General features: G+C 44.0%; 2 protein-coding genes and 1 long non-coding RNA gene across 8 annotated transcripts; 2 read left to right on the forward strand and 1 right to left on the reverse strand.

Annotated features, from left to right (window-relative positions):
* Positions 1-7,423: 7,423 nt before the first annotated feature.
* TAF1B (TATA-box binding protein associated factor, RNA polymerase I subunit B) lies at positions 7,424-42,805 on the forward strand. Of its 2 annotated transcripts, none has more exons than XM_083495617.1 (15): positions 7,424-7,678; positions 9,179-9,277; positions 9,694-9,781; positions 10,620-10,717; positions 12,030-12,128; positions 14,335-14,470; positions 19,044-19,197; positions 20,408-20,507; positions 32,172-32,319; positions 35,213-35,390; positions 37,142-37,188; positions 38,453-38,543; positions 39,100-39,170; positions 39,878-40,094; positions 40,240-42,100. In XM_083495617.1, the coding sequence occupies exons 1-15, from the start codon at positions 7,661-7,663 to the stop codon at positions 40,322-40,324; spliced, it is 1,629 nt and encodes a 542-aa protein (XP_083351743.1). In that variant the 5' UTR covers positions 7,424-7,660; the 3' UTR covers positions 40,325-42,100. The 2 variants fall into 2 exon arrangements, with proteins under 2 accessions (XP_083351743.1, XP_083351742.1); XM_083495616.1 differs by lacking the exon at positions 40,240-42,100 and adding an exon at positions 42,117-42,805 and having other exon boundaries at positions 7,436-7,678.
* A 6,087-nt stretch (positions 42,806-48,892) lies between these two features.
* Positions 48,893-53,854, reverse strand: LOC310703444. Its single transcript, XR_014524124.1, has 3 exons — positions 53,676-53,854; positions 50,916-51,164; positions 48,893-50,790 (listed from the first exon to the last, which is right to left on the reverse strand). It is a non-coding gene; the product is annotated as an uncharacterized lncRNA (long non-coding RNA).
* Positions 53,855-53,986: 132 nt separating this feature from the next.
* On the forward strand, positions 53,987-116,193 carry GRHL1 (grainyhead like transcription factor 1). 5 transcript variants are annotated; one of them, XM_083495584.1, is made up of 16 exons: positions 53,987-54,147; positions 68,257-68,443; positions 73,062-73,132; positions 76,967-77,357; positions 79,248-79,324; positions 80,185-80,341; positions 82,655-82,766; positions 84,263-84,357; positions 98,134-98,292; positions 101,558-101,645; positions 103,351-103,490; positions 104,231-104,268; positions 105,000-105,088; positions 106,764-106,849; positions 111,438-111,502; positions 113,050-116,193. In XM_083495584.1, the coding sequence occupies exons 1-16, from the start codon at positions 54,128-54,130 to the stop codon at positions 113,162-113,164; spliced, it is 1,890 nt and encodes a 629-aa protein (XP_083351710.1). In that variant the 5' UTR covers positions 53,987-54,127; the 3' UTR covers positions 113,165-116,193. The 5 variants fall into 5 exon arrangements, with proteins under 5 accessions (XP_083351710.1, XP_083351711.1, XP_083351712.1 ...); XM_083495585.1 differs by having other exon boundaries at positions 101,558-101,609; XM_083495586.1 differs by lacking the exon at positions 53,987-54,147 and adding an exon at positions 55,011-56,396.
* The last annotated feature ends 21,069 nt before the right edge of the window (positions 116,194-137,262 follow it).

The raw sequence follows: 137,262 nt of genomic DNA on the forward strand, positions 1-137,262 counted from the left end.
GGTGAGGATGAAATGTCGAAAGGGCGAATCACGAATGCTACGCTGAGCCCCTTGGGGGAAAGTTGGGATATGAGGGTCATCAGAATTATTTTACACATTGCAATCATCAAATGCAACTATGACAGATCATTTACATACAGTGGTACCTCGGGTTAAGAACTTAATTCATTCTGGAGGTCCGTTATTAACCTGAAACTGTTCTTAACCTGAGGTACCACTTTAGCTAATGGGGCCTCCCGCTGCCGCTGCACCACCACCGCACAATTTCTGTTCTCATCCTGAAGCAAAGTTCTTAACCCGAGGTACTATTTCTGGGTTAGCGGAGTCTGTAACCTGAAGCGTCTGTAACCTGAGGTACCACTGTATAATACATGAGAACATAAGATGAGCCTGCTGAATCATCCATGCTGTTCTCACAGTGGCCAACCAGATGCCTGTGAGGAGAAAAAGAGTTGCTGGAACTCACCAGGAACCCCTCCCTCATTCTCTTAGAATGGCCATGGCGCCCACTTGAGAGGTACCGGAAATAAGTTCTATAAAGATGGGGGAAAGCCCTGCCTGTGGGGAACCAGGGAGCATAACATGCACACAAGCGCTGTCTCCCCTCCTGTGGCTTCCAGCAACTAGCATTAGGAATCATTGCAGCCTCCAACTATGGAGGCAGAGCGTAGCCATCATGGCTGCTAGCCACTGTGAGCCCCTTCCTCCATGAATCTGTCTAATCTGCCTTCTGGGGGAAGCGAGTTCCATAGTTTGACCACGTGTTGTGTGAAGAAGTGCTTTCTTTTCTCTGTCCTAAATCTTCCAACCCAGCACGCCCCGTGTTCACCATTTGCATGTTGTTGTCTCTTTTAGTCTTTATTTACTTCATGTTAAAAACGTTTGCCCCACCCATAATCCTAGGACCCCAGGGTGAGCGACAGCGACAAATGCATTAAACAACGGTAATAAAAAGGAGGAAACATAAATCGGTAATACATTACAGTGGTACCTCGGGTTAAGTACTTAATTTGTTCCGGAGGTCCGTTCTTAACCTGAAACTGTTCTTAACCTGAAGCACCACTTTAGCTAATGGGGCCTCCTGCTGCCGCCAATCCACTGGAGCACGATTTCTGTTCTCATCCTGAAGCAAAGTTCTTAACCTGAAGCACTATTTCTGGGTTAGCAGAATCGGTAACCTGAAGCGTATGTAACCTGAGGTACCACTGTAGATAGAACACACCTAACCATTTTCTGCAGTCCACTCTACAGCAGGAATGGGGAAACTTTTTCTTTACTTTTGTTCTTTTTTTAAAAAAAAATTATTTGGTTTTCAGATTAAAGTTTTACAAACTCATATCCAACATACAACATAAAGGCAAGATTCCAAAGAATCTCCTGGATTTCCCTCTTCCCCTTTGTAGGTCCTGTTGTTAATCATTTCCTCCTGCATCTTTTAGTGTTAAGTTGTGGGCGAACATATCAGACGACACAGCAATTCTTCCAAAGCAGCTCTTTATTGTAAGCTGGAACAGAACTAACTGAGGAGCTCAGTCAGCCTGCTTGTATAGAGCTCCAGAACAATGTAACTGTTGCCATTTTCTAAAACTATCCAATCACTGAACGTCACTTTTTGATCCTTCATTTGCATAACTATCTACAGTATCCCCCTGCTGGCCCAGGGTGAGAACTTCAGTACATAACATTTATGATACTCCAAATCTTTTACATCTCCATTATGTCCAAAATTCACCATTAAACTGCAAGTGTTATTTCAACCCTACTAACAGTTTTAGCTGTTTACAATGGTTTTTAAGATAAATTATAAATTTCCCCCATTCCTTATTTTAAAAATTTGTTCTTCCTGATTTCTGATTCTTCCAGTCATTTTTGCCATTTCGGCATAATCCATCAACTTAAATCTGCCATTCTTCTCTGGTAGGAACTTTATCTTCTTGGGAAAACTTTTTCACTGCAAGGGCTACATTAGCTTCTGAGTAACCTCCTCCCAAGGGCTACATGAGTGTGGTGGCTAAGGTAAAAGTGAACAGAGCAACACTTTTAAATTATTTGTACAGTAGGCTAGTTCCTACACACACACACACACACACACACACACACGCATAACCTAGGCTTGCCACACACTTTCTCGTTCCGTTGGCAGAAACCCAGACATTTTGGCGATTTTTCAAAATTCCCCCTGGACGCTAAATAGAGAAGCTTAGATTGTCTCATTGGGCTTCCAGCCAGGCTTGAGGATCCTGCTCTATATCAAAAGGCCTGATGCAAGAGGCAGGTTTTCAGCTGGCGCCTAAAACCAAGCAACCCCAAAGCGGGTACTACTCCAGCAAACAGCTTCTATGTAGCTCCAAGCACACCAAGTGTCTTTCTACTTGCAGCAAAGTAGTATCTGTGCTCATTTACTGGCCGCACTCTGTGCTTCACTTTGTGTGCAGCCTTCTTGGATGACGGATGCTGCCGTGTACAGTGTGGAGCTCAGGAGATACAGAAAGCGATGAGATGCCTCTGGCAGGAATTTGTATTGCTTTCCTATTGCATTTTTAGGAAGGGAACCGCTGGGTTTAATTTTTGTTTTTAAAATTGCTGTGGTTAATCCTATGCAAAAAAAATGGTTAATCCTATGCAGATTTATATTGGAGTAAGCCCAGTTTAAGTCTGAATAGGGTTTTACTTCTGAATAGGGATGGGGGAAGAAATTTTAGTTTACCGTATTTTCCCATCTATAAGACACCCCCATGTATAAGGCGCCCCCAATTTTTGCGGACTCAGATTTAAGAAAATGAGGGGAGATGTATCCGTGTATTAGACGCCCCCAAAATTTTGACATTATTTTTTAGGGGGGAAATCTAGTCTTATACACCAAAAAATACAGTACATTTAAAGCCGAATTTACCAAAACAAACAAATTTTAAAACACTGAAAAATAACAAACCAAAGCATAGCCATCCTTCAAAATTTCACTGATCATATTTTGTGACAGTCGCCAAAATGTGTATATATTAGGGGAAAGTGTGCTTAAAAATGAATATATAAGAGAAAATGATTAGGAGAAACGGCTTGCAAAAATGTGTACGTTATTCACAGCTGCATGCAAAAATGTGTTTACTAGGACAAATTTGCTGTAAAATGCTGAAGAATTTTCAAATTCCTTCAGAAATGTGGAGATTAGAAAAAGAAAGAAACTGAGACAGTAAAAACTGCTGGATTCTCCCATCCCTTACCTCTGTGCTTAGAACACACTGCTTGCCACAAATTTAAACGTGGAAAAGGGAAGGTGGGCACAAAGGTATAGCCCATATAGATTATAACATATCACAGACCCACAGATACCTCCCCTCCTCAGCTCATTAGACCACTGCAATCATTGAGAAGTTGAAGGCACAGCAGTGCCTACCTACAATTAACTAATGCACCTAAGTTCCCATTAAAGGGTGTTTGTGCCTTCATCCCACACCTATTGCAATGAGATGAGATCTTTCTATTTGGTGTAAGTTGCAAGCGCCTAATTATCTTGAGCCTCTTTCTCTTGCATCCCCAGATCAGCTGCCTGTTCCCATGTATTAAAGCAACCACAAGTGTTGCAAGAAGCATTATCTGTCATTAAGCAATTATCCTCCTCGGCATTGCTGCTTTTCAAAAGTTGGCTTCATGGGCACAGATTTAATAAGGATGTAACGAGCAGTTTTGTGCGGAGTCAGAAGGATGATCAGTAGCGGATTTTGAGGAACGTGGTTCCTCTGGAGCACTGAGGAAAGGCCTTTCCCCTCCCTGATACACAGAACTGGCAAAAGCACCTGCCGCTTAGATCCAAGCTATCTGAAAGACCTCATTCACTCATAAGAATCTGCCTGGGTTTTGAGATCTCTGGGGAGGCCCTTCCATCAGTCCTGCCACCCTCACAGGCATGCTTGGTAGGGACACAGGAAAGGGCCTTCTCAGTGGCTGCTCCCAGATTTTGGAATCCCCTCCCTAGATAAGCCAAACTGGCTCCCTCCTTGTTGGCCTTCTACTGGCAGGTGAAGACTTTTTTGTTCCACTGAGCTATGTTTTCTATTTTTTAGTCATTCTTATTTTTGTCTGTAAGCCGCCTTGAGTGCCTATCAGGGAAAGGTGGGGTATAAATGAATAAATATATCATCAGGGCTTTTTTCCAGCTGGAACTCACCGGAACTCAGTTCCGGCACCTCTCAAGTGGGCGCCATTGCCGTTCTAAGAGAATAAGGGAGGTGTTCAAGGTGAGTTCCAGCACCTCTTTTTCTAGAAAAAATAGCATAATATATCACCATCTTCATCTGACAAATGAATGTAAGAAGAGTCCTGTTAGATCAGATGAAAGGCTTATCTAGATCAGGTTCCTATTTCCTACCATGGTGTCAGGAGTCCAGGTTCCCAGCTTAATAACACTGTAAGCGCAGGTAATCAAAAAGAAGGATTTATTGCAAAAACAGACAGATAGCTCCGGACAGCTCTAACAAAGCTGCTGACCTTCTCACTCAAGATGACCCTTCTGAAGACTGCTTCCGGTTCCTACAGAAGATATTGAACCTTCGCCCCTTACGTCTCTTGTTTTGCTTCTTGTCCAGCAGCCCTCCCATTCGCCAACTCTTCGGACTTATTGGATCAGCTCCAACCTCTTCCTGTTCCGAAAGACTGTCTCTGTGTCTCTTCGCGCCTGTTTGAGCTTCCTGAGAGCTTTGGCTGTGTTCCAGCCCACTCTCAGCTGTTCCCTTGGCAACCGGCCATCCAAGGTCAGAGGGATTCGACGCTGGCAGCTCTGGCCTCTGCTCAGCCTGTGCCAAATGGCTGTAAAGTTCCATTTGGAACTGGCTCATTCCTGACACGTGGTCAACTAGATGGAAAGCTAACCAGGAGTAGTCCTCACCTGCTGTCCCCCCACCTCTGAGCGACTGATACTCAGAAGCATATTGCCTCTGATGCAGGAGATAGTATACAGACATCTTGACTAGGAGCCATTGATAGTCCTTATCATCCATCCTAAAGGACACCTTTTGATTTAGCATGTTGAGTTTTTCATGTCCAATCAAAGTTCCAAAGTGCTGGGAATTTACAACTCTTAACAGCAAGCAACACCCTTAACAAACGTATTATTTAAGGAATACTGATAGGCACTTCAGCCTTTGTCGGTCCTCTGATCTGGTGGCTGAAGCATACAGGCAGACCTGGGAACCACCAGTGGCAACATAATGTCTATCATGCTCAAATTAGTATATGAAATCATTGAGTTCTCAGGAGACAATGGAGGTGTGCGCCATGAACTCAAAATGGGTACATTTTGGTTTGCTTTCAACATGGACTCCCAAGTGCAGCCCAGAATCCATCGCAATGCCACAGGAAAGGAGGGTGTGGGTCACATGCTTAGTTTGTGTGGGACGGTAATCACTTTGCTCCACTTATGGCAGCAAAACAAAACAAAATACTCTTGAGCTGTCCCTGTTTGTGCTAATGACAGTAATGAGAGTGAGTCTAGCATAGACAGTACATTCTGCATGGCTAAGTATATGGATGTCTGTCAGAAGAGATGATAAATCTCTTGCAAGAACTCTCTAGTATTCCTGCTGGCTCACATCTGAGTCAAAAACATGAATGTGGGGACTACTGATCTGCCCAAACATTCTGCCATAGCTCCCCAAAAATTATGGATTTGGCATCTTCAGGGAAAAGTTTAATTCTTTTTCTTCCCCATCTTTATAGTGTGAAAAACACTTTTGTTCTTGCAAGGTAGAGCATCCTCTGAAAACTGTTCCGTGCAAACTGCTATTGTTTTGTTCAGTCTTAATTCTAGCCTTTTTTTAAAAAAAAATCACACATTTAAATTAATTAACATATGTATTTAAGCAGTGGTTCATTGGATAATGCCACGTGTATACTTTGTAATATAATATGTCATGTTATTGCAACAAATTTGTTAAAAAGAACACTACAAACAGCCAATCTTTTGACCAGTGTTTTGTTTTTTTCTTCATATATTGTAAATGATATTAAAAACCTTGTATATGAAAGAACAATTGTACACATATTTGCTTTATTATTGAATTGTTCAGTGCTTAAGAATCGTATTTTAAAAAATACGAGCTTTGTAGTATTTTTTAAAAGGTTAACACACAGGTAGTAAGTTTACGCCTGCTAATGTTTATTGAAATAAGAATTAGAAACTTGTGTTTTAAGCCACCATGCCTGACAAAGGCTAGATTAACGCTTTAATACTACTTTGATGGTTTATTATTTTTAGAATTACCCCAGGAATGCAATTAAAGTACCTTCACTATAAACTAACATATTTACTATAAAACGGTATTACTTTGTTTAGTATTAGTAAATACCAGTAAGTGGCTTAAAGCATTTGTTTCTGTTCACTCTTGTGAACGTGAAAAACCCATTCTTCAAACGCTTACAGTGAAATCCAAGACAGAGAAGTGAAGTGGATATGGGATTTACATACAGTCTTATATATAGCAAAGCTTTTGTGTTGTTTGTAGTATACTTCTCTTAAGAAAAGTTTTTAACACCAATCGCCGCCAGTGAATACTATAGTCCGAGGGGTCTTCTTTCTCCATCTAAAAGCACAAAGCGGCACCCTTGAGAAAACTTGCCAAGTCTAATGCGGACCAGATGCCGTCGCCTCCGCACGGGGAACTGATGTCCCTGTGTTAAATTTCCTAACAATCACCCAGAAATACAGGCTAAAGCCTACAAGATAGAGTCTGCTGTGGAAACCGTGGCCCTTCTTCATAACTAGCTGGTGGTGCTGGGCTTCTTCTCAAGAAAGCCCTTCTGAGTCCTTCTGCGAAAGCAGGCTCAGTCAGCATCGTGCAAACCTGTGTTCTTTACGCACTTAATTTAAAAGAATTAGGTCTGTGTAAGGGACGTGAGTGGCGCTGTGGGTTAAACCACAGAGCCTAGGACTTGCCGATCAGAAGGTCGGCGGTTCGAATCCCCGCAATGGGGTTAGCTCCCATTGCTCGGTCCCTGCTCCTGCCAACCTAGCAGTTCAAAAGCACCTCAAAGTGCAAGTAGATAAATAGGTACCGCTCCAGTGGGAAGGTAAATGGTGTTTCTGTGTGCTGCTCTGGTTCGCCAGAAGCAGCTTCGTCATGCTGGCCACATGACCCGGAAGCTGTACGCCGGCTCCCTTAGCCAATAAAGCGAGATGAGCGCCGCAACCCCAGAGTTGGTCACGACTGGACCTAATGGTGAGGGGTCCCTTTACCTTTAAGCGAGGCTACAATCAGGCACGGGCTCCAGAGCAAAGGCAGTCTGCACGCTCTCAGAGGCTGCAGCTCCCTTCACTTATTATAGGCGCATGGAGGAAGCAGATTCAGGGACGGAGTCCATGCGTAAAGCAAAACACACACACTGTCTGAATTTCGCTCAGGGATTTCCTTTTAGCAAAAAAGAGAAGGGGTGGTGGGAGGAGAGGAAACAGAACCCCCGTCGCCGTGCATTTCGAGCCTATTTGCTTTTTCTTTTTTGCTTTGCTTTTCCCTTGCTAGAGCAGAGGAAGGGGGAAATGTGCGCAAGCGGCATCGCCGGAACGAAAAGGATGGAGGCTTCGTTTCCCGGCCGGCTGCTGTTTCGGTGAGCTCGGCGGCGGCAGGATGGTTTCTACTACGGCGCAGTGGCGGTGATCGCTCCGCGCGCCATGGAGGAAGAGGACGCGGTGAGGTTGGGGCGCAAAGAGGAAGGGGAAGGGTCCCTTCAGCTGCCCCTGAGAAGGATAGAGGGTTGGGATGTGGGGCAGGCAGGAAGCCCTGGGCTTGAGTATCACGAGGGATGCAGACAGGACACAGCCTGTTCGGGGCGAGCGTAGTAATAAGCTCTTTGGGTAAAGTGGGAGTGGTTTAGGGTTCCCACTTCTTTTCCAGCAGGCTGCACAGTTCGACAGGTTAAGCTGCCATCTCCTCCTGCACCAGACTGGGGAAAGCTTCCTCTGTTGAACAACCTTCTGTGCAGCTGTTAAAAAAACCAAAAGAGGGTCTGGAGGATGTGGGTTGGGGGCAGTGCCGGATTTACGTTTAATCTAAACAAGCTATAGTTTAGGGCCCCACTCTCTTGGGGGGTCCCCAAAAAAATTAAAGAAAAAAACACTTGGATGTACATTTCCAAAATATAAGATAAAAAAACAAATAAAATAAAACCTACATACAGCAACAGTGTTTCATGTTGTGTAGGCTCCTATGATGTAAGTAATGGGCCCCGCCTGCTTGCCTGCTCCCAAAAAATATCACTGGTTTGCTCATTTCTATATATAGGGTGCCCATAAATTACCATATAGCATATATTCAACACAACACAAAAAACAGCGACAATTTGTTGTTGACAAAGGACAGCTGGACATATAATTACCTTCAGTAGCTTAGGGCCTCATCAAACCTAAATCTGGCCCTGGTTGGGGGAGATACACAGCCCTTTCTTCGAAGGATGCAATACTGTATTTATTCAGGCGTTAAGGTTCCCAGCGTAGTGCTGTTGTTGTATACACTCTTCTATTGAGCTTCTGCCAACCTAGCAGTTTGAGAGCACACCAGTGCGAGTAGATAAATAGGTACCGCTGCGGCGGGAAGGTAAACGGCATTTCCATGCTCTCTGGTTTCCGTCGTGCCAGAAGCGGTTTAGTCACGCTGACCACATGACCTGGAAAGCTGTCTGTGGACAAACGCTGGCTCCTGTGGCCTGAAAAGCAAGATGAGCGCCGCAACCTCATAGTCGCCTTTGACTGGACTTAACCATCCCAGGTTCCTTTACCTTTTTTATATTGAGTAAAGGGGTAGGTCGTGCAACAGAAGTGTTTAGCTCATGAAGTCCTATTTGTTGAAGTTAAATCAGGTGTCTCAACAGCACAAACCAAGTCACACTTACATGGAAGTAGGGCCCACTGCATTCACTTGAGTTTTAAATGTGCATAGGATTGCAACCTGGGTTACTGTGTACCGTCTTCTGCACATTTGCTTAGACTAATGAACACAGTGGAGCAAGTAAACATACATAGGGTTGAGCTGTAAATAATATTTAAGAAGATGCAATCTGTTATTCTTCGATGGATAAGATACTTTACTGTGGTATATTGAAATAAATGTTATGGCCATGAAAGGACTGTGTACCTCTTAGAAAGAACAGACTGCTGCTATTTACATTCAATTTTTTCCTTTTTTTGAAATAGAGAGACTACAATGAACCTTGTGTACAGTGTTCTGACACCAACTGGGGACTTACTGAAGAAGGAAAATTTTACTGCAGATCATGCCACAATGTTATAGAAGTAAGTAAGCAATTCTCAGTCTCACTTCTTTTTTCCCACTTCCAAATTCCCTTCAGTTTTTAAGTGTAAACCTTCATTAAAAATTAAATATATTCACCTGCTGTGGGACCTGTATTAAATATTGTGGCCTTGGTTCAGTTTTCATTATCTGCAACTAATCACATAGTGGCTCTGGAAGTGGATGCACACTGTCATCCAAAAATTTATCCATGTAGTCCAGGCATCCAGAAGAGCATTGTGATAGTGTTGTGGATTCTTATAAGTCTACATCCATGGTAGCTTTGCAGATAGAAGCCTGCTCACCCAAAATGATCTCTGTTGTTCCATTGCGATACATGTTTAAAAGGACTAGAAGGCTTCTGGATTTTTTGGTGGTTTTTTTGTTAACCTTATATGTTTTCAAAACTGTCTTGCAGAGGACTAGAGAAGTTATAACTGGTGATGCTACTACAAATGCCAGGGCACAGTCCATCTCTAGAGGCTTAAAAAAGAAGAAAAAACTTGGTATGTTGGCCAAAAAAAGAAAATGTGCTGTAAAAAACATGAAACATTTATATTCCCCAATCTCTGGCCTAATATCTTCATAAATGTATAAGCATAAAAAATGCTGTCTGGCAGTATTCGAAACTCCCATTGTTCTAGGCACATTGTGTGACAGGGAATTTCATTAGGGGGAGCAATTTCTGAGCTCTGGGCACAGTACTCTACCTGAGATTTCAGATTAAAACTGCAGAGTGGACCTTTTTTCTGCTTCCCCACTTCCAGCTACTCTCTGAAGACTGGAGAAGAGACCCTCTTAAGAAAATTAGAGCATGGGCAGGGGAAGGACTAGACCATGTGAAAAATGAACATAATATTTTAGCTGCAGTTCGTTCATTTTCAGCTTTGTATTCTTGTTATAAAAAAGTGCATAGACATTCTATTGTTGTATCCATAACCTAGGTTTAAGGTGCCGTTTAGCTCCTAGCTTTCCTATATCAGTTTCTTAACACTTCTGTCTGGCAAAATGTGCAAATCAGCTATGACTTCTCCATAGCTTTTGGATATAAATAGGTTCTCCCAATATTGCTTCCAGATAGATTACAGCACAAATATCACTTTTAAGTCGACTGTTAGCACTTTCTAGTGTACGATATTTGATCAATAAAATGCTGACACACAGCTGGCACAAAATATTACAGCTAGACTGTAGATGGGGACAGACTGTTAATAGTACATCAAAAGTTCAATGATCAAATCTTACTCCCTAGTAAGTGTGTTTAGGATCATAGCCTAAAATGCCTTATTGGTATAATTTTGGCTATTAACAAGCTATTAGTCATAACACTCATTTTTCTTTTAGAAAGCAGCTGGGAATGGTATATTTGTGAAGGCTTTCAATTCATTCTCTCGAAGCAAGCTGACGCACTGCAGGCTTTAGGAGTTTCTTCACAGTTCAAGGTACATTTGGCCTACTTGGTGCAGTGTTCCCATCTCACAAAATGCTAAATTATGGCTTAGTGTTAAGATAAACCACAGTGAGCCTCTGGCACAGCCACGAGGAGGAATACAGAACTTTATTGTGATGTCCAAACCATGACAATCTGGTTAATCTATGGTATGTTGAAACCAAACAACTTCAAATTATGAGTTACGAAGCATCCTTGTTTCAACAAACTATAGTTTAGATTAGCCATAGCTGAGGGTTCAGGCAGCACCAGCAGCATGCTAAACTGTGGTTAAAGCTGAAGCGGAAATAGAAGCTATCGATCTCCTTAAAGCTATTCCAGAAGGGGACAGGGTAGGTGTGCAGGCCCAAGATTCATTGTGGCTCACCATTGTAAACTGTGACTTAGAGTTAGTGTGATTGCAGCCATTCCAGGGAATGCCTAGCAGTGAATTATGAAATTCAGTGGGCAGTTATGCAGCTTAGAACCATTGTGCATTATAATCTATGCGCTGCTTAATGAAAATGCACTTGTTTCCCAGGAGGAGGAGGCATGGAGGTAGGGGTGGGAGCTGAGAAAAGGAAGGAGGAGGGAGAAAAAAGTGATGAAGGTGCAAATGGGGTTTGCAAAAGGAGCCACGGGAAGGAGGGTTAGGATGAAAGCAGGTGTACAAAGGGGGTAGCGCCATCATAATACAGTGGTACCTCAGGTTAAGTACTTAATTCGTTCCGGAGGTCCGTACTTAACATGAAACTGTTCTTAACCTGAAGCATCACTTTAGCTAATGGGGCCTCCCACTGCCGCCGTGCTGCCCGAGCACGATTTCTGTTCTCATCCTGAAACAAAGTTCTTAACCTGAAGCACAATTTCTGGGTTAGCGGAGTCTGTAACCTGAAGCGTATGTAATCTGAAGCGTATGTGGTATCTGAAGAGGTACCACTGTAGTGTGGAGGGTGAAAAGGCTGCTTAGGAGCTGCAATGTGGGGGGGGGGGGAGGAAGGTGCCGGAGGTTACCATAGGGGTGGTCTGTGTGCAAGGGGAGGATTGCAAAAAAAAAAGCAGGGAAGGAGTAGGCATGGACATAGGCATGAAAACGGCTGCAAAATAGGGCTGCAGAATAGAAGAGAGAAGTGGCTTCAGAAATGAGATTGGGAAGCTGAAAAGGGAGCTTATTAGTTGCATGGGGTGGGAAGGTGCAGCTCTAGGGGGGTTAATGTGGGGGCTTGGTTAGCAGCAAAGTGAGCAGGGACACAGGCCCACATGTTTTGCATGCACATAAACATATACAAACGTGGGGGGTGAATAACTTTTTTTGTTCTTTTCAGGATGACGTTTTGTGGAAGTTCTGGAGAATTTACCTTCAGAAGAGCCCGCAGGCTTATTGTGACAAGCCCCGTCGTGAAGTTGCGCGCGATATCTCGACGGTAAGTGCAAAGTTAGGAAGGGGTGATTAGCTATATTTTCCATGCCCACGTGGTCCAAGAGCATTTATGGAAACTTAGGCAACCTATCTTAGAACTAAAAACCTACATTATGGCAGTGCTCAAAACCCTTTATGAGGACCTTGTTCAGCTGGGAGCCACAATTCCTTAACACAGTGATTTTCAACCAGCGTGCCGTGGCACCCTGGGGTGCCTTGAATGATGGGCAGCGGTGTGGTGGGCAACACTGGCCTTTGTCCCTCCTTCCTTTCCTCCCTCCTCTGATGCTCTCTTGTGTCTCTGCATCCCAAAGGCTTGCACAGCTTTTATTGCAGCAGCCCTGGCTATGAGTGCCACAGGCAAATGGTGCCTCAGGGAGGCACCTCTCTTTGGGGCAGGGCGGGGGGCAGCTCAGAGACCAGGGAGTGTGGAGGACTCCCAAGGAGAGGGGAGAGGAGAGGAGAGGAGGAGGCTGAAGGAACACTCCACAAGGGAGAGTGTTTGAAAAAGGGTGAGAGGTTGCCAGCTCTGCAGGCAAAGGGTGATGTAACTGGATTCCTGAGCCCCATGGGGGGTGCTGCAGAAAGAATGTAGTTGGTCAAGGGAGCCGTGGACTCAAAAGGTTGAAAACCTCTGCCTTAACACACTTCTTTTCTAGATACATCTTGCTCTTCACTGACACATGGATGAAGACAGATAAAACATACCTTAATCCTCTGGTGAAAAGAATAACAATAAGTTTATCTTAACAGTGGGATATATTTAGCATTGAAAAATCTTTACTTCAGATTGCCATTGGTTGTAAATATTTTGCTATTGAATGTGAATGTAAAGCTAGGACGAAGTTCAGTTTTTTAAAAAACTCCCATTGAGAGGGCCATTAAAGCCAGCAGGTGGAACCAAATATGCTATGTTTTCAGAAGACATGCTGAAAATACGAGCAAAGATACAAAATAAATTATACTTAGCGGCTTTGTTTGGATTGTGTTTTCATGCCCATTACAGGGAGTGTGAGTGGGCTATGGGATTGTGTGCATGCTGTCTTCCACATGGAAAGTAAGATATGATCCGCCACTGTGCTTGTTTGATCTGAAACCAGATTGTTCTCAACCCTCCCTTTTTTGTAAAGCTTTTTTATTATTTCATTTTATAATTATATAAAACAGAGATAACAATTCTCAAACCCATCTTTTTACCTAGAATTGGCCCAGGTTGACAGCTCTTTTAAGGGTAAATTTATTACCAGATCCATCTCAATGACAGTGGAAGAAGGCATAAGTGATCCTGAGGCCTGTTGCCACCTCCTGTAACTGGGGGAAAAATATTATCTGAATCAGGCCAGTGACTTAAGCATATACTTATAGGCATATTGCTTATCCTTGTGAATACCGCATGGGCTTAATGTTTCAAGAAAAATGTGGAGATGGCTTACATTGATTGGTTTTGGATCTATTGGTATGAGCAAGGCTTGCTAGGAATGACTTGTGTAACAGATTATTTGCTAGTACAGTCAGCATGCAACTTGTGCACATTTAACTTGCGCTATTGTAGCTGTATGTGGCGGGCAGCTGCGATTGCACAAATTAAATGTACAGAAGGCGGAGAGCTTAAAAGCTTCATCTGCACTGGGTTTCCCTGGCGTGGAAAGAGCTTTTAAGTTTTTAGCCTTGGTTACCAGGTTCCGGGAGGCTCTTGTGGGGCTATCTGAGATATTGCAAGAGCCCATGAGAAAGTTTCCCAGAGCCCGGTAAGTAAGATGGAAAGCCTGGAGTTCTCCACCTTGCGTGAGGAGGTGAGAAGACCTATTTGGCGTGCCAGCTTCCAGAGATGTTCACACAAGGTCTGTTCCAGGATTGTTCTGACTATACACGATTCTGGCTTTACACACAATCCCCGCAAGTCACGAGTTTTAAAAAGGTATTTCTGCCTCCACCCAGTGTAGTATGTCTGTATGCAATATACATAATTTTTAAAATATTTACACTGTTACATGTATTTAAAGATTGCTGTTTTACTTTGAAAGCTAACTTATAACCACATGATATTTATCTGTTTTATTGAAACCTGGTGATCATTACTGACTACAGCAGAATATTTTTCTGATAAAACTGTTTTAAGGAAGAGGGAATTCCTTTTGAAAATGTAACAGTGCCATGGTTTAGAGCTGTGCCGTCGGGAGTCTTACACCACTGTTTTATTTTGAAAACAGACATGCGACTCGGATACTGACGTCGACAGGGAGCTAGAAATTACTAGAATTCTTGGCTTGGCTTCCTCTGCAAGTGATACAGATGTGGTATCCGAATCTAGCATGGGAGGTTTTTCTTCTACTAGCAATTTATCAGGTAAGACTAAACGCACCTTGAACAGTTAGCTTAGAAATGAAAACATTTTATCCTCTGGCTACTCTGGTGTGCTTAAAAGCTGTATCTTAATGACTAACATACAGTGGACTAGCAACTTGCGTGCATTTAATTTCCATGACCACAGCTTTATGCTCTGGGCTGCCAGCCAGATGCAATGGCACAAATTAGATGCGTCCAAGGTGGAGAGCTTAAAAGCTCTTTCCACGCCAGGCTTTTGCAGTGAAGGAAGACCTTTTAATCTCTCAAACTTGCTTACTGGGCTCTGGGAAGATCTCGTGTAGGCTCTGGAGGCCTTCATGAGGTCTTATGGGGTTCTCCAAGATCTTGCAGGAAGCCTTCCAGAGAGCGCCTGATCCACGTGCCATCTTCAGGGTTATTCTGGCTATACACAATTTTGGATTTACACACTATCCCTGGAACCTACCATATTTTTCGCCCTATAGGGCGCACCGGCCCATAGGACGCACTTATTTTTTTTTGGGGGGGGGGGGGAATAAAGAAAAAAAAATTTGCCCCAAAGAGCAAAGAAGCCATGACAGCAAGCGGGATGGATCCTACTAGCTGTCCTGGCTTCGTTTTTAGCCTAGGGGCTGGGGGTCCGGGAGCGATGGCAAGGTTGCGCAACCTCGCCATCACTTCCGGAGCTTGCTTGCGGGGCTGGGGGCGGGGGAAGCCCGAGCTTTCCCCGACCCCAGCCCCCAGAACAGGCTGCTATCCGCAAGCCTTGCAAGCCTTGCGGCGTTCCCGCCGGGCTCCCAAGGCTTGCGGAGTGCGCACCGACGCCTCTCGCTCTCCAGGCTTCAGCGAAAGCCTGCATTCGCCCCATAGGACGCACACACATTTCCCCTTCATTTTTGGAGGGGAAAAAGTGCATCCTATAGGGCGAAAAATACGGTAATTCCCACGCAGTTTGCTAGTCTTCTGTATGTAGCACACTTATAATGTTTGTATTTTAATCATAGTAATTAAGAAATTCCAGCCTCAGCCTCGGTGAAAAGTCTGAAAGTGTTGTAGTGCTATGTGTCCTCAACAGCATGTCCAGATTTGTAAAGTTAAATTTTCAAGAGTAAGGGGAATCTTGTTTAAGTGGACTACGGTAAGTGGTTGCAAGGCGTATGGAAAAGCAGTACAAAGGCTGCATATTTTGTACAGTTCAGATGAGGGGGTTGGTTCTGTAAGAACTGGGGGAAATTTTAGAGTGGCATTTTTTGGTTATGGTGACATCTGGGAGCATAATGTACACTTTTTATGTGTGGAACGAGTGAAAATATGTGTCCTTTAAAGAAGACTGGTTTGCTGTGCTTTTATCGTTATTTAGCTTGGTCATTTATAGCTAATCTGTAGGATTCACAAATGGAAATTGACGAGGTGACAAACACGGAAAGTGTTCTATCTTGCAAATCCTAGCATTGTGTGATCTTGCTTGCTTGTAGAGTGTGCTTTTAAGACATTATTTTAAGAGTATCTATGTTGTAAAATAATTTTTTGCAGGTGAGTAGTAATGGGACGGGAATCAAAAAGGATTCCTCAAACTCAGGAATGGCATATTTTCACCCTATAGCGGCTGACAAATGGGAGCTTAAAATCTGTTTCTGTAACAATTAGGCATTATGTGATGCTTGGGGTTTTTAGATGTTTATATCTACTGACTGCCAGGTCATTGTTCTCCAAGCTGGCTGGTTGAAACCCTCCATTTGGTGCAGTATATAGACTTTGTTTGGGAAGCCTATTAAATTCGTAGGCTGTTATGACATGTCTTAAATTGTATGTTGAGTTAGGTTTAATGCTGACTGCCTAATATGCCCTGCATAATCCAGAACAAATAAAATGCAAAGCTGCTGTGTTAACAGGATGGCTACGAATAGAACACAAGGATTATTGTAAATCAGACTGAATATGGAATAAGCAGTAGAGTTTCTATCATCAGTGCTCTTGAGACACAGTCTATACATGAAAAAGGCGAAACTGATGACTGAAAGGATTACCTGAGGTTCATGCTTTTTGTACTGTGACTCACATATACACAATAGACATTCAAAGCAGCTCTTGTGTTTCCTTCTAAGCTTTTAGAAGCCATGCAGCAGAGGGTGTTTTCTTAGTAACTATTTTCATTCGCTTTGTTCAGAGGCAGTAAAGGCAAAATGATACTCAGTGCGGTGGAGCTGCTGTTATTAGTAATTTTAACAAATCACTGCCCATACTGTCTTATAGGAAATGTGAATAGTACATAATCGTGAGTGCTAGATTTGAGGGGAAACGAGCGCACACAAAAACACTGTTGGGATTGTCACATGCCTTCATGTGATTTTTCTCTAAAACCTTAATTGCAAGTTATTTATGTGAACAGGCTGCCACTAATGTGATTCTATTATTGTTATGAATGTTGTTATTATTTATATTTGGGGTTGAGTAAGCTCTGCAAAAATAGAAAGCTAGCATAGCTTTCTTATTAAGAGTGTTGGATTAAAATTGTGGATTCCCTACTTAGCCTTAAAGCTCACTGGCTCGCCTTTGGCCTTTTAACATTTCTTAGCCCAACCTACCTTGTAGGGTTGTTTTGAAAATAAGAGGGGGGACGATATTATCCCATGTACCTCCTTGTGCTCATATAATAATTTTCAAAAGGGCTTAGAAATAATACTATGAATGCTTTCTTCACCTCTGTTTTCCCCACTTTGGTATTTTATTTTGGAGTTACATCTTTCAATTGCTTTGCAAATAAGCATATATGGTACTTCACGTTCATTTGTCTTAAAGTGGTTACTAGAGACTATTTGATTTCAATGTTTTGTTATAAAACACCTTCATGAATTTTTGAACTTTGCAGTCTTTTACTTTTTTCTTATTATGCAACCTAACTCGTTACATGTTTCTTTGCTGTTTAGATATTCCTTTTTGTTTTCATAAGGAGTTTATACGGCATTATGAGAATGATTCATCGTCCCAAGCTGTATAAAGATACGTGGGTGTATAGAGCTGGGATAGCTCAGTTGGCAGAGCACAAGATTCTTAATTTCAGGGTTGTGGGTTCGAGCCCTACGCTGGGTGAAAGATTCCTGCATTGCAGGGGCTGGACTAGATGACCCTAATGGCCCCTTCCAATGCTACAGTTCTATGATTCTGTGTGTAAGCTGCATGTAGAATACTGGCCCCCACCTGCCCTATTAGCAGTATAAAATCTGAGTCTCTGGGAATGATAGCTGCTGATTTACAATCTTTTTACGCTTTGTCTCCAAAAGGCAGAAGCAATTAAAGTTTTTTTCTCTTCCCTTTTCTCGTCATTAAATTGTCATTCAGCAAGCCTGCAATTTACATGCATTTAACTTGTGTGAATTCAGCTTCATGTGTGTAGCAATTTTTAAAAATAAAAATGGGTGAAAAGGGGACAGCCATTGAACCCAATGGGTTTTGACTATACACAATTTTGGCTTTTAGGCACGATCCCTTGAACGTAACCCCTGCATAAGTTGCAGGCTTGCTGTATTTCATTGGCTGAATTTTCGTGTATCACTTCTGCACACATTGGTGTGAAGTGATCTTTTTTTGAGGTTTTACTCTTTGTAAGAAAGCTTGTGTCAATTCGTTCTAGTTGGTCCACTTTTCTGCTTTATTTTTAGCCAAGAACAAGGTTTACTTGTATAGAACAGTTGTACTTTAAGTGAAGCTGCCTTTGCACGTAATAATTTGTTTTAAAGCTTTAACGATTACGTCATTTCCCTTGCTATCCTCCTGGCTATGCTGAGAAGGGAAATCTTTTGTAGAGGTGTAATCTGCCGATGTGCTCGCACACACCTTTTGAGCCAAGCTCTAATTTGTGGTTTCGGCAGCTGTCTTTATTCTTTCATTCTCCATTTCCCACCTGTTTAGTTAGGAAAATGCATTTATTGATGTGAGATGAGACTTGCTATTAAGATTTGAAAACAACCCGTCCCCCCCAATGCAGACACACTATTAAGTTTTCACTTGCATAGGATTTAAGGAGAATTAAAACCCTTTGCCTGCATTGCATAGTTTGGCTCAGTTGCTTGTCTGTTCTCTGCTTGTGGCAGAATGTTAGCAAGCTAACTGAGCAGCCACTTAGTCTTGGAACGAAGTACAGTGGACACTCGGCTTGCGAACATGATCCGTGTGGGATGCACATTCGCAACCCGCAGTGTTCGCAACCTTCGTCTGTGCACACACGGGTTTGCGATTTGGCGCGTCTGCGCATGCACGACCACCGAAACCCAGAAGTAACCTGTTCTGGTACTTCCGGGTTTCGGCAGTCCGTAACCTGAAAAAACGCAACCTGAAGTGTCTGTAAGCAGAGGTATGACTGTATGTTATGATAGGTTTTCAGTTCCTTTTTATCAATGAGTTGTACCCAACCATCCATGTCAAGCTCAGTGTAGACCCATTGAAGTTAATGAATAGGTTAATAACAACTAAAGTCCATTGAGTTCAGTGGGTTTATTTTGGGTATGACTTGGTCAGGTACAACCTCCTTTGTGTATTGATCCAGTATACTCTGTAGTTTGGGTTAGCTTCCTTTTACCGTGAATTATTTCCACAGGAAAATCTTTCTGGTCTGGATCAGTGGATGCTGGTTCGTATTTACAGAAAATGAAGAAAGGAGAGATTAGAATGTCAATGCCGATGACCCTGGCTTTCTGCTACTTGGCATTGCTCTGGTTGAGGGAATCAATTACATTATCACATCTCTTAAGGTAAGAACAATATCTAATAAAGTATTTTGTTTTTAAAGCCTACTTTCCATTCTGCCTTTAACTATAGCTTTTTGTATTTAGGTAGAATAGAATATGATTAAATAAATAGTTTTATCACTTTTCTAGGTCAGTTGTGAATAAGAAGATTTGCTTTTTTACAGTGCTACTTTCCTAGAAAAAGAGGAACCGGAACTCGCGTCCCTTGTCCTAAGTAGACCATCTTTCCAGCTTCTACTTCTCCTGGCTCAGCCTCCCAGTTAATTCCTGGCCTATTATCATCACAGGACACCACACACTGTCCTTCACACTAAGCTCAGAGACTTCTTTCTCTAGCTTTTGATACATTCCCCAGAGTGGATGTTTCTACCCAGAACCAACTCTCTCTCCTCTCACTCCCTATCTCCCAACCTAAAACCCATCTCTCCAAAAACCTCTCTTTTTCAACTCCCTCTCCTGGAACCCCGGCCAATCAGAAGCTGCCATTTGCTAACTGTTTGCTGGCAGGGAAAAAGAAAAAGAAAACACTCGGTGACCCAAACTTGCCCAGCAAAACAAACTTTTCCCTCACAGAGGCCATCTGCACTTGGCTGGTAACATGGCTTTCAAAGTTGTGGCTGGCTACGTTCTGTGATTTTCAAGTCCTAACTAGCAGTGGCAAATAATTTTTTTCAAAGTGGGAGATCAAAAATTAACTCCCCCAATTTTGCAATTTCTTAGGCATTACAAGCCGAGTTGTGGACTTTGGCTTGGCTTGACGTTCACAACATGCACCCTTCTCATCTGCCCCCTCCCAGCCCTTCCTCGTGTTTTTACAAGCTAATCAATTTATGAAGATCTAAAACCTGCTTTTTTTAGCTTGGAAAGTGTAGGCTTTTCAAAATTCCTCTTTACTAATTGACTAGAAGAATAGAAGTCTGCAGTTGTCAGAGTTAACCAAAGGGCTGCTTCTTCCAAGCGTCCCCTTCTTTTTGCACAGATTGTTATTTCTGCATAGACGTGCCTACTTCCAATAATTGCACACCACTGTTTAACAGTGCAATATGGATGGGTTTCTACTTTTGCTCTCATTAATTAAATATATTTTAAATGTAATATTTATTCGTGACTTCACTCAGCTGTTACGTTTTAGCTTTGTATCTGTGTCTTGTCATGCGTTTTGAACTAAAATCAGTATGTACATCTTGATTTTACTTCTACTCCTTTCATTTAGGCTGGTAATGGATGGCCACATCCCTTACTTGAATGCTTATAAAGATTTCCCAGAGGAGATGAAGGTATATGGGACGGACTGCAAGATCTTCCATGTAAAGGTGACCTTCATAGATCCACCTTCTGAGAAAATGTTTACCCATTACATACACGTATGGTGGCTCTGATGAATTAAAAGTAGATTTTTCTTACTAATCTTACAATTTCTGGAAATGCTATTTAGCCTCACTGGTTCCTCCCAGGCATTGTCTAATGTCTGTTATTACTTTCTGCTATTCCCCCCAGTGCTCTCACCATTTATTTAATCTGTGGTAGTCAGCTGCTGCTGCTGCTGCTGCTGCTGCTGCTGCTGCTGCTGCTGCTGCTGCTTCTTCTTCTTCTTCTTCTTCTTCTTCTTCTTCTTCTTCTTCTTCTTCTTCTTCTTCTTCTTTTCTCTTTTCTCTTTTTTTGCATTACAGCCATGTAAAATAGGGAGCATTTTAAGTTGGAGAGATGGTTTTTCAAAACGTTCCTCCTTTGAATGTATACTGCCAGCATCGATCAGCTGATTCAGAGGGGCTTTTTCCATTAGTGAGAAGGGTTTTACATTGAAACTTTTGTTTAAAACAGTGTCCTCCCCCTCCACTAGGGAATAAATTTCTTTTCTAGCAAGAGGTTTCCCCACTGCTGTTTTACATCCTGCACCATAAAGGTAAAGGTAAAGGTAAAGGGCCCCCTGACCATTAGGTCCAGTCGTGGCCGACTCTGGGGTTGCGGTGCTCATCTCGCTTTATTGGCCAAGGGAGCAGGTGTACAGCTTCCATGTCATGTGGCCAGCATGACTAAACTGCTTCTGGCGAACCAGAGCAGCACACGGAAACACCGTTTACCTTCCCACCGGAGCGGTACCTATTTATCTACTTGTACTTTGATGTGCTTTTGAACTGCTAGGTTGGCAGGAGCTGGGACCGAGCAACGGGATCTCACCCCGTCACGGGGATTCGAACCACCGACCTTCTGATCAGCAAGTCCTAGGCTCTGTGGTTTAACCCGCAGTGCCACCCGTGTCCCATCCTGCACCATAGCTCTCCTTAAATACATCTACTGTTCTGCTATAGCTACTATGCTACTACTCCTACTTAGTTTTCTTAGTTGTGTTTTGGGGCACTGCCGTTCCCATAGTACTTCAGATTTGTCAGCACCACGTTGCATTGTTGTGAATAGTTGTGAACAGAAAGAATGTGTGTTTAAGATGGTCAGATGTGCCTTTTTCACTAGGGAGATATACAGAGCAGGTGCAAACTTGGAAGAGTGAGTCACCATCGCAGAGAAGACTTGAAGTTGAACCCAAAAAGTTCACCTGCTAGTTTTGTCAGCTAGCAAAATGGGGGTGCCATGTTGTCCTTAACCTCAGGCAGCAAACTGTCGCTAGCCAATCCCAGCTTCTCTTTCCACCAAGGCTTCTGATTCTGTGGCTTTACTGGGGCAAAAACATATTTTATGATGGCAGGCAGCGTTGCTCAGCCTGTGGGCAGGAGTTGGGACACCCCCCACATTCCACCTGGGGGGGGGGATCCTTTGTTTATTGGGAGATATTCCTTTCTGTTCTCCCAACATAACTTGGCCTAGTAAAAATGATTGCTGTACTTATTTTTGTAATTTACATTTGGATTCTAAATTCTGATGGGCGCTTATCTATAAATTCTGCGGCTCTCTGTATGTTCATTGTTTCAAGCTATCTGCAGGTAAGTTCAAGCTAGCTAAATGTTTGGTTCAGCTTTGTGACAATTGCTTGTAGCTTGTGAGATTCGTATACAGTTCTTTTAATATACTGGAGGCAGCCCTTATCCCCTGGGTTGCCCGTGAAAGGTCTCAGTAAATATGCCCGCAAAAATTCACAATGTACAAGAGGCTGCTTGCTCTTCCTGGTCAGCTCACATCTGCAGTGACTTGGCCGCTCCTACATTGAGCACACCTTCTTAAACATGTCCACATTTCACTGGATACCAGGACTGGATATCCATCCATTCCAAGTGGAGGAGAGGTACAGCCAGCTTTTTCTCTGTGCACAAGTGTAGTGGTTGTCAGTGTAGGGGCCTTTTCCCTGTTCATGGGGGAGAACACCTACATCATTTTCTCCTGTTCCTTTTCCCCCCTCTTCTGGAAGTGGTGACTATTTCATATTACGCCTTCCCACCCCCCACAGCAGCTGTTTCACGACTGGCACATATAGCACATCCTCAAAATGCTATACTGTATATGCCCACTAGCCCCAAAGGGTTTACCACCCCTACCTTACTATATAGATTGTTGGGCATATTCTAATCCATTCTAAATGTTTGCATACAAGTAATAAATCTTACCATTTTCATAGGATAATAGCTCTTTCCTTGTTTGGTCCACTGCCATAGAATTTCCATGAATATTTTTCTTCTTTATTAGAATCTTGTAAATACTGTGAGCATAAAGATTTTATTATTATTATTATTATTATTATTATTATTATTATTATTATTTAATCATTTTTCAGATGTTTCCTATACTTCATGTGGCATATCCATCTTAAAGTTCCTGGTGAAACTGTGTCTTGAAAAAGATTCCCTTCATCTGTGTTTACGCCTTGAGGTGCTGGAACTGTAGGCTAGAAACTGCGCAGCGAAAGATTAAAAGCATTTGATACTGCTCCCTTAAATGTTCTCCAGGTGTTGTTTGGGAAATGGAGAAGTTGGGACAGCATGGTAATTAGTAGTCATCTCCTCGGTGTGCCTCACCCTTTCATTTCTGATTACAAATTCTTCCTTGGTGGCATTCAGCACCGGCCACCTCACTGAATAAAAGCTTCCAGTGATGCTATTGGAAGGAGATGGGAGATCTGAAGACAGCCATTTAATACCAGAGTGAAAAGACTTAGGGTAGAGTCATTCACAAAGCACACGTTGCCCTAGAACAAAACTGTGTTTTGCTCTAGTGCTGTGGGTTAGTTAACTGTGTTAGTTCCAAAATTCACTGGGTTCATAAATGTGTGTGTGGCTGTACACTCTCCTTTCCGACTACTACAACCAGTTGCCTGAGGCTTCAGGAGGAAGAAAAGACTTCGCTATTGCCCATGGACCTCATTTCTCTGCTGCTCTTGGTTCTAGAGAGAAGTTCAGGAGATCCTTCCTCTTTGCCTCTCTCTCCTGAACTTATAGGCAGTCCTCAAAACTATATTCCTTTCCTGTAGTACCCTGCTTCCAGTCCACAGTGACGTAACTAGGTCCTTGTTCACAAGGAAGTAAGGCTTTGCTTCCAAGCCGGTTCTTGTTTCACTCTTGGCCATGGAGAGCATTTTGGACCACATTGCCAGTATCTGGGTTGTCTACTGGAAATACACTTGTCACCTGTCCTTTCCATGGATTCCTACCTGCATTGGACTCAGTGACACAACCTGATTTCATGCCAGTTATTCCTTGTAATTGGGCAGAGATGCTTTAGTGAGCCAAGTGAGTAAAGGTGGTGGTTATGGACAGGCAAACAGGATGTTCTGTGTCAGGTAGGGGTGTGTGTGTTCAAATCATGGTTTATTTTTCTCAAATATGCTGCATCTGGCTTTCATTTTGCCAGAAGGATAATGAAGCTTTGAAGGATGGATATATATTTTTTGATGTATGTCCTATTTTACCTGTCGTGCCTATTTGAGACTTACAAGATGAAGCATTTGAGTTCTCAATAAACCCCCTCCTTCTTTCGTGCCCAAAATAGCAGCTTCCTTGTCTTTCTGGTTAGGATTTGGGGACCTGAACCTCTTCTATTCAATCTCTCTCTTTCTTTTTTTAGTCGGTTTGGAGTTAGTGAAATTAACAGGTGCCACACATAAGTAGCATTTTATTTTCTCTCTTGAAACAGCTTCAGAAATGACAATAAGCAAGGGTGAGGCTCTTTAAAAAGAGCTGAGGAGGAAGTTCATTTCTGACATTTATTGTAATCAGGTGTATCACGGGAATCTGCTGTTGTGTAACAGAAACTCTGGCTTGTCCTTACCTGCTGAAGTATTGCTTAACAGAGAGGGAAGATAGGCTTACTGAAATGTTGGTCAAATTCAAACTAATTTTGCTTTCTGCCATTATCTTTTAATATTTGTGAGTGAGAGAGAAGCTGAATTAGTGTGTCAACGGGTGTGGCTTTATATGATTCCCTATATATACAGGGTGAGTCCTTTAGAAGAGGCCCCGTGGATACAGAGTGCACATGTTCCATGGGGGCCTTTTTTAAAAGACTCACCCTGTATATGCCAGTTTAATCGTGTTATTCAAGCAGATCTGCCTCACAGGACTATCCAGTGAACGCTCTTTTCTGCCGTGAAGTGTAATCCGTGATGAATAATCCTATGGGATGCGGGTGGCGCTGTGGGTTAAACCACAGAGCCTAGGACTTGCCGATCAGAAGGTCGGCGGTTTGAATCCCCGTGACGGGGTGAGCTCCCGTTCCTTGGTCCCTGCTCCTGCCAACCTAGCAGTGCAAAAGCACGTCAAAGTGCAAGTAGATAAATAGGTACCGCTCCGGCGGGAAGGTAAACGGCATTTCCGTGCGCTGCTCTGGTTCGCCAGAAGCGGCTGAGTCATGCTGGCCACATGACCCGGAAGCTGTACGCCTTCTCCCTCGGCCAATAAAGCGAGATGAGCGCCGCAACCCCAGAGTCGGCCATGACTGGACCTAATGGTCAGGGGTCCCTTTACCTTTACCTTATCTTCTAGCAGCAGAACAGAATTCATATATGGTTGTGTGAATGATTTAAACTCGTTTTCTATGTAGATCTCCTTGCTCATGGCCTGAGATGTGTGAGTTGATCTGTGGAGACTGTGGTTGGGGTGTGAATGTGTAAGTGTGCACACCATGAGAGAGAAAGATAAGCCATTCTTACAGTGTGAATTGGACTGGTGATTCCATATTCATGCAACATGCTGATCAGGTTGCATCAGCTACTTCAAGATACATTGAAGGTGGATAGGGCAAGTGGAGGGCATAGTCTCAGCGAGAAACATACGTTGCACAAGTACCCCAATCTAATTTCAAATTTTCTAACTTCTCCTCCAGTCAAATCTGGGCTTACCACCTATACGGCTGGTGTTTCTTTTCCCACGGGAGCTTAATTTCATTGGTATTTGCCAGACATGGCTGTTTCTGGCTCGGAGGGAATCTGCTGCCAGTATCTTATCTCCATAGCTGGGTGTTGCATCTCCTTCACGAATTGTTTATTCCTTAGAGCAAGCCAGGATATTAGGCAGCTCTCTAAGTTAAGCTGTAGGTGGTTCACCCACATATTAGTTTTTTCCTGCCATTTGTTGGCCCTTTAGTAATCCCAAGGCACACCCTCCGTTTGTTACATCACCAGGAGCATGTGCTTCACAGATGTTAGAAGATATGTGTCCACCCTTTACATCGCTGCTCTCTCTGTTTTCTAAACATTCCTTACCTCCTCTGTATTCCCCCCCCCCACTGTTTTTGAGAAACTTGAAAATTCAGTTAGTGGAAAAACTGTTAAAAATTAAATTTGTGTTTGCAGTAATGCTAAAAAGGAAAGGCACTCCAGTGCCAATAAGCATATTATATTATTGTATTCATATTGGTATGCTACTGTTAGCCACTTTACATTTTCTTTTGGGAGGAAAAGGTACAGAAAAGGAAAAGAAAATGAGTCCTAAAATCTCTCTGAGCCTGCGCTTATCGTGGTGAATATATTTTTATTCTTAGGCTATCATCTTTTTTCTCCATGAACATTTCATTGTGCATATATTATATTTTATTATTATTATTATTATTAATTGTATAAATGCATATGCTTCCTTTTAGGGATAAAACGCCTTCTTATAAGGTAGTGTAGGGTAATATTCAAGCTGTCTTTAAAGACAGCCTCATAGACTGCATTACAGCAGTCCAACCTTGAAAGTGCATGGGTAATTTTTTTTTTTTAATCAGTCTAACCGCACACCCCTCCAGTTTTTAAAACCAGCAAATAATCACTGTATACTAAATTCAGTTGGAAATACATGATCATTTCGCATACCCCACTCGAGTTTAAGGTTGTATGGTACAGCTATTGTTGCTCTGGGAGTGCATTCTCATTTCTCTTGACCTACTGTGGTTGTTGGTCAATCAGGTGTCTGAAGCACCACAAAAATTTGCCAGACCTGTTTGACTAGAGTCAATAGTAGGACATGGAAAAATGTATACATACCATTGAACATATTACAGTTCTTTTCAGAGATATGAAGGTGCTGTGATAAGACCATTATTGCCCACACTTTTTCTTGTCCTGCTTCTTTGGGGGACAAAACACACCCATGAGGAATGGAATTATCAGATATAAAGCTCCCCTTATTTGTCTGAAAGATAGAAAACCCGAACTTCTGCCCTGTGTTAAATATACTTGTTTCCATTACTCTGCACCAAAAGCTGTGTCTTCGTGGTAGACAGATTGACCATTGTTATCCATTTAGCTGTAGCAGCAGTAGTTTCTTCTAGTCTTCCTTTATTTTTTTAATTTTAAGTTTATTGTGTTGCCACAGCTGTATGTGGTCTGGACACCATTTTCTTTCCCACAATGCTCTGGATGCAGCACTAGTTCCAAACCATTGTTGCAAAGGGTGGAAATGGCAGACACCACAAAAATACAATAGCCTTCATTGGTAGCTGCTATACTCTCCCTCCGTCTGCACCCAGTTCCCCAGTAGGAGCCAGGCCAATGAGAAACAAGCTGTGGTGGTGCTGATACTGCTCATGGCAACAGCACAATAAAGTTGTTGTTACTGTTGTTGTTGTTGTAAGCCCTAAAAAAAGCTACTACCAATGGTGAAAATAAATTACCTCCACCCTGAGCCTGGTGGTTCCAAATTTCACCTCTTTCCCTTGCTTCTCAAATTAACTAAATGGTTCCCACTTTCTTAATCTAAATGGGGTTGTGAAGGTGGGGGCCACTTAGGTTTACTTTTGATGTAGCAGTTTTAATCCTTACAATCCTATCTGTTAAAGAAAATTTCCAACAGATGTATGAATTAGGCGAAAGGATGTAAACACTAGCAGGCTGAAGGAAAATACAAAACAATTAAGGGGTAATAATGAAGAAGGAATCTTAATCTGATTTGTATTTTAGAAATGTCAGTGTAGAAAACACTGAGTCACTAGGTCATTGTTATTTCACGTACCAGTTTGGCTGTAAGTTTTGCATTTGGCAGTCAATGGCAATATTGTCATTGCCCTTACATAATTGGCAACTGGTTGCACTGGTGTTGCATCATAAATTTCTGTATCTACAATATTCCAATATTATGTGATACTCTTAATCACATATGCGACATGTTTACTTTTACAAGTGATTTTTGCGGGTGTTTTGTGATAGAAAGTTGACTGGGTATTGAAATTCACCAGGTAACTCCCACCGAGCTAGAGCTCTGAAATTTGACACACATGTACCCTAAAAATTGCTTTAAAATTTCTGGAAGTGTTATATTACTTCCTTAAAAAAGGCTTTCCAGATTATTTAGCTCCATAAAACTGAATTTGATGCAGATGTAGCTCAAAGTTATTAGAAAAGCCTGAAAATTTGTCACTTTTTTTTTTTAACTGCTAACCTTAAAAAAATAATAATTGAGGCCTGAAATTTAACTCATAAGAGAGGCTGCTGGCATTCCACTAACAGGGAGTCCCGCTGCTTATTTACATACTTGAATTAAGCTTTATTTAGAGAGAGAGAGAGAGAGTGTGTGTGTGTGTGTGTGTGTAATACTTGCAGGAGCACATCCTTCTTCCTATCCTGAGGTAACTTCTTGTGGGGAGAATTGTGTGATCAACACATTTTCCAAGCAGTAGAGTGCAGGGAGGTTAAAAAACAACAGCCCTCCCCACCTTGTGCTGAGCTGTCAATGCAAATGGGAGTTGGAGGGCATCATACTGCCTACCCCTGTGCTATACTGGTGTTCACTAATAGATGTACAGTACAGTGAAAATCTCAGTAGTATAGATTTGCCAGAGGAGGCATTGGAGTGGCCTTGGGTGGAGTAAGTTTGCTACTCTCCTGTTTCTGAACGTTCCAGTTCTGTTCTGTTCTAAATTATATGGCTAAATACATACTTAGGTTACTTTTTGTATGGGAAAAAAATATTCCTTTATAAGGGAAACAGTACAGTAGTACTTGTATTTGCGGGAGTATTTCTCCCTCCCCCCCCCCAAGATGACACTGTCCAAATAGTAGAATTGTAATCCAACACTTAGAATTGTTTTTCATCACCAGATAATTAAAATTAAGCCGTGGGCTGTGACACATTTAACATAACGATCTGTTTCGTTTTAAATAAACATTTTTGAAAACAAGACTAATAGCTCTTTCTTCAAAGTAGTTAAAATGTTTATATGGATGTTTGAGGAAATAATTCGGGTAGAAGCATCATTCCCAGTGCTGTAATTCCCTCATGTTCATCTAGATTAAAGGTAAAGGGACCCCTGACCATTAGGTCCAGTCATGGCCGACTCTGGGGTTGTGGCGGTCATCTCGCTTTATTGGCTTCTGGGTCATGTGGCCAGTATGACTAAGCCGCTTCTGGCGAACCAGAGCAGTGCACGGAAATGCCGTTTACCTTCCCGCAGGAGCGGTACCTATTTATCTACTTGCACTTTGACATGCTTTCGAATTGCTAGGTGGGCAGGAGCAGGGACCGAGCAATGGGAGCTCACCCCGTCGCAGGGATTCAAACCACCAACCTTCTGATCGGCAAGCCGAAGGCTCAGTGGTTTAACCCACAGCGCCACCCGCGTCCCAACACGTATAGCTCTGGTGGCAGCGACCCAGTAGTGCTTTATTCAGCTAAGCAGAATCAACACTCAAATGTGGACAAGCCCTAATAAATGGAGTCCAGGGCAGGGCTTCTGATTGGCAAGTCCTAGGCTCTGTGGTTTAACCCACAGGGTCTTATAAAATAGTATGCCATGGTGGGATGAAAAGGTTTGGTGGAAGGGGAGGGCTGATGACAAGTCGGATGAGAAGGGGAAATGCCCTTCTGAGTAGGTGTGACAGTCAGCCAAATAAATTTGCTGCGCCGCATGGCATGCAAATGCAGGAGGCGTAGTATTGCTTGAATATCCATGGGGGATTTCTTGGGCTGGGTTCTGCTTTGCTGGTGGACCCCCAAATATTGGGTTACTTGTGCAGCTGGATTGCTCCTGGAGGTAGAAGAGAGGCTGGCAAAATGCAGAGCCTAGACTATTAGTTCTGATGACACATTTCTTGGTCCTAATAATGCAATGCTCTTTCAGCTTATGTCCTTAGAAAGGGGGCGGGGCGGACTTTGGCAGCTTATTCGATTGAGAGAGCTAGTTCAGGGTTGCCATAAACCAGGACACCCTGGATTTTCTTATGAAAACCCCAAAGTTGTTGAGCTATTTATTTATTTATTTATTTATTTATTGAGCAGAAATTGTGTGGCGGCGGGAGGCCCCATTAGCTAAAGTGGTGCTTCTAGTTAAGAACAGTTTCAGGTTAAGAATGGACCTCCGGAACGAATTAAGTTCATAACCAGAGGTACCACAGTATTTACAAAAACACAACTTTTCAAATTGACAAAGCACCGCCTTTTGGAAATTCCCCCCGGATGTCAATTCAGCCTTTGAAATCCCAGTAATGTCCAGTAAAATCCTAAAATAATTGGGTGCTCAGTTTTTATTTACATCCTGAACAGGGCATATTTTTGACTGTTAATTTTTCTTTATTAGATATTTATAACCTTATTCCTATACTTCTTATGTGTGGAATACCAAGGAAAGCATATTCCTTCAAACTTGTAGCTTTCATTATTAAATGCTGCTTTGACTACCTATCCTGAAATGTCTGAAGACCGACGTAAACCCTGATGTGCAACAGTCCTGTAAAGCATGTATTTCTTGTTTTTCAGGAAAAGTGCTTCAGGCAAAAAGGTTGCTTTTTAAAAAACAAACAAACTTGCTGCTCTGGAAGATTGCAAGCATAATACACCTTGTAGACATTTTACATGCATGAGTAAACTTTTTGCTGGAGTTGTGTATGCCTTGTGCTATTTGTGGACTCCAGGGGAACCTGAGAATGTTTTTATTGTTTATTTCTTTGTTTGTTTAATTGGCATTATCAAAAATGAAACTTTTGAATGGATGTCTTGTTTTCAGAATGCTAAATGCGTGGAAAGAAAGCAGAATATTTTTTGCTACGCCATTAATAAGCGCTTTTCTCTGTAAAACCCATGACATCTCTCCCCTCCTCCTTATGCTTTCTTCTGTAATACACATATTCACAGAATTCCCATCATGACAGAGCTGTGTTAAGATTATCCCATCGAGACTGAAACATGTATGTGCTACTTATAGGCACCTGTTTGTAAGTGCAAACTTGATGGTTAATGTGATCTTTTTGGACACAGGCAGACTTCTACAAAAGTTCTCACGAGAGACAAGTGTCCTTGACTCTGTTGAGAAGAACATAGGTAAAGGTAAAGGGACCCCTGACCATTAGGTCCAGTCGCGGACGACTCTAGGGTTGCGGTGCTCATCTCGCTTTACTGGCTGAGGGAGCCAGTGTACAACTTCCAGGTCATATAGCCAGCATGACTAAGCTGCTTCTGGCGAACCAGGGCAGCGCACGGAAACGCCATTTACCTTCCCGCCTGAGTGGTACCTATTTATCTACTTGCACTTTGACATGCTTTTCGAACTGCTAGGTGGGCAGGAGCAGGGACCGAGCAACAGGAGCTCACCCCGTCGCGGGGATTCGAACATAGCAGCACACAAAAGACCACCTCCTCCCTCAAGGCCACAGCAGATTGAAGGGACAAAAGACTACCTCTTCCTCCAAACCTTCTGGCATGTGTCAGAGAAAATTGGGGAGAAGAGGAGGTTGGTGGTAACAAATAATAACTGGCTAGCAATCCAAGCCAACATCTCTGGGCACCCAGGCAATACATTCCCCCCCCCCCCAAGCAATGAAAGCCTATATGTTTGGGAGCAGAACTCTGCTTGTGGTTGTTGGGATCAAACTCAAAATTTCTGAAGTGTTTGTTTGTTTTAGGTTCCAATAGTATTTTTCATGTTTTAAGTTCAGCAAACTTTTCTACACTTGCAAATTCTCTTTCCTTTTTTTGTGGTTTGCTGTGGGGTGAAACCCCTTTTCTCTCTCTTATAGAAGTGAGGCCAAAATCAAACAAACCAGGTTTACATTTCTATCTTTATAATGCAACCTGTAACATACTCTGAAGCTATCAGAAAATAAGTTTGATTGAAATGAAATATTATTCATCCATTTATATTAGAAAAATGGTTATTGCCTTCTCTGTTCATAAAGTAATATGAATCAGTGTATTAAAAACCTAAAGGTACACTTTGAAATAAGTTTTCTAAAGCTTTCTAGAAGTTTTAGGATCACGTAGGTTTGCTTTAACTTGCTTTTCAGCTAACTGTGGTATGGATGCCTTATCCTTTGGCTTATGTTGTAAATAGGACCTTGTGCCCAAAATATTGTTCAAAGCAGTTAAAAGCAGCAATGCTGTGTATTTACAGGGCTAAAGAGGTTCTAGCTTAACTGATAATAGATCTCTTTTTGGTTTTTCCTGTTGTTGTATTTATGTTTTCATTAGGGGTTTCTCAAAAGAGCGAAGAAAGTTCCAGGCTAAAAGAACAACTCAGCATAGTGCTTGGTGCTTTGTGGAGTCCCCCAAGAAGCAGATCAAATTTCTATAGAGGGCAAATGTGCTTTCGTTCTAATGATGACACTTATTTTCGATTTTGTTTTCCAGTCTTGGCCTGCGTATGAAGATGTTCACGAAAAGACGCAGGCCCTTGCTGTATACCTGAAGCTACCTTGTTTTCCAGATATAGCAGAAGGCAGCTTCCTTCATCCGAACATTCTGTGCATGAAGTATATGATGGAAGCCAACTTGCCTGGTAAGGGCATGTGGGGGAGGGATGTGTTTTGTAACACCCAATTTAATGTTCACCCTATTTTTCCCAACGAACAAAAATTATGCATTATCAAGTCCTTTTAAATAGCCTTTACTGTGCTAATGTCGAAAGCACATTCCTAATAATAATAATAATAATAATAATAATAATAATCCATTTATACCCCGCTCATCTGGCTGGGTTTCTCTCCATATGGCAAATTTGGAGTGTTTCATGGACTTCAAGTTGGTAGTAGCATGGGAACTCCTAGGGCTTTATATTTGAAACTTATGGCTGATGCTCTAAGATCTGTCAAACAAAGCCAATGGCTCAAAATTTATGAGTGAGCCAGTGTGGGACAGCGGCTTAAGCACTGAATTCGCAACTGAGAAATACCGGTTCAGATCCCTGCTCAGTGAAGAAGCACAGGACAGGGTTTCCCAAACTCGGGTCTCCAGCTGCTTTTGGACTACAACTCCCATTATCCCTAGCTAGCAGGACCAGTGGTCAGGGATGATCGGAATTGTAGTCCAAAAAACAACTGGGGACTCAAGTTTGGGAAACGCTGGCATAATAGATAACTTGGGAAAGCGACTATCTTTCCGCCGAGCCTACCTCACCTAGTTGTTGTGAGCTCAGTAGACAGAATGTATGCCTCACGGGTGTTGGGTTAAGCTTTCAATTAACTTCTTCCCTGGTACTGTACTAAAATAATTAAAACAAAGTCACACTCTAAACCTTTTTGGTATATGAAATCCTGTTTCTGAATCCACTGGGTATGAAAATAAAACTTGACTAAATATAAGAACGGATCATGTCTGCAAACATGTTACTTTCTTCACTGTCTCTTCTATGTAGCTTCATATAGACACACATTCATCTTCTCTTTATTACAAGAAGGAGTTCAAATACTTAATCACTAGGGCAGCAGCAGAATTAAAGGAAAGTACTAAATGTTTTCCAGACACATCTGCTCGAGTTTTAATAACACAGCATGAAAAAGAAGGTTGTGATCCTCTCTGCTGCTGAGTCATGTTAACAGAACAATTAAAGTCACATAGCTGACCATTTGATTCTACCCAACCACTCTTTGGAGAAAATGAGATTCATATGTAAGAAAAATAAGGTGTTCCTACGTATTGCTGGGTTCCTAATTGTACACACCTATGTCGGTTCACTAAGAAATAAGTCTCATTATGTTCAACGTGACTTCCTCTCAGGTAATCGTGTATAGGATTGTACATTTCATGTCTTCCCTTTAGATTTTATTATTTTCCCTTTTACTATGTATTTTCAATGAAACAGGATTTTTTAGGTGCTTAAGTAAACAGGACTATTGTTCTTAAATCACTTTAAGATATATCACAGAGTTTCCGCTACAATATATGTAATGTTTCCTGTTGAAACATTTTATTTTGGTCATAATTTTTGGAAGCTGTGGTTTGGATCAGAGTTGGATCATTGTCAACTTTTAGTATCCGAACCAGACTTTCTCAACTTTGGGTCTGTAGATGTTGTTAGTCTATAATTCCAATCATTCCTAGCTAGCATGGCCAGTGGTCAGAGATTTTAGTTCAAGAACATCTTGGAAAGACTGGTTTGGATACCAAAAGTTGACAGTGCTCTTAGAATTCCAGATGTAATATTCAGTATTAATTTATTCTTAGACTCTGCATGCTGCTGCAGTAATCATATTCATACTTGCATAACCAGCTGCTTACAGGTGAGAAAGCAGCCTAGAAATATGAATATAAATAAACTAGAATAGGAAGCAGGCTGTGGCATGACCCTTCTCTTATCCAGTGGAAATTCCTCGCTCATTTCAGCATTAATTAGGGCACAGTGCTGTTTGTCCCATTGCTGGTATTAATCATGGTTAGCTTTTAGCCAAGGATTGAACTGTTTTCTTAGTATTAGCTTTGGTTATACCATGATTGATGCTGATGAAGGAGGGAGGGAAATGACACAGCAGGGACGGAATAGGAGCCCTGGACTTACTCAGTCTTAAAACCATGTTTAAGAGAATTGGGACTGCTATGTTATAATGCCAGTCCTGCATGTACCTTTTGAAAATTGCAAAGCACAAATGGATCTGATTGAGGAAGGTTATCCAATCAAAGTTAAACCCTGTAAAGTTCCATTGTCCTTAATGCAGCACAGATTAAAGCAGAAACTTCATGCTCCAACAGAAATTAATAACACTTTGCGCCCTAAATTTGGGTTGGAGCACGTCTTCACGCACAGCAAAAATAAGGTTTAAGCAGTACTGCTACCACAGATCGATAGGTTGCCTTGTATTTTAACATTTCTTCTTTTAAGAAAAGGCACATTTGTACTTCTTTTTTACGCCACTTTAACTGTAGCTACAATCTTCACATTGCTGTACAGGTGTCTTCGAAGACACAAGGAACACAATTTCTTACTTTTCCAGTTTAGCAAGGATGTCATGAATCAACTGCCTCATCAGATTCCAGAGGGGTTGTCACTATACTCTGAAATACCGCCAGCATTCACCTGCCTAAATTGTTGACTACCTTCCATAATCAGAAACAGTTCGTATACCTCACTGGTGACCCCGTTTGAAAGTAAAGCTTTCCCCCACAAACACAATTGTGCACATGTACATTTAAATGACTAAAACATGCTCAACTAATCTACTAGGAATAGAGTAACACTCACACGTCTATTATGAACAATTTTTTTGTACCTTTAAAGACTTGCCAGCCGTGGCAAGACCTGGTGGAGCAGTATTGCGAGCCAAATGGGGAGGCCTGGCTAGCCTTATTAGGTCTGGTTCCCCACCATTGGACTGGATAAATCTCCAAGGTTTGTTCCAACTCTAGTTCTTTGTGTTGGACTTCCATAGCATTTGAAGTTTATCCTCTTCTTAATTCAGATGATATGCACAAGTGGACGTGCAGAGTGGTAAAAAAAACTGGCGTTGGTGAAGTGGACTTCCTGACACTTCGTCCTGAGAATAAATCAGCTCAGAATGTGAAATACGATATTCTTGCCGTAGCTGTGGTAGTCGTGGTGCTGAAAATGCTGTTCTTGCTGGATGACCATTATGAATGGTAAGTATGCGCTGCCGTTATAACAAACGTAAACTTACCGACTTATTGCAGTCCAGGGCCACAAAAATCCTAGACTGCTATTTTTATTACCGCTAAGGACTAGGTCAGTGGTTCTCAAAGGGTGTGGTGCGGCAGGAGAGGATGGCAAGCGTGGCAGGAAGATTCAAGGACAAAGAAATGCTTAAATATTTCAGTGCAGTATAGTATCAAAACATGGTTTTTTTAATTTGCAAAATATGGCTCGATATCTTTTCAAAATGAGAGTATCAAATGGTACTGAGGACAGTCCTAGGTTGTGATCCAGAATCGCCGTTTGAATAGAGTGCTGGAGAATAGCATTGACTGTTCTTCTGCCGTTCTCCAACTCTGACCAGTATGAAAGATCAGAAAAGAGAAAGGCTTCTTTGCGTTGATGAGGAGATGAGAGTTCGTTTGTCTCAAATTAGACCTAATATAAATGACATTACCTGGCAAAAGCAAGCTCACACCTCTCATTGAGTTTGTATAAGGTGCATACATAATTGTTTATAATTATCTTTTGGGAATGATTCATCTTCTTACGTAGCTGCATCGTTTTATACTTTCTGGCTGTCCTGTGATCTTATGATAAAGTAGTCGTGTTCTGTGGTCTGAATTAAGCACTGCTGGGAGTTGTTTCTTTTTGTTTTCCAATGTATTTCTTATCAATGAAGAAAATGGTGTGAGATGAGTAAACTTTAATTATGGAAGTGTGGCCCAGAGAAAAAAAGTTTGAGAATCATTGGAATAAACAAATGGAACACTGAATAAGAGAAATATAACATATTGCTTCCTTAATATTCAATTTGTGTATATTCACATAGCATCTAGAATCCGTTTTGCCATTTCCACCTAAACATTAGGAAGAACTTCCTGACCGTAAGAGCTGTTCGACAGTGGAATTTGCTGCCAAGGAGTGTGGTGGAGTCTCCTTCTTTGGAGGTCTTTAAGCAGAGGCTTGACAACCATATGTCAGGAGTGCTCTGATGGTGTTTCCTGCTTGGCAGGGGGTTGGACTCGATGGCCCTTGTGGTCTCTTCCAACTCTATGATTCTATGATTTCCCTCCTGGTCAGGCAGAATAACTCTGCAGCACAGCTCTGAAAGGGTCTGGTCTTATTTGACATAGCAGTGGTTCAAATGTTACTTATCCCAGTCCAATTTGCTTTAAGCTGTTTTTGATGTCGTATTTTAAATTTTTGGAACCCTATGGCTAAGGAAGGGTAGTAAATCATCCTCATCCTTGTAATGTGGAGGCAGAAAAGGGTGTGTTTCAAGCAGCGAGGGCTGTAACACTTGTGTTGTGTTGATCACATGAGTGTCCATGTCAGTGTTGAAACCCGTCCCCCCCCCACCAGATGACAGTAGATTCTTGTATGAAGATGTTCCATGTAAGTAAAGCCCAATGGTGTCATGACCCTGGGGTCCGACTTCCCCTCTGGGGGATGAGGCCAAGGATTTGGAGAAATAATTGGAGGGTCAGGGTCTATATCCTGCAGAGCTAGCCACGATGGTCCCCAGTTATCCAAGAACTCCAACATAGGAGGAGGCCATTCACATGGGATGAGCAAGGTTTGAACCAGCCCTTACAATTTTCAATTTTTAACCTAAGAGATAAGGCCTTTGGATTCATTAGAGTGGCTCAGATTTTAAATATGCTTGAATAGTTTGAAAAAATGGGGACCATGTTTTCAATTTTAAAAAACCCTCTGAATCTGTTGGATATATTTTCAGGTTACTAGCAGACTATGCCGAAGAGAGAAACAAAAGGAAAGAAGAAGGTACCAAATACTTTAGAAGAAGCTTAGTATAAGTTTTGCATTGCCAACTATATTTTAAGATGCTAGCGTACATGCAAGACAATCGTGGAAGCTCTTTCAGTAGAGTATGTGAATTGAAAAGAAAGTGTAAGTCATACGAATGTATGAAAGAGCTGCCCAAATCTACATGTGAAAAAGGAGCTTTTTATATTTGCATGTGGCTTCCTAGCAATATCTGAATGACTGTAGTCTCTTAATTTTTAGATGCAGAGGTTGCATAGCAAATGATAGAAACTGACAAAGGCTCAGTTTCCAGAAACTCCAGTGCAGATGTAAGATAGCTCATCCTTCAGTTGCTCTAAAGAGATCAGGGACCGGCTGCAGGATCACATTCTTCCTCTCCTCTGTTCCTCTCTGTCCTCTTGCCTGTTGCCCTCACGTTTCCCAGCTGGCTTTAGCCTTCTTTAAACCTAACTAGTTTTCTGTTAACTTGGGTAGATCATTGCTGTATTCCCAACTATGTAGTAACGATGTGGTCAGCAGTAGATCTAGTCCCTCAAATAAGTCTCACAAGATGGTGTAAGGCAGATCCTTTGGTTTGAATCCCTCCTCCCTTTGGAGAACATCCAAGAAGAATTGGATATCTGTTCATACAAATATGCCCTTAAAGCTGGATATCCTAGAATGCTGAAAAACGAATGCAATACTTTTAATCGCAGCTTAACGAGAGTCAGTATAGTGTGGTGTCAGTGTTAGAAACCGAGATATGAAAGCTAAGAGCTAAATGGCACCTTAAATGGCACCTAGGCTAGGGATGCAACAGCCTAATGTCCAGGCACGTTTTTTTATAACAAGAATACAAAGCTGAAAGTGAATGAACTGCAGCTAAAAGATTATGTTCACTTTTCACACTGTCTAGTCCTTCTCCTGCCCACCCCCCTAATATTCTTAAGAGGGTCTCTTCTCCAGTTTTCGGAGAGTAGCTGGAAGTGGGGAGGCAGAAAAAGGTCCTCCTTTTCTTCCGCTCTGCAGTTTTAATCTGAAATCGTAGGCGCAGTACTGTACCCAGAGCTCAGGAACCACTCGCGCTAATGAAATTCCCTGTCTCAAAATGTGCCTAGATCGGTGGGAGTTTCGAACCCTGTAGGGTGTATGTGGAAATTGATGTGGAGCTTTCTTGGTCTTCTCTTATCTTGCGCAGAAATAACGAGGCCACGCTGATTTTAAATTCATGAAAGAAGGATGGAATAAAAGTTAAAACTTAATTCATTCATTTTCACTATAGGCTGTCCAGTGTTTGATATTCGGAAATGGTACCTAGTTGTAAAGAATGCTCTGGATGTGGAGCAGAAGAAATTTAACGAAGGAAGAATCAGGTGTGGTGTTCATAGACGTGACAGTCTCTGATTTGGGTTGGAGAAATTAAAAGGGTATGATAGCAATGGGCAGTACCTGAAGATACAAATTAAAGTGGGTAGACCCATCTGTAATGTCTTAGGAAATCTCTCTTTGTAAATGTTTTTGGTGGGTTTTTCTTTTTACTTCTGATACCATTGCTGACATTTATTTATTTATTTATTTATTTATAGTAAAAGGAATGGGAGGAATATTTTGAGGAATGTATGGGGAAGGCTTCTGTAGAAAGTAGCCTTGGTGGAGAGATGATTAAGCTCTGGTGGGAGGGGTTTTAGCACTACACTGCTATTTCCCCTAAGTAGCCGCAGTGGTATTAATGGAAGATATTTCACTTTTGGCATTTTTGGGGTGAATGGTGAAACCAAACAGGTGATTGTATTCAACTGTTCTATAACAGGTTTAGATCATAGTTAAGGATATGGTTGTTGTGACGATAATCCACCGTGTGTTGTCTTCTCTTTCCTCCACCCCCAAATATTTCTTTTTTCTTTTTCTTTTCTTTTTTTGCATCTTCAGACATTTATGGAGATGTGAGAAGCCACTATTGTTTTTTGTCCACGAAACATATGCTTTCCTCAAGAAAAGACGTAAGTGATTCCCTCTTCCTTTCCTCAAACATGACTCTTCCCCCCTCCCCATAGGTTGAATCCAGTTCTTAAGAACCTGGCCACATCTGAGGCATAGGGAGAAAGGGGACTGGGATTCCCAGTCTGGCAAGGAAGTAGGAACAGAACTACCATCTGCCGTTAAGCCTTACGCGGCTCAAATATGTAATATTGAGCCATTCTCCCAGAAAGCATTTTGGAATATTCTTGAGGCCTTCCTGACTCTGCTTCCTGCGCTGTAAATACGGTAGATTGACAGGTGCACTCTGTGAAAAGAGAGGAACCTGACAAAGACAATGCTAGAGTTCCTTTCTGAAAGAAAGAAAGAAAGAAAGAAAGAAAGAAAGAAAGAAAGAAAGAAAGAAAGAAAGAAAAGGCCGGCAGGCCACACTCCTCTTTTTCCATATGTCAGTTCTTCCCATGTGATGTGTACAGCTGTTGGAAATTATTTAAACTTTCCATTAAAGTTCCTGTCATGAGACACCCAAATTCTTCAAGAAGATGCTACGTTCTGATAATTTTTTTACTATCACCAGAATTACTAATGTTTTTGGAGAATAACTTATATTCAGCATTTGGGTGTGCCTTGTGAAGTTTGCTTCCTTTATAAAAGTCTTCCAGCCTTTCTTTCTTTCTGAAACAGCCTTTAAATTTTTTTGTGGCTCATTGTTACATTTCGCTTTGTACAGAAATGGTAGTGGACCTTCAAAGGCAGTTCCGAACACTGTCTGGTTCTGTTGAACCTTCTGAGAAGCGGAGCCCCTCAAGTTTCCAGCTAAACTGGACTGAGGAAATAGATTGTTTCCACGGGCACAGCCTGGTTGGGATTTTGCAACCAAAAGGCGACACATTAACAACTCTGAACAGAAAGTATTGGTTGTGTACGACTGCACTGTGCAAACGGAAGTAAGTATTTGACACCCCTGTAGAAAATGTGTTAGCATTTGTGAGAAGATGACTTGTAGAATGTGTTGACTTGAATATAATAATACTAATACTAATAATTTGTTATTTATACCCCGCCCATCTGTTACATTTTGCTGCCTTTCAGGTATCCTACATTTTTGCCTTTTTTGTTATTATTCATCACCAGTTTGAAAGAAAGATGCAGTATAATGAACAAGAACATATGGTAGAGGACATTAAAGTTTGCTAAAGTATATTAATCCCAACATCCTTTAATGATAGATTTCTTGTTGAACAATATATGTTATTCTGCCAGTAGGCAGTGTGAGGTGGAAGACATGAGAGAGAGAGAGAGACCTAAAAGATTTGCATACATGCTACTTTATTGCTGGAAGGAGAACAGAATTCATGCATTCAAGTAATGATTCTGGCTGCTGAAAAATTTAATGTGCTGCTTTGTGCCAGTTCTGTAGTGTTAGCGCTTTGAGGCTGTGTTGTGTCGGTGTCAAACCTTTATTTTAAATCAGATTAAAATGGGATCCTGAGTAGTCTTTCCTATGGTCAGTACCACTATCATTCTTGATTGTGGCTACGTCAGATAGAGAGATTGGTTCAGGGTACAATATAGAGTTAGCACTTACAAAAAAACCTTATTGGGTAGTAGACCTAACCACATGAAAAGGTAGCCAGTAGCCTGTGGCTATGTAATAAACCCAGATTACCTCGTTCCTTTCTTTCTTGCATTTCTAAGTGGCCCAGGTGTTGGTCACCTCTGTAGTACGCACTTAAAACTACCAACCTGTAAAGCTTTTAACCATCTTCGATGGTTAAGAGATCAGAAGTAGATTTTAGAATTGTGAACCTCATTTTTGGAAGAAGAACCAAAACGTCTTTTTTGCTTAAAAAGATAAATTATATATACTTCTAACATCCTCTTGTAATTTTCCACATAAGTTAGAACCAAGAGAGACACATTTGGACTCTGGAAACGTTTGTCAAGAGAAACTTCCTTCTCCTAATTGACAGAAGCACGTTTTCCTTACTTAGTTCTTAGTACTGGTTTTAGTCTGGTACTGCTCTTAAACCGATGCCCAGTATATTCCAGGGGCTAGAAAGCTGGAGATAGGTGTTTGTTTCATCTTTTGTATCCTGCTGTTCTATCAGCAAGAATCAAAGTGACTTCCAATGGAATAAGACAGTGTAAAATATCATCTAGGAAAGACTTGTGCAACTGAGCTTCCTTTCTCCTCTCTTCTTCCCTGCAGCCTATCATGCACCCTCAAATATCATGCACCCTAAGAGTCTGCCCCCAGATGCTTGGGTGGCCCTGTGAAGCAAATTTTGGGGTCATGTGGGGAGAGGAGAGGAAGGAGAAGTCCTGTTGTGTAATCAGATTGCTGCTGCATTGGATACAGCCCCTTACTTCTAATTCAGGCACACAAACAGTAGCACTGTGGCTTCTTAAAACCCAAACAGCTTGGAGTCTGCTGTACACACACACACACACAGCTGTTTACGTAAAGCAATCCACTACATAAATCTGGGAGCTCATGATGGTTGGAAGAGCGAAACCAGCAAATTTGCACAAGAGTTATTGAGTGCAGCTTGCCATATGTAGCAAACTCTTTGCCGTTTATATTTTGAGCAGCTCCCACGCCACACATTCCACTGCTTTGTGTGAACAGGGCTTTAGAATGGGTTTCTTTAAAAAGTAAGAATCGGGTTCAAGGTCTTCCGCGTTTGTGAATTCTTTGTACGGCCATGCCTAAGTTTCTGTCTCTTTGAGAGTGAGTCGCCTATCTTTAAAGCAGGGCTCATGAGGCTCATCAGGGTTGTTCACAGAGCAAGCAGAGCAAACACTTACAAAACACTTTGCAGATTACAAGTGCTGTCTATAAATGCTTAGCTGTAGTGGTACAAGAAGAGCTTGAATAATGATAGGATGTGTACCCGTTTTTCTGGATGTTGTAATTTGGAATAAATTTGTGGGCTGTTTTCTATTCCCCCCCCCCCCTTTTCTAGGGCGTGTGGTCATTTGGCATACTTTAAAGAGTCAAATTTTCCTCATTCCTACCAGTTTGTTTTAAATCTGTTCTCCTTCATCCTGCGGGTGAAGCCCTCTCTCATCCATGAAGAAGTCTGCGCAATTGAACATAAACTCTTCTATACAGAACTTCGTAAAAAATCCATACTCTCCAAAGTTTGAAAAGGTGGAAAGCTTTAAAAACCAAAGACTTATCTCAAGAGAGCGAAGACCTTCAGTAAGTGCAATAACCTATGCGGAAAATTCATACTCATTAAGTGAGATTTGCTGACATCATCACATTAAGACAGATGCAGCTGCTCTGCAATTTGTTCGTACTTCAGATGTCACGTTCCTAGTCCAGCTACCACAGTTTGTTGGAGCAGAAACAAATGCCGCATTGGGCTGCTTCATACAAAAATACTTTAAATCAGTTTCTCGTTTGCATCCAGACTGGGAAGCTTTTATTGCAAACCACATTTATTAGTTTGAGAATGCGATGTCTGAATTGGACCTTACAGTTTGTTGCAGGGTGGGTGATAATGTGATCCACTAAACTAAACACTGTTTTCCCCCAGTGATATTGTAAAATTTTCAGGTGTTTTTATACATTTTGAACTTCTTGTTCGCTATTGTAATAACAAAAACATATTGACATATTTTGAAATAAACCTCTCTTTTTTTCAAATGAAGTTGCCATTTAGCTACTTCCTAATGCTGTGATCCTACAATCTGATGGTACCTTACTGGTTTATCAGTGGAGTTGGCTGCTCCATGAGGCAGAGAGCCATCTGCTTCAGGTGGCAAGTTCTGTGTTGCTTAACACTGTATTCCCTCCACACCCCAGTTTAGAATAGGAGGGGAATCCACTTTGATTTTTTTATTTTTAACCTCAGGTGCTAAAATGTATTGATTGGGCTTGCCCCTTTGTGGAATTCCTTTAGTTCTTTGGAGATTTGTAATGGCATAGGAATGTAGCCTAATAGTAGTGAATAAAACAAATTATTGCGTAAATCTCCAGTCCTGTTAACAGTGAGCATCTTACCTTTAATCCAGCCCAATCTTAAGGCCAAGGGACGCAGGTGGCGCTGTGGGTAAAAGCCTCAGCGCCTAGGGCTTGCCGATCGAAAGGTTGGCGGTTCGAATCCCTGCGGCGGGGTGCGCTCCCGTCGTTCGGTCCCAGCGCCTGCCCACCTAGCAGTTCGAAAGCACCCTCGGGTGCAAATAGATAAATAGGGACCGCTTACAAGCGGGAAGGTAAACGGCGTTTCCGTGTGCGGCTCTGGTTCGCCAGAGCAGCGATGTCACGCTGGCCACGTGACCCGGAAGTGTCTTCGGACAGCGCTGGCCCCCGGCCTCTTGAGTGAGATGGGCGCACAACCCCAGAGTCTGGCAAGACTGGCCCGTACGGGCAGGGGTACCTTTACCTTTACCTTTAATCTTAAGGCCAGCTAAGTGTAGTTACAGCTTTGAAAGCCTATGTTCTTTGCCTGTCTGCATCAGCAGTGTGTTGTCTCTAATGCTTCAAAGAAGTAAGGGTCAGTGCACCAATCCTGTTGACCTTTTGACTTCATTGGATGGTTAAAACAATGCTTTGGGTTGTTTTGTGGTTTTTTTGTCTTTTTCACAATAAAAAATGTGATAGACTTGAATGAATGAATAATACAAGTAAATGAGTTTTTGTGTAGCGATACTACCTCTGCATTGATTAGGCACCTGCTATTAATCTAAGCTCCAATTCACCCCTTGGATCTCTTCCCTCTTGCTGTTGCTTGACCTCCATAATACGTGTTAGGATTGACAGTTGTCAATCAGGTTCCACCTTCCAGAATGTTTTAAGTTGTGCAGAGTGAAGAAACGCTGTGGTGCACTGCAGTAGCTAAACTGGACACCTTCATCTGCTCCACCTGCAGTAAAACATGTCTCTCCCATATCGGTCTCTACAGCCACAGCAGGCGCTGTAAGTCTCCAGTGGTTTGACTTTACCCCAGAAGACACACTTTTCCAGTGTCTCCAGAGAAAGGCGGATGCCAACACTCCTCTAAATGCCTAGCACATTTAGGTGCTGTACCTTTAAAGGTGCTATACCTTTAAAACAGCATTACGCCTAGATGGATCAGTCGGCACTTAGTCACTGTAATCATAGCTAACAGGCTTGTGAAGCATAGCAGCGCCTGATCTTTACTGAAATGAAGTTGTGCTGAGCCTGGGACACAAATGCTTTGAGTCCACTCACCATTATGCCGAGGTGCAATTGCATTTCTCAAGCAGACAAATGGGGTTGGATATCCCAAGGGTAGGGTGTGTGTCTCTAAAACAACAGCTTTAACTACCTCGTCTGCTTGTATTTAAGTTGCAGCTCCTCTTCTCTTCAGCAAAAATAAATAAATCAGCATTTTATCTGTAGTCCTTTTTTTAAAAAGAAGGGATGTTTTTTCTTTTATTATGCTCCTTAGCCTAAGGACTTCTCAGCTCTACAAAAAATACTAGATCTTCTTTTGAAAGGGATGATTTTCTCCTTTATTATTCTCCCAAGCCCAAGGATTTCTAAGCTCTACAGAAAATACTGTATCGCCTTTTGTTGCATCTGAGTATCACACAGAGCTAAATAACCAGTGATATGTGATCGCATTAGTAGGAACAGACAAACAGAGAACAATTTTGGTTGCCTTAATATTTAGGTTTTGGGTATTTCTGATTCTATTTTATTCTTGATTTGCACTGCTGTGGTACATATCTAAAGCAACAGCCATGAAGGATGATACTAATAACTAATGTTTTCTGCCAAATGTATTAATCTTAAACATTACACAACCACCTCTCCATTGCACCTTACAATGCTGTGAGTGGCGTGCTACCACTTAAAAGAATCCACCAAAAAGTGTTAAGCATTCATACAGCGCCACAAAAAGAAATGCTGCCATAAAACCTTGACAGACAAAAACAAAAGTATGGATAAAAACCTAAAAAGCAGGAAGTCAGTCTACCAAAATAACCCAACAGGGCAACCTGCAGCAATAAATCCACCATTAAAAACAACATGCAGTATCCATCTAACTTGTTGCATTGATGCAAGGATTTCTGCTTGTTCAATAGAACTCTCCATCCCCATCTTCTGCAGCTGGCACTCTAAATCTGTTCTGGGAGTTCCCCCAACCCTCTGAAGAAAATTCTGGGACGGCTTGAAAAGAAGAGGCAGGAGTTCTGTTGCAGAAACAGGAATCCTTGTGCTGATGGGACAAGTTAGCCCAGTGCAAATAATCATTCAGATGATTGGCTAATCAGTTTAAACAGCTGTAAAAAGCCTGTCTGCATAAAAGGGTTTTTCAAGAGGCGTCAGAAAGTCAAAAGCGAGGGTGCTTGCTGAATCTATGCTGGAAGAGTGTTCCACGAAGCGGGACTGATAAACCAAAATTCATGACTTCTAGTAGAGACCAGTCAGGCCTTTGTTAACATGGGCGGCAACTAACAGCACGCTTCTGGGTGATCTCAGCATATATATCATTGCAGTTTAGTACATGCATTTAGTACAAAGGACAACAGGTTGTAGATTCTTTCAACTGTAGTTCTGGCTTAAAACCAGAAATAATAGTGAATAGTGCTGACAGGTCAACAGGAGTTAACCAACAATTTGCCATTGGATCAAGCTGAAGCCCTTCCAGCATCCAGATCTAACAGTGGCCAATGAGATGCGCCCACAAGTACAGCAGAGCTCTCCCTACCCATGATTCCTTGCAACCTGTCACAGCCCACTGCCTCCAACACCAGATGTAAAGCGTAGCCATAGATAGCCTCACCCTAGCCTTGGTGTTCATCACTGCCTCTTATGGGAATTCCATAGTTTAACTTTGTGCTGCGTGAATAAGTGCTTTCTTTTGTCCTGAATCTGTCAACATTCTTTGGGTGGCCTTGAGTTCTAGTAGTGTAGGAGGAGAACAACTTTCTTCACACCTCTTACTTACCTTTTCTCTAAATTAAAAAGCCCCATATGTTGTAGTCTTCCTTCCCAGGGGAGTTGCTCCATCTTTGATGGAGTGCCAGTGTGGTGTAGTGGTTAAGAGCGGTAGACTCGTAATCTGGTGAACTGGGTTCGGTTCCTCGCTCCTCCACATGCAGCTGCTGGGTGACCTTAGGCCAGTCACACTTCTCTGAAGTCTCTCAGCCTCACTCACCTCACAGAGTGTTTGTTGTGGGGGAGGAAGGGAGAAGGAGAATTTTAGCCGCTTTGAGACTCCTTCGGGTAATGATAAAGCAGGATATCAAATCCAAACTTCTCCTCTTCTTCTTTTCTTTCAGTCACTTTGGTTGCACTTTTCCTGGCTAGGTATGGTACTCTTATTCTAAGTGGAGCCCCACTGGGCCGTGAGTGCAAATCGAGTCTGCCAGGCCACCCAGTTTGCTCCATGTGGGCATCTTTGGCCAGCTAGGCCTCCCTGTTGCTCACCTGATGCCATTAGATGAGTGAACAGAGAATAGGACATCAGATGCAGAACAGGAGCTGAGGAATAAATAGGAACTAAAAGTTTTGCCTAAGGTGTTCTTATCCCAGTAGTCTGCCCAACCATTAGCTGACTTGCTGTTACTCTAGAGCAGGAATAGTGAACCTGTGGGTCTCTGGATGTTGTTGGACTCCAACATCCATCAGCCAACAGTTAGGGTTTATGGGAGTTGTAGGGTATGCTCACATTACCACTTGCTCCAACCTCTGCTAGTTTTTGAAGCCTCATTCACACGACGTTAGCCACAACCTGTATTAATCCTATAGTTTGACAAATTCTGCTGTTATAATGCTTCCATCCTCCCAAGCCAGTTTCAGTCAAACTAAGAAACTTAAGCCCATTCACTTAATGCTTATGAGTGGTATGTACATTCAAGACAGCCATTGCACATGTGCAAATGACAGCATCATGAATAGGAGTTGCAGGGAAAGGGAGGTCACGTAGATCGGGTGACCCCCTCTATGATGTGTGCAACACCATGCAAATGTGGCTTAAAGCACGGGAGTTGTCGGGAGGGGGGAGAACCCCCTTGCTGCGTATTAAGCCACAAACCTGAACATACCCATAGTCTGGCAATATCTGAAAGGCCACACATTCCCCACTCTTGCCTTAGAAATAGAGGTGCGGCAGGCGAAGGGGCCTATGCAAAGAGGAATAAAATAATCAGTGGGCTGAGAAAAGAGCACTTTGAAGAAAAGGAGGGGGTGGGATAGGAAAGAATGACTGCGGTATGTTGGTCCAGAGGAGTGAGTGGAAACTTTGAAAAAGGAGAAAGCTAGAGGGAGGAAGCTGAATTAAGAAAAGAAAACAGTAGAAGAATGTACTTCAGCTGTATTGGTAAAGGTTGTGTTCAGTGTGCCCAAGATCAAAGGATTTGAAACTGTCATCCAGTTTGGTTAGTTGGAATAAAGTAATAAATTAACTACCCAATCTTTTAAGAAAAAGAAACTTTGATTGCTGCTTCTCTAAACTTTGCATGAACCATTGCCCATTTCAAATTATTTGAACCAGCCAGCCAAATCTGTCACTGTAGGTCCCACTCTAGACATTTATATGTCTAAAACAGGCATGTAGATCTTCAGTTCCAGGAGTGTAATGGTGTGAACTGATTTTCTCAAGTGCAGTACAGCCAGAGCAGTTTCGAACTGGCTCCTTAGTTGCTGGTGTCCCAATCACACTCTAGATGCAATGCCGGAGTGTTTCTTCCCTGGAAGCGACTGTGTGAACTCTGTCATTGATGAATCAGTCTGGTCAAAATGCTAGTAATAGGAGCAGCAACTTACTTGGTTTATTTTTATTACGAAATTATAGGGTTTTAATTTTTGAAGGCAAGTCTAAAAATTGCCTTGTTCTTGCTTGCTTCATTCAATCACATTTCCTTTCTCCCCAGAAATAGGTTCTCTCCAACTCCTCCCACAGCCTTTAAGTTACCTGGAAAATACCTCTGCGTAGATAAGCTCCTGTCAATTTCGTTTCTGCATTTGAAATGTGAATAGGTCTTACATCCCTTTTAATGGAGAGGCATGGAAATAGGCCAGTGAATAGGTATCAAAGTTGGTAATTAGCTGAAATGGGAAGCAGATATGGATATAGATAATAGTATCAAAGGAGAGCTTCAGGGAGATTTCTTTAGCAACCTCCCATATGTAATGACCTGAATCTTTAGAAAAGGGCTAACTAAACCTTTGAGTGCCCCATTGACCCATGATTAACCTCTCAGGGGTCACATGTAAAAAGTGACCATAGGCAAAGTATAAAAGTGAGTGTGAATATTTTCTAAATGGACAAGACATGGAGGGAGGAATTGAAGGTCACAAAAAAAGGCTTTTGGCATCGATTTTGACCTTCTAAATTTAACCCCTTGAATTTAATAATGAATCATAAATGATAATGGGCTGTACAAAATCCTAGCCCTACTCATAATAGCACGATTGCCATTAATGAACCCAAGTTAGTCATCTCTGTTAATTTCAACGGTTGTACTCGGAGTCAGACTAGCACTGGATACAACCCAATGATTTTAAAACTGCATAGAATAGCTGATGGGAAAGTCTTTTGGAAGGCTGCCCTAAGGACTGTAGTTCTTGCCACTCTCATTTTTAAATGTTGGCCTGCAACCTCTGGAAGACTGATCATGTGTGAATGCAGCCCTCAGCCCCAAAAAGGTTAGCTACTCCTGGCATCTATCTATCTATCTATCTATCTATCTATCTATCTATCTATCTATCTAATGACGGTCTGTTACACATGAAAGTCTCACGTGTCCATACACATTTTTTACTGTCATCATTTCATTTCCATGCTGCTTTATATTTTTAAGGGGGGAAATCCCAAAGCAGTTTACAGCCTACATCAGAACATTAAATAAAACGATTCAGAGTAAAACATTAATGAACGAAGTCAAGTATACATTCAAAGCAAGATAATGAACAGGATACCGAAATATTATCTTAAAGTTTTCAAAATAAAACATCAGCAAATGAATATAAATGCACATATAAAGTAGCATAATTAGGAAGAGAATAAAATATTGTAAGTATAGAACGTATCTGCTGCTGTTGCTGCCAATCCTGCCAGTCGTGGTTCATGGCAGCTGTGGAAGCTCAGGCTCGATGGTTCTGTACTAAGAGAGAGCCATTCTTGTGCAGATGTGCTTTTGGGGTAGAGATTTCCGGGGGGGGGGCTGGTTTGCACACCACAATAATCCCTAATTTTAAGCAGCGAACAAAACCACAGCCACCCCCCAACAATGAAAACCATGTAGAAAAATGAGGTAGTAAGACAAATGTACATCCGTCCGTAATAAAGATATATGCAGAGATATGTGGTAGCCAATGCAGTGCTGTAACTATAATCATTTCTCCAGACATTTAAATTGGTTAGACAAGATCTGCATAGCAGCCTGTTTCATGCCATGCCAGAAACAATCCAAACTTCAGCTTATTTCTCCTTACCACTTACAGTTTGTTTGAAACAAACCACAATCTGGGTTCATACGACGCAACAAACTTGTTTCTGCCACCTGTATCCCGCAGGGGGGTGAAGCATATTTGCAGCTAAGCCATGGTTTAAAGCAAAAAACCATGCTTTAGCTTGCCAGGCAAACAGGACCAAAGCTCTTAAGTAGAGAGCTTAGGTTCTTCATGATCTTCCACAGCAATACTTTTGGTGACTGTTCACCTGAACGTTCCCCAAACTGCTGTCGAAAGAGATGATTTCTCAGCTGTGGATGAGTCCAACTCAAGCGGCCCGGAAGACACAGCTGCAGGAAATCACATCATGGCCAGGAGTGACTATCTTTGAGACAGATTCTGCCAGCCTGGCCAACACAACCAACCTAGTGTCCACATTCTTGAAGAGTTCACATTTTGACTTGGAGCTCCCCCTTGCCAGTGGTGTAGCGTGGGTTGCCAGTGCCTGGGGCAAGACAAGTATGGCGTCCCCTAACCTGTGACAGCACCGGCATGGCAATTGCAGCCCACCCACCTTCCCAATCGGCCTCTGCCACCCATTTCTCCCTTTCCACATTCAATTCAATGTGGATCGCAGCCACCGGCCAAATAAGAAAAATAATAACTTTTTTTTAAAAAAAACCCAATATAACCAGCGCAACAAAATATGTGCCTTTCACCTGATGGAAGAAGCAGAGGCTTTGGGAGGGGAAAGAGCATGAGAGCACAATGTAACCAGGATGGGTGGCATGTGATGTGCTCCCTGCCTCTTGAGAAAGGCACAAACTGAGGGGGGAGGGTGTGCTATTTTTTCTTTTCAGAATTTTGTGTCCCTGGTAATTTTGTGCCCAGGGCAACCACCCCTCTGGCCCCCTCACGCTATGCCACTGCCCCTTGCGCCCCTGCAAGCAGGCGGAGCTGTTGTCTCATCCATTATAAGCCAATAAACAAAATGCTTTTTACCGCCTCCTCCAAAATATAAGAAGTGTGTTTGATGTGTCAGCTGCTCCTGGGGAAGATTATGAAGCAAGGCATTCTGTGCATGGCAATTGCCAAAGAGCAGCCTATTAACTTCTTCTCCTTCCAAATTATGAAACTTGTAACTGGATCTTATCCATGTTTATTTGAAAGAAAGTCCCACTGATCTCAACGGGGCCTATTCCCATGCCAGCGTGTGGAGGACAGAGTGCATCCCACATTCACCAGTTTATTGGTATAATCATCTGGAAGCAAATAGAGTTGTTGTTAGCAATCATTGTGAATTTCCCAAGAGCAAATTCATGTCTGACTAGGTAATGTGTTTCATACATTCCCTGTCCCCTCCCACCTACATCTATCCATCAATTACCTTTTGTCCGGGGGGGGGGTCTTAATTAAAAAGCTCTGATGTGTTGGATCCAAGCTAAACTCACCCTTCGGGCATGTTGAAGTCAATGGGATGCAGCTCATCGTGGTGAACTTTCCCCATCAATTTCAATGGGATCTACGTGAGATGCCAATCCTGTCTCTGATTTGGGCAAGGTTGAGCTCTGTTGAAGTCAACAGGACTTCTGATTATAAATGTGTATAGCATTGTACAATGAGTCTGGACCCAATCCTGCAATTTAAAAGTGATAAAGGATTAGATACCTAGTCCTACTCCATATGCATTCTTGAATCATCTTCCTCCCCCTCTTGGCAGTAGACCAGGCGCTTTATTCCAGAAGTGGGGACCCTGTGGTCACCCAGAGGTTGTTGGACTCCAATTCCCAGCATGGGCAATAGGCAGGGGATGATGGGAGTTGTAGTCAGCAACCTCCAGAGAGATATGGATTCCCCATCCTGCACTGCATCCTCATCTTTTTACGCCTTGGGAAAAGCAGCCTCTTTTAAGAGCAGAGTTCACTCTTTCCTTAAGCATACTTGGGAATAAATCTGTTTTATTTTTTTCTGCTGTTTTATGTCATTGGAATCTCTGGACTACTGCCTAGGGAGGGAGGAAGTGGATTCGAGAATGCATATGGAGTAGGGCTCAGCGGTATCTATTCTTCTTCTTGTTTTTGTATGGTTTTATACTGCAGCTTTATTGCTTTAGTTTGAATTAGTGATACCTTGTTTTTTCCTTCAGAAAGTATAACCACTTAGATATTTTTGAAATTTTAATGGGTTTATAAATGCTTTTAATGAATTAATTAAATGATCACATGGGGATCCGCTTCCAAGAAAGCTTCACCTTGTCTCATAGGGGGCTGGCCCTGCATGGCATAGTGGTCTTGGCATCCTAGCCTCAAATACAGCAAGACTTAAAAGCAAGGGAAGGTGTTTGTTTTTAAAGCCTTGCTAACTTACTCCTAGTAATTTTGTTTTCAACTGCGCTATTGCTTAAGAACCCTGAGAGTGAAATATATTTTAGTTACATAAATAGCCATATATAAGTTCCAGGCAGGCTTTTGAGGTGATGCCTCATAATGAGTTGGAAAGATGAGGATTGGTTGGTACTAGATCATAAGGCAGATACCCGACAGGTTAGAAAACTGCTGGACTTAATGGATTGGGGTCAGGCCAAGGAGAAGGTAGCAAACGATGTTCCAAAGGGGCCACTCTGTCCAGAATCAACTGCTTTTCCACTTCTTCATTGGATGACTGGCTTCCAAGATCAGGGAATATGAAAGCTGGAGCAAAAGCTACGTTGCACAAGACTGTTTCACCCACAGATATAACTTAAAAAACAAACAAACAGTAATGCACAATTAATGCACACATATCTGTTTCATCATGTGCACACACGGTAGGAATTTGTAATTAGCATGTCCACTTGGCTCAAGGATTTGTTCGAAGTGAGCATTACATCAAGTAGTGGATCACACCACACTTTTCTACTCTTACTGTACCCAATACTAGGTACCTTCCAATTATGCCAATGGTGCCAGTGAGATAGATCACACAGATATGGAGTGATGGTCCTCCCCCCATTCCATATTCATTGCAAAGCTTAGAGCACCAAGTTTATTTTTTATTTTGTTTCACAAAATTTATATACTGCTTGATTGTAGCAAAATAAACACTATATCACATTGCATGTTTGTTTGTTTTTGAACTCCCGCAATCTTCAACCTTTAAAATAAAAAACCTTTGAAAATAAAATAGGTTTGATGTTGTAGAGCAGTGGTTCTCGAAGGGTGTTGCAAGAGGGGATGGCAACTGTGGCAGTTAAGATTCAAGGGCAATCATAAAACATTTAAACATTTCAGTATAATATAGTATAGTATAGTAAAAAAAAATTATTTGCAGAATATGGATGGATATATTTTCTAAATGAGAGCAAGAACATCAAGTGATATGGAGGACAATCCTAGTTGTGTTTTCCAATATATTTCTTATCTCTTAAAAATTTGGTGTGGTGCAAGCAAAATTTTCTTCTTAAAGTGTGACCCAGATAAAAAAGTTTGATACCCACTGTTGTAATAATAATAATAATTTTATTATTTATACCCCACCCATCTTGCTGGGTTTCCCCAGCCACCCTGGGCGACTTACAGAACATATAAAAACATAATAAAATGTCAGAAGTTAAAAACTACTCGAAATAATAATAATTTTGTAGGGTTTAGGTACACTTGTCTGAGAGATGTGAGCTATCTTAAGGAACTTACCATGTGGAAAGGCCAAGGTTTTAAACAAAATCTATAATGGTACACCATGAAGCAAAGAAAAGAGTTCAGGATGGATTTAACAAAACGATGTTTTGGGTTGTGGCAGTGGGTGGAGAAACCCACTATAGAATAAATAGCTTTATACCTATACCTGCCCAGCACTGCAAGGGACAAAATAATTATTACCATTTTTAATTAAATTTGTATCCGTAGATCTCAGGGTGGTACATAAAAATACAATATAAAAACACGAAATATGTGATAAAAGCAAGAACAAGAAACATAATCCATTAAACCTCCATTCCCCCCCCCAAAAAAAATTTTAATTGAAAACTTCATAGTCCCATCCTTTAAGTGGAACTTAATCAAAGAGGGGACATGGGTGTAGCCAAGGGGGGAAGCTGCCCCCTAAATCAATCAAAACCAATACAAATTTGAGGTTCTGCCCCCCCCCCGAAAAGCCTGCCCTCCCCTACCAAAAATCCTGGCTACGCCCATGACGGCCACCCAACCTATCGGCTTGACACTTCTGGGACTAAAAGCACAACGATACTCTCTCGGCTGCCGAGGGTGAAGACACCCAACGTTCCATTTGGAACGCTGCGACACCGCTGGCTCCGCCCCCTGCCCTGCCTCCTCCAATCCGGCGCTCCGCTGGGGCGTTTCTCTGCGGGGTTCCGCCCCGCCCCGAGCCAACCTGTCCCGGCAGCCAATGGGAAGCTGGGCAGGTCCGCGATTCACCTGCGACTCCCGGGAGCCACCTGAGCGAGCGAGAAAAGCCGACAAAACCCGTTTGTGCGGCGGGCTGTGCGCTCCGTGTCCCCTCTCTCTCCCTCGCGCGCGCTTCCCATCCCCAAGTTGCCCGCGCCGCCGCCAGGATCCCGTCCTAACCAGCCGGGCCAGTTCTGCCACCCGCTGCCTGCCAGACATGACGCAAGAGTACGACAAGTAAGTGATCCAGCTGGGCAGACGGGAAGGCGAGGGAGAGGGGGTGAGTCCGGGCAGGTCCGACCGGTGCTTCTGCCCCCAACCCTCCACGCCCCCCGCCCAGACCTCCTCGCAGAGATTCCGCCCCCCCCCCCAGCCACGGTTCCTGCTGCTGCTACTGCTGCTGCTACTCGTGTGCAATTGCTAATAATGGGGATCAGGGGCGGGAAGGGGGGGTCCAAAATCTGGCGGCACTGCCAGCCCCCCCCCCCCAGTGACAGGAGGTGCAAGAGGTGGGTGGCTGGGCATGGGGGGTCTCTTTTGGTGCTGGAAAGCTGAATAGAGAGGAAGGGATGACAGCTTTGCTTCTTTTCCTGTGGGGTTGTTTTTGGTTTTTTTTAAGGGGGAAGCAGTCGATTGGATAATAGGATTAAGTTAATTCGGAGTGACTCGCCTTTCTTCAACTGCGATCAAAGCAGCAAGGGTTTTATGGCTCTCCGCCATAAGTTTACACACACACACACACACAAAAAGGAAAACTTTGTGGGGGTGGGATCGAGACCGGTCAAAAATGGCCCGTGCTAAAGGTCCTCGGTGTGCGTTTTGTTTTGCTTTCAAGAGAATACACTTCGATCAGGTGCTCTTTTCTCCAAAAGCAACAACCTGATCGCTTGTGTCCCTTGCGTGTGTTGGCGAGTTGGATTTCCCCATCAGCTCCCAAATGCCTCCAGGCTCCAGCCTACTTGCTCTCGCCGGGCGGGGTCCCGCTCCATAGCCGATACTGATCGTGTGCGTCTTCGTATCTACAGCTGGGTGGCTTCTTACAGCTCAGTCGGTAGAGCCTGAGACTCTTGATCTCGGTGTCGTGGGTTGGAGCCCCACACTGGGCAAAAGGTGGCAGGGGGTTGGACTAGAACTAGATGAACCCTGGGGGGGGGGGTCTCTTCCAATTCTACGATTCTTGTCTGATAAACAGGCAAGAATCAAAAATCGAAGCTTGCTTCCCTTTCTCGGGGGAATTGAGATCTTGGTGTGGGAATCTGCATCGGGAGATCCCTGCGCAGGGATAAGAGGCACGGGAAGCGAGTTCTAAAGGGAATCTTCCAAGTAAGCGCGCCAAGGACAGTAGGATTCCTTCGTGAGGTCTCAACTCCCTTGATTTCAGCTGGAAAGGGGTCGCCCGTTGAAAACACAGCAGTGGCGTGTTAAAGGCTGACTCCATCCGGCACCAAAGTTCTCCATCCATTTACTATGCTACATTTCATTCTGTCGCCCATCATTTCGACAAGCTAGCTAGGCAGGTGTATATAGAGAGGGAGCCGTGGAAAGTTTTGGATTCCCTGACTTGTTCACATCCCTCTGCTTATGTTCTGCATACGACTTGGCCCCAATATCTCACCTGTCCCCCGGTCTGTGTGTTGCCAATGTAGTGCCCCGTCAGCACACCCAACGCCAGCATCCCATGGCAGCCCCCAGGATCTTGTTCCGCTCTGCCCACTGAAACCAGGACTTCAAAGGTGTTCTTCTGGCCAATAGATGGCTTTCCCCAAGCCTAATTGTGGCATGGGGGTGGTTTATTGGTTTGCTGGCGAGGGAAGAAGAGTTGTGGCATGTGCATGGTGCCCACGACAGTTTGGCTGCTTTGCCAGTCAAAAGCTTGGCGACTCTTGTCCTAAGCAGCCTGGCGCTTGTGTTGGTTTTGTCCTCTTTCCACTTGAAGCCACAGCTGAGAAGAATTTTGGCTTTGAAACTTGACTCCTCGGCTGGTCACTCTCATCTCCTCCTCCATCTCCTGTGTGGGGAAGACTCACTTGTCTGTCAGGAGGAGCCGCACGTCCACACCTCTCGACAACAACAACAACAAAAATCCAGACAAGAACACAGAGGAGGTTCCAGACCCTCACTTTGCCCAAGGCTCTTGCGTCATGGCAGGAGGTTCGCGATGCGCGCTTCTGCCACTGCTGCTTTGGTGTGTGCTTCTCCCCACCTCTTTTGAAGTTGAGGGCTGGGCTCTGAGAGAGATGCCTTAACTCGGGCATCATTACCTGAGTCACACACCTAAGCTTTTTCTTTTCTTTAATGGCGTGAGCAAGGCTGCTCTTAATTTGAATAAGATTTTGCTGAGCATTCAGAGACTCTGGTCTGCAATTAGATCCTGATGTGCAGATTTATTCTGCAGGCATCACAAGGGCTCCTTTTAATGTCCTCTTGGAGAAAGGACAGATGGATTTTTATGAAACTCATCCCCCAGGGAAAGCAGATTTGTCCAGGTAACACGAAGTATTCTTTTAAAGTGGGGGGGGGGGTGTTGGGAGTTGGGTGGGGTTGGAAAAGTGATAGACGATATTTAGCAATGCATTTGCTCCGGATTGTGTGTTGCGAAAGGGTTCCTACCTTCAATCTGTGATCGCTAGTCAGGTTAGAAAGTTTATGCGAGTTGTGGCATTGCTTTTCTGTAAGTTGTGCTCAAGGCAAATTTGCAGGTGCCTCAGTGGTTCTTCGCTTTGTTTTAAGCTTATACTGGGTGACATAACCTTTGCCATGTTCCCTCCCAGGACCAATTGTTCATTTTGCTTCAATCTCCTTGAAAACCATACCTGGTGCAGTTTTACATGGAAAGATATCAGGTCTTGGTGGCGGTTATAACTACAACTCTTTCTTATTTAGGGTGCTTCTTTTTGGTGACAGATCATTTGTGCCCTTGGGGAAAGTGTCTTTTTGAATTGGAAGTTCTCAGTCAAATGTGATGCTTCGTTTAACTTAATGCTTAATGGAAGGCACTTGAGGGCAGCAATGTTGATCAGTCAACTGCTGAGTATATAAGGACAACTGGCATATTGTCATCTTCCTGTTTGGCAGCGTAGCCACTCATTGCCAGTGCGGTCTGCAAATAGAATAAACGTGTCCCTTCATAAGAGGGCATTTGGCTGTACTCAGGTGTACCGGGGCTGTGTCTCGCTGTATATTCAAGCTGGGAACCAGGGAACAGCCATTGTATAGAAGGCTCTTTTCATAATGTGTTGGTGTTTGATGGCAGGGCTAAGACTTGCAACGGGAACCTCAAATGTTACTTTTAGAACAGAAGTGGGGTTATCATCGGGAGTCTTCTTGTTTTGCATTGGCTTTGTCGGAGGCAGGATTTCATACGTTCTGTGGTATTGACTTTATTCAAAGCTGTTGGATTCTGGCCAGATTTGTATGCAAGACTGATGGCATGCTAAACACGAATCTTTTCGGAGAGAAAAAACGGTAGAGCGATGTGGCTATGTCTGTGATCTTGGCAAATGTTTACTCAGAAAAGTAAGTCCTGTATGAGATGGATGTGACTTTCGAGCAGTGGGAATAGGATCGGGATGTCAGACTGCAATCTGGAAGATGCTTTCTTCTGAGGAACGCAGCATTGCTCTCAGCTGAACTTATGCTGGATTCCAGTTGCAGTTTGCGGTGGGGCATTTTATTAAACAAGTCTGTATAATGAGTCGTTATGCATCACCTTACATTCTTCTGAAAGCTCAGCTGGTTAGATCATGGTGCTGAGAACACCAAGGTTGCAGGTTCAATCCCCTTATGGGACAGCTGCATATTCCTGCATTGCAGGGGGCTGGACTTGGATGATCCTCAGGGTGCCTTCCAACTCTACAATTCTATGATTAAATTGTGCTCCTGTGGGGTTAAACCATCTTGCTTTTGTTTTCTGCATACTAAACATTCTGTCCTTGTGCCATTTCCTCTCACACTAAGACATGGCACACGAAAGCTCATACCAAGAACAAACTTAGTTGGTCTCTAAGTTGCTACTGGACAATTCTCTATATCTATATATATCTACTATGTCAGACCAACACGGCTACCTACCTGCTTCTAGATGTTGGACTATAGTTCCCATATTCTCTAACCACTGGCCATGATGGCTGCAGGGAGTCCAAAAGTGTTTGAAGGGGCTGCAGGTTCAGCATCCTTGCGCTCAGGAAAGGTATCATATTATCCATTGCCATGAGAGTAAAAGTGAAAATTGTAGTGTTTGCTACAGGTGAGCAATCCCGTTGCATGTATACTCAGAAGTCCTACTCTGTTCACATGAAGCTCACTTCTGGACTGCAGCCGTAGCTCATGATTTTGTTTTAAATAATAGTTTGAATCCTGGAATTTTTCATACTGCCCTCACTTCAGAAGTTCTAGTGGATTTTCAAGGGACTGCTAAATTAGATTTCACCATTGGGGGCAGAACAGTCAAGCCCTAAAACTATAAGGCAGGGGTCAGCAACCTTTTTCATCCATGGGCCAGTCTACTGTCCCTCAGACTTCATGGGGGGCCGGACTATATTTTGGGGGGGAAATGAACGAATTCCTATGCCCCACAAATAACCATAAGATGCATTTTAAATAAAAGCACACATTCTACTCATGTAAAAACACCACGCAGGCCCCACAAATAACCCAGAGATGTATTTTAAATAAAAGGACATATTTTACTCATGTAAAAATGCTGATTCCCGGATCGTCTGCCGGCTGGATTGAGAAGGCAGTTGGGCCACATCTGGCCCCCAGGCCTTAGGTTGCCTACCCCTGCTGTAAGGCATTTTTTTGAATGGCAGTTCAGCATTAAATAAATTGAGAGGGTAAGAAATTGAGAGGATCCTTTTCTTCCAACCACTAGCTCTTTAACATTTTAAGACCATTTGGCGATGGCTAAAAGTTTTCTCGCAGTTATTCCTATCACAGAGATTCACATTACGTACTAAGAGAAAGCTACCTGCAATATTCTGTAGTCCCAAAATGTGATGGATAGCTTAGAAAACATCTTGACAATCATAAAGTTATGCTGCATTAGTTTAAAGTCAGTGATTGTTTGTGAAGTTGGTTACACTCCAATGCTTGTTTACACTCGTGTTTGAACACCACTATTTCTCTATGAAGTTCTTCAGCTTGGATTGTAAAATGTAAAATGAAGGTTTGTACATGAATGGCCATAGATCAGCTACCTAGAGCTAGTTACTTTGTATTATATTTTATTTATTTCATATAATTTATATTTTATTTAATTCATATAATTTATATACCTCCTGATTGTAAAATAAAAAACCTCAAAGAAGTTTACAAAAGGTAAAACAGTAAAAAATAAATAAATCACAACTATACAAAAGTTAAAATAATGCTCTTCCCTAGGAGACCTGCCTGGTGCCTTCATTAGACATCTTTAGGCGGGAACATTCCTCTTCAACCAGGCCTTGGGCTGATTAATATTTTAATAACCCTGTTTAATGTGTTTGTGGGAGGGGAAGGGGGTAGGTTTGCCATATTTCAAAAAGTGAAAATCCGGACGGAAAAGTTTTTTTAAAAAAGTTATTTTTGAGGGAAATTGGCAAAAAATGACACTGCTGACATCAGTTGCCATGCCATACGCCTGGGACATTTAGCCGATTTCCACCCAGACACTGCTTTCGACTGCAGTATTCCGAGTATGGGAAATTCCGGACGTATGACAACCCTGGCGGGGTGGTATTGATTTGTGGTTTTTTGGGTTATTGTTTTCATTATCCATTTTTTATTATTATGTTGTGAAAACCGCCCTGAGTTCAACAGAAGAAAGGCGATATGCACATTTAATAAATATAAATGAATGAAATGAAATACTAAAATGGATTAAAATTAGCTCAACTTTCAAAGCATCTGGGTAGGCTTGTCTAAACAAGAATTGTTTTAGCAGGATGGCAGTGCTCCATCTCCCAACCCATTCCTTCACTGGTACCTTAAACTGAAATAGATTGGGTGGTCAGGGTTCTGTTCTGTAGCAGGGCAAGGAAACTGGGGAACCAGCAGGTGGGTTGGCAGCCAGTGTGTTGGTCCTAATATAGTGGGAGGGAGATAGTGACTACGGAGAGATGAAAGTTGAAATGAAAGCAATGACTGGGTTGAGCAAGAGAGTCCAAGATTACTGAATCGCCATCACATTTTGATTTTGTAGGAAAGCCACTGTTGTGTATTTTGCTTTTGCTATCTTAAATTGTTTTGATGATTAATTTGCTGTATTTATTGTACTTTTATTTTACCTGTTTAAAAAACAATGTGCCGTTCTCCATTTTGGAGTGTTCAGGAGTGGGTGCTGTGGGTCAAAAGTGGTATATAAACAACCCAGAAAAATGAAGACTTAACACTCTTTGGCACGGGAGACTAACTCTGGACTATATCACCACATTATCCCAGCAAGGCACAGAGCCCTTACGGCTGTCATGTTTTCCTGTCTCTTCTCTCTCTCTCTCTTTTTGCAAATTATTCAAGCAGAAAACAAGGCAGTGGTTATGAAGTAATTACACACACAATGGAAGACTTATTTCCAGCTCTTGCTAAATGCCTTTTAGCATTGTGTGTGCATAGTTCACTGTGCCAATAGACCCTTCAGACTTTAAAACTTGACACAGGGCAGCTGTCAGAAATATACACATTTCACTGTCTTTTGAGAAAATACGGTCTCGTTTTTCCTCACAGAACCTGCAGCTCAGGGGAGAGATTGAGTTACTGCCAAATCCTGTGCTTTGTTGATAGCTCTGAAGATAATTCTTTCTATGTTCTTTTTTTTTTTTAATGGCGCATTTGCGCATTTTATTTGGGGCGGATGGTTGCAACGAGAGAGGATGCTTACAAAAGCTTTGATTTTTGACAGATTTTAATGTTATTGGCTGTTCCACTTATAATCTGAATGGGGGTGGTATTTGCCTGTGTGCTTTTTCATTTTAGGTTGAATTCTTCCCTGTGTCTCCTTCCTCACCACTCCTAACCATTTACAGCAGAGGGAACACCACCCAATATGATTTTTATCTTGCCCTGATACTGCTCCCACTGCATGTACAATTTGTCATGTGTCTGTCACGTGAGGAGTATGCACTTGTCACGTGGTGTATGCATTGGAGTCTGATTGGCCTGTTGATGGGGCAATAGTGTGTGATTGGTGCAAATGACCTGACAGGACAGAAAGCGATTTCCCGCATACTCCATATGGGAAACTTTTCTCCGAACATCAAATGCACAGTCTAGTAGGCCCAGTTTCATCTCTAGGAATTCAGCGTAACTAGTTCTGTCAGGGCTGAGCCTTCAGTGCCAGCCTGAGGGGAGACAAGGGACTGTGCCAATGAAGCAGAAACACATCAGAGCAAGGGGGGATTGCTGTCGCTCAGAGAAAGTATCAGAGGAAGCCTTAGGACGAGACTTCCCCTGAGCAACAGGCTTATATGCATTACGATGTATTTAAATTTGATTGGTTGGCAACTGAATTCTAGAAAGTTCTCTAGTAGCTCAATTGTGATTAGCTAACGTTGGTCACGCGGGAGGTAATCTAGTGAAGGAGAGACTCGATTTTATGTGAAACAAGATGAATGTGTTTTAGAATCCAGTTCCCAGGATACTTGAGGACGTGGTAATACGTGATTTTAATGTATGGTGTGTACAAAGCCTTTGTGGAGAGGGGTCATGTTGGTTGTCATAGGCCAGGCATCCCCTACCTTCGGATGTTTTGGACTACAATTCCCATCATCCCTGACCATTGGTCATGGGAGTTGTAGGCCAAAACCTCTGGAGGGCCGCAGGTTGGGGATGCCTGTCATAGGCCAACCAAGAACGTTTTTTTGCAATTGCTTTGCAAAATAAAATGAAGGCTTGCCCTCTAGCTGTTGCTGGGTTTACAGCTCCATTGCGACTGATGATGGACCATGCCGACTGAGGCTGATGCAAGTTACAAGCCCAACAGCATCCGGTGGGCACCAGGTTGGGGAATGCTAACACAGAACAAGGTGTTGATGCAGGGCAGGGCAGAGGACAGTGGTTCCCTTTCCATATTACTAAATAGGCATTTTGTGAGGGAACAAAGAGTACTGTACAGCATTGCACCGATCTTGCACAAATTTTGCGAAGCCCTGGTGACTGTATGGGCAGAGCTGTCAGATTTCAAATTAAGGGTTCTGCTCGTATTCCTCAGCGCAGCTGCTGCGCCTCCCTTGCTTGCTGGTACAAGGCAGCCTCTAGTTTTGCAACATAGCAGCCTAGGGAAGAGAATGGGTCGCCAGTAGTGATGGCATGGGTCGAGATGCGGAGCACCCTGATCCTCTCCCGCTGACTCAGAGGCCCTTAGAAAATCCCTGGCGATCTCCTGCTTGCAAATCCTATTTCAAGGGCAAATCTCTCTGATCTGGATCCACAGAACCTGATGACAAGAGGCTAAGAAAGGGCATTTGTATAATACAGTGCTTTTCCATACAGTGGTACCTCGGGTTAAGAACTTAATTCGTTCCGGAGGTCCGTTCTTAACCTGAAACTATTCTTAACCTGGAATACACAAGATGAAACAGTTAAATCAGCTATGATTAAGTGGGCACAAGACATTGGTCATAATATTATGTTTGCTGACTGGGAACAGTTGTGGACCACCGGTTTGAAATTTACGGCATGTAATGCCTTAAAGGAAAATATTATGAAAATGATTTATAGGTGGTACATGACCCCAGTCAAGCTAGCAAAAATTTACCATTTGCCTGACAATAAGTGTTGGAAATGTAAGGAAACTGAAGGTACTTTCTATCACCTTTGGTGGACGTGCCCGAAGATTAAGGCTTTCTGGGAAATGATATATAATGAAATGAAAAAGGTGCTTAAATGTACCTTCCCTAAGAAACCAGAGGCCTTTCTCTTGGGCATTGTCGGCCAATTGGTGTCAAAGAAAGATAGAATTTTTTTTATGTACGCCACCACAGCAGCAAGAGTACTCATCGCAAAGCATTGGAAGACCCAAGATCTACCCACTTTGGAAGAATGGCAGATGAAGGTGATAGACTATATGGGACTGGCTGAAATGACTGGCAGAATCCGTGATCAGGGGAAAGAGACGGCGGAAGAAGATTGGAAGAAATTTAAAGTTTATCTTAAGAAACATTGTAAAATCAATGAATGCTAAAAAGTCGTGGTTTTAAGGGGGGAAAAGGAGACTACAGCTGTAAAAGATTAAGTAAAAGAAAAGAATAAGGGAAAATTTGACAAAACTAAGTGTTAGGATTTGCTGAAATAATTTTGGAAATTGGGATGTAGAAAGGGGAGGTATGGGGAAGTCGGCGAAGTAAGGTTTAAGAAAAAGGAATATGAAATTATACATGTTTGTTTGTGTGTTTGTTTGTTTGTATTGTGTATTGTTTATGTTTATAAAAACTGAAAAAGCAATAATTTTTTTTTTTTATAAAAATAAATAAATGAAACTATTCTTAACCTGAGGTACCACTTTAGCTAATGGGGCTTCCTGCTGCTGCCGCGTCGCCGCCACGCTATTTCTGTTCTCATCCTGAGGTAAAGTTCTTAACCCGAGGTACTATTTCTGGGTTAGTGGAGTCTGTAACCTGAAGTGTCTGTAACATGAAGCGTCTGTAACCTGAAGTACCACTGTACTAGGTATTTTGCCAGCTTGTGGCTCAGGCATGCTAGGGATGGGGAAATAGCATTTGTTGTTGTTAGAATAGATTTCTATCCCACATTTTTTCTCCAAGGAGTTCTAGGTGGTGGACATGGTTCTTCCCTCATCTCATTTAATGTCCCCAACAACACTGTGAGGTAGGGTTAGACTCAGAGGCAGTGACCAGCCCAAGGTCATTCAAAGAGCTTCATGGCCAAGCGGGGGTTGAAACCTGGTCTCTTAGGTCCTACTCTAACCACTACACCACACTGGCTTTCGTTGTCACTCATAGAGTCACAATAGCAGAATGAAATATGGACAGCACGCAGGCTTTGTCACATGTGATTAAAAACACTCCTTGAAAGCTTATTTCTTTCTATTCTTTTTTTCCTTGTGCCAGCACAGAAAAGGCCAGGGTCTCATTACTAGAAAATATTCATACAGCACTTTCCCAAAAGGTTTTTAACTAGTCCATGTTATAAAGGAACCAAGTGCCTTAACCAGCTGCGATCTGTAATTTGCTGGTCCCAACCAATTTTACAATGTTTTGGGTGGTTTGCCCTGCGTTTCTTTACCTCTCCCTCCTTTAATGAGGCATGGAAAGTCCCTTGCTTCATCACTAAAGTGAGCAGATTTGCACAGCGGCCCAGGAGGGTTAGGGGTGGAGCTTGCAAGGGGTGAAGCTTGCATTTTCCCTCATTCGCCTTGTTGCTGGAACCATCATTGTTACAGGAGGCCGCACTAGGACCATTTCTGGACAGCCCTTAGACTGGAAATTGCAAAATGCTGTGGTATGGTAGCATAGCACTCCCCTATTGAAACAGCTTCACTAGCTGCCAAGCTGTGTTCCTGGTCTAATCCCAGATTCCTATTTCAATGTTTAATGCTCTAAATGGCCTGGGACCCAAATATCTACAACAGCACCTTTTCCTTTATCGATCTGCCCATGCTTTAGGTTTGCAGATGAGGCCCTCTTGGTGGTCCCTGTGTGGTGTTGGGAGCCTGAGGAATGGCATTTTGAGTGGCAACTCCTTATATGTAGAACTCCCTCCCTACCGAGGTGTATCCAGCCCCATATCTTCAGGTGTTTGCTTAAGGCTGAGGGGATGCCTCCAGTGTAGACTTTGTATTCAATGTGGTATCTAGTTTGGAATGAACACAAACCATTTTATCTGCCCTTTGCTTGGAATAGTTTTTGGTAGTGTCCAAGGGTGTCCATTTGACTTGGGAGTTGGCCCACTGAAATCAGTGACTGTGACTGGGTTAGGCCCATTTATTTTAGCAGACCTAAAAGGTAAAGATACCTCTGACCATTAGGTCCAGTCGCGGACGACTCTGGGGTTGCGGCACTCATCTCACTTTACTGCTTTACTGGCTGAGGGAAGCCGGCGTTTGTCCGCAGACAGCTTCCAGGTCATGTGGTCAGCATGACTAAGCCGCTTCTGGTGAACCATAGCAACACATGGAAATGCTATTTATCTTCCCGCCAGAGCGGTACCTATTTATCTACTTGCACTTTGACGTGCTTTCGAACTGCTTGGTGGGCAGGAGCTGAGACCGAACAACGGGAGCTCACTCTGTTGCAGGGATTCGAACCGCCGATCTTCTGATCAGCAAGCCCAAGAGGCTCAGTGGTTTAACCCACAGCACCACCCACATCCCACCTTCAGTAGGCCTACTTTGAGTAAAAAACTTGAATTCCACCCCATATATGTCGTACTGGAGTTGCCAATCAGCAGAAAGTTACTTTTTGTTTAAGACCTGCTTGTTGATTTAAATTCCCGTTCTGTGTAAGTGTGTAGGAGAGAAATCCGAAATACCTGTGCTTTGTGACCCATCCACAAGGTTCCCTGGGCTCCGCAGGCTGGTTTCTATTCCTCAGTGGCAAAATACAAAGCAGCATGAGCTGTTACAAGCAACATTGTTCTTCGTCAAATGCATGAAGCGAACTGAGAATGTGGTTTGTGTGTATAGAGTAAAAATACAGCTATAGGTTTCCATAAGACTTTTGCTTCAAGGACTGATGGTATCTCACATTTCATGCAGGTTTCATTCCTCCCCTACCCGTTTTTCAGCCCCTGGCAATATTTTAAGCAAAACTTAAATTTTGTCTTAAATACTAACTAACCTTTGTGTATGCTGAAGGGGAAACAGTGTTTTAAATGGGTGTGAACCCAGATCTGGCAGTATTGATTCAACAGCAGACCCTCCAAGTGTCCCTATTTCCCAGGGGCAGCCCTGGATTTACAGAAGCCGTTCCGGTTTCTGATTTGACCTCGGAATGTTCCGCTTTTCCTTAGGACGTCCCTATTTTCACTGGAGAAATGTTGGAAGGTATGGAGTTATGCGACCTCCGAGCCAAGGAGATAAGTAACTATACAACCTTTAGAAGACATCTGAAGGCAGCCCTGTATAGGGGAGTTTTGTAATGTTTTATTATGTGTTGGAAACTGCCCAGAGTGGCTAGGGCAACCCTGTCAGATATGCGGGGTATAAATAATGAAGTTGTTGTTGTTGTTGTGGAATAGGACGTCCCTATTTTCACCGGAGAAATGTTGGAGGGTATGCATCAGCTGAGACATCTTCTTGCAAAAAGTACCCCCCAAAATAACCTTTTGTCTAAAAATAACTCTTCTTTTTGAATGCGCCAAGATGTCCTCACACCAGACTAAGGCTGGTTTCCAACCAGCTCTAAGCCAAAAGTAAGCTCTTTGGATACTACTTTGCTAGTGGACATAACCCAGCACATGCTTGCTTATGGGCACATTAAGACCTCAGAGTAAGTGGATTTAGGGAACTAAGTAAACAAGCCGCTTTATGAGTTTATTCAGCAGTGAGTCACAGCTAATGAAAAGCTTCACTTGAAACTGGTGCTTTGTAGTTATTGGCCTGGGTCCTTTCTGGATTGCGAGTAAGTCCAGGAAGGTTTTCGTTTTGGTACTGCTTTTACACAAAATTTGTGCAGAGAATAAATGCATGCGACACTGAAGATCTACATGCCTTGGGGTAGCTCTGGGTCGTTTGTGTTCCAAGAATAACCAAAAGCCACTGGTATTGCATTGTCAACCTCTAGCATTCAGAAATCAAGATTATAGTTTTAAAACACAGTTTGAAATGTTTCGTTTATGCCATTGGCTTTTCAAATATAGAAGCCTCAAATACAGTAAAGACTTCTTCTGAAGCTTTCCTCCCCCCTAAAAACATAGGTGATTTATTTTTATTTTTTACTTTAAATATTATAAGCTCGGGACAAAATAACTGGGAGGTCTTCGTTCACTGTCAAAGCACGTGTCTTAGACGGCAATCCTGTATGCATTTTCTTGGGACTAAAGCGCACTCAACTCAGTGGAACTTGGTTCTGAATGCATAAGATGGCATTGTTCAGGCATCCCCAACCAGCAGCCCTCCAGATGTTTTGGCCTACAACTCCCATGATCCCTAGCTAACAGGACCAGTGGTCAGGGATGATGGGAACTGTAGTCCAAAGCATCTGGAGGGCCGAAGGTTGGGGATGCCTGCATTGTTAGACAAACAAAGTCCTAGGTTAGACCTGTTGTCTGGTTCCCAGGAGTTTCAGGCATTCAGATCAGACATCCCTGAGTTAGATAGGCCAATCATCTGACTAGTTACAAGGCAGATATTTTAATGTATAATTAAGCTCTAAGCACAATGCCTCTTGGAAAAAATATCAAGATAAAAGTTTAATTAAAATTCAGTTCATCCTCTCCCAGATCTCTTTAGAGCTTGGTCAACAAAAAGCTAGTCTAAGTTGGAGGTTGTGCAATTCTTGGTTTCTTCTTTCTTTCTTTCTTTCTGAAAATAAGAATGGAATGTTTATTAAAATATATGTTCTGAAAGCTTAGGTGGTAAGTTCCATCATGGCTGGAGGGCAGCCAATGAGAGGGCCTCTCTGTTCCCTTCCTGCATAATGATATATCCCTAGCAGTAAACAGTGATGATTGGGTAAGAGGGTGGAAGCAGTTAGTTTGAGTGTGCAAGCCCTTTGCATGGCTAAAAGTGTTCCAGATAAAACAATGAGGTATTTCTGAAGAATTCAAAGACTGTGATTCTTCTTCTTGTTTTAAGTTATATGAAGCTGGTACATGATAGGATAGCAAGCTTTTCCACCAGAGCAAAGAACAGCAACATAACTGCATGTTCAAAATGTTCGACAAGCACACCAGTTTTTGAGAAACTGCTTTTCTGTCTCTGCTGCTGTGTGCAGTGGGAACTAGCAGACCCTCCAGAACATTGTCTCAACGTACTCAGGGCTCATCCACCCACTCACTTGGCCTGTACTCTGACTGTATCCTGTACCAATTAATCCCCCATGGTTCAAGAGTTTTTCTCTTCATTTTGTAGGTGTGCCTTGCAAAAATCCAATCTTACCCACTGAATCAGAATCTTACCAGATGCTCAGAAAATCCAAAGAGGGGTTTGGCTTAAGTGAGCCTCAATTCAGCAGGTAAGGTCGGATTTTTGCAAGGCACAACTGCGGAACAATGAGAAAAGTTCTTGGACCTGCCTGGGGCAATTAATTGGTACACAATGCAAACAAAATGTGGATGAGCCCTTGGTTGGGTTCCTTGCACAACCTCGCATGCGTGGTGGAAGTGCTTAGACGTGTGCACAGACCTCTTTGGGTCCCAGCCCAAAGTGTGTTTTGTAATTGTGTGTTTTGTCTCATCTCCCTCTCTATGAAGCAAAAGGCCAGTTTTGGTTCTTCAGAATGAAACGCTCTACTCCCAGAGGCGACCCTACACCAGCGAGGATGAAGCTTGGAAGTCCTTTCTCGAAAACCCTCTTACAGCAGCTACCAAAGCCATGATGAGCATCAATGGGGATGAGGACAGCGCTGCTGCCTTGGGACTGTTGTATGACTATTACAAGGTAACAACGTTGGCACTTGGCTAGGACTCGTAAAACAGGCCAGCAGAGTGTGCTTTGTTGTTTTGCGTGCCTTCCTTAAAGGGGAGAAAGGCCATGCCTTTTACCACTTAGCTGGGAACATGATACAGCTGCTTTTGTAGTGGCTACAAATAATAAAATAGCAACTTCTGGTTAGATGACTCAAAAAGGAAAAACAAGTACTTGTATTGGATAAGTAACTTTTCCAGTTGTCTAAGCAACCTGTTCTGGAATCTCTCTTTAACAGGGCAAGGCGTTGGTAGTAGTTGGCATACTTTGCTTTTGGTTTCTCTCTCTCTCTCTCTCTCTCTCTCTCTCTCTCTCTGTGTGTGTGTGTGTGTGTGTCTTCCCTTTTCAGTGATGTCCATTGAAACAGATTGGCAGGGAAATGCTCCTTCACACAACATGTGATTGATTTATGGAATTCCCACAGACATACAATAACATTGAAAGCTGAACTGCCCCCCTGTAATGCTCTTAGACGTATTCATAAAGGACATGCTCTGTGTGTAGCACCATATTTCAGAGGCAGCAGTTCAGTTACTGGGGACAGAGGCAGAAGAGGGCTCTTGCCTCCATCCTGCCCTGCTTGTGGGCTCCCAAAGAGGCATCTGATTGGCCAGTGTGGAGAAGCAGGCTGCTGGGGTAGATGGTCTGTTTGGCTCATCCATTGAAGCTGCTCTTATGTTTTGACTTGTCCGTGCCCAAATTGTAGTATATCTCCTGGGAAATGAGCACCTAATTCCCTTTCTTTTCAACCCACCTTCCTTATAAACAACTGCATAGCCCTGGAAGGTTTCCTCATTCTGAGTTTTCCTATAGTAGATTAAATGCAAGAGGTGCTAACCTATTAGAAAGTAATGTATCACTTGGTTAAAGCTAAGCTGATGTGTGGAGTTCTCTTCTACCAGATGCAGCTGCAGCTGCGGTCAAGGCCCTTTTGAATTAAAGTTGCCATCAGGGACAGCCTTGTGAGGAGCAAAGCAGTACCCTATGTTTGCTCACTTCTTCCTTTTCCTCTTCATTGAGTCAGGAGAGAGTCTCCAAGCGTAATCCTCCTTTGCCTTGCTCTGGTAGCTTTGCACTGCCTTGTGCTTTATACTAGAGATAAGTAGGACTCCAATTCCCATCAAACCCACCACCACCAGCAACAGTCATTGGTCAGGAGTGATGTGGGTTGCATTGCCAACACCATCTGGAGGGCCACACGTTCCCCTACACCTGATTTATGTAGAATTGCAGCAGTTATCAATATGTGTACCCAGTGCCATGTGAGGTGTGTCTTTTGACTGACCAGAGCATGTCCCATTTAGAATGTCCCATTTTCTTCCTCTTTCCAAGCATCTGAGTGCTTCCCAGTTCCAAAACGGGGGGTGGGAGAGCATGGCCCCTCACCCTTGGTTGGCCAGGTGAAGAAATAATCATCATCATCATAATAATTTATTTATACCCCACCCACTCTGGGTTGGGTTTCCCCAGCCACTCTGAGCGGCTTCCAACAAAATATTAAAAATACAATAAAAGATCAAGCATTAAAAACTTCCCTAAACAGGGCTGGTTGGGTTTCCCCAGCCACTCTGGGCAGCTTCCAACAAAATATAAAAAATACAATCAAAGATCAAACATTAAAAACTTCCCTAAACAGATGTCTTCTAAAAGTCATATAGTTGTTTGTTTCCTTGACATCTGATGGGAGGGCGTTCCACAGGGCAGGCGCCACTATCGAGAAGGTCCTCTGCCTTCAAAAAGACCTCTTTCAACTCTTAATAGTTGTGTAAGCGCCCGAATTCATAGAACTGAGGGGACATGGAAAGACTGTTAATTATGAGCTCCAGGGCAACAGAGCCTCATGTTAACAGTGGCCCCAAAACTAGTGTCGCCCACTACAACATAGAATAAGAATAGAATATCAGAGTTGGAAGAGACCCTGAGCATCATCTAGTTCAATGCAGGACTGTGTTGCCGTCCCGTACAGGGATTGAACCTGCAGCCTTGGTGCTATCAGCACCACACTCTAACCAACAGGCTCAGTTCTGTGCTTTAATATATGCTTGCTCTGAATACCCCAAAACCAGTCAGACTGGCTATAGGACTTGAGGGGCTACTGGTCTGATCCGTCAGTGCTGTTGTCCAACCCCCACCAGCTCTTAGCTTGTAAATAATAATAAAAAAGCTTTCACAAGCCTTTCACAAGAAGAGTTGGGCAACAAGAGAAACTTAGCTTCGCGGCTGTGGGCCGTGGAAGCCTCCTTAACAAGCACGCACTCATCTCTGAGCAAGGAAAGGTATCACCCTCAAGCTTTTCTACAGACAAATCATCGTGTTAAGGTTGAGCTCCTACCTACTAACTGGGTGTGTTTGCATTAAATGTTTTCTTTTTGTGCTTTGTGTGGGTGTAAAGAAAAACAAAGCCAAGCAGACAGATTAAGTTGTAATAAGTTAGTAACCACATTTTAGCTTGGCACGTCTTCCTGCTTGGCAGGGGGTTGGACTTGATGGCCCTTGTGGTCTCTTCCAACTCTATGATTCTATGATTCCATACCTCCCTGCTCCATTTGGGACGATGGCGGGGGGGGGGGAGAATCAGTGGGTTAAGGAATGCTGCCCTTTCTCTGCTTGCCCTACTTTCTTGTAAATGCCACCCTGATCCTAATTAGCATTGCAAGCCAAAGACAGCTTTCGGAAATGTGATTCCCATCCGCCCCCCTTTTAATGTGCATGTCCACCCCTAATGTGTGGGCCAATGTGATGTAGTGATTCAAGTGTTCAAAGCCCCACTTGGCCATGAATGAACCTCGCTTGGGTGCCCATGGTGCAGTCACTGCCTCTTAGCCTAACCTTCCTCACAGGGTCCTTTGGGGAATACATAAGGCAGTGGAGGACCAGGTACGCTGCCTTGAGCACCTTTGGAGAGAGAGAAAAGGCAGAATATAAATGCAAGAAATAAATAAATGCAAATAAGGGTTTAGCTTGGATGCGTAACATGAGAATTTCTGAAATGTGCAAATTAGCAATGAAAGATCCAGATTCTGAAAATTGCAGCCCTTACTTAGAATCCTAGAATTGTATAGTTGGAAGGGATTGTGAGGATCATCAAGTCCATAGCTGTCAACCTTCACTTTTTTGTGAGAAATTCCCTTATTCCAGTGCCATTTCCGGCTGCTTCCTGCTGCTATCCTGGATTGTTAGATATCCCGTAGACTGTCCCTGGGACAGGTGAGGCTGCTGATCCCTTATTTTTGAGGCTGCTGATCCCTTATTTTCAAATCTGAAAGTTGATCAAGTCCAACCCCCTGCAGTGCAAGGATATGCAGCTATCCCATACGGGGATCGAACCTGCAACCTTGGTGGTGTTAGTTATTAGCTCTAACCAACCGAGCCAGGCTGACTTCATGGTTGACTTGCAAGGGAGCTTACACTTTCGGTTCTGTGTTCTTCCACTGCCCACCACCCTAAACATATGCAGCATTTTAATCTCTGTCTCACTTAGATTTGCTAAGCTTGTGCTGGAAGCCATTTACTATAGCAGTTAAGAAGTTTTCATCAGCTACACTGTCATTTACGTGGTGCGCATTTGCCAGGCAAAATGTTTAAATGCAAGGGTGTTGCTGATACAGCATATTTCAGAGCTGGAGGATGTCGAGCTAATTCCACCTCATGTGAAAATTGGTTTGTGAATCTAGTCTTCAAAGTAGAAACTGGCAACTGTTGAAATTATGGTTTCTGCTTATATACTTCACGCTTTATTTGTTTCAACTAGCCTTTAAGCCAGTGTTTCTTAAGAGGGGGAAAAATGTGTTATGTTTGCATTATTCAGAAGCATTTAGCAACTTACAGATACAGGAATGAGACCTCATTCTTAGCAAGCAGGATTTGAAATACGAGCAGTGGTAGAAAATTGATAATATATTAAACAGAAGAATGTCTTAGGTGAAATGTTTATTAGAATACAGTATGTAAATGGGATGGGATTAAGAATAGCATGGAGGGAAAGATGGGAAGTCAAAGCTTAAAGAGAAATGCACAAAAGATTTGGAATCTGGAATTCATATGTAAAGATTTTAAAATTTAATTAAAAAATTGACTCCCCCATCCAAAAAAGGGGGGGATGAGAGCTTGTTCTTTAAAAGGGAAGGGTTGTACCCAGAAATGTTTCTCTTGGACTAGACCCATTGCAGTCAGTGGATAATTGCTTTCAATGGGACTACTTTGAGCCTGACTTAATCAAACGCAACCCAGGCTTTGGAATAGAGGCATGGAGGAAAGAGTTAGAATTTTGGAAGTTTACGTGATGCTTTGCCACGATGATCCCAAACCTGTTTGGGAAGCAGTTCTGCGACTTCCAACTCATCTTTTCTGCTAGGCTTGGGACACAAGGTAGAGGAGATGACGAATCAAGTTATTCTCCGCAGACAGTTGCAAAGCCAGAATCAAAAAGCCTGTGCCTTTAAATAATATCAGCAGTAGGTAACATATCTCTTGTCTTTCCCGTTGCTACTTTGTGGTAATGCTTTGAATTAAAAGAGAACTTGCTTATATAATGTTCTCCTACTAGGTTTCAGTTCATTATTTTGTGTGTTGTTGTTTTTTGTACTTGAAGGTTCCCCGGGAAAGGAGAACGTCAGCAGTGAAACCAGATGTAGATCATTCTGACCAAGAACATGGCAAAAGGTTCAGTATTCAAACTTGAAATGCTTTTTTTTTTAAAAAAAGAAAGTAAGAAAGAAAGATAGTTGGAGGCAACAGCATCTCGAAGGCCAGAGGTTCCCCATTCCTTCTCCTCAGGTATCACATGAATGAAGTTTGGCCAACGGTATCCACTTTTGTCCTTGCCTGGTGGCAGGCAGAGCAAAGTAAATAGAGATGAGTAGGTCCATGTTGGCAGGCCTGACCATTCACAAGAGGAGAAGCACTAGAATGCCTAGAGTCCTAGGAGTTCTCTTTGTGGCCAGGAACCCTGTCCGTCAAGGTAAAAAGATCATAGAGCTGCTGTGGAAGATGCAACGTAACTTGAAAAGTTGGAGGTGCATGATGAGTTTCAACTGCCTCTTTTCTTGATAGCTCCAGGTTGCCACAAATTTATTAATAATACTCCCATGATGGAAACACATATATTGGAAAGATGTTGTTCTGCCTGTTCCTATGTGGAATGTACCTATTGATGGGGATGTCTTCATCCTAGGCTTGGAAAGCCATGGCGGCACATCAATGGTATGATTGTTTTTATGGTAGCTTGTGAATGGAGCCAAGGCACTGGAAGACAACTTAAGAGGACAGACTGTTCATTTTCCTTTACTCTGTCTGGTCCACATCCAGTCACCCAAAATGGGTTGGCTCACGTCATTCAAATTGTAGTGAGGTAACGGCAGGGAGCAGGCAGGTCTGTGCTAGAAACAGAGTTGCTGAAGGATGAGGGAAAAACCCGACACCTTTACAGGTAATGATTTCTCCAGTACTGGATGTATCAGAATTATTGCATCATTATGTTGATGCGTAAAATGCACTCCATGTGAATTTTAAAGCTATTTATGTGGATAGTCTTTGGCTGCACACATTTTATTCTGAAATCAATGGAGACTGAGTACTTGCATTTTGTACATTATCCACACACAATCTAGTTTTGTTGCATTGTTGTTGTTTTTTGCCCATCCTGAGAAACTGGAAATAAAATTTCATTGCAGATTTATTCTGAGTTACCCTGCAGTGTGTCCATTTGAAAAGAGATGGTCCTGGTAATTGGGGTGGGGGTTGCATCCATGCATATCCAGTGATGTTGTGGGTCATACCAAGATGGCAATCACCACTTCCTTCGTTCACCCGGGGCATGTGCCTGGAGGAAAAGGCACGAATAACATAATCAACGGGGAGGGTTTTCAAATGTGTAGCAAGTAATTATACATGGCTTCGTGGATGGCAGGATCTAGACTAAATCAAGATTGAAAGCAGCATGTTGAAGAAGACCATTAAAGATTCTGGATTGAGAAAAGCTACGGTTCTTGTGTTGGTGTGTATGCAGCCGTTGTCTCACCAGAGTATAACCAGAACAAGAAAGCTCAGTGGAGAAAAACTCAAAGGCAACTGAACACTGGTGAGGGCTCATCATTAAGTCTACCTAGTGGCAGTGAAGGCAGCAAAGAAGGCAGACTTTGCTGCTCCATTGTGTCCACATGGTGCTGTCCAGCAGAGCTTTTCCGGGTAGTGCGGGACCATTTATAGTCTGACCTAAAGGAGGTGGCAGAACTGACAGTAGTTTGCTGTGACTTGTTTGCAAAGCATTTTGAGGATAAAATTGCTTGCATCCGCCAGGACTTGGACTCCACTGTTGAATCTCGAGAGGTTACCCAGAGTACTGTCTAGTCCTGTTACGTTGGATGAGCTTCAGATAGTAAGGCTTGAGGATGTGGACAAGGTGCTTGGATCATTCAGGGCAACCACATGCTCTATGGACCCTTGCCCCTCTTGGCTCATAAGAAAAACTAGCAGGGATGGACAGCTGGCTGGGTCAGGGAGGCTCCCTGCAAGAGAAGGTGGTCCCTGCCAGCTTGAAGGAGGGAGTAGTAGAATCATTCCTCAAGAAAAGCCTCATTGGATTTGGAAAAGCGAAGTAATTATTGGCCAGTTGCCAATCTCCCCTTATTGGGCAAGATTCTTGGGTGGGTGGCTGCAGATCAGATCCAGGCGCTCTTGGAGGAAACTGATTTTCTAGATCCAGTTCCATTGGGGTTTAGGCTCGGTTTTGACACAGAAACTGCTTTGGTCGCCCTGTACCTCTGTCAGAAGAGAGACAGTGGAAATGTGTGCTTGTTAGTTCTTCTTGACCTCTCAGTGGCTTTTGATACCACTGGCTATAGCCTTCTGGAGAGGCCGTCTGAGTTGTGGGTGGGTGGGTGGCACTGCTTTACAGTTGTGCCAATCTTACTTGGATGGTTGTTTCCAGAGAGTGATGCTCTTTGGCCCTGTTAAGCCTTCAACATGGGGTTCATCAGGCTTTGATTTTATCCCCTGTGCTGCTTATATCTATATGAAACCGCTGAGTGGGGTCATCTGAAGTTCTGGAGTATGTTGTCAGTAATGTACTGATGACACACACCTCTGCTTCTTTGTATCTGCAGGTGCGGCAGTAGATGTGCTGGACTGTTGTCTTGCCTTGGTAATTGCCTGGATCAAAGCCAGTAAACTGAAACTCAATCCAGATAAGGCTGAGGCACTGTTAATGGGTGGTTCCTTATACCAGATGGATGGAAGGTTGCCTGCTTTTGATGGGGTTACATTCCCTCTGAAGTGGCAGGTACACAGCTTGGGGATACTTCTGGACCCCTTGCTGTCACTTGAGGCTTAGGTGGCCTTGGTGGCATGGAATGCCTTCCATCAGCTTCAGTTGGTGGCACAGCTGTGCCCCTATGTGGACAGGTATAGCCTTACCTCTGTCATCTGTGCTCTGGTAACCTCTAAGTTAGATTATGCAATGTGTTATATGTAGGGCTGCCTCTGAAGATGGTTTGGAAACTGGACCTGGCACAGATTTCAGCCAGGTTGCTCAATGAGGCAAGACAGTTGAGCATATAACACCAATACTGACCCGACTGTACTGTCTGCCAATTAGTTTCCGGGCCTAATTCAAAGTGCTGGTTTTGACCTTTAAGGCCTTAGACGGCTTAGGACTGCAAAACCTCTAGGACTGCATCTCACCGTACAAACTGACCTGGATCCTACAACCATCACCTGAGGCTCTTCTTTCTATGCCTCCTCTGCAAGAGGTCTGGAGGGTGGCAACATGAGAACAGGCATTTTCTTCATTAGCTCCCTATTTGTGAAATGCTCTCCCCAGGGAGGGTAGCCTGGCGCCTTCATTACATACATTCATCTTCTCCCAGACCTTTGGCTATTTAAACAATCCATAGCCTTGGGTGGGTGTGGTACTGTTTTTGTTAGTTATTATGGTATGTCTTTTTGTGTTTTTATATTGTAAACCGCTCTGTGATCTTCGGATGAAGGGCAGTATAGAAAGTTAAATAAGAATACACTGGGAAACCCCAATGTATGATCTGAAGGCACATGAGGCCATCATCTTGCTGAAGTTAAGCAAATCCAGTGCTTGGATTGGGTACCTGGGAACCTCATGGATGCTGCCTTGGTTCCATGATGGAAGATATATGGGGTATTAATGCAGGGCTGGCCCAAGACATTTTGGCACCTGAGGTGGGCCCCCAAATGGCACCTGGCTCCTTGCCAGGGAAGAAGCCATGAAGGAGAGCTACACCAGGAACAAGGAGGGAAGGAAGATTGACATTGGAATCTGCTGCCCTGGTGGATTCTACCGCCTGAGGCAGTCACCTCACTTTGCCTCATGGGATGGCCGGCCCTGTATAAATGTAAGACGGGGGAAATCCTTCCCAGAGAAGGGAGTTGACATGAGGCAAGCTTGGGCTCCAGGGCCTGCCATTTTAGAAATTTTCCCCGCCTCCCACTCCCAAGTGCTTAATCTGCCACCTCTCATTTGTTTAGGAACTGTATACCGAACATGGCGGAACAGTCGCTCATTTCTGCTGGGGAAAACCGAGTGCAAGTCTTGAAAAACATGCCTTTGAATATCGTTCTTCCGCACACTTCCCAGATGGGTGTTGACAAGCGGGGCCACCTGACTACTCCGGACACGACTGTCACGGTCTCCATCGCATCCATGCCCACCCATTCGATCAAGACGGAAACTCAGCCGCACAGCTTTACAGTGGGCATCCCTCCAGCTGTCTATCACCCAGAGGCACCTGAGCGGGTGGTGGTTTTAGACAGGAGCCTGAGTGCGGACCAGTTTAGCTCCAGCGCCCAGCCTCAGAATTCCCAGCGCCGTACTCCCGATTCCACCTTCTCAGAGTCTTTCAAAGAAGGCGTGCAAGAGGTACGGAAACAACCTGCCTCTTTTGCTGAGCATGCTCTGTCCAGCACTTGACACATTGAGGGTGGCTGGGTTTGCCATGGGAGCACAAAAAAGCCACAGGCTGCAGTGTTGAGCTGCAGAAATGTGGCTTCTGGAGCATCTTGAAAGTAAATTGTTAAGGTTGTGATCCTGTTGAATTCCATAGAACTTTCTGAATAGGCATGCACAGGGTTGCACTGCAATTTACAGTGGAACCTTGGTTCTCAAACTTAATCTGTTCCGGGAGTCCATTCGACTCCCAAAACTGTTTGAAAACCAAGGCCTGGCTTCTGATTGGCTGCAGGAGCTTCCTGCACTCAAGCGGAAGCCACGTTGGACGTTCGACTTCCGAAAAACGTTCGCAAACCAGAACACTTACTTCCGGGTTTACGGCGTTCAGCAGCCAATTTGTTCGTCAACCAAGCCATTTGAGAACCAAGGTCCCACTATACATGTATTTAAGAAAAGCAGCTTTTGAACCCTTAATGCAGTGGTGGAGATCCATTTTTCAGCCTCAGGGCCATAGGCTATCATGGGGGGCTGCATACCAGTGGTGGGCGGGGCCTGAAGCAGAAGTGGGCGGAGCAATATACAAGAATCGTTTCTTCATACAGTAAACTAGATTCTGTTCATGCAAAAGCCAGAGCTTTCACTACATGCATACTCATGTGCAAGGCACATGTTCTCTCACATCCTCTCTCTCTCACACACACAACCTTCCATCCAGGCAAGAAAGAGGCATTTCAAGGACACATTCCAGCCAGACAACAGCATTCAAAAGTTGCAGGGCAGAGTAGTGGGTGTCACCTGGGCGAAAGCCCTTGGAGCCAAATAAGAGATGCCTGAACGGCTGCATTTGCCCCCTGGGCCAGAGGTCCCCCACCCAGTTTGCAGATAGATTCAAAGCAGTTTGGTAGACCTTGGCTGACAAACCTCCGAAGCCAGAGCAGTCGATGAATAATATATATTTTTCCCCAGTGGCCTTCTGAGTTACTAGCAAAAGCAGAGTAAATTGTGTCGGGTAGTAAAAACTTTGAAATCAATTTATGCTGAATAAGGCATCATGCAAATTCGATTTAGTTTATAAAAACTAAATAAATTCAGGTGGCTCACGTAATCACAGAAAGTTTGATCTTTTTCTTAAAAGTCCAGAATGCCTACAAGTCCTGTCGATAAATAACTATTGCACCCCTTCTTCCCCTTGCCCCTCTGATTTAGCGCACTGCTCCTTAATCTGTGCATGGGTATCAGGTTCTCTTTAATTCTTATGTAAACCTGAAATATCAATCCGGTGGATTAGAAATAGAAGATTTTCTCAAAGGCCTGTGGGTGTAATGTACTAAATTTAAAACAAAAGCAACCACTATAGAATGCGAAATCACTAGCAAAAGCACATGGCTCATTTTACAGGGCAGAGAGAGAGCTCCTTCAGCTTGAATGTGTGGTAATGATATCGGCACGGCAGGAATATGTACATGATCTGTGTGTGTAGAAAAAAAGAAAAAGTGTGCTAAATGCAGCATCACAGAAAGAAACAGCTGTGGACCTAAGCGTAAAACCCTCTAAAACTCAGAATACCTTGTTCATATGTCAGAACTGGAGCTTTTTCTTCTTATAGGGCTCTTGAAAGATATTGGAAATGCCACACTTTGAAAGTGTGAAAATCAGCTTTTTCCACAGTGCCCTGCCTTGTGCTGGCCTAGTTTTTTCTTTCCCCCACCCCTGGTGCACATATTAAGTGGACGGCAGTAAACATGCCAAGTTAAGGGGCATGTTAAACACTTCATTAATGAAAAAATTAGGACTGGACCACTGTTGTTATTATTTTTAAAAACTGCCAACTATGCTTGAAACAATTATTAATACTTTCAGGTTTTCTTTCCTGCCGAACTGAACCTCCGGATGGCCGGCATGAATTCTGAAGACTACGTGTTTGAAAGCATTGCTGGGTAATCTCCTATCCATTAGATCCAACTATTGTGAAATTCTCTCCCTCCCTCTCTGGCACACAGTAGGGCTTGACTTGGCACGCCCTCAGTATTGCTCTGCCTTCTTGCTTACGCTCCCTGCTCATGCTTGTGGAATGGAAGACGTGAACCCCGGTGGGTGGCAAGCTGAGTGGATGATCACCTGGACTTGCCTAGGTTTTAGTGTTATTCCCTGACATGTTGTACTGACTGCTGGGCTGAGTACACAGCCATACATTTAAAGCACATGAATTCTCTCAGGATTCTTTGGGAGAAGCCACGTGCTTTAATTGTATGGTGCGTGCAGCCTGGGTTTCTGCTGTTTGAACCTCGAGCTTAGGAGAACTAGCATACCCGCCACCATTTCCCCAATGAAAATACGGACATCCTGTTCCATCATCATCATTTTATTATTTATATGCCGCTGAGATGAGCTTGGGCAAGTCACCATCTTGTCCTATCCTACTGCATGGGTGTGTTGTGATTGGTGATGATAACAGGATATTGCCCCATGTACACCAGCTTGAGGTCTTAGAGCATGAATTTGACTGATAGACAGATAATCGCCGTATGCCTGCTCAGAAGAGATTTATAGGGTGTAAAAGCATAACTCATAAAGTGTCTATAAAGAGAGAGCTTTCTAACTTACCCTTTGTTCCCCTAGCCCAATATCTTACTTACCCTTTGAATCATGATTTGCTAGTCCTAAATAAACAGATGTCATGACTTAGAACTCCATTACACTAAAAAATACCATTTGTGTACACTTTTGTTTATCTGTTATGTTCAGATTCTTTCCAGATATAATTGGCTCCTAAGTCTTCCCCCTTCTGGTTTTTCAGGAACAACTTCGAATACACACTGGAAGCTTCTAAATCGCTTCGGCAGAAGCCCGGAGATAATACAATGACGTATTTAAACAAGGGCCAGTTCTATCCCATTACACTGAAGGAGATGAGTGGTGGTGAAGGAATCCATCAGCCCATCAGTAAAGTTCGAGTGAGTTGACACACTAGGAACTATGTGGGAGGAGAAGCTGGCAGCAGTGGCGGGCTTTGGGCTCTCAAATTCCAACACTAAAATTCACCCCCAGGCCTTTCACGTTCCATTCTGCAGCATTGTTGTGGCACCCCCTGCAGTGTGGCATCTAGTGCGGCCGAACCAGTCGCGTGCCCTAAAACCACCTCTGCTGTAAGTGCAGTGAAAAATTTTAGGAGTCCAGCGGAAGTAGTCAGCAATGTTCTCAAAAGGGTGTGCAGTGATTCTGGCAGTAAGCTAGGCACAATGTTCTGCATCAGCTGTAGTTTCCAGTCATTTTCAAGAGTGAAGAGCATATTGCAGTAACCTAATTTAAACTTGATATTGCAAATATGCACAATGGGTTGTAATCAGTTAAGCCAGATATTTGGAGTAGACTTGAAATCAATGGGCTAAAAGTAGGAGTGGAGGAGAAATTATATTCAGTTCACACTGAAAGAAAAAAACCTACCTATGGTAATTTGCAGCTTCCAAAATGACTTGAGAACTAGCGATCCCTCAAAATTTACTCTTCTTTAGATTTTGCAATAGGGACGCGGGTGGCGCTGTGGGTTAAACCACAGAGCCTAGGACTTGCCGATCAGAAGGTCGGTGGTTCGAATCCCCGCAACGGGGTGAGCTCCTGTTGTTCAGTCCCTGCTCCTGCCAACCTAGCAGTTCAAAAGCACTTCAAAGTGCAAGTAGATAAATAGGAACCGCTCCGGCGGGAAGATAAACAGTGTTTCCGTGCGCTGCTCTGGTTCGCCAGAAGCGGCTTAGTCATGCTGGCCACATGACCCGGAAGCTCCCTCGGCCAATAAAGCAAGATGAGCGCCACAACCCCAGAGTCAGTCACGACTGGACCTAATGGTCAGGGGTCCCTTTACCTTACTAGATTTTGCAATATAGTCCTCCAGCCAAGTAATGTGTAAATATACTGGGGGGAAGTATACATAAAAAATGCACATGTTAGTGAAAATAACGTACCCCAAAATGGATTCTACTTGAGGAAATTTCTTTGGAAAAATAAGTATATTGGATAAAATTGCATATGGATGTGTCTATTAGGAGAAATCTGCACAAAAATGCTGGTGAATTTTCATGAAGCCTTTTTAAAAAAAGTAAATAAATTGCAAAGTGATGTGGAAATGTGGAAAACGGAACTCAAAGATCGGGAAAATGAGAAAACGCAATTGGCCGAAAGTCACACCGAAAGTCCACTGATTTCAAGGGGCTTACATTGTGTATGACTTAGCTGAATGCAGCCCATTTAATTGAATGCACACCTATGGGTTATTGGGATTCTAGTTTGCTTGGTTTCTTTTCTTTTTTTAAAAAAAGAAGAGATACCACACAGGAATGGAGTCACTAAGTCAGCTTACCCCCAAAGGCTCCCCCCCCCCCCGGCTCATTTATTGCCAGTGCATTTTAATTATTTGTTCAGTGGCCAAATAAATCAACCAGGTCCCTAGTTTCTCTCCCTATTTTTGGTGTCGCTTTGAATGCCATCAGATTAAGGGGTAGCTCTGGCACTTTTCCGACTCTTGCTTCTACCCTGTTAATGGTCAGGGAAATTCTTTTCACAAGCCCACCCATGTGGGCAGATTTTGTGAAGCTAAATAGCAAGTTGTTGAGCAAGGATGGGGAGCCTGTGGTCCTTAACGTTGGGCTGCAGTTCCCATGGGACGCTGGTGGCGCTGTGGGCTAAACCACAGAGCCTAGGGCTTGCTGATCAGAAGGTTGGCGGTTCGAATCCCCGTGACGGGGTGAGCTCCCGTTTCTCGGTCCCTGCTCCTGCCAACCTAGCAGTTCAAAAGCATGTCAAGTGCAAGTAGATAAATAGGTACCGCTCCAGCTGTGCGCTTTCCGTGTGCTGCTCTGGTTCACCAGAAGCAGCTTAGTCATGCTGGCCACATGACCCGGAAGCTGTATGCCGGCTCCCTCGGCCAATAAAGTGAGATGAGCACCGCAACCCCAGAGTTGGCCACGACTGGCCTTAATGGTCAGGGGTCCCTTTACCTTTACCTTACAGTTCCCATAATCCTTCACCACTTCTGAAAGGCCACTGGTTCTGCACCCCTAGAAAATCAGAGGCATCTACATATATCTGAGTAGCCATGTTCGCACTTCAGCTTAAAAAGGCCAGCAGAATTGCCTAGATTAAGCTACCAGCTTAATAAACACTTTGCTTCCTTCCCTGTGAAGTGTCTTTGCCAAAGACCCTCTGGCCTTTATGTCAATTAAGCTCTGCTCTCTCTCTCTCCTCCTGTCCCTCTTTTTCCTCCTCTTTTGAAGAGTGTCATCATGGTTGTATTTGCCGAAGACAAAACCAGAGAGGATCAACTCCGGCACTGGAAGTACTGGCACTCTCGGCAGCACACAGCCAAACAAAGGTGCATTGACATAGGTAAGAAATCATCCCAGCTGCAGGTGCCAGGACAGCGCTTGGCAGGATTCAGTTCTCTGCTCACGTTCGTTCTTTTTACTGCACATGCCCAAGGCTATCTTTTGGCCACTGTTCAACGTGGCTTCAGTTCTTGTTCATTACAGTTCTTTGGTTGCGCGAGAAATATTCTAAGCCATCCTAATATTTTGGGTGAGGGGGCAGCTATACAGCTCTGAACATATAATGGGGTACTTGCGTTTGGTTTGGTGTTGTTGGTTGGTTACCCAAATGGGTGGGTCAACACTTATAAATCAAGATGTTCCTGGACTACAACTCCCATCCTCCTTGACCACTGGCCATGTGAATTGGGGCTGATGGGAGTCCAAGAACACATGGAGACCCCCACAAGTTAGCCACTCCTGGTCAATAGCATGCAGTGGGGGTTGTAAGATTGCATAATCTTCCGTGACTGGTACAAATTGGTTGCTTTTAGGCCCGTTTTGGTGTCAGATGATGCTATTTCTGTGTTGAGTTGCCTTTGGGGCTGCTGAAATCTGTTACGCTTGTTTTCTGTCTTCTGCGGGAGCCGCAGACTTTCTGAACAGCCGTTTTCTGAACTTTGATCATCCCCCCCACCCCACCTCCGAAAGAGAAAACCAACCCAACCGTCTGATTATATTCCTCTGTTTCTACCATCACCCTCCCGAGAAAGCAGAGTTCAGTTTTTTATTCCTAGAGTGTTTGGGTCTAGTAGAGGCTGCTTTGTAGCTCATGCCCTGTGCTCCAGTGTTCCTTGGCCCTTAGTCCTGAACGTGTGTAGATGAGTTGTGGTGACTCAAGGTAGAAGGGAAAGGCACTCTGCACATGGGCAAATCTGCTGTCGCTTATTACTCAGGTGTTTTGGAGGTGAGCTGCTGGTGTTGTCAAACAGGTTCCAGGAATGAGTTGAGTCCCTGGCACAACTCAAGCTCCAGGTAGAGTTGGGGCAGGGAGATGAAAGATGGCATTGCAGATACCTGCTTGCCTACAGCTAAGCTGTGATTGGCCAGATTCCAGGTTCCTTTGGTTCAAGGTTGAGTTGCACTCCCAGCCCTTTCCTCCTGTGAATAAAAGGAGGGATTAATCACTTGGCACTTAAAGGCAGACGCAGACGCAAATCTTCCTTTATTATTAAAGGGTGTTTTTTTATTATTATCAAGAGTATATATCCTTGTTATGCTGGGGTGACATTTATCGTACAAAACCACAGGGCACGGCAAGGATAGCAGGTGCCACCTCTTTCCTTTTAGAACTTTATGTTTCATTTCCTGATTTGTTTATTTTTGCTTTTTAAAAATAAAAATCAAGCTTATTGCAGAGATGCCCACAGGCAACAACTCTTGGTTGCTTTTTTATTGCTCTCCAAGACATCAATGTTCTTCCAAGATGGAAGAAAATAAATGACGCTATACTAGGCCTGTATGCAGCATCAATAGATTAACATACTATATTGTGTGTGTTTTTTCTCTTATCAACAGCTGACTACAAGGAAAGCTTCAACACGATCAGTAACATTGAAGAGATAGCCTATAACGCCATTTCCTTTACTTGGGACATCAACGACGAAGCAAAGGTAAGCATTCAGACTTATTTTTCCTGGCCCCTTTTTTTGTGTAAAAGGGGAGAAAGGAGGTGTATCTTAACATGGCATATTGTTAGATTTTTATTTGCTTTGTGCTTTTAAGAAATAGTTGCTGGAGCATTGCCAAAGTGTGTTTGAATACAAATAAAGTGTTTATTGTTTTTTTTAAGTGGAGGGACAATCAGTATTGGGGATTGACGTTTCAAGTTCTGCCTTGCTGCTCCCAGCCCCCCAAATCAGTTTAACAGAAGGAAAGTGAGCAGGAACAGGAGAGTGAAACAGGCTCCTGCAAAAAGTAGAAATTACTTCAGCATGTTAGTGAATTATTACATAGAGACCTACGAGCTACCAGGTGCTTTTAGGGCTTGTTCTCTCTGAGGAGACTGCCTGGCAAGATCTCAGACTGCTACACCTATTCAAACAGACGTCTTTCAGCCACCTGAGTTTAAACAGAGGTGTGTTTGCAGGCTGCGACTTGCAATCCTCTGCAAACGGCCCATCTCTTCTGTCAAAGTGTCATTTTGTGTCAGATTTACTAGTCACCTTCTTAGTCCCCTTTTGCTATGCAGACGTCACTAAACGGCACAATGCAGCCTTCAGGTGCCTGGTACTACAACTCCCATCAGCTCCAACCAGCACGGGGGGTGGGGGGGTGAAGCCTTGTATAATGGACATATTGCATTGGGAAAGTTTTCCGCTTCATATTGTGGTGCGATGCAGTTACGTCTGGTGGGAAACCTCCTAAGTTTTATTGCTAAGCCTTCAAAGAGTATGCAAAGCCACTTGTAGGCTGAGCTGACAAGCTTGCTTTTGCCTTGACACGAGGCTACTTTCATGCCATGGTCTTAGAATTATTTGAAATAATTTTAGAATAATTATCACATAGTTCTGAAATAATGGTAATTTGAGGCCCATTTCGAATTGAAGCTCCAATGAAGACAATGAACAGATGGACTCCCTTCCCTTTTGCAAACTTAGCCAGTGGTACCTGTTTAAAGATGCTCTCAAGGCTAATATAAAAAAGAAAAAAAAAATCAGAATAAGCATGGAAAATTGGGAAACACTGGCCTGTGAGTGCTCCAGTTGGAAAATAGCCTTTACCAAAGGTGTCTTGAACTCTGAAGAAGCACAAACTCAGGATGAAAGGTAGAAACAAGCTAAGAGGAAGGCAAGTTTAGCAAATCCTCACCATGATCAGCTCTTGCCCGGAAACCCATATCCCCAGTGTGGAAAGACATGTGGATCCAGAATTTGACTCCACAGTCACAGACACACCATTAGGACTGTCTTCATGGAAGGCAATCTTATTCTGCTACGAGTGATCGCCAGAGAAGACGACGACGACCAGGAAAGGGTCAAAGGAGGGGGCTCTGTTAGGTCAGAAACACCCAGAGATGTTGGATAGCATGGACTACATTTTCCATATTTACTGATGGCTCTGGCGGCAGCATCTAGGACAGCTTTGGGCTGACTGCATCCCCTCACCACCTTTGACCACTGGCCATGCTGGCCAAACAATATATGGGGATGCAAGTTTGGGGATTGACACATCAAAGTGGTTTACAACACTACATTACAACATTTAAAAAGCCATACCAAAAAAAGGATTTAAAGACTTGACAACAATTTTAAAGCAAAAAGGGTTATTCAGAAATAAGCTGCGCTGAGTTCAATGGGAGTTGGAATGGTTGGAATGGGGTGTCGGAATGGTTTAGCCATAACCTGGAAGACCCCGTTTGAAATCTCTGTGTCCCCTTGAATTCCCTAGGGGAATCTGAGCCTCATCTCCCCTCCCTTCCACCTGTAATATAAGAATACAGTGGTACCTCTGGTTACGTACTTAATTCGTTCCAGAGGTCCGTTCTTAACCTGAAACTGTTCTTAACCTGAACTTTAGCTAATGGGGCCTCCTGCTGCCGCCGCGCCGCCGCTGCGTGATTTCTGTTCTCATCCTGAAGCAAAGTTCTTAACCCGAGGTACTATTTCTGGGTTAGCGGAGTCTGTAACCTGAAGCGTATGTAACCTGAAGTGTCTGTAACCCGAGGTACCACTGTAATGATACTGGCCTACTTTTCAGGGCTTGTCGTAAGGGTTATTGAGATAATGCAAGCAAAACACTTGGAAAATGCAGGGGAAAGTGTCACATCAAGTTATTACATCCTGTTTATCCTCTCTCTTGCCCCTCCCTGCAAGTGTGTGTGGAAACCAGGGCTGTGTTTAACCGCGGCCATTTGCAGCCATGACATTGTAAAAGCCTCATGTTGACCGAAGAGAACTCCACATGGGACTCTGATAGCAATAGTTTAGGTTAATCCATTGTGGGTCATACTGAAGAATGTGGGGAGTTTTGGTCTTTACTGGCACCTAAGAGCATCTGTGTGGAGATTGTAGGGACCCCTCTCCTCAACCTCTCTATTCCCTGTCCCCCCTCCCCAACCTAGGCTGGCTCTGCCATTAAGCGGCGCGAGGTGAACTCGCCTCAGGCCGCAAAGGTTTGTGTATGTGCAGCATTGGCAAAATATTGGACAGGGCTGTGGGCTTCATACACACCCATACATTTAAAGCAGATTGGATGTGGCTTCTTCCAAACAAACCTGGGAACTCTGGTTTACCTCTCACGGAGCTGTAATTCCCAACACCTTGTAATGAACTACAGTTCCCAGTATTCTTTTGAGAAAGTCATGTGTTTTAAATGTGTACAACACAGCCTTGTAAGCCAGCCAGCCAGCCAGCCTCCTCTTAGGAGAACACTCTTCTGTCCCTAATGTGGAAATAAGATTCAGCTGCCAATCTGGTCCACTTGTGGAATGCAAGGGTGTCATATTGTCCTTCATATTAGGCAACAAAATGGTCTTGGTCTGGCCCAGCTGTCTCACATTTTGGTGTCCGCCCCTAACACATCAGAGATGAAGCTGTTTGTCCTTTCTCTAACACAGCCCCCCCCAAACTCGGCCCTCCAGATGTTTTGGGACTACAACTCCCATCACCCCTAGCTAACAGGGCCAGTGGTCAGGGATGATGGGAATTGTAGTCCCGAAACATCTGGAGAGCCGAGTTTGGGGGTGCCTGCTCTAGCTAGTCTGGGTGATCTAGGCAACCGTTCAGAAGGGAGGAAATGGGACGGGCTTTCGCAGTTGAATTGGGCAGTGGAGTCTTTAAAGGAAGGATTTGTAAGCAAGAGGAGGCAGTGATTCGGGGATGGGCAGTAGAATTTGTTCCAAACCTTTTATTGCAAAATAAATATTCCCCTTTTACCATGTAACCCTGACGTGTTTATCCTTCCAACCCAAATGGCAGTGTTTCAGCACCTGATGCCTAAAATGGCATTACTTTGTGAAGTTGGTATCGGTTACCAACCTGAGAATCTAAAATGCTATAATCCTTTGGCGAACTGGCTCTTTGGGGCACTGGCAGCCATAGAAGCACATTTCCGCAGGTGACAATAGCTCCATTCAGTATGCTGCTTCATCTTTGTGTCTTGCAAAGTAACCCAGTCATTCAAGTGTATCCTCATGGTCTTCGTGCTGAAGTGGGTGGTATTCTCCACACTACCACAACAAGCAAACTGAGACATCATGGCCAAGTCACTCACCTTGAGATCATCCAAGTCACTGGGCAGATTCTGAAAGGGAAGCTGCTACGTTTTGAACCAGCAACATCAAAATTATGCATCACACAACTTCTGGATTCTTTTTTGCATGTTGGTTGCATATGTGCGGATGTTTTACCCAAACCGACTCAAGTTGCATATTCTAAATTGATGTCTTGGGTTTTTTGCAAACCACTGGGGAAGGATGGAGACAGTAGAGGGTGTATAGATACACATTTAGGAGTAAGGACAGGTAGCTAGGTGATGTTTGCCAGTTGCTGTACATGGTCAGTATTTGTAAGCAGATTTAGGGTTTGGGAAGTGAGTGACCAAGGACTACTGTATCTTATAGTGCATTCATATTCATTTCTACTCAGTAGACATGAGTAAATCTCATTGTGTTCTGTGTGACTTACCCCCAAGTAAGTGGATATAGGATTGTTGTATTGGAATGGCTATACTTTAGTTTTCCCATGCAGCTTGCAGGCCTGACAGGGTAGATTCATTAGTTCCCTGTTTTCTTTTGGGCTTTCTTCTTAAGTGCAGTTGCATATTTCAGAAAATCATTATCCTGTTGTTCTTTTTTTTTAACCCTCCCCCCCACCTCTTTATTTATTTATACTGACCTAGTAAAATCAACAATGATTGCGATGCAAAAATGACCTATATACATTCTGGATTGCTATGCTTCCTAATTTATTTATTTCCCCCCCCTTTTCTGTGTGAATGTATTTGATGGTGGTTCTTGATCAGATTACTTGTAGACAGAGCAGCAATTCTTTCCCACTGCTCTGATCTTATCGGGAGGAGGCTTAGCCAATTTCAACAATTTTTATTGCATGGTTCATTTGACTTGGCTTTTCTTTCTTTCTTTCTTTCTTCTTTTTTGACAAAGGCCTTGTGTGGTGCAGTACTGTACGGAACCCCTACTACATTTATTGTCATGTGGATATTGATGGTGACTCTTTTTTGCATTAAATGTTTTTTATGAACCAGCAGTACAGATCAGGGTTATATAATTATGATAAACATCATTCAGTTTACTCAGAACTGCATGAATGTCTGATGATTTCCACCCCCATCCCAAAGAAACAGAAAGTGTGGGAACTAGTTTGGGAACAGAAAGATGAAGTATGATGTGAATCAGTTGGAAATTAAGGTTGGGGTGGCTCAAGGAAGGATAAGCGAACTACAGTGGTACCTCGGGATACAGACGCTTCAGGTTACATACGCTTCAGGTTACAGACTCCGCTAACCCAGAAATAATACCTTGGGTAAAGACTTTGCTTCAGGATGAGAACAGAAATCATGCTCCGGCGGCGCAACAGCAGCGGGAGGCCCCACTAGCTAAAGTGGTGCTTCAGGTTAAGAGCAGTTTCAGGTTAAGAACGGAACTCCAGAACGAATTAAGTACGTAAGCTTGTATTGAGGCAAACCAGGTATAGACATGGAAGCCAGTCAGCATTGTGACTCCTTCCTCTTCCCCTATGACACCCTTTGGGCTCACAGTAGAGGAAACCTGGCAGTGTCAGCATCAATGCCAACTGCTAAATGTCAGGCAAGGGAAGAGCCTGCTCATAACCAGCCACCAACTTAATCCCTTTTTATTTCACCCTTAGCAAGCCAGTGATGTCCCCTTTCTAGGCCACCTCCGCAGTGAACCAAGTTAGAGGTTGAAGGCAAGGAGGAGGGTTCTGTGAGTTGGTTTTGCATATTCCTTGTTGGCTGGCCCATGTGTGCAATGAAGCTTCATTTCTTCATTTTCCTCCATTCAGTCTGAGAATGAGCGGTTAGGGCTCTGTTTCCTGTTGCTATCTGTTTGGATATTGCCACTCACCGTATAGGGAGGAGAGCCTGTGTTAACTTTGCACAGACTCCCTTTCAGTGGCTTCTGGCAAAAATATAAAGGGCAAGCAGATAAGACAGCAAAAGGCACAATGACACAGCAACTCCACTGTCAGTTACCGATCATACTTTTATTCAAAGTGTGTGGAGGGGCATCAGGCCATTGCAATCTAATAAATTCACAAAGTCAAGCAGCATAGTGAAGTGCTAGGAATGCGGTCTGTTAAACCTTTTGCATATCCCATTTAGTATACTTGCAAAGTGCTCCCCTCCTTCTACCCTTCTTGCAACAAACAGACCACACACACTGTTAAGTAAGTTTAAAATGCTTTACTTACAAAACATTCCAAAGGTCAGATTTCATGCATTTATCCAAGCAGCAGCAGGGAGAACACAAGCTGAATACTTTGAGGTAGAAAATACAGAATGATAGCTTCAAACATGTGCTCTAAGCTCGGATCTTGCAATCTCCCTCACTGGAGAAGAGGGGGCATGACCTAGCTGTGTCTAGGAACACAGCTCTATGATCTTAACCCCTTCATTCACCAACTAGCACTCATGCATAGTTATGTTTGACTGCAATTTCTCACAAGATGTGAGACAGGATCTTCCCAGGTTCTAGTCTTGCCATGCTTATGAACTTTGTCATGTGGCATTCGGCAAGCCTCTTTTCCCTCGGCTTCAGCCCCACCCCCAAATAAATCTGTATATGGAATAATAATGCTGGCCTACCTTCCAGAGGTGGGAATCTGTTTCCCTCCAAATGTTGTTGGAATTCAACTTCCATCATATCCCCAGAAAGCATGACAAATGGTCAGGGATCACGGAAGTTGTATTCCACATCGCTACAAGTTCCTGATTCCTGGTGTAAGGATTACTAGGATAATTTGTGGTGAAGAATTTTGAAAACCTTAAAATGCCATGTAAATAAAATATTAACGCCGTTGTTGTTCTGCTCAGTGTGCAACCAGAAGATGTTTGGGTCTGTACTTGAAGTAAAAGTCTATTTAAAGGAATCCCTCTCCCTGAAGGACTTCCCAAAGATATACCAAACAAAAGTAGCTTTATGCTGAAATGAAATCTATGAGCTCCCTTTGTTCTAGTTGTGGGATTTTATGTTTTTGTTTAACTTGTTCCCTGAAGAAGGTATGCTGCTTCCTGCAATTTGACCCCCAGGTGTTTTTTGTGTTTTGCATGATGTTAATTTATTAGGTTAATAAGAGTACTAGGTCATTTCTCATTTTCCTGGGCTGTGAGTGTTGCATGTAGCCACAGCGATGCCTTCTTAATGAAGCTTTTAGTCATGTGGCACTTTAAAGGAAGGTGTTGCCACAGGTTTGCCTGTCTTGAGATACCAGTTTGGTGAGGATGAAACTAAATGGGAGGCATGCGGATGAGTCAATCAAGCTTTAATGGCATTTGTAATGAGAGGGAGTGTAGCATTGACACCAGCAGTACAATCCTCTGCATGCTTCCCCTTTAAGTTCTCTGTTTCTGGGGCTCATTCCAGGTAAGAGTGAGTAAGATTGCAGCCTCAGCTTTTTCCCCCCTCCTTTGACTGTAGCTCCAAATCCTGCTTTGCATTATTAATTGCTTCGACTGCAGTTGCAGTCTTAACCCCACTTACCTGAGAGTAAGCCTCGCTGGATTCAGTAGGACTTGCTTCTGATTGGATGTGGTTTGGATTGTGGCGTAACATCTGATTCTTCTTCACAGTGTTTCAGGAACGCCACTTTCGCTGCTTATCCACAGTGCGTTTACTCCATTCTTTAGTCAAATAAGCTTCATAAAATCAAGACACCTCTTGCCAACTCAGGCTTACAATCTTAAATTCATAAAAACCAAGGGAGAAATGAACGAGGAGGAAAAAGGAAACAGTCTTAGGTGCAGCGTATAATTTCCAGCTGGCATAGGAGCCAGCTCCTAGGGGCTGAGGTCTCTTTGCCCCCCATAATTTTTTTGAGGGGGCTGCTCCCGTTCCAGTTGAAGGGCATTGCTATTCAAATAGTATGTGTGCACTGTGTTGTGTGAGCGATTATGTGGGGCAGGGCTTACCTGAGTCCCCCCAAATATTTTATCCAAGTTGGCACCCCTGCCAGCTGGAATGGAAAGAGTTCAAGGAGGGGGAGGAGCTAGATGGAACTGGTCTCCCCAAAGAGCCAATGGTGTGGTTGCTGCTGGGTGACGCTTAAGGGAAGGAATGGCCTGATGGAGCTGGCCTCTCAGGGGAACCAATGAAGCGGTCCTCTAGCACCACATCTACTTTCTACTGCATCTTCTGTCATCACCATCAATGAATCCTCAACCTAGGCAGATTAGATTTATGGCAAGGATGAAGAACCTGGTGCCCTCCAGGTGGAGAGTCCTGTACTGCAGGGAGTTGGACTAGATTATCCTTGGGATCTCTTCCAACTCTACAAATCTATTGTTCTATGATTAGGGCAGCTAATTGCCAGTCACTGCAACTGCCACTTGTTCTGGACAATTGTGTCTTTGTAAGCCATACTATGGTTGGTTCATATGCCTTACCTGGAAACTGCCTGCCTGCCATTTTGTTTTTGCCAGCCTTTCCCGCAAGTTGGATTGCACCACCTGGTTCGGAGTCACCCGATCTTGCATTTGCCAAGTTGTAAAATATGCGGTATGATGTGGTGTGAATTTTACAAATCAAACCTTTCCTAATGTTATCATTTAATTAATTAATTGCCCAGGGTGGGTCACAACAATTTAAAATGCCACGTTAAGAACAATTTTAAGCAAATTATACAAATTGTACATGATGACATGACAAATCTATTCTCGTCTTGTCAGTTCATTCAAACTTACAGACTATTGAGCCTTATCATCGGTGTGGGGAAAGAAAACATTTCTAAGGGAATGCACCCATTAATCAGCTAGGATAGCTCAAGCAGGAGAGCAAGAGACTCTTAATCTCGGGGTTGTGGGTTTGAGCCCCATGTTGGGGAACAGATTCATGCCTTGCAGGGGATTGTCCCTTCCAACTCTATGATTCTGTGATCTATAGTCAAATCTGTGGCATGCTAATCTAGCACTATGAATGGTTGAGTGCACTTAAACTTGGTCTGTGTGGCAGGTGCTGTTCTTCCCCCATGGTGTGCAGGGAACAACAATCCCCATTTCTTGGTTCCTGTGTCTGGAAGGTCCCCCCTTTTGTACCTATTTTTGCCTTGCTAAAATGTCATTATGTCTTACTGGAGTTTTTATTCTTCAGCTTTTCCTCCAGAGTGTTTACATCAGGGAAGGGGAACCTGTGGCTCTCCAGATGTTTTTGGACTGCAATTCCCATCATCTTTGACCACTGACAATTCTGACTGGGGTTTAGGTGAACTGGATCCAATAGCCTGTCGCGGGTTGCAGGTTCCCCCTCCCTGCTCTAGAGATTTAATCTTAGTTGGACATGGATGCTTGAATTTACTGCAAATCTATATTTAGCCCACACTTGCATTATAAATGCATATGCATAAACATCATGGCAGCAATGCACAGTTTGCTGAGGTATATTTTGAAGTGTTAATACTGGAGGGTGGTATCTTTGATAGCCAATAATGCTGCGAGACCTAAGAATGAGAAGCCTTGCACATGCAGGGACTTCTGTTTCTTCCTTCTGTGGAGGACAATGCTCTGTATGCACATATGAATGCTACGTTGTGCACCGAGCATTTCTTTGTTCGTGTAAGAGTCACTTTGTGTACAACGAAACAGGTACCCCAATACTTCTCCGCTATGTTTGTATTGGAAGGGCTCAAATCATGTAGATGCATGCTCTAATGGAATCCCATCTGTAAGTCGCTGCCGCCTCCTTAAAATTTACATAGAGAATCCTGCTCAAAAACAACACGCACACTAAACTCTAATGTAGCCAAGAATGCAGAAGTGTCCTCTGAAAAAGGCTGTCAGAAGAGGAATCTTGCTCTACAGGCTGAAGATGTCCAACAACTTTTGTGGCTGTATATTTCTTTCTTCTGGCAGTTCTTGGGTGGGGAAGTATCTGGTGCAGTCACTCGCCCTCCTTTTCCTTTAAGACACAGATTCAGAGAACAATATGTCATTTTGGCAGCTTACGATCCCAGCCAAATGTTGTCTTTAGTTTTTGGAGAAGCAGAAAAGCAGCAGTCTTAAACGATAGCTGAGATGAGGTGCTTTTAATAAGAAGGTTCTTAATAAGAAGCATAAAAAGGGTTAGCTGTACTTTGAGTAGACCCATTGAAATGACAAATGTAGGTCCAGTTATTTCAATGGGCTTGCTTCATAATAATAATACTATTTATATCCAGCCCATCTGGCTAGATTTCCCCAGCCACTCTGGGCGGCTTACAGAATATATAAAACATAATAAAGCATCAAGCATTAAAAACTTCCCCATACAGGGCTGCCTTCAGATGTCTTCTACAAGTTGTATAGTTCTTTACCTCCTTGACATCTGAAGGAAGGGCACCACTACCGTGAAGGCCCTCTGCCTCGTTCCCTGTAACTTTGCTTCTCGCAGTGAGGGAGCCACCAGAAGACCCTCGGAGGAGGACCTCAGTGTCCAGGCTGAGCGATGGGGGTGGAGACGCTCCTTCAGGTATACTGGGCTGAGGCAATTTAGGGCTTTAAAGGTTAACACCAACACCTCGAATTGTGCTCAGAAATGTACTGGGAGCCAATGTGGGTCTTTCAGGACCAGTGTTATATGGTCTTGGCAGCCACTCCCAGTCACCAGTCTAGCTGCTGCATTCTGGATTAGTTGTAGTTTCCAGGTCACCTTCAAAGGTAGCCCCATGTGGAGCGCATTGCAGTAGTCCAAGCAGGAGATAACCAAAGCATGTGCCACTCTGGTGAGAGACAGTATGCGGTCAGGTAGGGTCTCAGCCGACGTACCGGGTGGAGCTGGTAGACAGCCGTCCTGGACACAGAATTGACCTGCACCTCCATGGACAACTGTGAGTCCAATATGACTCCCAGGCTGTGCACCTGGTCCTTCAGGGGCACAGTTACCCCATTCAGGACCAGGGAGTCCCCCACACCTGCCCGCCCCCTGTCCCCCCAAAACAGTACTTCTGTCTTGTCAGGATTCAACCTCAATCTGTTAGCCGCCATCTATCCTACAACCACCTCCGGACACAGGACACAGGACCTTCACTGCCTTCACTGGTTCTAATTTAAAGGAGAGGTTAGAGCTGGGTATCATCCGCATACTGGTGAACACCCAGCCCAACACTAATGACCAGCATTGGATTGTACAATCCAAAAAGATGTTAAAAGAGAGCTGCTTTTTTCTCTAGGCCCCTTCCTTACCTTCTGCACTTGTCTCCTTAGTTCATGCTTGTAGGGAGAGCCTGACTGAGCTAAAATTTGCGGAAATTGGGGATAAGCTTGTGGATTTCATTAATGAGTCATCTGCCTCCAGCCCACCTCAGTTCAAGGACTACCTCAGGGAACAGATGCAGCAGCTAGGCAGCTTTCCCATAGCAGTTCTTCCCTGTTCTGACATCAGGAAACAGAATGTAATTGGGCTAAGAGTTCTAATTAAACACACAAAACTTCCTCATCAGAAGGATGGGGCTTTTCCAGATCATGGATGTAAGGTGTTCTGTTATGACACATGCAAGCTGGCTCAGTCCAGAGTTTCAAGTACAGAAAACAGCTCCTCCCTTTGTGTTGCAAAGATGACAGCTAGTCAAATAAATCAAGGAATCCCCTATAAGCAGGGCATGGAAGCACCAGCCTAATTGTCCTCAGCATCTGGTATTCAAAGGTATACTGCCTTACAAGATGGAGGTTCTATTTTGCTATTGTAGTTAGTAACTGCTGGTGAGCCGAATTCATGGGAAAGTAGGTCTAAATCCTCTTTGAAAGGCACCTGACCCATAAATTTGACCCACATAAGAGAGACATCCATTTGTCTCGACAGCTGATTCATTTTCTTGGATGACCCCTGAGTTCTAGTGTTTGCTGACATCTTACTGCTTAAATTATTAAAAAAAACAAAAACTGTCAGCACATTGTCACTGCCAGCTGCAAAAATTTCTAAGCCATTGTTGAAGGAAATATTACCTAGCTGTACATTTGACTTCCTCTTGAGCATGAGTAAAAGCTTTGATAAGCAAAACCAGCTTTTCAAAAAACAGCTTGCATGAAAGCTAGCGAGCTCATTAGACAGTAAGGTGTCACGTTCATTAAAGGTGTTACATAGATAGCAATTGCTAATTAAAATGAAACCTGCATGTAGATCAGGTCTGATTAGAGTTGTCAGAGATAACTGGTTAGAAATCCATTTGGGGTGGGAACTACCTCTGGAAACAAGGGAGAAACTTCTGGCTCTCTCTCTGTGTTGTTCCCATCCAGTGGTCTAGAAAATTACCTCAGATAATGTACTTAGGCCACAGGCAGGCGCATTTGCCTTCTGGAATCTATTTGGTGCTTTTGTGGGGTGCAAGTCATAAGTGAGTTCTTTCCACTCTAACACAGGGATGAGGTCAACTGAGGATGTGCCTCAAAACTTAGCTTTTGGACAAATGACACAGCTTTTTTCCCAGCAGGAGGCACCATTGTCATTCTAAGAGAACAAGGGGGAAGTTCGTGGTGAGCTCTGACACCTCTTTTTTCTAGAAAAACAGTACTGCAATGTAATTTCTCACTGGAGGCCTGCTCCTTTTGGGGTTCCCTAGCATTTTTCGTGGGTTAGTACTTAGTAGACCCACTGAAATGGACGGAATTAAGTCTATTGTTTTCAGTGGCTCGCTTTGAGTATGATTATCATTGCCCATCCTTAGGAAGAGAACGCCTTTTAGAATTGCAGCAGCTATTGTTATTTCCACTAGGGGTCAGTCATTCACCGCTGATCAGTTTTGATTTTCGCCTTGCTTTGAAGAAAACCAGCCTTTAGGTAAGAGGTGCAGCAAATCAAATTATTTTACTGCTTATTATTGGAGCAGTGTCGCTTCTTTGACTCTGTGCTTGGTTGGGCAAGGGCATTCCAAGCGTGGAAGCAGTTGTAATGCTGAGCTATTAAGTTCATGTCATATCAACCCACAGTTAATGTGTGAAAGTTGTGGGTCTCAAATGGTGGTTCTAAACCCCTCGAAGGTACAGAGTGAAATAACATTTGGCAACCAGCAGAACAGGTATTTCAGGTTGACTTTTCTTCTCTCCAACAAATATACATAAATATGCCTTTTTTAAAAGGAAAGACATACTGAAATTCTGCAGAACGTTTCTTCTGAGCAAAAGATCTGACTGGGGTTTCTTTTTTTGTACATGTATTCCTTGCTCTGCTGTAGTTATGTGTAACAGCTAATGGTTCCAGATAGAGATACAGATGTCTAACCGCGTAAAGGAACTAATCCTGGCAATGGGTTCACATTTGCCACTGTTGAAGTTAAGATGCGTTGACCAGGGGGTTGGACTCAATGGCCCTTGTGGTCTCTTCCAACTCTATGATTCTATGACCACATCTGGAACTCAGGAGCGAAATCATGGGTGTAGCATTGAATCACGTGGCTTCCATCATATATAAAAACATAGGTAAAGGTAAAGGGACCCCTGACCATTAGGTCCAGTCGCGGCCGACTCTGGGGTTGCGGCGCTCATCTCGCTTTATTGGCCGAGGGAGCCAGCGTACAGCTTCCGGGTCATGTGGCCAGCATGACTAAGCCGCTTCTGGCGAACCAGAGCAGCACAGGGAAACGCCGTTTACCTTCCCACCGGAGCGGTACCTATTAATCTACTTGCACTTTGACGTGCTTTCGAACTGCTAGGTTGGCAGGAGCAGGGACCGAGCAACGGGAACTCACCCCGTCGTGAGGATTCGACCCGCCAACCTTCTGATCGGCAAGTCCTAGGCTCTGTGGTTTAACCCACAGCGCCAAAAACATAGTAAAACATTAAACATTCTTCCCTATACAGGGCTGCCTTCAGTTGTCTTCTGAAGGTTGTCTAGTTACTCATCTCCTTTGCTTGAGGGTCCCATAGCTCCATACACTCTGATGAAAATCACCCTAAGCAAAAATAGGACATTCCGGGATCAACTCAGACACACAGACGGCTTCTGTAAATCCAGGACTGTTCCTGGAAAATAGGGACACTTGGAGGGTCTGCAATTCTGGATGCACATAACTGGCAGTGATGTCCATAGATTTTGCATCCCAATAGACATGCAAAGGATTATTCTGTTGGACTTCACACTAGTGGGCCATCTGCATGATATATCCTGTGGTTTGTGGCTGAATACTGATTACTGATGAATTTTTTTCCTGCAGCAGAAAAAAAAGACGATAAAAGTTCCTTGGGGCTGCTTTTGATGAGAATGGGTTTTCCTGGTTTGTTTGCAGGTCTTCATTGCCGTAAACTGCCTCAGCACAGACTTCTCATCTCAGAAAGGTGTCAAAGGGCTTCCTCTGAATCTTCAGATTGACACCTACAGCTACAACAACAGGAGCAACAAGCCAGTCCACAGAGCTTACTGCCAGATTAAAGTCTTCTGTGACAAGGTAAAGCTGATGGAGTCTGTAAAATGATAGCTTTATTTAGGAATGTTGTGCCTCTTTAGTTTAGCCCGTCAGTCTCATTTCTTACAAGGCAAGCAGAAAAATAAACAATTCAAATTGTTTATTTTTTTCTGCTTGTCTTGTAAGAAATGAGATTGACTGGCTAAACTAAACTACAATTCAAAACAACAACAACAACACTCTTCACCACTTGGAAATTAAGATGACCTGTTACTTTTTGAGACTCATTCAGTGTTGTGTTATTTACAGATTTGGTGAGGGAGCAATCACTTGGAAAGGATGTCAAGTGAAAAGTCTCAAGTGTGTGTACACACACATACACACATTGATGCTATGAACCTTCCATTTCAAACAGAAAAATACAAGCACATGCTAGATTTTCTTATTTATAACTCTGAGGTGTTTAATGAAATTGCTAACCAACCAAAATGAAGAACTCTTCCAGCTATCTCACAAATTCCATTAACCAAAGCTAATTATTGTTGTATTGTCATCACTGATCATTTGCTTGCTTTTTTAAACACACACACACACACACACACACACACACACACACACACTAGCATCACGTAGCTCATGAACATTGATGTCAACTACCTGATGACTATCAGTTTCTCAGGAAATGAATTCTCAGCCTTGTTAAACTTTTTGAAATAAATGGAATCCAAAACACACCTAATTCTTGACCATGAGAGATAAAATTTTAGACATTATTGGCTTTTAATAAATAACCAACAATAAAAGCAACAGTTATTTTAGGAACATTTCCCCTACTTTTAAATATAAATATTTTATTGAATGAACTTCAGTTATAAAGAAAAAAAGTGATACAGAGAAAAAAAGTGGGGGGAACGTGAGAGAAAAAACAAAGATGTGTATAAGAAAAAAATTTAATAATTTTAGGAACAAAGCAGCATGGTTCATCTAGTTTGCTAACTCTGGCCTACTTGATTTCCCTCTTTTGGCATTTCTACATCATCTGGGTTAAGCGGTCATTCCGTCCTGCAGATTCTGTCCCCATTAACAAAAAGATGTAGTGCTAAATCTAAGTAGCAAACATTGAAGAACAAGGTCGATCTGCTTTTTTTAATCTACTTAAAAAATAATAATCAAGGCTGCTCGCTGTTGAGGAAAAAACAATGAAAGTAGGTCCAAATGGGCCTGTTTTCAACCACAGTTCAATCTTCATCTTTATTGATTAGCTTACAAGAGGCAAGTTTACAAGACAGAAACTTCCATGTTCTCAGTTTGGGGTTTCTGTGGCTTTACTGCTGCACCTTTCTTTTACCACCTGTAGCCAGTAGTTTAACCTAAAACTTTTCTCTCTGTGTGTGTGTGTGCGCACAGTCAACTCATCTAGAGAAGGAGAAGCAAGCTTTCTCAAAATTACACAAGATCAGTTTACATGCATTTGTTTTGCTCTATGTATATGTTGGGGGAAGCTACACCCTATGCAGAGTAAGGCTGGGCAATGTCTGGTTTATCACCAGCTAAACATTTCGATATACCAATATATCACAATGTCTGAAATAAGGATGGAGCTCTGTAGAGGCATTGGCTGGCTGGCTTCATGGTTTCCCCCTCATTGTGATTTTTGCATAGCACACACACACTGACACACACACACACACACACACACACACACACACCATGATTTGCGATATATTGCCAGGTCAGAAATTATGAAACCAATATCTCGATGTGGACTTCAAACCGGTTTTGGACGATATATCAATATATCACCCAGCCCTAGTGCAGAGAGAGTATATCCACTATACAGAGCTTTCCAAACTGTGTGTCGGCTGCAGTGTGTAGGTGTGTGTTGTGCGAACGCTCCCCTCACTCCTCCCAGGTCTGGAAAGGTGTTAGTTTAACCTCCGGTTTGCTAGGAAAACTGAATTACTGTGTTGCAAAATCATGCATGTCTAAAAAGTGTGTCACCATCATGAAAGGTTTGGAAAGCTCTGCAGTAGTGGAGCACAGCCTCGATAAAATTTATTATAAAGGATGACAAATGTAGAATTAGCAATCACAACAAGTCTAACAAAACAAAACCTTAACAAAAAATGGCACCTGCTCAGTAATAACAGTATTAGTTCCCTCAAGAAGGTCTCTAAAGATTGACCTGGAAACAGTCTCAGGAGAGGATAGATTATATGCTTTCTAACCCCCTGGTTAGAACTGCAGTAAAACAGCACATGGTTGACCATAAGCACCTTGGTATTGTTATGGGATCATTTGTCTTTAAAAGGAACTCAAGCAAACGTAACATCCAAAAGCTTTGAAAGTAACATTTTTAAACAATAATATAAGTCTGCTTTGCTTTAGGTATTGATCAATAAAAATTGTAATAGGGCATATAGCAAATTAAAAGTGATATTTCACAGCAAACCTGAACACACCCTTTCCTTGTTTTCTAAATGAGACAAATCAATTTATTCTGTTTGTAGCATCCTTTCACCCATGTAGGTTTGCCTGTGTATAAAACTAACTACTTCAAGCTGTTGTTTTGATCCTCATTGCTTATGCCAAGGGACATAAACAATGCTTACAACTATAGTAGTACCTTGGGTTAAGAACTTTGTTCCGGAGGTCCGTTCTTAACCTGAAACTGTTCTTAACCTGAAGCACCACTTTAGCTAATCGGGCCTCTTGCTGCCACCGCGCTGCTGCTGCGTAATTTCTGTTCTCATCCTGAAGCAAAATTCTTAACCCGAGGTACTATTTCTGGGTTAGCGGAGTCTGTAACCTAAAACGTCTGTAACCCGAGGTACCACTGTATTTTCTGCCTTGAATCTCCCACCCCCCACACACGCAAGGCAGGTTCAATAATTGATCATTCATACTTGGTTGCAATCTACATTTCTAATATATTGTCCATGATACTTCAAGCCTTGCTTTGACATAAGAAAAATTCTCTTTATCGATTATAAAACAGTCACCAGTTATACTGGCTGAGAGATGCAGCAAAAATTTTCTTGCCTACCACCCTTTAAAACAGTTGTGAAGATTACATGTAATAACTAACACCATAACACTCCATCTTCAAAGAGTTAGACTTACTATGTCTTTGATGATTTGAACTGTGTATGGGTTTGGTTTCAAGTTCAATGACTTTTGGAAGAGGAAGAAGTTCCAAGCGTGACTGACTTCCACAATGCCTGATTTGGGAGGGACCAGGGATGCTGACCTCAGTGGGGAGGAAGCCAAGCCTCTGAAAATAACCTTTCTTCTTTCTATCTGACAGGGGGCAGAGAGGAAGATCAGAGATGAGGAACGAAAACAAAGCAAAAGAAAAGGCAAGTGTACTGACCCCAGCTCCCAGCTGAATGCCTGTAAGTAGAAAATATTAAAGTGCCATTTAATTTAGTGGAAAATTTCAACTAAATCTGATTTGAAATGCAAGCAATGGTATAAAGGAAACATTTAAGTGCCATTTCATTTAGTGGAAAATTTCAACTAAATCTAAATTTGAAATGCAAGCAATAGTATAAAGCACAGGGTTGGTTTGTTTTTCTTAAAGGGGAGGTGTGCTGATGTGGGGCAGACAATAAAGGTGTTGGTGGAATTGAACCTTTATTTAGCCCTTGCTACGACAGGCGTGTTCAGCTTGAGGAGAGGCAGCCGAGCAAGAAAATGCAACTTTAATGTAATTACACCAAGGCATGAATGTAGGGTCACCTCACAAACTATAACTGTTATTAACAGCATTTTCTGAGGCGAAAGAAGTTTTGGGAAATCAAATCACTCCACTCTGGATCACAGCCAATTTGTTTTTGTGATGTTTTTGGGCTCAGTCAGCCCTTTCCATGTTCAGCACTAAGTGCTTTCATTTCCCCCCGCAGCTGTACTAGTAGCTAGTTCCAGGGCTCTCCTGAATGGATTTTTTTCCTTTTTGATCCCTTGGATTTGCACAAAACCGGAAAGTTGCACAAGCAGATATAAACTGTGTGCTTTTGCATACTACTTGGGCAGGGAATTATTTTAGAAAAATAAGGTGCGTGCACAGCTATCTGCACCACAGATCCTGCCGGTACTTAATTGACGGAATCCACGGCGTAGAAGGCAGGGATGAATACAAAAGGGACCACCTCCTGGTATGAATGGGAAAGACCCGAGTTGCTCCTGATGTACAGATTCAAATACATGTGGATACAGACTATTTTGAATAGAGACAAAGTGGATTTGCAGCTAACTATAACACTCAAATGTAAAGGTAAAGGGACCCCTGACCATTAGGTCCAGTCGTGACCGACTCTGGGGTTGCGGCGCTCATCTTGCTTTATTGGCCGAGGGAGCCGGCGTACAGCTTCTGGATCATGTGGCCAGCATGCCTAAGCTGCTTCTGGCGAACCAGAGCAGTGCACGGAAACGCCGTTTACCTTCCCACCGGAGCGGTACCTATTTATCTACTTGCACTTTAACGTGCTTTCGAATTGCTAGGTTGGCAGGAGCAGGGACCAAGCAACGGGAGCTCAACCCATTGCAGGGATTCGAACCGCTGACCTTCTGATCGACAAGCCCAAGGCTCAGTGGTTTAACCCACAGCGCCACCCGCGTCCCAACACATATAGCTCTGGTGGCAGTGACCCAGTAGTGCTTTATTCAGCTAAGCAGAATCAACACTCAAATGTGGACAAGCCCTAATAAATGGAGTCCAGGGCAGGGCTGCACAGATAAAGATGGGAGTTCCATGGGGCAAGTTAAGGACGAAAAAAGAGTCTTGCTGGATCAGACCAAAGCCCATGTTCTCGCCATGACCAATCAGATGTCTGTGGGGAGCCTGCAAGCAAGACAGGAATGCAACAGGGTTCTCCCCACTTGTGGCCCTTTGTCTTTGAGCTCATAATCTAACAGGCCTGCCAATTTTTGCAGCAGAATGGTAGTATAGGAAAGAGTCTCAAATCCACTCCCAGGATCTCCATTCTACTTTGTTCCACTTGGCAAGAATTCGTAAAACAGGCTCTTCTTCAGAAAGCAGACACTAAGGGAGGTTGTGTGTGAGAGAGAAATGTATTATTTCCTTCTTCTTTCCAACAGTTTCTGACGTCAAAGTGCCGCTGCTTCCGTCCCACAAGCGTACAGATATCACTATCTTCAAGCCGTTCATGGACCTTGATACTCAGCCAGTTCTCTTCATACCTGATGTTCACTATTCCAATCTTCAGCGGGGAGCTCATGTATGATTCCTCTTTTGCTTTATATCTGGGAGAGAGGGTGGTAGTAAAGAAGTAGGAAAGGTTATTTCTCAAAGCATAAAAAGTGTTTGTGGCAGGAGGAGACAAAGGGGGGGGGGTAACGAAAGAGGGTTGAGTAGCAGGTATATGGGGGTGAACAGGAGAGCAAGAGTAGCTGAGAATTCTTGAAAAGCCAGGGTGGTAGGCATCCAGGAAGCACTTTGAAAGAACTGGGTTTGGAAGATAGAGAGAAGGTGAGGAAGGGAACAGTGGGCAGGAGCCTCTCCAAGCTTAGGAGAACAGCGAGATGGGAGATACAGTGGTACCTCGGGTTACATACGCTTCAGGTTACATACGCTTCCGCTAACCCAGAAATAGTGCTTCAGGTTAAGAACTTTGCTTCAGGATGAGAACAGAAATCGTGCTCCGGCAGCACGGCGGCAGCAGGAGGCCCCATTAGCTAAAGTGGTGCTTCAGGTTAAGACCAGTTTCAGGTTAAGAACAGACCTCCGGAACGAATTAAGTACTTAGCCAGAGGTACTACTGTATATAGGTTGATGATGATCAAGGAAGAAAGCAAACCAGTAGCAGACAATGGCTAGTTCTGAATGGTTTCCAAAGCACTTTTCTACCAGTTGTCAAGATTGCTGGGTACACGGAACACAATTGTACTGATCGGTTATTAAGTTTTCTCCAGAACATGTAAAAATAACTGGACTCCCCCCCCCCCGTACCCTTTCTAGGTCTTTCCTGTTGCATCTGAAGAACTGGAGGGTGAAGGGTAAGATTTGTTACCACTTCCATATTCCAGAGCTGCTAAATATTTTTGAATGAGGGATGCACTGTTTTGTTCTAGTTAGGGATGGGGAACTCAGGGCCCTCCAGGTGTTACTGAGTACAACCCCATCACCCCTGGTCATTGGCCAATGTCTGCTGGGATGGATGGGAATTAAACAACATCTAAAGCAAGGGTGGGAAAACTTTTTGCCTCCAAGGGCCAAATCCTTAACAGGATCTGCCTTGTGGGCCAAATGTGACCGGTGAGTAGGTCCACCATTTGACAAGATCACTGGATTGGCAGGGTAGCGGGGACACCCACCTGTCAAAAATCCTTGCCCTAAGTCTCTCTACACTTCCGCTTTAAGCCTCTGACAGTGGGGACTTAAAGGGGGAGGGGGAAACCTTGCAAAAGCATTTAAGAGAGCCCCCACATTCCCTTTCGAGTGCAGGAGACGTCTTAAAACCTTTGCAAAAGCTTGTGCGCAAGCTGCTCCAAAGAGCACTTTTGCAGAGGACTTTTAATACCTGTTTTGCAGATGAGCAGGGATTAAAATTCCGCTTTCTTGTTTCCTGCTGGGAGCAGGACTGCGCAGACATTGCATGATTAAACACTGTCCTTTTGCCCATTGGCTGATGTCACCAGTGAAGCCAGCTGATAGGTCTGGTTTGGGGCAAGTGGTCTTGCAAGCTTTTGGATTGAGTGATCTGATGGCCTGGCTGGTTTTCTTGTAGCTCTGCCATGAAGAGGGGGCCTTATATCAATGAAGATGATTTTGCTGCCACCCCGGTTAAGCTGTCTCGAATAGAGGAACCAAAGAGAGGTAAATAACGCCACTAACCAGGAGGAAAAGAAAGCGCTGTTTGGGTTGTACTTCATAATAGTCCAGTATGGGTTCTAAAAGGCAGGCTTGTGTTAGCTAATTTTGCCAGAGCATGAGCCAGGTCCCCTTGACGTATTACAGGACCGGGGAATTGAATCTGGCCTGTGGGCTGGATCCAAAAGTCCTCCCCCCACACCTGGCCACTTTGACTTGGGGGGGGGGATCAAATACACAGTACAAAATATACCACATGAAGCAGCTCTAAACCCAGAGAAACATTCACTCAAATGAAAACTCCCCCCCCCCTCCGTTGTCATCTTCCACAACATGAATGCATGGCTTGCTTTTTACATTATAGCAAGTAACAAAATAGGTCACCGGCTTGCATGGAGAACTTAAGGAAGCTGTGCATATTACAGTTCTAATCCACTTCAGCCTTCCATTTTAGCTCTTCAATTCATGGAAGTTATTCAGTCTGGCAGTTCTGCCCTATATTCACCCCTGTCGACCGGTATCTTAGTATAATATAAACTGAAACTGTAGGTGTGGTACTGCTATCGCCTATAGCAAATAGAACTTTGATAGCATTCATTCACAGGGGTGAATTAAGGGCAGCCAATATACTGTGCTCAGTTTCCTTGCTTTGTGTGATCTTGAGCCTCAGCACAGCTTTCCTCGGTAGTGACACATCCCAAGCGCTTGAGGCTCCCTGTTGCAATGTGAAATGGTCTCCGATATCTTGATTTGAAGGCGCAAGGTCTTCATAGATGGGACAAAAATACCTAGCAAACAGAATTTCCTTATTGATTGATCAGTCTCTCATGCCACCAGAACATCACAAATCCAGCTTGCTGAATAACAGAGTTCCTCACCCAGTCTAGGTACACTTGACCCTGGCTCAAGTCATTGTGCTACTCCTAGAATGTAGCGGTGAGGGAGGTTAACTGCTTGTATTCACATCTGTACCTATAAGCAAACTTTATCGTAATAGCTTGAAAGCTACTGCTTCGACGAAGGTCCCATATGCACTATATATTTAAAGTGGTATTATATCACTTTAAGGTTTACCCAAGAAATTCTGGGAACCACAGATATGTTAAGGGTTCGGAGAGTTGTTTGGAGACAGAGCTACAGTTTCCTGAGTGATTTGACAAAGAACTCTTGACTGCGACTGATTTCTCGTTAATCACTTCATTTTGGGAGACCTGTTGTTAGTACACTGAGTTGATGGGCCCAGTTTAATTTTGTTCACGTGGTTTAGAATATATGTGAACATTCTATGACATCGCAGTAGTCCAGTCAACGTCCAGCCAAATGTCACCATATTTTGATTTTTGAAATTCTAAGAGTAGAAGAACCACCTCATTCTCAAGGTGGGGGATGGGTTGCTCTCAAAGAAAGCATTTATTATGACAAGTCCCTGGAGTGTCCATTATGAGGAGTTAAGTGCAGAATTTTCTCCAGTCCTGTTTCCTCCTAGGCAGGCCCACACACTATCAAGCTTCTACCTGGTTTGCAGAGAGTGGATTTAAAGTACTGCTTCTGACTGCTCTGGCCTGAAATAGTTATGCACCGCATTATAGCATCTCAACTTATTGTTTGACTAATAAATGCCTAATGTTTGTTTTCAATCTGATTTTTTTCTAAATCCTCAATGACTTTGTCGTTGTTCCAGTGTTGCTGTATGTTCGAAAGGAATCGGAAGAAGTCTTTGATGCACTTATGCTCAAGAGTCCGTCTCTGAAGGGTCTAATGGAAGCTGTAAGTTGCAAGCTTCTCTAGCACCAAATTTTAGTAAAAGCTGGAGAAACAAGATGCCCAGCTTTCTGTACTTCAGGGATATAACCTTGCTAATTGGTGTGGTTGTCCTATTGGTTTCAACAATAGAAATGCTTAGTGAATTGTTCTCCCTAAGCCTAAAACTGCAGCTGTGCTTGAATCACTGCACTAACTCTGGACCCCATTGGACCTGTGCAAATATTTTATTTGATGGAAGAGAGGGGGGGGGACATTAAAACCAATGTCACTACCAGAATGACCCTTTGGATGAAATAGAAAGAACACAGCGTAACATTAACATTAGATTTTCCACTGGCACGTTTTATGAACTGAGAAGGCAAGAGCTTTGGTTACTTGTGTGTCCTCTTTGCATGCATCTCATGTACTTTGCTAACAGGAAGGGGAAGTTGAGAACAGAAAGGACAGCCACCAATCTCATAGTACAGAGGGGTAGAGCTAGGCAAAGGGCCAGTAAAGCTATTGCCCAGGAGGACTATGGGAGCTCCAGGAACCAGTCTAGCTCTCAGAAAACCCATAGATTTGCCCGGTTTGTGCCATCAAATCCTTACTTAAATATGCCAGGATATGCATGATCTTCAGGCCCTCACACAAAACTTATTTGGTCCTTCCATGGTTTAAAGCTGGCTCTCATATCCTGGCTTGTTTTGAAGCCATTCATCATAGTTCCAGGTTTGCATGCAACATGAGACCATTGGTGAACTGTGACTTCCTGGTTTGTTTCCCCACTTGTCTAAATGGCTGCATGTGGGTGCATGACGCTGATGCATATCCTGACTTATTAAATCAGGATTAGATCATGCAGACAAGCCACTTAGTCCATCCCATTGTCCTCTGGAGAACAGCATGTGCCTTAGTTTTCTGTTGACACAGAAAATGATCCTTGTTTTGTGGCTGACCTCTTTAACTGCAAGTTCCTACAATCTGACTTTTTTCCCTGTGCCAAAATTAGCATGCGATCTCTTGTAATGAGGCAGACAGTAGTATTGATCTCATGTGAATGACCTTACTTACTCAGGTCTTGCCAGTGTGCCAGGTTCTTTAAAAATGCTTTGTCTGTCTCCCTCTCTTTCTCTCCCCACCCCCATGCTGCATAATGGATGAAGATATTCTTTGTGTATGCTTCTTCACACTCATAGGTATATAAAAAAATCTACTTCATTGCAAAGCTTAACCAAGAAACTATCAAGCCTAAAATATATTTTGAGAATGTGGGATGAAAACAGCCACATCTGAAGTCTTATTAGGGGCATTTTCACAGGGCAATCCTATTTTTGTTGCAGGTAGAGGTGCTGAGCAGAAAACCACTCAAATCTGTGCTTTCCATGTGTGGAACATGCAGAATAACTATTGTTGTTGTTGTTGTTGTTGTTGTTGTTGTTGTTGTTGTTGTATGCCACCCATCTGACTAGGCTGCCCCAGCCACTCTGGGCATCTCCCAACAAAATATAAAAAATACAATAGTTTTGTCAACGAGTCCTCAGTTCTGTGGTAAGAATTTGGCTTCTACACCAAATTTGTTACCAACACGGAACCAAGAAAATTACAGGAAGCGTCAGCAGATCCAGTTAGGGACTCTGTTTATTTACTTTTGCAATCGGACAGTCTTGCCAACCAGAACCAGTTAGAAAAGACTGCCCAGACACAAATCAGAATGAAGCTTATGCACAGTAGTTCAAACACAGCAAACAAAGAGTCATAAATCATCAACCATTCTTCTACATACATCAAGAAAGTTTACAGGTAAAAGGATATAAAGATACATGACTCCACGCTGGTTTCAACTTCCTCTGGGTCTTTCAAAACCTGTGGTCTCAGCTTTTAACAGATCGGGCAGTTGTCTAGGCAACCAGACCTTCAGTAAGTTGCTGACATTCCTTTCCCATATCTCTCCCTGGAACTTCTCAAGGAGATGCCAGTGCCAACTCACAGCAGACGCAGAAAAACATCCTGCCATCTGTGCCACTTTCAGGGTCAGATAGGAGTGGTGGAACACAACATAGGAGGGGGAGGCATGAGTCACAAAATGCAGGCACACAGGAATGCATTCTAGCCCAAGGTTGAATGCAATTAATATTGAAACATTTCGCAAAATCAACACCCTGGGTCTCTAATTTTTATATCGGTTCCACTGCAGCTCATTTCACTCCCAGTCAATTTCTCAAAAGGAATCCAGTTCCAAAACAATTGCTAGGGTGTTGCTAGGTGGCTTCAAAGCTTCAAAGCACCAGATTCCATGACATAAATTTGCACAAAACCTGCAGATGCTAATTTGCAAACGTAGGTCTCGGAGTAAAATTACATTGGTGGGAGGCTGTGTGTGCGTCTTTCTCATTGACACTGCATTTTGTGGGATGCAGTGTGTCCGACAAGGAATTCTGAGGCCCGTCTCTCACACACAAATGGGTCTTGGTCTCCCTGGGCCCACCCCGTCACAACATCTCTGCTATCCAGTAATCCTGATCACCCCCATTACTATATCCCCTGAATTCAGGTTTGCATTGACATGTATGAGCTAGGTTATATTTAACTGGAATACCTCAACAATTGCCAACATGGTGTCTTCTGGATGTCTGCTGGATTGCAACTCACATCTGCCTAGTCAATGGTCAGGGATGGTGGGATTTGTAGTCCAAGACAGACTTCATGCTTAGAAGAATCTGCTTTGTTTCCTAATCTAAACACCTTGGCCTGGAACCAGATGCAAAACAGTGGCTCACCAGAGGAGACGCACACTTAGAATGAAAGAACACAGCATCCCTGAATTAATGCTCAGCCTGGGAATTTGTTTTTAACCAGAACTGACCTCACAGCTCATACAGAAAACCCTACTCCTGGTTTTCCTTTATTTTTCCTTTTTTTAAAGAAGAAGAAGATGGGAATCAGAAACTCTTGCAGACCCACCCAGAGGCATACCCTCTGCCCATCCTGTAACTTAGGCTGTTTGCCTTTGCTTGTCTGCCTTGCGTATTCATCCAGCTAGGATTATGGAGTTGAACCAAGCCTTTGGGAAGGCTCAGAAGCTTTTGCCCTTGGGTTTCAGATTCCAGCCCCTGATCTGAGATTTCTTCACAGCAGCTTGAAATGTCTTGCATGCAAGAGGTGCTCCAAACCTTGTGCCTTGTGTAAACTTGGCTGAGAAAGTGTGGGGGGTGGGGAGTGATCGACATAACTCGATGACTGCAACATAAGCTTCCCTCAATTGGAAACCAAAACACAAGTATGGAGAAACTATGCTGCTACAAAATGCCCTGCCATCTAATGAACATTGGCATTTGGTGCTGAGATTAGAACAAACCCAAAAATATCCTCTAACCAGGGCTGTTGATAGCTACTAGCCACAATGGCTATGCTCTGCCTACAGAGTTTGGTGGCAGCAATGCTTCTGGAAACCACAGGAGAGAAGAGTGGTCTTGTGCTTGAGTCTTGCTTGCTGGTTTCCCACAAGCACAGAATGCTGGACTAGGTGGGTCATTCACCTGATCCAGCAGACTCTTCTTTTGTGAACTGCTGTGTAGTGCCTTTCATGGCCTTGGGCCGCCATCTTGTATATTGGGGGCGGGGGAGGAATCCTTTCTCCATTTCCCAGGGTCTTCAGGTATGTTCTTCTGTCACCATTGAGCACTCAGCTGGGTGAGACTGTAGATCTTCCGCAAGCTGCCCAGTCTGCTTTGTGACTCTGACTTTCTGAGGGGGTCTGTGGACAGGATGGCTAGAGCCTACTACTCTCGTTTTATGGCATTCCCAGTGTCCTTCTTGCTTGCTTTATTCTTGGTTTGCTTAGAACACAGCATGTAATTAAAATACGGAGCTCACTGTATTGATGGTCACCAACTTGGAAATAGGTTTAGGCAAAGAGTCCACTTCTGGCTTCCTATAGGCATCTAGCTGGCCTCTGTGAGAACAGGCTGTTGGTCTGGATGGAAGGTGTACATTTGTTTTTACAACTATTTCAGATGTTTGTGGAGAGCCAGGTGGAGTCTCTGACATATACTGTTCTCTCACGAGCCCGCACACCCTCAGTTCTCACAGTAGGAATCTCTTGCTTAAAAACCACTATGAACTCTTGTGCTCTTTTGTAAAGCTTACCATCTTGAATAGAAGGTTTGGATACTATGAAAGCAAAAGGTGTTCATTATTGCCAATAGTTTAAATATTTTACCAATTTTTGGTTTCTGTAGGGCAGGAATGCTCAACCTGTGGATCTCCAGATTATTGTTGGACTGCACATCCCATAATCTCTGACCACTGAATGTATAGCAAGCGAGCCAACCATAGTTGACCAAGCTATTATAAGTTCATTCTATGGCAGAGGATGTTCTGCCATAGAATGAACTTATAAATCTGACAGGATAGACTGTGAGAGAAGACAAGCTTCTCTGCATCTTGGTTTCACTGCTGTGTGTTTGGAAGTTTAAACCATGGTTTCAGTCCTGAACTATGGTTAGCACATAGTGTGAATATTAGCGCAAACTCCAAATGCAATTTGTGAGGACTCTTTCATGTCTTATTACTTCATTTTTGCGTTTGTTTTCCTTTTTGCTTTGTTTAGATATCTGACAAATACGATGTCCCTTTGGATAAAATTGGGAAAGTCTTCAAGAAATGTAAAAAAGGGTGAGTATGTTGAAAATAGTATCCCTGCAGCTTTGCAGGCAAGATATTGCATCTTACATGTTGTTTTTCACACTCTCTGTACACAGATCTGCCTTCTCCCCACACTGAACCTGTTTTGAACAGGAGCAATACTGTTTCCCCAAGATATTGAGCTCTGAGAGTACAGCTGCCACACAGAATTAGAATGCAAAAGTGAGCTAATCTAAGTGAACTCACCCTCACTGCATGATTCCTCAGCTGCTGGAGAGAGAGAGAACAACCCTGGGTTGTGTGCTAAGTCTTTACTCTTCACTAATAAATAGTTTTGATAAGGGAAAAGAAATCACCACTTAGTTCTCAAGGCAGCAACAACATATCCCTTTCTTGTACTCATTGCATGTTGTCAGAATACCCAGAAATAATCTCTCAGCAAGATGAAGTGGTATCTCTAGGACAATGGTTCCCAATTAGCTTAGTACTGCGAACCCCCTGGTTTTTCAAAAGCCAAGCCTACTTTTTGACAAATTTTGAAATCTCTGTGGTAGTTTTTGTTATGTGAATTGTGCCATGGACACCCTGGGTGGGTTATGCGGATCCCCGGGGTCTGAGGACCACCAATTGGGAACCGCTGCTCTAGGTCATTGTCAATAGAGAATCTGAGGCCCACAGCACTGCTGTGAAAGGGAACAGCTTTTCTATATCGCACATGTTTGCAGTCCACCTCACTTGATAAATTTCAGCAATGTCTTGCATGGTGTCAAAATTTGGCACGCACACACACACACACACACACACACACACACAGAGCCTCTTGCATTCTGCTCAATTCACTATGTTGTGGTTGTGACACTCTATGGCGCTCCCTAGGCTCAGCCCCCAGTGCGATGGAACCAGCCACGCTGCCATAAACCCGCCTCTGTTCTTATCACATGTTTGGTCCTTAAACTGTTTCTTTTGATAAACAAGTAAGCATAGATGTAACTGCAAATTTGAAATTATAGGTAGCTTTCCTCCTCATTGGGTAGCAAGGACCTAAGGGAATCATGGCAACAAGCACTTTGAGTATGTTAGTGTTTGCCAGATTTTGTCTGGCAGGCTGAACCTCTAACTCAAGGTTTCCCAAACTTGGTTCTCTAGCAGTGTGTGTGTGTTTTGGACTACAACTCCCACCATCCCTGACTACTGGTTCTGCTAGCTAGGGATGATGGGAGTTGTAGTCCAAAAACAGCTGGAGAGCCAAGTTTGGGAAACGCTGCTCTAACTGGTCTCAATCTGTTTTGTGGTTTGCTAAAAAGCAGCCCCTATTTGGGAAAAAAAAATCCATAAATTTCCCCAATACTCCCTCCATCAGTTGGCAAGAGAACAAAGAGAACCTTGAGACCTAATGTAACTTTCCCCGTGAGACCTGGGTCCTGTTTTGCTCATCACAGAAGTGTATTTTGTTAGGTCGACCTAGAAGATTATGATGATGATGCCCATAGGGTTGGCCTAGCTTTGTGCTGCCCCACTGGGTGTGTTTCTGCTAGGCTTTAAAGCGTCCCATTTTTAATACTCTCTTATTTCCTTAGCATCTTGGTGAATATGGACGATAACATTGTGAAGCACTATTCCAACGAGGATACTTTCCAGTTACAGATTGAAGAGGCGGCTGGATCTTACAAGCTCACTCTCACCGAGATCTAAAACCAAGCTCGTTGGGGCCTCTTGCGGGGCTTTTAAATGAAGGTGGTGAATGCAAAACCTCTCATTACTTTTGTCCTCAGGATTTAAATGTGTCTCTAGGGAAGAAGCCATTCGTTCTTCCAGGGAAGAGTATATTTTGGCTGTTGTTTAACAGCGCTTCCAACATTTCTGTCCTCTTGGGAGCAACGCTGCACTTGGAATAGATAAACAAAAGACAATGAATTGGAATTCCAAGTCCCCCACTCCTGGGGGGGGAACACACCCCAGAATATTTTTACTAAAGCACTATGCAGTTACCTGCATATCCCCTTTGCTTATTAAATGTGTATGTGTTTCTTAATCAGCTTAGAGTCTCCTACTAGGCTCCCCCCCCCCAAAAAAAACTCCAATTGATGCTTACAGGAGTTCCAGACACGCTGGACTCGTATGATGTTTACGACCGAATATGGCATACGGCTATCATTTACTTCTTCAACATCTTAGGGATGTGAAACTGCCTTGCTTTATGAAGAACTTCCTTTAAATTACTGTATGGATCCCCTTGGTGAGCTGTATTTGTATATAAATACAGTGTATTTTGAAGGGTTGTAAATATGTACATATAAGTCATATAATATATATACATATATATATATATGTAAGACAAGATACATAAGATATCCGTGTGTGTGTGTGTGTATGTGTGTGTAAAATATAGATTGAATAAATGTGGTGAAGCCCATTGGGAAGAACTGTATTTATATAAATAATACACTGAGAAAAGCAGCCTCGGTTCTAAATTAAATTTATGCTGCGTGTGTTCAGTCTCCTGTAAGGGGGAATTGCGGGGGGGGGGTGAGTTTTAGCATAGCATACTTAATATTTATCATCAAGTGATAAGGTGGGACTGTCTCCATGTAAATTAATAAAGTTCAAGGTTAGAAGTAATGTATCAGTCCGGTAGAAAGCAGTAGTAAGGATGAGTCTATATTTTCTCCAAAGGTGCAAATGTGAAGAGATATAGGTCATGTGTACCCTCCTTGAAGATAAGATTTGATGTCTTGAACCTCAGGACCATAAAAACCAGTTTACCTCTCACCATTTTTTTCCTCTGAACTTCACTATGACCCACCTTGTGTTTGGCACAGTGTTTATTTGGGGATCTCAGGTCGGACCTACATTGACCTGCTAAGCATTTTTTTTTTAAAACCCACACACATTGTATAACACTGAATAGCAATTTTCCACAGTCGGTCGCTCACTGCTCTGCAGTGCCATCTGATGTTGCATTTTAATAACACATTTTTAACGTTGTAAACAACAAGTGTAGATCCATCCTCTAGTCTGCATAAGGGTGGCAGATCTAGACCTACAAGATACAAACAAACCTCATGGCTGCTTCACACCTCCTTTCACATGAGTGAATGAACAAGTTAGGATGTATTTGGTCAACTACAGTTTCCCATTACGTCTGAATAAGGAAAGTGTGGTTAGCGGCTTCGGAACAAGCCATAATATGAAGCCATTGTTTAAAGTTTTGTGATGGCTTGTGCCAAGGAAGGAACAAAGTGGTTATGTGCAAGACCCGTGAGGCTCATTCATACCATGACTTAAAAGAAAGAAGATAGTCTAAATGCATGCATTCGTTGCCTTTTATCACGCAGTTTCATCATTTCAGTGATGCACCATTATGCATATGGGGCCTCATGTTAGCTTCACAGTTAGTTAACGGATATATGGTGCTGTTTGTGATTTACAGTGACCATGATCGTGGATGGAAAGTGTTTTACTCATCTTGTTTTTGATGCCAAATGTTATTAAGCCATGTTTTCAAGAGAAGTCTTATTTACTAGTAGAACTGCAGATATTGTTGAACTTGGATGTAAAGAATCCCAAGTGCCTGACTGAATATAGTAGTAGTAGTAGTAGTAGTAGTAGTAATTTTATTATTTGTACCCCGCCCATTGTACTGGGTTACACCAGCTTCTCTGGGCGGCTTTGATATACTGGTAATCTTTGATATACTTCAGATATTTAAAAGAAGCAGCAAAGATGAGGCCCAAACAGGAAACTTTATGGGGGCCTAATTTGCCAGGTGTATCTTTCACCTTCCCACATGATTACATGTCTTAGTTTTGATGCCCACGCCACAGAGGGCCCACGTAGATCTACCAAGCATGAAATATCAAAATAGCTGCTGCCCTTTAATGGGGTTTTTCCAGCAGCAATAGTTAAAGCGCTCTGAAAATTATTGCTCTGTGAGAGGGAATAGGGGGTCACTTAACCACTCCCAGCATCCTTAGGAAACTACAGCTCCCATAAGTCTTGGGGGGGGGGAGTCATGACTGTTTAAGGTGGTATGATCCTGCTTTAAATGTCTAGCGCTGATGGGGCCGGTGATTTCTCAATGCTAGTACAGAGTTTTGCCTGTAACACCGCACATTATGCTCTTTGCTATGTTGAACAGCACTCAGTTCAATGAACAGTAGATACCCTTCTCCGTTGTGACCGTTGTTTGTTCTGCATGTGAGTTGCCTAGCAGCGGAACCCTGAAGAAAGAAATGTGTAAAAATCAACTATATAGGTGGAAATGAACCCCAAAAAGCACCTTTCCTACAGGGAAAACTTACACAGGTTTTTGAACGGCCAAACAGCTATTGGTTAAAAAAAAAAAAGAGAGCAAATCTTGTTATCAAAAACAGCAACCTTTGAATATGCTGCAGTTTACACTTCATATGACAAGGTAATTTTTATACGCACACACACATTAAGTGCATAATTTTATGTCTGATGAAAACTGAAGTTTTCCTACATTAAGTAGAATGGACTGGGGGGGGGATCAGTCTTTTTTGTGTAAAAGGTTGAATTGATGCTTATTTATATACAATGCCTAAACTACTGATTGGTTTTCGGGGACATGGGGCTTAACTATAGCCATATTTGTAATGTTCTATGAAGTTGATTTTGGTCCTGTCTGCTATTTTTTGTCTGTCTAATTGAAAAATTACTGTAAAAGCAAGAACTATTAAATTTTATATGTCAGTTTGTAACCATTCTGTTACCTTTACGCAATGTTTATAATTATTACTTAAACGTTTCCCTGGAGGGTGGGAAGCCAATACAATGCCTGCAGATATCTCAAACTGTGTTACTGTTCACCTTCACAGCTTCAATCAATGTGGGAATTCCTTAACTAGCATTTATGATCTAGAATGGTGGAAACTAGGGATTGGTGAAGAGCACACAAAAAATGCTCTTTGTAGCTTTGTCCTAATACCCGCCAATTATTTTGCATGTATTGATGTATGAAGAGTCCTTTCTAAAACTTGGAAGCCACTATTTCCATTATTAGGGTGGTGAGATGGGGCCAATGGACAATTATCAGATGAAGGCAAAAAATATTTTGGTTGGCTGCCACCAGACTTTTTTTCAGCCAGAACTCAGTTCCTTCACCTCTCAGGTGGGTGCCATTGCCATTATAAGAGAACAAGGGAGGTGTTCATGGGGAGTTCCTTCCAGGTGCTATTTCCCCAGAAAAAATAGCACTGGGAGGCACAATACTCCAGTGGGGGGGGGGTTCCAAGAGCCCTCCTGCCACCTTCCCCAAGTCTGCTTGGCTTCGGGAAGGAGGCAGTAGGCATTCAGCATCCTGTAAGAGGCTTGACGCCTCCTTCCCATGTTAACGGAAATTCAAGGGTCCTCTTGGGCAAATGAAGACACCGACCAGAGCAAGTCAGAGCAAAACAGCAGCCAGTAGGCTCGGTCTTTATTTAGAAAGACTGTCGCGACAGGACTCCCACCGCCCACAAGGTGAAGCAAAATGGAAGCCCCGAACAAAGGGAGACCCCAACTTTTATTACTTGCTAATCCCCTAAGTTACACCCTCAGAATTACATCACATTTACATCACGATTATATTAAAAATAGGAGGAGTTGGGGAGGGGCCGCACAGGTAACCCGAGTGTCCTGACACCTGGCCGGAGCCCTCTTCCCCCTCCTCGCATGAGTCATATACAGAAACAAAGGAAGAGGGCGAAGTTTCCTGCCCCCTGAGGAGAGTCCGATCGCAGTCTTTTGTGTGTGTCTGTGCGGAATACACTAAGATATGCAGTTCATTGTGTCCTTGATAGCCTCCTGCCTGAGCCCATCACTGATGGCTATCAAGGTGGTCACGTCTAGTAGGAAGGAACACAGAGTACGTGACTGCTCGGTTAAGGGATTATGGCCGCTTGATTTCGAACCGCCCCCCTTTGAGAGTCTTCGTAATATCCAGCAAAATAAAAGTGGTCCGGTGAAAATCCGAAGTACGGCTGATTTTTAGTGAATTTATGAAGAATATTGTCTTTGAAGTTCAAAGCACTTTCACCTTCAGGAAGCGGCTTGCTACATTTTGATTAGATCAGTCACGGTCAATTGAACTCGGAAACCTTGTATTGAGAGCTGTCAAGGGAAAGGGGAAAGCGGCAGCAGCCTGCAGTACCCGCGTAGCCGCCGCAAGGGGCGCTGTTCGATAATGCTGATTGGCTGAGGCGGGCGCCGATTGACAGCAGAGTTCGGCCGGCCGGTCTACTCTCAATAAAGATAGGGCGATGCGGGGCGCCATAGCGGGAAGCTGTCAAGCCAGCGCTTCCTTATTTACGGAAGGCTTTAAGGGATGTCCCTCTAAAGGGGCATCTCCAGGGTCAGGAAGGGGGAATGTATGCGTGTGTGAGTGTGGTGCTTGTGTAACACGTGTCAGTGAGTTGGGGGGGGGGGTTTCCGGCGACAGTTCCCCCCTTCGGAGATAAGATTGCGAAGGTAGGAAAACCGCGCAATCCTTCTCTCCGCATAATCAATAGTGGCTTGACATGTCATACCTAGAGTCCAGGGTCCGGAGGTGGTGCAAGGGTCCCATCTCGATGGGGGTTGATTGGATCTCGGATGCCGGTGGTCTGTAGATGGGGGTCGATCGCGGATGAAGGATAGGAAGACAAGAGCCGCAAGTTTGACAGCACATCGGGAAGCAGTGGATCATGCAGCAGAAAAAGGCAATGCAGATGGCAACAGTGATCAGTATTAAGAGGCCGTTCCCCAGAAGTTGCTTTATTCAAGTCGACCCAGGTAGCCAGTTCCAGAGATGAGTGTCCGACAGGCCCTCGTGTTGGATATCCCTGAGTTTATCGGTCAGTTTGTAGATGTTATTAAGGTGCCCTGTGATGTTCAAGGTCTGATCAGTGACGTGCGTGCAGCATTCGGTTCCTATGAGGGCACAAACCCCTCCAGTCGAGGCGAGTACGTAGTCCAAAGCAAGGCGGTTCTGGATCGAATTCTGCCTGACCTCTGTTAATTCAGTTAAGATGGATTGGGTAGCTGCATTGGATTCTTCCATAAAGTTCAACAGTATGTCAGTCAGTTTGAGTATATCGACGTGGTTGGAGCCGGCTCCATAAGCGGGAAAGAGGGCCCGACCGTAAGTTTCCCCGTTGGCTGCAACATCGGAGAGTTCTGACAAGTCTTTCGCTCTCTTGTTGCGCCTCTTTCCGGGGGGGAGTTCTTGGGTAACACGGACCCCAGGTAGGATTAGTCCAAGGTAACAGGTGCCACGGGAGTGGGGGCTGGCCCATGTATAGCCGCGGTGGCCGCAAATCCAGAACAGCCCCTGCAGGCACGAGTCTATGCGCCCAGTATGGAAGGTGCGGAAGAAACACTGGGAAATCGGGGAAGGGTCCCAGGAGTCTGCCAAGTTCATCACACGTTTCCAAGCGGACAGTAAGGTAGGGTAGGTGGAAGGGTGGCCTTGGTGCCAAAGGGTAATCTTGCCGCTTAAGGTAACATCAAGGGTATACTTACAGGTGCTCTCGCCGATAACCTTGTCATTGCCGCTGAACTTCCGGCAAAGGTCGCCTGTTGTGGGTCCTGTCAGGTAGATGTACTGGTGAGTTAAGTTCACAGCGGTCAGGTTCCAGGACCGTACATCAGCGGAAAGATGTTGTTCCAAGGTGAGGGGCACTCCAAGGAATGGTATGCCACTGTGGAGGTGTGAAGGAGCGTTGGCGCAGATCCAGCATTCGTTGGTGATTGTTTGTCTTGCAATTTGGGAGATCAGTTTCACATAGGTGTTGGAATGCCAGGTGGACAAGAGGTCGTTGTTGTTGGAGTCTTGGGACGTTGACAGTTCCCCCCTTTGTCGAGGTGCAGTGCCCGCAGGATGAAGGGGGTCTTGGCGCAACAAGTAGGTTAAGTTTGTGGCAAGGCCCCCACATCTCTGGGGGCCGGTAGTGTCCCATTCTGCTGTAGGAGGTACGGAGTAGTGCCATCCTTCTAGGTACATTTTGCCGTCCCAATTGGAGGCTAATCCAATATCCCAGACGCAGCAGTACCTTCGGAGGCAGATGCCTTGTAAAATGGTTTGGCGGGGAGCAGAATCTACCCTTTGACAGTAGAATCCGTGGATCAGACGGTCCGTGGGGTGGTTTTGGTCAGTATAGACTGATTTACCACCACTAGTATCGAGGACAGTCCAGTTCAGCGATTGTTGCGGTGTACCATCGGAGAAAAGTACGTAAGAGCCATTGAGGCATTGGGCACGGTTCCAAGGCCCGTCTCTGGTGAGTATGAATTTGCCCAGAGGTCGGAAGGATGGTGAGCGAACAAAGAGTTCCCAGGTTTGGTGTGCGGAGAGGATCGGTGAAACGGAGTGTCGAAGGAGAACGCGGGTCTCTGGCAAGCAGAATTCGAAATCCCCAAGGCGGTCTAATGTTCCTCTTTTTACCATATCAACAATGCCAAAGTCCAGGTATTTGTATTCAGTTTGTAATCCAGGGCAAGAAGCACGTGTGATCGTGGAGTTCTGGGAAAAGGTGGTGGTGAGATGGAGGAGGAGTAGGATGGATATGGTGGTTGTCATAGTAGAGCTGTCAAATGAGGAGCGGCGGGCGGTGGAGCTGTCAAACTGCAGAGCTGGAGCGGCGGGCGGTGAGGCTGTCAAACTGCAGAGCTGTCAAATGTGGAGCGGCGGGTGGTGGAGCTGTCAAACTGCAGAGCTGTCAAATGGGGAGCGGCGGGCGGTGAAGCTGTCAAACTGCAGAGCTGTCAAATGGGGAGCGGCGGGCGGTGAAGCTGTCAAACTGCAGAGCTGTCAAATGGGGAGCGGCGGGTGGTGGAGCTGTCAAACTGCAGAGCTGTCAAATGGGGAGCGGCGGGCGGTGAAGCTGTCAAACTGCAGAGCTGTCAAATGGGGAGCGGCGATACCTTGCGGAGTTTCAGGCGGATGGGGGGTTTATCTTTATGGTTAGGTGTAGTGATGAGTTCGGAAGACCAAAGTGTTGATGTGAGAGGTGAGTCAGGTCCGGTCTGTTGGGCCCGATTCGTGCCCCGATCTGGTCCGGTCTGTTGGGCCCGATTCGTGCCCCGATCTGGTCCGGTCTGTTGGGCCCGATTCGTGCCCCGATCTGGTCCGGTCTGTTGGGCTCGATTCGTGCCCCGATCTGGTCCGGTCTGTTGGTTCTGCTCGTTGCAGTTGTCGTCGTCTGCTGGTTGGTGTGGGACGTGGTAGGGCGACTCGTCCGGTGTGGGTTCAGGTGGCAAAGCCGGCTTGCAGCGGGTGTGATGTAACCAGGCTGTCTTTTCCGCTACCTTAACAGAAGTTGGAGTGGTTAACAGTACTTGGTAGGGGCCCTCCCAGGTGGGCTGTAAGGGTACCTTGTGGTATGTTTTTGCTAATATCCAGTCCCCTGGTAGGTACGAGTGGATGTTTTCATCTAGGGGGATGTTTTGGCTTGAGGCAGCATATCTGTGGAGACGAATGAGTTGCCTCTGTAGGTGCATCACATATTGTGTTAGTTCTGAGTCGCCTACCTCTAACTCGGATGTTGGAAATTGAGTATTATATACAGGGGAGGGCCTACCAAAAAGTATTTCATAGGGGGATAAGTTTAAGTTTCCTCGGGGGCAAGCTCTGAGATTATGTAAAACTAAGGGGAGAGCGTTGATCCACTTGATTCCGGAGTCCTTACAAAGCTTTCCTAGCTCTGATTTCAGCTGTTGATTCATTCTTTCAACTTGCCCTGAGGATGGGGGATGATATGGGGTGTGCAGTTTCCATTTGATCCCTAAGGCTTTGGCGACTTGCTGAACTATCTCTGAAGTGAAATGAGAGCCCCTGTCGCTGTCTATATGTCTCGGCACCCCGAAGCGTGGTATTATTTCGTGCAGTAGAGTCTTTGCAACCATTTGGGCATTAGCTCGGCGAGCTGGGAGGCATTCCACCCATCCGGTCAACTGGTCAATGATGACAAGGGCATGTTTATAACCTTGGCAAGGGGGCAAATCTATGAAGTCGACTTGAAGACTTTCAAAAGGGACGAAAGCCCATGGTCTGGCTCCGGGTGGACTTCTGGCAGTATGCTTAGGGTTAAAGGTTTGACAAGTGTGACAGTTCTTTACTGCCGTTTTCGCGGCGAGAGCTAGCCCGGGGGCATACCAGCAGCGTTGTACTGAGTCTATAAGCTTGTCCCTTCCCCAGTGAGTACACTGATGAAGAATTCTGACATGTTTGGGCACCCATAGTCTAGGCATTATAAGTCTCTTGTCGGGAAGGTACCAGATGCCATTCTGAAGGGTAGCTCCGTGATCTTCCCACCCTTGCCTTTCTTCAGGGGTGGCTGTTTTATACATTAGGTCAAAGTCTATGTCCGATGGAATTTGGGGTCCCTGGAATTCATTATCTGAAGTTAGTGGTTGAAGGGCTGCTTCTTGTGCTGTGTGATCTGCGCAGCGATTCCCTGTGGATACTGGGTCTTTTCCCTTGGTGTGAGCTTTGCAGTGAACTACCGCTATTTCCTCGGGAAGGTGTATGGAATCCATAAGGCGCTGCACTAGGGGCGCATGGGCGATCTTAGTGCCCGCGGCCGTTAGGAAGCCCCTCTGCAGCCAGATTTGTCCGGTAGCGTGAACTAAACCGAAGCAATATTTGGAGTCTGTGTAGATTGTTACTCTCTTTCCTGCTGCTAACTCGCATGCCCGGATTAAAGCGATGAGTTCGGCCGCCTGTGCACTATACTTGGCATGGACAGGGCGCGCTTCCAGGATACCAGTGTCACTAACGACCGCATACCCGCTTTTCCGCTCTCCTCCCACTACTTTCGAGCTCCCGTCAGTGTACAGTATTAGGTGGGGGTTATCTAAAGGGAGATAGTCAAGGTCTCCCCGTGGTTTCTCGGCATGTCGTACCACTTGGCTACAGTCGTGGTGTGGGGTTCCGTCGTCTGGAAGGGGTAGGAGGGTTGCTGGATTGAGGGAATTTACTCTTTTAATGGTTACGTTGGATGGACTTAGGAGGATAGCCTCATATCTATTCAGTCTCTGTATCGTGAAGCGTTGGCAGCCTTGTAGGCTAAGAAGGGTGGCCACCGCGTGGGGAACGTTTACAGTCAATTCATGTCCCAAAACCGTTTCTTGGGCTTTTTCTAGAAGCAAGGCTGCAGCGGCTACGGCTCTAAGACATCCTACATTTCCGAGTACCGTAGTGTCGAGCTGTAGGCTGTAATAAGCCACAGGTCTGTTCCTCCCCTGGAACGGTTGTGTAAGGACGCCTGAGGCTACCCCTTTGTTTTCGTGGACAAATAGAGAGAAGGGCAGTCTATAATCTGGGAGTCCAAGAGCGGGCGATGACCTTAATTCCCGTTTGATGCATTCGAAGGCTTCGAGTGCTTCTGCAGTCCATTGCAATTTGTCTGGGGCGCTATCATGCGTCATTGCAGTGAGGGGCCGAGTGAACTCACCATAACGGGGGATCCATGCTCGGCAAAATCCACTCATTCCAATGAAGCCCCTGAGTTGTCTCTTGGTTTTTGGAAGGGGTAGTCTGGTTATGGCCTCGATTCTATCGGTGGTGAGGGCACGGGTACCTTGTCCGAGGATGTGGCCAAGATATTTAACCTCCTTTTGGCAGTATTGTATCTTCTTTGGGGATACTTTGTGGCCTTTATGTGCTAATATTGTCAGGAGAGTTATAGTATCTGATTTACAGGATTCCAAATCTCGTCCACAGAGTAAGATATCATCTACATAAAGTCTGATGGCTGAGCCACCCGGAAGATTCACATCAAGGAGATCTTGGTGTAATATAGAGGAGAAAATTGCTGGGGACTCTACATATCCCTGGGGTAACCGGGTCCACGTTAATTGGCCTGTTTGCCAGGTAAAAGCAAAGAGAAACTGACTTTCTGGATCCACGGGGATACTGAAGAAAGCGGAGCAGAGGTCTATTACGGAATAAACTACAGTTCCCTCCGGGATGGTGCTTAAAAGGTGGTGTGGGTTTGCCACCACGGCGTGTCTGGGAATAACGAAGGAATTAATCAATCGAAGGTCCTGCACCAAGCGCCATTTTACGGGGTTGGTATTCGGCTTCTTGACTGGAAGTAGGGGGGTATTACATGGTGAGGCACAGGGAACTAGAACTCCCATTTTTAAAAATTCATCGATCATCGGAGTGAGGCCGTCGATTGCTTCGGGAGGTAGGGGATATTGTTTAGTGCAGGGAAAGGGTAGGTCTTTCCTATAGTTGACTTTTACTGGGGTTGCAGACTTTAGGAGTCCAACAGAGGTCGATTCAGTGCCCCATAGCCAAGAAGGAACACTATTTAGAAGTTCAGGAGGAAGATCAATGGGTTTGTTGTTAGCTTCTTGCAGGACTCCTTGGAAGTTGAATATGGAGTCATTTGGCATATGTAAGTAAATTCCCTCTTGGCCGCATTGAATAGTAGCATTTAGTTTACATAGCAGATCCCTACCGAGAAGGTTGACTGGGCTGGAGGTCAATAGAAAAGTATGTTTAACTGACAACGGTCCGACGGAGACCTTTGCAGGTTTGGATAAAGGGCAATTTCGGGGGATCCCATCAAGCCCCATCACGGTTTTGGTTTCCTCTCCTGGGGTTAAATGGCTGTTAGTGAGGGTGGAGTAAGTGGCTCCAGTGTCCAAGAGACAGTCGTAGGACTGTCCATCGATTTGCATAGTGCATATGGGGTCTGTTGAGGATAATTGCAAGACCGGGCAGAGAAATGAGAAAGAGGCGGGATCTGCTTTTAATTGTCATTGTTCCTGATATTCTTCCATCACCATTTCGTGGGTCGGGTTTGTAGGATGGTTCCCTTGGTTAAAGGGGTTGGTGGCGCCGTAGGGTAGGTTTCGGGGCCGCGGTTGCGGAGGTCCCGCACGGGGCTGCATTTGGGCTGGGGGTCGGTTCGCATCGTAGGAAGAGATAGGTTCCCTACTCTTAGGGTATGCACCTTCTTTGTATTCTGGCCTGTATGGTTTAGAATTTTTATATTCAGACCTCCTGGTCAGAAGAGGACAGTATCTTTTTATGTGCCCGACTTCCTCACAGTGGAAACAGACGCGTTCGTCTTGTAATTCCGGTCCGCCTGATTTAAACTTTTCTTTGAAGGTGGGCATCGCGGCCGCATAAGCTAATACCCGGGGAGGGTCGGGTTTTTGGTCTCTCTTCTTCCTCTCGTCTCTCGAGTTAAAAACGGACTTTGCGATGGAAAGGATTTCGTTTATGGTTTTTCCATCGTATCCGAGATGTGAATTTAACGCCTTTCGGATGTCGGCGGTGGCTTGATCTTTGAAAAACCCTTTGACTATCACTTCGTGCTGTGGGCTCTCCGGGTCTATTCCACCCCAGGTCTTAATAGCGGAGACTAGCCGTGAATAGTAGTCAGAGGGATGTTCATCAGGTCCTTGAAGGACCGCTTGGACTTTGGTCCAGTTTACAGTTCGCTGCCCTGCAGCTTTGATGCCATCTAGAATGGCCTTCTTGAAGATTTTTAGACCCCATTGGCCATCGGTAGTGTTATAATTCCAGTCTGGGTCGTTAAGTAACGTCTGAGTGGTCAGTGGGGTCATTGAGGTCGGGCAGTTTGGCTGGTATCCTTCCCGGCCGAGGGCTTCTCCCGCCTTTGCTAAGATCTCCCTTTTCTCTGCCTCATTAAAAAGGGCTCCCAACAACATGTGCACATCCGCCCACGTGGGGTTGTGAGTGGAGAAGATGGTAGCCACTTGGCGGTGGCATTTGTCTGGGTCGTCCCGTAGAGACGGCATCTTATCGGACCAGTTCATTAGGTCAGAGGTAAGGAAAGGTTGGTGCGTAAAGACCATACGGGGAGGGTCGCCTGCTCTGACGGGAGGTATAGGTAATGCCCGCAGTGGAAAGGCACCTTCTATTTCTCCGTTCAGCAGATTGTCCCTGTTTCTGGTTCTACTGGAAACGGGTCCCTCTCTTCCTTCAGTTAGGAGCTGCCCACTGAGTAAAGGCCCAAGGTCCAAGTCAGCCTGGTTCTCTGCCGAGTTCGATGCGCTTGAGGAAGGATCGGGCGGCAGTGTGTTAGGGGCGCTTTGGGGAGGGGCAGTGACTGTGGCTGGAGGGCTAGTTACATTCTCCCTTGGTCCTGGAGCTGTGGCTGGTGGGTTCGTTACATTCTCCCTTGGTCCTGTGCCTCCCCCTCCGGCTCCCGCTCTGGCTCCCGCACCAGGCCCTGGCTGTCGAGGTGCTTCGGGTTCGGGGTAGTAGAAGGGGACGAGGGTTCGATCCAATTGTTCCTCCTGAGCCCTAATCTCATCGTATGGGGGGGGTCCAGTTGTTTTTAAAACGGCCATTTGGCGGACGATTTGGGCTTGCTGCCGTTGAAATAATTCGCGGGCTTCGGCAAAGGCGTTCAGGTAGTATAGTTGTTGGGGTCTCTCGTCAGCCAGGTAAGTTTTAAGTGCTTGCATTTTTTGAAGATTAAAGGAGCCGTGGGATGGCCATCTAGAAGCTGGCTCTAGGTGGTGGGTAAAGGTAACCCACGAGATGTTACAAAGGTCCTTCAGTTTGGACTTTGAAAGCCCCTTCCTCCCTTTCAGTTCCTTCCAGTTTGAGAGGACGAATTGAAGAGGGGTATCAGAGTCCTCCCTGTGGCGGAAAGGCTCCGCGGAAGCCTTGTCGCCGGGAGGAGTCCAGTCTGAGTGTTTGGAAGATTGGGATCCCATCCTTTTTCTATCGGGTTGTTGTTTCGCTAGCGAGGAAAACTAAAGACGGAAAGGGATGAACGTACACACACAAGGGAAGAAGGAAGAGGGTTTGGGAGGAAAAAGGTGGAAAAAGATCTTTTCAGTATTTTGGAATGTCCTAGTCTTAGTGGAATCTCTACTTATTTCTGAACCACGAAATATTTGCTTAAAACCTCGAGTCTGAACGGAAACCTAAACCACGGGTCGCTGCCCGGAAACCTAAACCACGGGTCGCTGCCCGGAAACCTAAACCACGGGTCGCTGCCCGGAAACCTAAACCACGGGTCGCTGCCCGGAAACCTAAACCACGGGTCGCTGCCCGGAAACCTAAACCACGGGTCGCTGCCCGGAAACCTGAACCACGGGTCGCTGCCCGGAAACCTAAACCACGGGTCGCTGCCCGGAAACCTAAACCACGGGTCGCTGCCCGGAAACCTAAACCACGGGTCGCTGCCCGGAAACCTGAACCACGGGTCGCTGCCCGGAAACCTAAACCACAGTACTGTTTTCAAGACTAATCCTAGTGTGGGGCCCCAATTGTGAACCTCCCCTTCTACCCTCCACAACAGCCCCCTGCCTAGCCTTTAGACTAAATTCGGCTTCCCTACTGAACGCCTGCACAGTGCAGTGCCAGATCGGGCTCCGAGAAAAACAAAAGTTTGAAAGGAAGCAAATGACCTTGCGTTCTCACGTACCCGGGTCATCCCTAACAAAGGTCGCCGGGCAGGAGGGGCGGCTTCATTTGCACAGGCAGGTAAGGTAGAGAGAGATTTGTAAGGACACCCCTGGTCGACTCCGAAAGGGACGTCAGAGAAGTAATAGGCACCCCGCTTTCCTGGCCACACTTCCGAAAGGGAAAGCGGGGGGAGAAAAGGAGAGATTTGTAGGGGACGCCTTTGGCCGACTCCGAAAAAGGACGTCAGAGAAACAATAAGCACCACGTTTTCCTGGCCATACTTCCGAAAGGGAAAACGGGGGAGAAAAAGGGAAAAGAGATTCAAGATTTGTAGGTGCAACGTTGGAAATAAAGGAAAAGATCTGGCTGTTGTGGAGACGTTATTTTCCACCCTCCTCCCAATGTATTTTCTTCGGAACCATACTCACGTCCGTTGATGTCCCCCGTCGATCCCGGGATCTTCCCTTAGCCGGCTTTACCTCGCCTTTGCTCTCTCTGGTTGGGCTTCTGGTGACGGTTGATTACCGCCCGCAAAGAGGAGGCAGGGAGAGGAAGAAAAGGATCCTCAGGCTAAGGTAGCCCGGTGGCGCCCGATCCCCTCTATCTCCCCTCTCACCTTTACAGGAGAACCAAGTGTCCCTGAGTCGCGGTCGCCAACTGTTAACGGAAATTCAAGGGTCCTCTTGGGCAAATGAAGACACCGACCAGAGCAAGTCAGAGCAAAACAGCAGCCAGTAGGCTCGGTCTTTATTTAGAAAGACTGTCGCGACAGGACTCCCACCGCCCACAAGGTGAAGCAAAATGGAAGCCCCGAACAAAGGGAGACCCCAACTTTTATTACTTGCTAATCCCCTAAGTTACACCTTCAGAATTACATCACATTTACATCACGATTATATTAAAAATAGGAGGAGTTGGGGAGGGGCCGCACAGGTAACCCGAGTGTCCTGACACCTGGCCGGAGCCCTCTTCCCCCTCCTCGCATGAGTCATATACAGAAACAAAGGAAGAGGGCGAAGTTTCCTGCCCCCTGAGGAGAGTCCGATCGCAGTCTTTTGTGTGTGTCTGTGCGGAATACACTAAGATATGCAGTTCATTGTGTCCTTGATAGCCTCCTGCCTGAGCCCATCACTGATGGCTATCAAGGTGGTCACGTCTAGTAGGAAGGAACACAGAGTACGTGACTGCTCGGTTAAGGGATTATGGCCGCTTGATTTCGAACCGCCCCCCTTTGAGAGTCTTCGTAATATCCAGCAAAATAAAAGTGGTCCGGTGAAAATCCGAAGTACGGCTGATTTTTAGTGAATTTATGAAGAATATTGTCTTTGAAGTTCAAAGCACTTTCACCTTCAGGAAGCGGCTTGCTACATTTTGATTAGATCAGTCACGGTCAATTGAACTCGGAAACCTTGTATTGAGAGCTGTCAAGGGAAAGGGGAAAGCGGCAGCAGCCTGCAGTACCCGCGTAGCCGCCGCAAGGGGCGCTGTTCGATAATGCTGATTGGCTGAGGCGGGCGCCGATTGACAGCAGAGTTCGGTCGGCCGGTCTACTCTCAATAAAGATAGGGCGATGCGGGGCGCCATAGCGGGAAGCTGTCAAGCCAGCGCTTCCTTATTTACGGAAGGCTTTAAGGGATGTCCCTCTAAAGGGGCATCTCCAGGGTCAGGAAGGGGGAATGTATGCGTGTGTGAGTGTGGTGCTTGTGTAACACGTGTCAGTGAGTTGGGGGGGGGGGGTTTCCGGCGACACCAAAGCATAGGAAGCTTATACCCAGCTTAGGGAGGGAAGCACGATGCTCACATGTATGGCATCAGGACATAGTTACACACCCACCCACCCCCATATCGCCCTTGCAACCTCTGGCCCTAACTGTTCCCCTACAAAAAAATTCACCATGCCACTGCTTGAAAACATTTGACTTTACTTATCTTAAGCCCTCCAGAAGCTGCTGGACTCCAACTCCCATCAGCCGCAGCCAGCATGACCAATGGTTGGATATGTTGGAAGGTGTCGTCTGATGGACTTAGAGGTTCCCTTCCCTGCTCTTAAGTCGTAGGCACCAGCAAGCACTCAATTGTCAGAGCTCTGTCCCTTTATTATTAAGTGTACCCTTATAGAATATCTGCAGCTGTTCTTGTTCAGCGAAAGGCACAGTGTATTGTCCCTATGTGTTTTCAATAAATGCTTCTCATCCATAAATGAAAAATCATTGAAAAATCCAACCTTGCTAAGGAGCTAAGGGAGGCATATATCACCTTCCCTTTCCAGAACAATCTTGTTCGCCTTTGCACACAGGCTGCAAATGAGCAGCCCATCATGCCATCTGCTTGTTTTGCAATGTATATAATGTACATAATTGCTCTGGCCTGCATGTACACATACCCTCAGAGAAAGCGATGAAGAGCAGTGCCAACTAGATTGACCTGGCTGCTCTTATCATTATCATTGGCCTGCTTGGGCAATTGCCTAAATAAATGCACATGCCTTGCTCTGGCCTGTAGGACAGTGCACTCAGCCTTTGGTGAAGCAAATAGAACGGGGGTGGACTTTGGTAATATGGCACCCTGAGCGAGAGCAAAATTTGATGCCCTCTTCCACTCTGCACTATGTCATAGTTTTGTGCCCCCTTGGCTAGGTGCCCTGTTGGGGGGGCGAACTGACAATGCCCTAAATCCAGCACTGAGCACCTCCCCGTGTATGGTGTAGTGCAGAGACTAGGAAGGTGAGCTTGGCATCTTGGGATCAACTCTTTTCAACCTTTATATATATATTATTTTATTTATTCAGAATATTTATATTCCTCTTTATACTCCCAGTAGCCTTTCAAAGCAGCTTACGAAAGTTTCTCAAAATTCAATCACATAACTGGCAGATTCTGCATGCACAATTCCAGTTGCTTGACAAAAGCAGCTTCCCCCAAATATAGGACTTTCTGTGATAAGGAAAGTGTGGGGTGACTTCTGCCATAACACAATATCATTTCACTGCTGCACAAACAAATCAAAGGATGAATGCCCAGTATGTTTAATAAGCAGTTAGTCTGGAAGCACCCCCTAGTAAAGCCATTTGAAATAAATGAACCTGCTTAAAATTGGAATGCCAGACTCGGCTTAGCTTTTCTTCATCACCCTTTATTGAGTACAACCTTTTTATCCACTATTTCATTCCTTTTAGAGAGGGTTTTATTCTCCTAGGAATCCTTTCAGTTTGGATTTCGCCATCACCTTGTCTTTATCAGGAGTTTTCTCTGGGATGAAGCTGCCGTGTATTGTGGAGTTACAGAAACTTATATCCTGCATCTGTAACCGTTTACAATTTACAAAGACATGAAAATAATACAAATTGAAGTCAGCAAGAAGCAGTCAATTAACCTCCGACTGAAGAGCTTATACTGTAGGTCAGAGATGGTTTGGGATAAGAGCTGCCTTGTTGTTGAGTGCTTCAAAGCAGACATCGTGAGGTCGACATAACTTGTAGGAAAGGCCTAAACATGATTCAAGATAATAAGCTACGAAGAACACAACAATGTGGCTTCCCTTAGCGAGAGGCGCTGGTATCTTGTCTGGAGCGCAGAACAGCCAAAAGTCTCTTGCTGGTTTCTCACTACTGCCACCCTGGAAAGTTCCTAGAATAGCCAGACTATAAATAAAACAGTGAATAAACATGTTCTTGGTCCCATATTGCCCAATTCATTTGCTTAAAAAAAACACACACACACACGACCAAGTTCCAGTTTCCTGGGTTTCCAGGAAAACCCTCTGGCTTGCAACAGGACACAGATTTGTTGACTAAAGTTGAAACACAACAACATCCTAGAAGTATCCAAACCTGAAGCTTATGCCTGTTTACTTGGAAATTAGTGTCCCGCTTCGAAGTTCATTGGGACTCGGTCCCAAGGCAGTGTCTGTAGGATTGCAGCCTTAGAAAGAAAAGTGAAACAACAGTCCATTAGGGCAAATGCGGCTGCTCCTATCTGCCCACCTTCTTTATACTGTATAATAATAATAAATGTATAACTTATACCCCGCCCATCTGGCTAGGTTTCCCCAGCCACTCTGGGTGGCTTCCAACAGGGGATTAAAAATACATTAAAACATCAAGTCATTAAAAAACTTCCCTAAACAGTGCTTTCTTGCAGCTTCCTCCTCCTTAGTGTCAGTGCTGCTTGTGTAGAATTCAGCAAGCAGTAGGATGGTGATTGTGGCACTTTACTTTTGGTCCCCCTGCCTTCTGCCCCACAAGCCCCAATGGGCATCACCCACCATGGCTGCAAGGCATCCTCCAAAGGCCACACCCCAGCAGGAGGCCCACGCCAACACCCTAGAGCCTCTTGACACAGTCTTCCTTTCCCCCCTTGCTTTTGCTGCCTTTTAACCTGTGCCCTCCAGTGACAGGCACAGCAGCAACAGTTTCTGTTCACCTTGCCCTTGCATTCTGGGCAGTGGTGCAAGAGGAACACAGCAAGTGAAGCGGGCGGCAGCTATGGGGAGGAAGAAATGGGGCAGCTCAAGTGCAGAGCATTTTGCCCAAGGATCTCCCAAACCCTTGACCTGATGGTTGAGGTCGCTTCCAGAAGATATCTTTACTCATTTATTTGTACAAAGTTTTGAGGGAGGTAAGATGGTATGTGCTATCCAATGAGTCTTGATTCTGATTTGTTATAATGCAGAGCCAAGCAAGTGTTACCCTCCACTTTCCAATGCAGTTTCTCACCATTATCCTTATTGCAAAAAGCCTGATTTTGGGGGGTGGGGTGGGGGTTGTTGCACAAGGGGGTTGTCCAAATCAACTTTATTTTTGCAACCTCAATTTGCTGGTATGCGATTGACCCTACCTGAACATAATGACAGTCTGGAAGTGCCCTCAGTGGAACCAGGAGCACCATCCCCTAGGAAACCCAAATATTTTTGGGGAGGGGGCTGCCCCCCATGTTCAAAGTCCTGGCTCCTCCTGCTGCTGCTGCTGTGGAGGGGAAGGAGTGGTGGCAGAAGGAGGAGGGAACTGTCAGCCATTGAAGCTGCTCTGCCACACCCTGGCTCCTCCGTCGTCCTTCAAACCCCACCCCCCAAATTCCCCATTGGAAGTTGGTGCCTCTGAGTAAAACAGAAAACCATGTTTGAACATGTTTACACTATTTTTCCAGCCAGATGTTTTGTTCTATTTCATTAGTAATGATTTTTTTAAAGTGTCCTGAATTCACTGGCCTACCAAAATAATGAAGAAATATCTCCTCTAATACCACACAGGAGGGAGTCTAGTTGTTCTTTCCTTTCCGAAACCAGGGAGAGGAGATGGTGAATGAAGATTAGAGATTTTAAAGTTTATATATAGAAATATTGCAAAATTAATGAATGATAGAAAAATGGTGGAAAGAAATTTTATGGCCTTAGTAGAAATGTTATAAGGAGTTAAGGATATATGAGTACTTAGTTTTTAATGATAAAAAAATATGTTAAGATATTTATAATATGACAGAAAATAGAGAAAGATGGAAAGGGTTTGCTGAAACAATTAATAGAAGTGGAAATCAAAAAGGGAGGTGAGAGGAAGTAGAGGAAACAAGGGAATGAAAAATAGAGTATGGAAAGGGTGTGATTTATGTTTTTAAATGGTTATTGTTTTGTTTTGTTTAGGGTTAGGGTTTTGTTTAGTTTAATGTGATTAGGTTGTGTTTTGTATTGTTATATATTGTATTGTATTGTTCTTTTTTTCTTTCTTTGTTCTTTCTCTTTTGTCTCTTTTCTTTTCCTTTTCTGTAATTTTAAAAAGTAATAAATATTATTTTAAAAAATATATATTTGTTCTTTCCTTTCTTCAAAGCCCAATTCTTCCCCAAAGCTTTTCCTGAACCATTGTTAACTGATCTGCATTTTATCAGCCAACTCTACCCTTGCTAGTTTGTTTGGTTTTTTTTTAATAATAATCACAAGGCTTCTGCATTAGGCATAATTGGATAATCTAGTCATTGCCCATGATAAAGCAGAATTCACCATCCTTGCAAAGGAAGCAGCCTGCCCTGTTGCAAGAGGACTCCAAGCCCCAGAGCAATGACTCATTACACAGAAATGCAAGGATATGACTCCTTGGAGAACAGATAATGCTTCATGATAATCATCAGTATTATTTTACTGAGGACGGATCATTCTTATTTTTTGAGGGGAGGGAATGGGCATCAGCTATGAGAAATTTGGGGCAAATTTTGTGTCAGAATGTTGAATTATTGGGACTGGGGGAGACCCAGATTCAAATCCTGATTCAACTGTGGTTCTCTACATCACACTAGACTAGGCCCTATAAAGTGTGGTGGTTTTGTTTGTTTTTTTATAAAAATGTGTGTGTTTCCATAACACAGAATGTGATAGCTGGCTTAGCCCCAAATACTGAATCAGCTTTCCAGAATGATAAAGAGCAGAATGCATCTCACACATTTATGTATAAAACAAAAATCTAGCTTTTGGGGGGCAGGTGGAGGAAACAGCTCTAAGAAGGTGGGGGATCACTATGTTGCAGGGGTTGGGCAATGTTTTCAGCAGGGAGGCTGGTTGTTCCCTCAACCTCTGTGGACCATTTGGATTAAGTAGGAATGGCTGCGGGACATGGGTGGCGCTGTGGGTTAAACCACAGAGCCTAGGACTTGCTGATCAGAAGGTCGGTGGTTCGAATCCCCGCAACGGGGTGAGCTCCCGTTGCTCGGTCCCTGCTCCTGCCAACCTAGCAGTTCGAAAGCAAGTCAAAGTGCAAGTAGATAAATAGGTACCGCTCCGGCGGGAAGGTAAACGGTGTTTCTGTGTGCTGCTCTGATTCACCAGAAGTGGCTTAGTCATGCTGGCCACATGACCCAGAATCTGTACGCCGGCTCCCTCAGCCAATGAAGCGAGATGAGCGCCGCAACCCCAGAGTCGGCCACGTCTGGACCTAATGATCAGGGGTCCCTTTACCTTTACCCTAGGAACAGCTGCATACCTGTTAGTCTCCATAACATCAGTTGAAGGGTTTTCCTTTGCCCTGCCAGAACTAATGAGGTCCACATGATGTAAGAGTTGGAGGCCCAGGGTGTAGATTTTATTAATTTTAAAAATGTTCCACCATTAAGTGTATTGAACCTTTCTAGCCTTGATTTTGTTTGTGTGCCTGCCTATCATGACTCCAATGCTGCATTCCTTTCCTATCTAACCCTGAAAGTGGCACAAATGGTCATTTAAGGATGTTGTTCTAGTTAACATCAGAGTGAAAATCCAAACCTATCCTTGAAGTCTCCTGGGAAATAGATAGGAGAGGCAAGCGAAAGTGAGATAAAGAAAGGAATGTCAACAGCACCACCAAGGCCTGGTTGCCAGTGGAATGGTGATAGAGGTGCAACATTTGAGACCAATTGTTTTGGGACACCCCAAGGAAGTTGATATCAGTATGGAGCCATGCCTATTTTACATCCCATGACCTGTAACCTTTCTTAATGTATGTAGAAGGGTGTTTAGAGATGTTTTGATGACTCTTTATGCACTGTGGTGTTAGCAGCCTATATACGGTAAGCTTTGTTCTGATGTATCTTGGGGCAGCCCTTCTAAGTAGCAGTTGAGCAGCTGGTTGGCAAGGCTGTCCTATTGCAATAAACCAGGTTCCTACAGAACACAGAGATTGTTATTATTATTTGGTTCCATGTTTTATTTAAAGGTGCTCCCTCACCTGGGTAAGAACAAGGTGGTACAGAAGTAAATTCTTACCTCACACAGACCTGAGGTTCCCCACCACTATCTTCCAAATGTGCGATGAATACAATGAAATGGGTCTGTCGCTGATTGATTGATTGATTGATTGATTGAATTTATATACCGCCCTATACCTGGAGGTCTCAGGGCAGTTCACAGAAAAGGTATCACTGTCATTGTATCTCACAGTATGCTGCTTTAGAAATAAGACGTGCTTCTTTTCCTCTGTTAAAACCTAGAATACCCTCTGCCTGTCATACTTTAAAAACATGTCCTCAATCTCTTTCTCTCTCTCTCTTTAAAAGAAATAGTGTTTTTTGGGGAAGTGAAGGGCCAGGCTGTTCTCTTACTCTCAGGTAGTGCTGAATTGGTGCTCTCCCCTCCCCTCTTTCTCCCTCCGCACCGCCCAGGTCCCCAGGGAAGAGTTCCTGCTATGTTTGGATTAGGTGTTCAAATGTAGTACAAGGCACCCTGACACAGATTTGACCCCTGGTTTCAGGACAACGCTGTGTGGAACGTGGCTCATGTCACTGCCAGCTCCCAAATGCCAAGCCTGGTGGGGGTTTTCTTTTTCACTTCCACAGCTTGCCAGCAACCATTCAAGAATCCTTCTCATTTGTAAAAGAGACAGCTGTCGCCCCATTCCCAGGTTCACTTCTATTTGAGAACTGCTGTGGAGGCAGCAAGCTGTTCCTCTCTGTGCTTTGACCTCTCCCCTAGTTTCGGGCTGCCAGGCTGGCATTACTGGCGTTTTCAGGACTTGCCTTGGCCTCTGACCCCCTTTCGCTTGGAGCAATGGTGGGGAGAAGTGGCTGAGGGGCAGGAGGAGTGATGTGGAACAAAAAATGACAGGCAGGGGGAAAGCTGCACCCCCCGCTTCCACTTCATGACTTTGCAATTGCTCCTTTGCAGAACTGCTTCTTCCCCAGGAAAAATAGCAACAGCCATTGGGGGCCTTTGTTGCTTTGCAGATCTGTTTGTGTATACTGCATTGTGTCCCTCTGTATTCTGAATGCTGCTCTTCTTCTTCTTCTTCTTCTTCTTCTTCTTCTTCTTCTTCTTCTTCTTCAGAATTGAACCGAGCTTTTTCTAAATGCAGCTGGACTGGCTAACCACCTTTTGAAGGAAAATCTGTGGCCCTGATTCAGATACCCAGCATGCTAGTGGAAGCCAGTGCAAGGGTTCCTGATAGCACAATGGAGCTCTCCTCCAAATCTGCTTGGGGTGTGTGTGTGCCAGGAGAACCCCAAGAACAGGGTGGGAGAGGGGGGAATTCTTGCACCAGGCAAGCAGAAAAGCATAACCAGAAGAGTATGACATTGAATTCCTCCCCTAGAGTTGAAAGTGACTTAGGCCAACCCTTGCCAATGCAGGTAACACACCTTACCATCTAGAGAGGAGTCCTGAAAAATCACCAAGTCCAGAGTTTAACATTACCTAACTGCACCTGAACCTCCCTTCTCAAGCATACTCAGAGGATGGGATCCCCATCCTATTTTATCTGCCGTACCTGCCTTTGTTGTGTTTTTGCCTGATAGTACTGTGATCCTTGTGACTTTTAAGCACGGTAAGTTCGTACCCTCCAACATTTATCTGAGGAAAATAGGGACGTAAGGAAAAGTGGGACATTCCAGGGTCAAAACAGAAACCAGGGTGGCTTCCGCAAATCTGGGTCTGTCTCTGGAAAATAGGGACACTTGGAGGCTGTGTAAGCAACCCAAATTAATACACGTAGCATTAGAAAGGCAGGGGGACCACAGATCTCTGCAACAGCGCTCCACACACAGAACTAGGATCTATTCCATCCGCAATCATACTGACCCACTTATATCCTTTTAGCTAGGCTCTGGTTACTGCAGAAAAGTCAAGCAGGTGCAATTCCCTTCAAATCAGCTCCCATTTCTGCCAACCGTGCATAGCATGTAGTCACAGGAGTGTGATATAATCCTGGAATTGGGGAATTGGGAGCTTTGTATTACAGTGGTCCTGGCCCTACTTGCAGGACCAAGTCCAGAAAACAGCACTGGGAAAGTGCTTTTCAGCTCCCTGTCAGTTGTGTACTACTGGCTGCTCCCACTCTCTTTTCGGCACCTGCTAAAAACATTTCATTCATGCAAGCCTATCCCTCTAAAACCTGTGGCCTTTTAAACTGGGGGGGGGGGGAGGTATTTTGTCTGTTTATTACAGTGGCCATCTGTCATGGATGCTTTTAGTTGAGATCCCTGCATTATATAAGTTGACCCTTAGGACCCCTTCCAATTCTATAATTCTGTTATTTTTTGTTTTGTTTTTGTATTATAACCTGCCCTGCAGGGTCGTATAGTATAGAAATTTAATAAATAAGAATACTCCAGACATACAGAAGTCGGCATCTCATTTTCTTTTAGCTTCAATTTTAATTATAACTTGAAGTAAGGGGGGGCGGGGAGAAATGTTTCAAATTGGTCTTTTATTCTAATGTTTTATTTTTATGTACGCAAGCAGTATATATATATACTATATAAGTTTTGTCGAATAAATAAAAGCTTTGTGTATTTGTTTTTTTTTTGTGGGGGTTATTTTCTTTTTTTAAAAAAAAGATTAACTAATAAAAACGGAAAAGACGGGGACTATTCGAAAAGAAGGTGTAACGAGGCTTTTCCTCAGGGCAGGATGGTTCCGCAGAGGAGCCACGCCCTTTAACGGCCACTCTGCGTGGCCG

Source organism: Podarcis liolepis (assembly GCF_965112155.1).
Source record: "Podarcis liolepis genome assembly, chromosome: 3".
NCBI lineage: Eukaryota > Metazoa > Chordata > Lepidosauria > Squamata > Lacertidae > Podarcis > Podarcis liolepis.

Bases quoted from the DNA above. Each gene is read 5' to 3' on its own strand.
- TAF1B (XM_083495616.1), top strand. The intron at 9,782-10,619 runs GTATGTTGGCCA...TTTTTCTTTTAG, and splicing joins AAAAAAGAAGAAAAAACTTG to AAAGCAGCTGGGAATGGTAT. The intron at 38,544-39,099 runs GTGTGGTGTTCA...TTGCATCTTCAG, and splicing joins TTTAACGAAGGAAGAATCAG to ACATTTATGGAGATGTGAGA.
- GRHL1 (XM_083495586.1), top strand. From the start codon at position 56,350: ATGGATTTTTATGAAACTCATCCCCCAGGGAAAGCAGATTTGTCCAG. The intron at 68,444-73,061 runs GTAACAACGTTG...TTGTACTTGAAG, and splicing joins TGTTGTATGACTATTACAAG to GTTCCCCGGGAAAGGAGAAC. The intron at 80,342-82,654 runs GTGAGTTGACAC...CCTCTTTTGAAG, and splicing joins AGCCCATCAGTAAAGTTCGA to AGTGTCATCATGGTTGTATT.